Genomic DNA, 142393 nt, shown 5'->3' with positions numbered 1-142393 from the left:
GTGCTTGCTACTAAAAGTTTATAAAGCTGTCACTCTCAGGTATAAGCTGGGCTCATTCCTCCTGGAAAAGTAAATTTATACCTAACTTCCCCATGACAAAATGATTATATGTCATATGTTTATTTGCAAAGACTTACCCTTGACTTAAGGCAAATTAGGTAGACCATTGTTTCTTAGGAATTCTCCACCATTAGTTCATCTCTAATTTCACTCCTGCCCTCACGGGAATATCCACTCGCGCCAAGTCCCTTGCCAAATATTCATTGACCCACTCTGGTCTACTAATTTCTTGTACTTTACCAACTGCATTTCTTCCATAATACCATGTGCTACTGCCTTGTTTATTTAGAATTGGTATTCTCTGAACCAACGCTCACTTAATTCCCCCCGATAATTAACCCACTTTCTTTACTCCTAAGCTGGCCTCACCTAGAGCTGGTAGGCTCTAGGTTTATTGAACATTTTTGCTTAGTTCTTGAAACAAGAGGGAATATATATATATTTAGAAGTTTAATGTTTATAAACCTCATAAATCAAATGTAATATTAATGTGGTCAATATACATTACCAATGGGGTATTTGACATTTTATCTTGCCATATGTGCCTACTCTTTATTGGGCATGTGGTTTGAAATTACTAAGAAGACAGAAAATCCTTTGCAATTCAAAACAAATCCTGTTTACATCTAGTCACAATGGATCGATTTAGTAAAATATTGTTATTTTCCCCACCCTCCTGCCCAGAATTTATGTTCAACCCCATTTCTCTAGGCCACTGACTTCAGTTTCCTCTTGGTACATTTTCAACCCCCTCTGTCTCTGTGGATTGGAAGCTTCCTGAAGGCAGGAGCTTTGTCTTGGTCACCACTGTACATATCCTGTATTTATCAAATCACTTGAACAACATAGACACCAAGATGCAACAGTGAGCAAACCCAAGCAGCCCCCTTGTCACGCTCAAATTCTAGGAGAGCAGCTGGACATGGGTCTAAGAGCTGGGAGGGAAAGAGTACTGCTCCATGAAGAACTGGGACCGACGATCGTTTCTTTCGTTTCCCCCTGAGAGAGCGTGAGATCCGAAGTGATCTCGGATGGACAGGCGTGAGGTCAACAGGTAAAGAGAGCTGAGCTAGGCCGGGGAAAGGCTGGAGAAGGAGCCACTTCCAAGACCAAGGCCCCGGGGGCTGGAGGCTCTGGGTGGAGGCCGGCGGAGGAGGGGGACGGTGATGGAGGTCGCTGACACAGAGGGGCGGACCAGGCGGAGACCCCCAGGCAGGAAACGTGCTGGGGGCGCACTGGGCGATCTACACTTGAGAAAGCGGGGAGACGGCCCTGCCTGTGCGTCCACACCCGGCAAGCTGGGGCGGCTGCTCCGCGGATGAAGCCAGGTCCATGTGTCAAATAGACATAGTGAGGAGTGGAGGGGCAAAGGGGGGTGGAACATTCTGGAGAGAGCTGGTTCCTGGAGGAGAGGCAGGGTCAGCCTCCCCTGGAAGTCACCGCGCCTGTTCCGCGCTGGACCTCATCTCTCCCTCACTTGTGGTTGCCATTGCTTCTGTTTTTCGTGTCTGTGTGGGCCTCCATTTCCCTTTCTAGAACATGTGCTGTGATCAGAGCCACAGATGCAGAGGGCATGGGTGTGCACCTTGCACTATTCCGGAGGTCACAGGAAGAGGTGGGAAGTGTTGGAAGAGGGAGAGCAGCCCTCTGACCTCCCGGTTCACAATAACCAACTATAGATATTGCTGATAGAGCCCTCCTCCGCAACTATCTGCAACTCATTCCTGTAACTCTATTAAATCTAGAAAAATCAAGCCCAACATATACATGTAGGGTCATTACTTAACAAACAATACAGTGTGTTCATCCTTACTAAGTCATGCAGTGCTGTCAAGTTTATCGGAAAGAACAAAAACATTTGAAATGACTTGAGAGACAAAAAATGGAACAATAAAAGACCTTGAATAGCAAAAATAATCCTAAGCAGAAAGAACAGTACTGGAGGAATTTCAATACCAAACTTCAAGCTGTATTACAAAGCTATAGTAATAAAAACAGCTTGGTATTGGCATAAGAACAGGCCTGAGAACCAATGGAACAGAACTGAAGACCCAGAAATGAACCCATAGACCTATCACCACTTAATCTTTGATAAAGGAGCTAAAAAAAAAAATAGGATGGAAGAAAGACAGCTTCTTCCACAAATGGTGCTGGCAAAACTGGTTCAACACCTGTAACAAAACTAGATCCTTATATACCACCATGCACCAAAATCAATTCCAAATGGATCAAACACCTCAAAGTAAAATCAGATAGCCTGAAAACACTACAAGAAGGAATAGGAGAAACACCTGGGATCCTTGCCACAGGACGAAACTTCCTTAATAAAGGCCCAGAAACACAACAGATCAAAGAAAGGTTGGACAAGTGGGACTGCATCAAACTGCAGAGCTTCTGCACGGCAAAGGACATAGCTCACAGATAAACAGAAAGCCCACAGATTGGGAGAAGATCTTTACCAGCAATACAACGGACAAAGGCCTCATATGTAAAATATATCTAAGGCCTCATAACTAAAATATATGTAGAACTCCAAAAATTAAATTCCTCCAAAACAAATCCTCAAAGAACCAACAGCCCCCTCAACAAGTGGTAGCTAAAGACCTAAAAAGAGACTTCTCTGCAGAGGAAATGAGAATGGCCAAGAGACTCATGAAAAAGTGCTCTACATCACTGGCCATAAAATAAATGCAAATCAAAGCAACACTAAGATTCCACCTCACCCCAGTAAGAATGTCCATTATCAGGAAATCCAATAATAACAAATGCTGGAGGGGATGTGGCCAAAAGGGAACCCTACTACGTTGTTGGTGGGAATGCAAACTTGTTCAACCACTCTGGAAAGCAGTATGGAAGTTCCTCAGAAGATTAAACTTAGAGCTCCCCTAGGACCCAGCAGCCCCCCTTTTGGGCATCTACACAAAAGGCCACACTAAAGCTACCAGCCCAACTATGTTCATCGCAGCACAATTTGTTACCACTAAAATGTGGAACCAACCCAGATGCCCCTCAGTAGTCGAGTGGATCAGGAAAATGTGGTACATATACACAAAGGAATTCTATGCCTCTACCAGAAGGAACGACACTGCCCCATTAGTAAGGAAATGGGAGGACTTGGAAAATATTATGCTAAGTGAAGTGAGCCAGACCCAAAGAAACATGGACTCTATGATTTCCCTCATTGGTAATAACTAGGACATGTCTCGGATAATTCTAGCAGAAGATCACAATAGCTATGTCCATATGAACACGTAAGATGATGCTAAGCGAAACGAACTCCAAGTTATGGAAACAAGTGCTTTATTATTGTTACTGTTATTTTCAACATATCATGTGAAATTGTGCCCTTTTTCTTTTGCCTTTCTTTCCTGTGGTTTTACCCCTGATGTCACTGTAACTGAGTTTGGTACCCTGGTTATTATGTATACACGTATTGTAACTAGAGAAGGGAAATGGCATACCAAAATTGAGAGACAAAGGATTAAAAGACAAACCAATGCAACAGTAATATTTACAAAACTATAGGGTGTAAACCAAACTGTACAACTCATGGGTGGGGGACAGAAATTGGGAGGGGGAAGGCAGGGGGAAATGAGGGAGGAGGTAACAAGTTAGATAAGAAATGTACACACTACTTTATGTATGAAACTGTAACCCCTCTGTACAGCACTTTTGACAAGAAATGAAAAAAAAAGCAGTTATTGGATAAATTCTATCTTTATGAACAGCAATATTCACTTATTTAGTTTTAGGCTAAATTTAAGCTTATTTAGCATCAGGCTGTTCTAACATTGTGGATTGTATTTGGGGAAGATATATAGTCCATGGACAAAGTTTGGAACAGTGGAGTAAATACAAAATATCACACACTCATCAGAAATTGTAGCCAACAAAATGACCAATCCAGATAATTCAACATAAAATGTATTTTAAAATCTCAAATGCTCTTTTAAAAAAATAAATTAATATATTCTTAATTTTTCTTAAGTATGAAAGGACATATCCATATCATTTATTCATTTAGCCATACATACATGTCCATATTTGTGTCTGTAGAACATGTTCTCCCAGGCATGCAGGCTCTTTTTTTTTTTTTTTAATTAGGAATCACCTAATAGAATTCATCTAATTCTTCCTATTTAAAGGACAGGGAATCAAAAAATACAAGACGGAGAGAAGTAAATATCCATTTTTGAGAAAAGTAATAGTAAAGGATTGAAATCCCTTGTGGGTTACTTAGGGGGTCGAGAGGGAATGATAGGCCGTGGGGTGTGGGGGGGCTTGCGCGCTGCCCCCCGCAAGGCCGGCTGCCCCCGCCCCGCAGGGCCCCCCCCCCGCCCCCCTCCCCGGGCTCCAGTGGGGCGGGGAGCAGCTTTTGTTCCCCGGGAAGAGCAGCTCCGGCGGGGGACTCGCTCTCCGGTGAGCGGCCGCCCCGCCCCGTCTCAATGGCCCGTCTGCCCCCGGCCACAGCCGTTGCGCCTCCGGGTCCTTTCACCCCTTCTTGCTGTTGTTTCTTCCAAGGCCCCGGGGCGGGGGGGGGGGGGGGGGAGATGGTTTCATTAAGCATTGTGTTCAGGAAAAGCGATCAAGAGGGAGACCCGGATAGGACGTGGCGGGGCCCATTGTCTATGTTGGCCATAAATGACTACAGAAAGATTTGTTAAGCTCTCTCTCTCTCTCTCTCTCTCTCTCTCTCTCTCTCTCTCTCTCTCTCTCTCTCTCTCCTAGTCTAGAAATCAAAAGTGACACCGAGCACAGATGGTTTGTTGAAAAATAATAATAACATAACAGAAAGAAAGCTGTCTCTCCAGAGCCCGGCTGCCCCCCTGGCCCCTGGCCCAGCCCCTGGGGGACCAGCACCCCCCTTGCCTAGGGGAGGCGCCCTGTTTCCCATCACTCTGCGCCTGGTTCCCGGGGACCTGCAAGACTGCGGTGACTGTGCTGTGTGGACGAGCCAAGGCAAGACCACAGGAGGAACTGGATCCGACCGCAAGGCGACGGGACCGGGAACGCGAGCGTGCCAGGAAGCGTGCATGAAGCCCTGGGTTCGATTCCTCAGCACCACACACACAGAAAAAGCTGTGGCTCAGGGGGCAGAGTGCTAGCCTTGGGCAAAAAGAAGCCAGGGACGGTGCTCTGAGTCCAAGCCCCAGGACTGGCACAAAATAAACAAATAAACAAAAAATATCAAAACCAACCAACCAACCAACCTAGGACTAAACCTAAGAACGGAAGTGAGAAATCTCTAGTATAAAAACTAGAAACCTTCAAAGAGAGCAATTGGAGATGGTGGAACATGGAAACTGCTTCGATGCTCATGGATGGATAGGATGAATATTGTGAAAATGGCTACATATGAATAACCATGCATTACCCACAACATTTCCAGTATCACTAAAAAATTTTAAACCGTTATTGCAGAGGTGATGTGTAGCACAGGTACAGCAGTCAGGTAAGGAGCGCATTTCTTTTTGGACAATGTCACCCTTCCCTTTCTCTCTCCGGTTTTTCCTTCCCATGTCTGGCCCACAAGTTGTACAGTTCATTTTCAACATCTGTCTAGGGAGTCGCACTGCTGCCTTGTTCACCCTTTGTCCCTCCAGTTCTGTCCGGTGTCACGTTTCTTTCCTTCTTTTTGGTACTGAGGAATTGAAGCCAAGACGTTGCACCTGCTAGGCAAGTGCTTTGCCACTGAACTACATCCCCAGCCTCTGTCCAATATGATTTTTAAAGGGAAGAGAAAAAAATTAGTCTTAAAAATTCACATGGAGCACAAGCTGAAGCTTTAGTGCCTTCTAGAGTTCTACATGTGTTAGTCATTCTCAATTCATATGGAATCTAGATAGCTACTCTATTCACACCCCCATAGAGAAGTGTATAAGTGGTATATAGAAGAGCTTACTTAGCGAAGAAGTCCTGTTTTGAAGACCAGGGTTTAACCAAACAACAATGCAGTTTTGGGACCATCTGTTTTATACTGTGATAATGGGAAAGTGAGCATGCCTTTTGTTTTTCTCCAATCAAACCTTTTAGTTGATTACATTGGATGGCCTTAATTATTACCTCTCAATTGTTTTCTCAAATGATGTGTAGAAATTATATTTAAAGGGAGGACTAGGAATATAAAGGATCTTACTTGTTTTATGTTTAAAGATGCATTTACTTGAGTTTAAAATATAGGTCACCCATCATTATTAGGTTTTCTTTTCACAGAAAGTATTCAAGTAGTAAAATGACAGCAATGCTGAAGTTTCCCCCCAAAACTATAACTGTAGTCTCTGAACTCTTTGCATTGTTACATTTCCAAAAAAGTGATACTTTAATTAGTACGTTAATAAAAATCAAGTTTAATTATTTTAATGCAGTCTAATACAATCAAATTACTCAGTTGCCTTACCTCATGGGATGAGTTACTTTTATAGATTTAAAGCTAAGTAACACGTAAGTTACTTAGTTTCAACTTGAGTTTTGTTTTAATGTTAATACTGTTGAAACTTTTTAAGCATTTGGTGGAGAATGGAAAGAGTTGCCCTTTTTGCAAGTAATGAAGCCTGATTTGATTACGAAGCTGCTTAATCATCTTCATGTGTTCAGAATTACTGTGTTTTACTGTGTACATTAAAATTTTAGAAAATGCTTTACTATGTAAAGCATAATGGTCATTGTAATCATGCATCCACATATGTTGGCTGATAAACAGTGTATTCTGATATAAGAGTGCTCGGATGGGGGGCTGGGGATATGGCCTAGTGGCAAGAGTGCTTGCCTCGTATACATGAAGCCCTCGGTTCGATTCCCCCCGCACCACATATACAGAAAATGGCCAGAAGTGGCGCTGTGGCTCAAGTGGCAGAGTGCTAGCCTTGAGCAAAAAGAAGCCAGGGACAGTGCTCAGGCCCTGAGTCCAAGGCCCAGGACTGGCAAAAAAAAAAAAAAAAAAAAAAAAGAATGCTCGGATGCACGTGGGAAGATTGTGAAGGAGTGTGTGTCTCGCATCAACTGCTGTCTTATTTATGATGTGTAAGTAGAATAGAGCATATGTTTGGATCTTTGTTACTTTTCAGTACCATTTCTCTAATAAAACTAAGTATTTTAGAGGAAAAAAAATTCACATGGAAGCACAAAAACCAAACAAAAGCCCTGAAGTCAAAGCAATCATTGTATGTGTTATCTTTGAAAAATATCTTGTTGTTATTAAAGGTTCTGCACAGAGGGGTCACAGTGACAGCGCTCAGGTTATGACGATGTGACAGTCACCCTTTCCCTTGCTCCCTCCAAACTTTTCCCTCGAGTCAAAGCAATGTTGAGTGAAAACAGCACCGCTAGAGGTGTCTCTATACATGACTGTAAGTAGTACTACAGAGCCATGGTAAGAACACAAAAAAGTATGTCTGTAAAAACAAACAGCAAGTATACACAGCATACAAAAACAAAACAGAAGTATGATACTGGCACAAAAAGAGATACATGAACAATGAAATAAGATCCAGACGGAAGCCCTTATGGTGACAACCAGCCGATTTCTCATGACAAGACTCTTCAACACGTAGTGCTGGAGCAGCTGGCTAGCTACATAGAAGAGATTGGTATGAGATGCCTCTCACTCCGTACAAAAATCCATTTAAGCCAGACACTGGTGGCTCGCACCTGTAATCCTAGCTATTTAGGAGGCTGAGACCTGAGGTTGTGGTTCAAAGACAGCCCGGGCAGAAATGTCCATGAGACAATTATCTTCAATTAACCTGCCAAAAGCCAAAAGTGGAGCTGTGGCTCAAGTTGTAGAGCTAAATGTAATACCTGAAACTTTGCAACAACTTGAAGGGAAAACCCTTGAAGATATAGGCAAAGGTAATACCTTTGTGAATAGAGAAATAAGAGTAAGAACTGACAAACTAAATTATGTTTAATTAAATCTGATCAGCAATGGAAAGCATGACTAGAATAAAGAACTAATTTACAGTCTAGGAGAAATCTTTGCTGTAGAAATATCCAGAATAAATAATAAACTCCAAAAAGTAATCAGTAAAAGGACAAATAAATTAAGCAGAAGATGAGCAAATGAATAAGCAATTCTCCAAAGAATTACAAATGACTATTGTCTATGTGAGGAAATGTCCAAGATCCTTAGCCATAACACAAATGCACTCCAAACCTAGACTGAGACAGAGTCCATCTAGCTCCAGTCAGAATGGCCATTATTAAAAAAATAAAATACAAACAACAAACACTTTTGAGGATGTGGAGGAAAAAGAAAGCCTTGTACCATGGGGATGTAAATTTAAATAGCTATTTTAGAAATCAGTATGGGGGTTCTCAGAAAGCTAAATCTAGAAACACCATATGACCCTGCTATATCGGTTATAGACATATATCTCAACATACTGTGGAGATCCCTCCACACCTGTTTATGGCAATACTATTAATCAATAGCCAAACTATGAAACCAGCCTAGATGTTTACCAACTGATGAATAGATGAAGTAAATGTGGTATATCTGCGATATATCTATGTGTGTGATAGACATGACATATATATGTGAACTATACATACCTACACACATGCACACATGGAGTATTATTTAGCCATGAAGAATGAAATTATATTGTTTCCAAGGAAATGGGCGGAACTGGAAGCCATCATGTTAATCAAAATAAGCCTGATTGAGGAAGACCATTACTGCATGTTTTCTGTCATATGCAGAATGTAGACAGAAAAATAAACATGATTGGGAAATTGGGAATTGCTTGGGAGTAGAAACCAGAAGGATGGTGAAAGGAGAAGGAGAAAGGGGTGAATGTGATTCAAATACCTCATGTATGAAGCAGAATAATGAGTCCAATGAAAGAGTTCTGTGCCAGTCATGGGGCTTGAACTCAAGGCCTGGGTGTGCTTCCTGAGCTTTTGTGCTCAAGGCTAGTGCTCTACCACTTGTGCCACAGCTCCATTTCTAGATCTTTTGGTGCTAGGATTACAGGCGTGAGCCAGAGGCACCTGGCTAGAATTGTATTTTATCAAGTCGGAAAGGAAGATAAAAGAGTAATAGAGGGGGGTGAATATACTCCTGATACAATTAATTTATGCTTAGGATTTCTTTTTAAAGAAAAAGAGATCTCCAGAAATGTATTGTGATTTCCCCTTTCCATTCCAAAGCAATAGTAAATGTTGTCCTTCGTTTTGTGTCCTTTTTACTTTTTGGTGTTGCTGGGGTTTGAACTCGGGGACTTGCGCTCCCTAGGCGGGCACGCGATCACTGAGGCACACCTCAGCGGGCTGTGTTCTAGGGGTTTTGAAAAGGCACCTTGCGTTTAAAGTAGGCCCATGCCTGGAACATAATCATCTTATTTTATGCTTCTTATCATAGCTGGGATGATCGACGCGCACCACCACGTTCAGTTTCTTCAGTTAAGATGGAGCAATGTAAACTATTTTGCTTGGCGGGCTTGGAATTGCAATCGTGCTGAGTTCAGGCTTCTGAGTAGCTAAGATTGCAGGTGTGAGTCATTACCCTAATTTTATATTCTTAAAGAGGTCTTCCCAAATTTTAAAATACTTTGAGGCCCATAAAAACCTACCTTTGGGGGCTGGGAATATGGCCTAGCGGTGGAGTGCTTGCCTCGCAAGCCCTGGGTTCGATTCCTCAGCACCACATCAATAGAAAAAGCCAGAAGTGGCGCTGTGGCTCAAGTGGTAGAGTTGCTAGCCTTGAGCAAAAAGAAGCCCGGGACAGTGCTCAGGCCCTGAGTTCGAGCCCCAGGATTGGGGGGAAAAAAGCCAAAAACCAAAAAACCTACCTCTGCCCTTATATTTAAGTGATAAGTCACAGAGTTGAGTTTGCATTTTCACTTTCTGATGTCAAAACCTGTAGTATTTTCATACTGTACAGAAACACAAGTAATGAAGGAATGAGGAGGGCATGGGATGAAGCAATGCAGGGAGACTATGGGAATTATAACTGCAATAATATAACATTTCCTATCTGGTAAAAGATAGCGAGGAAAACACTTTCAAGCTAAGAACACGATGTCAGCATTTGCAGTAATTCTGTTTTCAGAAGAAGCTTCTGAAGTGTGAGTTATTTTAATAGTGTAGACAACACTGGAAATGGTAGCTTCGAGAGTTACAGTACTAATGGCATCCAAGTTTTATTAGCACCTACTGAACTTACAAGTTCAAGTAAACTTTGGCAAGTAGTTTGTTTTCTCTGGTGGTCGGATGTTTGATTTATATTATTTTGTTGGAAGAAGTAAGATAGAATTTTATTTCCAAATACCTTTGGTGACCTTTACTTTGCAACAAACCTTTGGCATGCACTGTATTTAAATATGCTTTTCTTAATAGACAGGAAATTATATTGCTTATCCTTCTTTCACATCTAGCTTCATTTGTGTGTAAAGGAGATGGTAGATAGAACTGGATGAGGGTTAGGAAGAGGACCAGGGCCCCATCCTTGCTCCGACAGCACTCTATGTTGGTTAACCCAAGCTCTTTGAGGCTCAGCCTCCTCTCCTGTAGAATGAGAAGGGACGTAACTTATTCTGTGCTAGGATGAAGCGAGCTAGCTATGTGTATACATCTGATACCTGTGAAGCTGTGTACAAAGATGAGAAGTTCTTAGTGGTCGAATAACCAATTATTGTACTATTCAATCAGGAAAATAGGTTGCTGTAAATAGAAACCCTGACTCAAATTCTAAGAGCAGGTGGTCCAATTAGGTAGGACAATTATGAGGGCAGGAAACCTTATCTGTCTTGTTTACAACTGTAGTCCAAGCACAAAGTATCCTGTCTGGAATATAGTATGTGCTCAATAGATACTTAGATATTTGTGGAAAACACACACACACACACACACACACATATATATATATATATATATATATATATATATTTAAAGAGAAGGTCCCCAAATTGTAAACATTTTGGGATCCTTAAAAACCCACATCTGCATATTTATCTATCTGTGTATCCATGTATGTGTATATTTATCAACAGTCTACCTATATATCTGTCTATGTATCTATGTATTTATCTTCCCCCTAAATGCTGCTATACAAGAATTATTTTTGCCCTGCTCTAAGGCTGAGTTCCACTCTTAGGGCCACTTTGACTGGTGGAGATGTGTACTAAGCAGACAGAACAAGAATAGCTAAAGGCTAGAGAAGTGGAAATCGGGGACTCACGGAGAGAATGACAAGTGGCTCACTTTAGTTTTAAGAACAACTCTGAGTGGGAGGGAATAATAACATTTAGGACCCACGGCAGATGTGTGGGTGGATGCGGTTTGAGTGAGTAATCTTTCTAATGAACAGCAGTGATTGAACTGGCAACAGGCGAGACGTGCCACGTGCCACTGGGAAGCGCTGACTTACTGGCCATCGGTTCCAAGCTGTGATGTAATTAGTGGTTAGCACTTGCTCTCTCGCTCAATCCACCATCAAATACTCATTGAGTACAATGACTTCCCTAGGTAATGGGATGTGCATCAACTGGAAATTCCATGACTTGACAATTGTAGGCACTAGGGTTGTTTAAATGAACATCTTTGTTCCTGAAAAGTATTTAGGTAAAAGAGCAATTTTGTTCAATAGTTTAAGAAAAAAAGTATGTGCATGTGTGTGCAAAAAGGGTGTGTATGATCCATGTAGACTGGGAGGGAGAGAGAATACTGAAGCAAATACGTCTAAAATGTTAACAACTGGTGAAACTGGTTTGAAGGGCTATTTGGAATTATTTTGTGTTATTTCTTATTTTTTTTCTTCAGTCTGAAATCACTTAGCCAATGAGTATGTGTAACCAATCAAAAATGGTAAGTGTCATTTATATCTCTGCATACAGTTGAGTGTTTACTTTCCAGAGAGAAAAAAAGATCCGATGGCACAGGGAGCCAGGAATGAATTTGGGGAGCCGGAGTCACGAGCCCCCCGCATCTGTCCACTGTGAGCTTGGCCGTCTTGGGGTCTGTTCTTCAGTTTGTCGCACTATCACCTTTGTTGGGTGCCGGTCCTGGGGCTTGAACTTGGGGTTGGGGGTGTTGTCCCTGAGTCCTTTTGTTCCTGGCTAGTGCTCTATCCTACGAACCACAGCTCCATTTCTAGCTTACTTTCTTTCCTCTTTTTTGGGGGGGTGGGCACGGGAGGGAGGGAGGGAGGGGTGATGAATTGGAGCTGAGTCTCACAGGCTTTCCTGCCCAGGCTGGCTTCCAATTGGGATCCTGAGATCTCAGTCTCCTGGAATTCTCTAGACCAAGAGAGTGAACTATATTTGATTGTCTAATTTCTAGAATTCAGTTCAATACTGCTTTTCAATCAGTCTCTGAAATTTGCACAAAGAATTAGAAATAGATGTTTTGCCAAAGATGTTTTACTATATATATTCGAGATCTACAACATGATCACGTGGAACACATAAAGATAGGGAAACGGGTGGCTTACTGGAGCCAATGAACAGATTCATCATCTCACATAATACCTTTCTGTTTGTGCTACTGGGGCTCAAATTCAAGTCTTCATGCGTTACGCAAGCACTCTACTGCTGAGCACATTTCTAAGTCCTTTTATGTGTTGGTTACTTTTGAGACAGGGTCTCCCTTCCTACCCATGTGTACACTTAGGCTGGCCATTTATTCTGAGAACGTGTTTTAACTTTGGAAGAGTTCAAATCATCATGTTTATTTAAAAAAACAACAACACAGTGAAGACAGTCCTCATTTGGTAAACCTACCAGACCTATAATGTCCCCAATATTTTTTCCTGCAAGTCTTGAACTTGAACTCAGGGCCTGAGCACTGTCCCTGGCTCCTTTTGGCTCAAGGCTAGCACTCTGCCACTTGAGCCACAGCTCCACTTCTGGCCTTTTCTATATATGTGGTGCTGAGGAATCGAACCCAGGGCTTCATGTATATGAACGAGGCAGGCACTCTACCACCAGGCCGTATTCCCAGCCCTCCCCAATATTTTTAAAATCAAGAACTAGAATCCAAAATGTGAGTTACTACTCTTTGGATTCTTTGAGAAGAAAGCCCATCCCCAAAGCCGCTGAAAGATTCTAGAAAGATCTTCAACTTTTACTATCTTCCAGGTACTTCCTTTATTGGAGATGATCTATTATTATTATTATTTCTTTTGCCAGTCCTGGCACTTGATGTCAGGGCCTGGCTGCTGACCCTGGGCTTTTGTGCTTAAGGCTAATGTCCTACCATTTGAGCCATGACTCCACATCTGGCTTTTTGGCAGTTTGCTGGAGATAAGAGTATCATGAACTTTCCTGCCGGGGCTGGCTTTGAACCTCAATCTTCAGATCTCAGCTTCCTGAGTAGCTAGGATTGCAGGCATGAGCCACCAGCACCAGGACATTCATTATTATAAATAGTTGTACAAAGGGGTTTCAATTCACCATGTCAGATTATGGGCCCAGAGCAGCCTGACCAGTGCCACCCCTTCCGTCAATCTCCCCCATCTTTCCCAGTGTAGGTGTTCTTTAATGACATGAAACTTGGTGAACATTGAGAGTTAGCTATTGTTGTCTGTTAAGTTTTCTTGGCCTATTCTATCTGAATCGCCACTCATATTGGTTAGGCAAGCAGTTGATGTAGAACAGAAAGCATACAGGAATATGGAGGTGATAGATTTCAGTTACACTGAGGCATTGCCACCCTGATTGTGCTTCAGTGGAGAATGTGGTGAAAGCCAAGTTCATCGGCCATGTTACACCTGGGATCGTCCTATTCCACGTAGAGCCGTGGTGAAGACCAGAGGGGCCCACGTGGAAACAGGCTCGATGCTTTCTCAGCAGCTGCAAGGATTTTCCTCTCTTACAACTAGAGAAAAGGGCTGTAAATGACCAGGCAGGGTGACGACTTCCAAAGAGCCCGAAAGCGCACTGAGCTAGCCGAGGTGAGAGGGATGAAGGGAACGCTAGAGGCACAATGTCTCCCGCTGTATAATTACAGCATCGGATGTCAGCTATCGGCTTTCTCCTTGGTGTAAGGGGAGAGCTATCATCATAGTTATGATGGTTCCCCTTCCCTTCTTGTGGAAACAGAAGATGGAATACATCTGCAAAGAGCGACCAGAGTCCTACCCTGCTCAAGAATATGATGATTGTTTCATAATTCCCACTTGTTGTCCTCACTTGAGATGAAGTTATTTCCTGGATCAGGAAATTGTATTGCAAAATTGAAATGCTGAAAGAAAAGAGAGAGAAGGGAGGAGAGAGTTAGCAAGTGTGTTTGCAGAGGAGGTTGTTTGTATTAAATAGTTCGTACAACGTAAAGCTTGAGATATCTGTGATTTTCATTATAGAAGCACCACAAATCCAATTTCAGTGGCATTGGTTGCGCAATCACAGACTTACTAAATGTCACTGAACACTTAAGGGAATTTTATGATATATATGTTATTTCTTTTTTTTTTTTTTTTTGGCCAGTCCTGGGGCTTGGACTCACGGCCTGAGCACTGTCCCTGGCTTCTTCCCGCTCAAGGCTAGCACTCCGCCACTTGAGCCACAGCGCCGCTTCTGGCCGTTTTCTGTATATGTGGTGCTGGGGAATTGAACCTAGGGCCTCATGTATCCGAGGCAGGCACTCTTGCCACTAGGCTATATCCCCAGCCCATATGTTATTTCTTAATAGGCTGTGAAAAATTATTATGGGGCCGAGTGTTACTCAGTAGACCACTTGCCTGACAGGCAGGTCCTTACCTCTGTGCCCAGCATCACAAACAACAACAAAACAACAACAGTTTTGTTTGATATAGATAACTAGCAAAACTGTAACAAAAGAAAATGGAAGCGAAACATTTTTTAAAGTTTTTATTATAAAACTGATGTACAGAGAGGTTACAGTTTCATACGTTAGGCATTGGATACATTTCTTGTACTGTTTGTTATCTTGTCCCTCATACCCCCCTCCCCCCTCCCCCTCCCCCTTTCCCCCCCTGAGGTGTTCAGTTCACTTTCACCAAACAGTTTTGCAAGTATTGCTTTTGTAGTTGTTTGCCTTTTTTTTTTTTTTACCCTGTGTCTCTCGTTTGGTATTCCTTTTCAATTTCCTAGTTCTAATACCAGTAAACACGGTTTCCAATATACTCAGATAAGATTACAGAGATAGTGTAGATACAATCACAAGAAGGTGATACAAGAACATCATCAATAGTAGAAGCTACAGATACACATGGGATGTTGAAAGTAGTTACAACTGTGATATAACAATCGTTTCCATAACATGGAGTTCATTTCACTTAGCATCATCTTATGTGTTCATAAGGGTATAGCTATTGGGCCTTGTGATGCTCTGCTATGACTTGCCTAAACCTCTGCTGTGACTTGCCTAAACCTGTGCTAATTATTCCCAGTAAGGGAGACCATAGAGTCCATGTTTCTTTGGGTCTGGCTCACTTCACTTAGTATAATTTTTTTCAAGTCCGTCCATTTCCTTACAAATGGGGCAATGTCATTCTTTCTGATAGAGGCATAAAATTCCATTGTGTATATGTACCACATTTTCCTGATCCATTCGTCTACGGAGGGACAGCTGGGCTGGTTCCAGATTCGAAGCGAAACATTTTAAAAAGATGTCACCTGGGCTAGAGGTGCGGCTGAAGAGGCGGCCACAGCGAGCAAGATGGTCAGACTCGAGGCCGTGACTTCAGGAGTAATAATAATACAATACAGTACAGTAGATGGGACTCCGTGTCCCCTGCAGTAGTGCAAGGATGTGACAGGAATGGTGACAGGGAGTGAGCAGTGTACGTGGACCTGGCGAGCTGTCGGGATAGAGAGAGACAGCCATGGCGGTGGGCACAATATGGAGAAGTCTTGAAGTTTCAGTGTGCTGGCTGTTCTGCAAACTTGGGCCAAGGTGAGCACCCCGCCCTGGCCCGGCACCCCGTGTCCACTGACGACCCTTGCGAGGGTCTGTAGAGAGTGGAGTGTCGGGGAGGGCGGTTCAGAGGGCAGAGGTAACAGCTGGAAGTCCCTGCATTGTCTTGGTGATGGGGCAGACAGTGACACTGACACTGACACTGACCCTGGCACTGACACTGGCACCGACACTGGCACCGACACCGGCACTGACACTGACAGTGACACTGACAGCGACACCAGCACCGACACTGACACTGGCACCGGTACCGACACTGGCACCGACACCGGCAGGTGAGTCTCGGCTGCTTCTGAAAGCGCGATGTGGAGGGGGAGGCCCTGCGTGGCCGTGGTCGGGCTGCGCCGTCCTCGCTGCGCCCCTGCTCTGATGGAGACGCGCCGCCCACGCCGTTCCCCCCCCCACCCCGTCACGCTTCCCGGGCAGCACCCCTCGACGACGCTCTTCCTCGCCCTAGTGGGGTGCACGGGGGCCCGCCCGACGCTCTCCATCCCCCCCCCGCGGGTCCCCCCCAGGCCTCTCCATCCTCCCCCCGTACCCCCCGGCCTCTCCATCCCCCCCACAGGTCCCCCCCAGGCCTCTCCATCCTCCCCCCCACAGGTCCCCCCCAGGCCTCTCCATCCTCCCCCCCACGGGTCCCCCCCAGGCCTCTCCATCCTCCCCCCGTACCCCCCGGCCTCTCCATCCCCCCCACAGGTCCCCCCCAGGCCTCTCCATCCTCCCCCCCACAGGTCCCCCCCCCCAGGCCTCTCCATCCTCCCCCCCACAGGTCCCCCCCAGGCCTCTCCATCCTCCCCCCCACAGGTCCCCCCCAGGCCTCTCCATCCTCCCCCCCACGGGTCCCCCCCAGGCCTCTCCATCCCCCCCACGGGTCCCCCCCAGGCCTCTCCATCCCCCCCACGGGTCCCCCCCAGGCCTCTCCATCCCCCCCACGGGTCCCCCCCAGGCCTCTGCGCGCCCCATACCCGCCCCTTCCCCCGTCGGGGACGCTGTGACCCCCAGGGCGCACCGAGCTGCGCTTGTAGCTCCCCCCGCCCCCCCCCCCCGCCAGGTGGAAATCCCCCCCATCAGACCGCACCCCCCCCCAGCCCGGGACCCCCCCAGCGCACCGCAGGAGCTTCCCGCCTCAGTGTCCCCCGCCCCGGCCGCCCGACAACGCCGCCCTCCTTCCCCCACCCTGCCCGGCCGCCCCTTCCATCCACGGCCACTTCCACACGCCGGGGCTGGGGGCTCCCCCCCCCCCCCCCGCCTGCCCGCCTGTCCCCTCCCCAGCCCCCCCCTGCCCCCGTCCCCGCCCCCCGCCTGCCCGCCTGTCCCCCCCCAGCCCCCCCCTGCCCCCCCCGCCCCCCCCCGCCTGCCCGCCCCCCTGCAAGAGCGGCCTTGACACTGAAGCCAGCGGTGCACACGGGGCGATGCACACTCACCTCACACACCACCAACAACATGGCCTTGTCACTGAAGCATGGTGGTGCACACGGCCCAGACACCAGCAAGAGCGGCCTTGACACTGAAGCCAGCAATGCACACGGGGCGGTGCACACGGGGCGGTGCACACGGGGCGGTGCACACGGGGCGGTGACACGGGCGGTGCACACGGGGCGGTGCACACGGGGCGGTGCACACGGAGCGGTGCACACGGGGCGGTGCACACGGAGCGGTGCACACGGGGCGATGCACACTCACCTCACACACCACCAACAACATGGCCTTGTCACTGAAGCATGGTGGTGCACACGGCCCAGACACCAGCAAGAGCGGCCTTGACACTGAAGCCAGCAATGCACACGGGGCGGTGCACACGGGCGGTGCACACGGGGCGGTGACACGGGCGGTGCACACGGGGCGGGCCACACGGGGCGGTGACACGGGCGGTGCACACGGGCGGTGCACACGGGGCGGGCCACACGGGGCGGTGACACGGGCGGTGCACACGGGGCGGTGCACACGGGGCGGTGACACGGGCGGTGCACACGGGGCGGTGCACACGGGGCCGTGCACACGGGGCGGTGCACACGGGGCGGTGACACGGGCGGTGCACACGGGGCGGTGCACACGGGGCGGGCCACACGGGGCGGTGACACGGGCGGTGCACACGGGGCCGTGCACACGGGGCGGTGCACACGGGGCGGTGCACACGGGGCGGTGACACGGGCGGTGACACGGGCGGTGCACACGGGGCGGTGACACGGGCGGTGCACACGGGCGGTGCACACGGGGCGGTGACACGGGCGGTGCACACGGGCGGTGCACACGGGGCGGTGCACACGGGGCGGTGACACGGGGCGGTGCACACGGGCGGTGCACACGGGGCGGTGCACACGGGGCGGTGACACGGGCGGTGCACACGGGGCGGGCCACACGGGGCGGTGACACGGGCGGTGCACACGGGGCGGGCCACACGGGGCGGTGACACGGGCGGTGCACACGGGGCGGGCCACACGGGGCGGTGACACGGGCGGTGCACACGGGCGGTGCACACGGGCGGTGCACACGGGGCGGTGCACACGGGCGGTGCACACGGGGCGGTGCACACGGGCGGTGCACACGGGGCGGGCCACACGGGGCGGGCGACACGGGCGGTGCACACGGGGCGGTGCACACGGGCGGTGCACACGGGGCGGTGCACACGGGGCGGTGCACACGGGGCGGTGCACAGGGGGCGGTGCACACGGGGCGGTGACACGGGCGGTGCACACGGGGCGGTGCACACGGGCGGTGCACACGGGGCGGTGACACGGGCGGTGCACACGGGCGGTGCACACGGGGCGGTGCACACGGGCGGTGCACACGGGGCGCTGCACAGGGGGCGGTGCACACGGGGCGCTGCACAGGGGGCGGTGCACACGGGCGGTGCACACGGGGCGCTGCACAGGGGGCGGTGCACACGGGCGGTGCACACGGGCGGTGCACACGGGCGGTGCACAGGGGGCGGTGCACACGGGGCGCTGCACAGGGGGCCGTGCACACGGGGCGGTGCACACGGGCGGTGCACACGGGCGGTGCACACGGGGCGCTGCACAGGGGGCGGTGCACACGGGGCGGTGACACGGGCGGTGCACACGGGCGGTGCACACGGGGCGCTGCACAGGGGGCGGTGCACACGGGGCGCTGCACAGGGGGCCGTGCACACGGGGCGGTGCACACGGGTTGGTGCACACGGGGCGGTGCACACGGGGCTGTGCACACGGGGCGGTGCACACGGGCTGTGCACACGGGGCGGTGCACACGGGGCCGTGCACACTGACCTCAGACACCAGCACCAGCAGCCTCGTCCCTGAAGCCCACGATGCGCATGGCCCAGAGACAGGAGAGCCGGCAGAGGCCTGCGGCCATGAAGCAGAGGACAGGCAGACAAAGATGGGGGTCGCCACCACAGGGGAATGACAAAGACACGAGGTCCCAGAGGGCACCCCCAAAGTGACTTCTCACTTGTTTGCCCGTCGCCAACCAGCCTGGATCTCCCCGCCCCTCCTCCCGGCCCGGGTTCTAAGCAGGTCCTGGGGACACACGCAGGCCCTGGGGACACGCGCAGGTCCTGGGGACACACGCAGGCCCTGGGGACACGCGCAGGTCCTGGGGACACACGCAGGTCCTGGGGACACACGCAGGTCCTGGGAACACGCAGGCCCTGGGGACACACGCAGGCCCTGGGGACACACGCAGGCCCTGGGGACACGCGCAGGCCCTGGGGACACACGCAGGCCCTGGGAACACGCGCAGGCCCTGGGGACACACGCAGGTCCTGGGGACACACGCAGGCCCTGGGAACACGCAGGCCGGTGTCCCTCATCGTTTGGGTGGCACAGCTCTGCTCTTCGGAAAGCGTGGAATGTGTGCGGGAAGAGACGGCGAGCGGGAGCGATGCCCTTAGCGTTCCAGGGCCTGCGTCCTGGCACCCGGGACTGGACGCCACACCCTCCCATGGGACCTTGGACCCGCCCTTCGTCTCCCACCCTCGGCGCTCTTCCTTTCTGCAGTTCCCCCTGCGCTCACTAGCCATCAGGAGACAAGAAGACTCTATCCTCAGGCCCCGCTCTTGAAAAGGCACGCCGTATCCCTTAGGGAGACATGACATGGTGGCAGTGGTGACAATGGCGGTCTTTCCAGCTTCTGCGGTGGCTTCTTTTCAGAGGACGACCCACTCTCTTCCCCCCCCCCCCCCCCCCGCTGTCACGCCAGGCCACCGGGTCTCCTTAGGCTTTCTTTTCACTTGTCTTTTCCTCGGAGAGGAAACTCGGAGAGACTGGATAGAGTGACTAATAACTGCCCGTGACAACTCATCCCTTGAGCTATGGCTAGTTTTCCGTGGTGTGTCCTCTAGATCAGAACACAAGTCAGATTTCCAAGATGCCATGCAAAAAAATATGAATGCCAGGCATCACTGGTTCTCTTCTGTAAGTCTAGCTACTCAGGAGGCTGAGAATCTGAAGACTGTACGGAGAAGCCAGTCCGGGCAGGAAAGTCTGGGAGACTGATCTCTAATCAGTCACCAGAAAGGGGGAGGCAGAAAAGTGGCTCACATGGTGGAGCACTAGTCTTGAGTGCCAGAGTTCAGGGATGGTGCCAAGGCCCTGAGTTCAAGCCCCAGGACTGACACTAAATAAATAAATACATAAATACATAAAGCTAAGAGACAGAGGTTTAGTCCTAAGTTGTACCCACAGAAAGAATGTTGAGCATCTCCTATTTTGATTGCCTGCTGGAATGCTAATTAAAAGTGTTAAAATTAACTCCTGTTGTTTTGTTAATGTGACTTCTAAAGGAGAACTTTGCTTTGTGGAGTGCATTACTACAATTGGATGGTGCTATGTATTAGGAGGAAAGATGGCCTTTGTCCTGTCTGGGGCTCATGCTCCCTCGGAAGGCTGGCTGGCCACACAACGGAATAACCAGATTTGTGGTTGCCTTCCCTTTGACTCCAGTGTTTGTGTGTTTGTTGTCAGTTGTGGGGCCTGGGTGCTGTCCCTGACCCTCTTTGTTCTCAAAGCTATGTTCTACCACTTGAGCCACAGCACCACTTGCAGTTTTTGAGTGGTAAGTTGGGGACTAGAGCCTCCTGGGGACTTTCCTGCCCTGGCTGGCTCCGGTCCTCTGTCCTCAGGAGCTAGGCATGAGCTACCCGTGCCCGGCTTCGTGTTGCTCCGACACGAGGCTGCCTCATTACTTTAGAAGGAAGGCTCTGGATTCAGAGAGATGGGGACTATTCTGGAAACAAGCTCTGGGTCCTCAAGCCTATCTTCTCGCACAAATGACGAAGAGAGAGAGATGTATCTGCCAATTACCTCTTGTTTTATCTTTTTCAATTTTTATATTTTTGAGATAGTGTCTTGCTATGTGACCCAAAGCTGATCTCAGTCCCTTTGTCTGGGCTTCCAGATGCTGATGCCTGCTACTGACAGCCACATTTAACCCTTTAATGTGCTCTGATGCCTTAGTTAATGGCATCTCTTTTCTCCTTTAGGTTTAAATGAAGGTCTTAGGGGATATCTTGACGTGGGAAAATCTGTGGCCACCCCGTGGAGATGGAGGCGTCCTAATTTCTCCTTCGGAGCAGAGCTAAGCCTGATTCCCTCATCAGGAAGGACCTTACCTCCCCCACAGCGATTCTCCACGGGATTACAAGAAACAGGGTGGAACTCCTTCTCCCCTCCACTGCGAAGCACGAACACGAAGCACGAGCGAGGGTGTCGCACGTCCTTCCTGTTGAGGAAGTGATTTCACACCACTCTCTCGTACTTTGGTCTAGGCCAAGTGGAATAAGTTGCGTTTCTTTAACTTCAAATCCTCTTCTGAAGGCTTCTAAAGGTTTCCGAGCGCATGGCATTTCTGGGTGAACACTGGCCCTCCAAATACCAGGTGGGCGTGAAGATGGGGTGTGCTGTCCAGGCTGGACACTGCTGCGGCCGGGGTCTCTGAAGGTCCCCTCCACGACCACGGGCCCGCTGGCCTTTCCTGGGGACAGAAGAACCGTGCGGACACAGGTGTCTGAGGTTATTTCCCCACCTTCCATATTTTGGTATAGTTTTACAATGGCTGTACAAATTTTCCTCTTAGAACAACAGCTCATAGCAAGAAACAGTACCGCTTGCTTAAAGATAATTAAAAAAATTAAGGAAGTATACAAAACGTAAAAAAAAAAAAAGTACAGGTGAGATGAGCTTACTGTCCAATGATATTCCTGGTCTAATCATCCTCTTTGGGGTCAGGGGTGTGATCGGTGGTAATTATAGAAACCCCAACTGGATAAACCAGTGGCTTTAGTGCGTATGGTCACAGCACTCCCTGTGCTCTGGGAACGGGGGTTGGGCTACTTTCTGCCCTTAGACGAGGCCCAAATGGAGACTGGACTCGGGCATACCTAGCCCATAATAGGTTGAGGTGCTGAGCATCTTTTGGCTTCACGGCTGGCAGGATGGGGAGTCGTGGGCTGGAAAGACATGAGAGGAAAGGACAATGACGATGTCTTCCACTGGGAATACAAGCAGGCCACAGGTCTTACAACGCTCACCCTCTCCCGCTCCCTCCCAACCAGCGTTTAGGAACCTGTGCGCACTTAGCTCATGCCACGACCTTAGAAAGGACCCAGAGACGTCTTGAACTGATGTAGGAAATGAAGCTGTCGCCACATGTGTGTGCCAGGTCTGAGGAGGAGCCCAGCAGGACGGCTGCAAGGCCGATGACATGGAGATCTAAGAGCAAGCGATGCCTGACCGCCTCAAAGCACCGGGGCTTCATTTCCAAGAACCGAATCTTCTGAGCGCCTATCAGCCCCGTGGCCTCCCAGGGAGAAGCCATTTCTCCCCTTCTCTTTTCATCTTTCAGCCCCACACACCTGCATCCCTGTCAGATGGAATAATGGAAGAAGTGGAATACAAGATGCATTTAAAGAAAAGAAGTACTAATTTGGGAAGATTAGGTTGTGGTTTGGCTAATCCCACAATACTGAGAATTTGGCTTTGATCACTTTCTGCTAATGGTTTACTTTCTTTTTAAACCATGTTTAAAGCCAGCTTTAGGATCTCAGCTCCCAAACATGAATACACACCAGAAAAAGGCCTTCTTGAATACGCAGGCCTCCGTTCTCCAATCGGTTTGGGTGGAGGCTGTAATTCTGCGTTTCTAACAAGCGCCAGGTGGGACCTTTGCTCTGGTTCTACACACCAGACCTCCAGAAGCAAAGATTCTATAAATAATTTTCACATCGTGTACAGTAACTTTCTTAAACAAGCTCTCTCATTTTGAATTTCCATCACATCTTGTTTTTTCTCTTTTTAATTTAATTTTATTGTCAAAGTGATGTACAGAGGCATTACAGTTACATACATAAGGCCGTGAGTACATTTCTTGTTAAACTCGTTACCCCCTCCCTCATTTTTCTCCCACTTTCCCTCCTCCCAGTCCCTCCAAGTTGTATGTTAATTTCCACCGTATTGCCTGGTGAATTTCACTGTTGCCTTGCTTCACCCTTTGGCCTTTGTCTCACCCTTTTGACGTTTCCCTTTCCTTGCCTAATTCAGATAAACAAATATACAATACCCAGGGTACCAAAACCAAATACAGTGACAACAGGGGATAAACCATAGGAAAGAAAAACAAAAGAAAAAAAGAAATAATTTCACATAGTATATTAAAAAGAAGAACCACAATGGAAAACCTCCTGTTTGCATCTGTTCATTTCGCTTAGCATCATCCTATGTGATCGTATGTACGTAGCTAGGGAGCTGTGTGGCCCTCTGCTGAGACCATCCTCGGCATATACTGATTATTACTTACAAATGAGAGAAACCGTGGACTGTTTCTTTGGGTCTGACTTACTTCATTTAATATGAATTTTTCCCAAGTCTTTCCATCTCCTTACCGATGGGGCGATGCCATTCTTTCTGAAGGAAGCATAGCATTCCATTGTGGATATGGACCTTTGCTTGATCCATTCAACGATGGCAGCCTTCTCTGGGACTCTAATGTCGTAGGCAGCATGGAGCCCTGCCTCAGCTCGCTGTGTATCTATCTGCATGTCCCTTGCCCTGTCACCAGAGCTCTACCTCAGCCCCACCCGCCTTCTCCCTGTGTCTTCAGCACCCAGGGGACTCAACCCACCGTGAATGAAGTCTGCAGGAAACTCCTTTTGCTGGCTACTGAGCATTCCAGAGCCTTTCCCCTTCTCCTGCCAATACCGAAGGAATTTATATCTGTCTAGCACCCACTGTATGCCAATTTCATGCCTCCTTTGTCTTATTTATGCTTCTCAACTTCTCCATGTGGTGGGCGTTATCATTTTCCTATTTCCTATGAACATACCAAGGATCAGAAAAGTTCAGTCACTTGCCCCAGGGCTTCCTGAAATTTCTGCCTGCAGACTGGGGGCCCAGCACGGAGCCATCTGCTGCAAGCCGGCGTTCTAGAAGCCCTGGGCCTGCGGTGATGACGCACGGCTTCTCGCTGAGGCTGGCAGGCTGGCCGGATGGCTGTCAGTGGCATGAGTCATTCAGCCCTGAATCAAGACTTCCATGGCAGTCTCGGTTCTCCCGGAATTGCCCTGCTTTCCTGTCCTTGCTCTGCTGAGGCCTCCGATGGAGGCACAGGAAGTCCAGAGCTTGCCAGTTTGGTAGCTCAGACATCCAGGGTGGGGCAGCATTCCTGAACCACAAATAGCTGAATTATTTCCTTTCTCAAGGTGGGGGGGGGGGGGTCCATGCGGGTCAGACTCCTGTAACCACCAAGCCAAAGCCCTTTCGAAAGACTTTTGCTTTTGCTCCTTCTTGAAATCCAAAGACAAGTGATTTCACGCTCACTTGTCTAGTGTGTGAGACTCACTGCAGCTGGGGGAGAGGGGACTGGTGTGGGAACAGAGCGCACGCACGTGTGCACACACACGCTCACACACGTGGCCTCTGCATCGTTGAGCACGCTATTGGTCCTCTCTGAGCTTCCGACTTCTCATTTAAGAAATGAGGTTGGAGGGAGGAAGCAGAGTACAGGCGAAACAAAGACTGAGCTGAGCTCGGCCACTCACAGTGCGCAATGGGAAGCGTCACACCTTGTCTTCCTAACTTAAATCGGCCTCGTGTCTGCTTCTCAGACTTTTCTTTTTCTTTTGGTGCTAGTCCTGGGCTTGAACTCAGGGCCCTCAGCTTTTCTGCTCAAGTCTGGAACTCCACCACTTGAGCCATAGCTCTACGTATAGTGTTTTCCTGGTGAATTGGAAATGAGTCTCATGGACTTTCCTGCCTGGGCTGGCTTAGAACCTTGATCCTCAGATCTCAGCTTCCTGAGTAGCCAGGTCTAGCGGTGTGAGCCTGGCCTTAGTGCAGTCTTGCTTAAGAAATTCTAGAATCAGGTTGGCTGTAAATTGTAGGTATATATTCAACAACGGATCTAAATATGTAAGGAAGGTGTCTTGAAATTTGATTTCTCCGACTGGAAAGCATGGAGCCTGGGGGAATGAGGCGAAGGTCAAAGTGGCTAAAGCTAAGGATTCAGGGCCGGTCTGGTTTCTGCCATGGAAATCTCAAGTTAGTGTTTTATTTTTTAATGTGCTATCTTAACCTATCAAAACTTCTGGTTGAGAAATCCATGAGTATGTATTTATACAAACTCATCAGGAAACTTCTGTAAAGATTAAGACCCCAGAATGACTCAATGCTTTTCTTAACCTTGTAAATTTCACTAGCCAGGACTGTGACTCACCCTGCTGGACTGAAGCTGGCACTTGCCATGCCTGTTGTTTGTTTCTGCCTGAAGGTGACTAGCGGATAGACATCTTGGCAGGAAGACCGTAGCGACGTTCAAATAAGCTGTCATCACGGTGGTCACTTGGAGCACCCAGACTTTTAATCAATTCTGATTAAAAGCAAGCAAGAAGTCAGATTCTGATATTCTGGTATGGACACCTACCAGTGGTTTTGAGCATTCTGAAATTCTGTGTCACTGGGAAGGTGGTTGACTCTGATCTACTGTGGTGGAGGGCGTTTATTCCAAGGGAAGAGTCTGTGAATGACAGTGACATGGTGGGGGTCACAGCACCCAAAGTTATGAGGCCCCCTCCGCCATGTACCCGGCTTGGCTCCAACTAGCTTTCCCCTCTGCCTACACTGCGTGGTTTCTGTTCCTAGGAGTAGGAAGTTGTGGCATTACACCGAGTCTGGGAGTCACAGGGCCTTTCATAGTCACTGTTTCACATAAACACCTTTGATCCATATGTTAAAAAGAAGCCTGTAAGAAGCAAAAAAATAAAAAGGGGGGCGGGGGGAGGCCTGGCTCAGGTGATAGGATGCCTGCCAATGCAGGAGAGCATCAAGTACAAGTTCAAGTCCAAGTTTTAGACAAAAAGAAGCCCCAAAAGGCTGGGTGCCAGTGGATTGTGCCTGTAATCCTAGCTACTCAAGAGGCTGAGATCCAAGGACCATGGTTCGAAGCCAGCCAGGCAGAAAAGTCTATGAGACTCCTATCTTCAAAAAAAAGAACACCAGAAATCTGCAAGTGGAACTGTGGCTCAAGTGGTACAATGATGGCCTTGAGCCAAAAAACGAAGGGACCAGTGTCCAGACCGTAAATTCAAGGCCTGGGGCCAGCGTGCGTGCGCACACATGCATGCGCACACGCATACACAAAGACGGCTTTCACACGAAGGTTATTTTTTTAGATGATTTTATTACCAAAGAAAATTAGACCTTCATCCACGCAGATCTTCATTCAATTCCTGAAACTCACTGTGACTGCTGTCCTAGAATTCCTCTTGGGCTGGGAATGGTGGGGGGGGGGGCGAGGGGGCGGTCAGCTTTGTGCAAGGTCCCCCCAGAGGACAGGACCGAGGGAAAGCCACAGGCAACGCCACACCCCCCCCCAAAGGGCTTCCTTGGGAATGCTGCCGCCTTTCTGAGAACCCACCCAAGCCCTGAGAGTGTGAACCCCAAGTCCTCCAAGCTGGATCTTGAGCTGCACTGATCGTCCGTTGTGACTTTGCAATTAATATTTGGTTTGCTAACAACACCTCTGCTCTTTCTTAGCTGAATTTGGTTTGGACACTAAAGAGAGGCAGGGGCAGCGGAGTGAAGGACACGGACATCCACAGACACGCACGCACGCGAGCAGAGAGGAGGACATGGACTCACCCACAGACACGCACGCACGCGAGCAGAGAGGAGGACATGGACTCACCCACAGACACGCACGCACGCGAGCAGAGAGGAGGACATGGACTCACCCACAGACACGCACGCACGCACGCGGGCAGAGAGGAGGACATGGACTCACCCACAGACACGCACGCACGCGAGCAGAGAGGAGGACATGGACTCACCCACAGACACGCACGCACGCGAGCAGAGAGGAGGACATGGACATCCACAGACACGCACGCACGCGAGCAGAGAGGAGGACATGGACTCACCCACAGACACGCACGCACGCGAGCAGAGAGGAGGACATGGACTCACCCACAGACACGCACGCATGCACGCGAGCAGAGAGGAGGACATGGACTCACCCACAGACACGCACGCACGCGAGCAGAGAGGAGGACATGGACTCACCCACAGACACGCACACACGCGAGCAGAGAGGAGGACATGGACTCACCCACAGACACGCACGCACGCACGCGAGCAGAGAGGAGGACATGGACTCACCCACAGACACGCACGCACCCACGCGAGCAGAGAGGAGGACATGGACTCACCCACAGACACGCACGCACCCACGCGAGCAGAGAGGAGGACACGGACTCACCCACAGACACGCACACACGCACGCACGCGAGCAGAGAGGAGGACATGGACTCACCCACAGACACGCACGCACCCACGCGAGCGCCTGCTTCTCCATGCAGGGCTACACGCGATGGACACATCTCATTTCAAATGAGTGGAAAGACTAAAACGGCACAGAAAGCAATGGGGGAGCGGGGACCCCGGGGCCGTGGGGGCAGCCGGGGTGGACAGCACGTGGAGCACGCAGGGTTTGGGACGCCGGGTGTGGGCAGGCAGAGCGACGCTCCTTGCGCGGCATCATCTCCCGGTCGTCTCTGCAGCCTGTCCTGATGTCCTCCGTCTGCACACAGTTTGTCTTCGTGCGCGTGTGAAGAGCAAACCCCAGGAAGCCCCAGAGCCGCTGCGCAGCCGCCTCCACCGCCACCGCGCTGCTGGCTCCCTGCAGAGCAGAAAGCAGCCCGGCCCTCCCACCATTCTCACCTTCTCCCAGCCTGCTTTGTGGAATTGAAAATGTGGGGTCAAGGGCTGGGGATATGGCCTAGTGGCAAGAGCGCCTGCCTCGGATACATGAGGCCCTGGGTTCGATTCCCCAGCACCACATATACAGAAAAACGGCCAGAAGCGGCGCTGTGGCTCAAGTGGTAGAGTGCTAGCCTTGAGCAAAAAGAAGCCAGGAACAGTGCTCAGGCCCTGAGTCCAAGCCCCAGGACTGGCAAAAAAACAAAACAAAACAAAACAAAATGTGGGGTCAAGAGATCCCTTTACATGTGAGAAAACAATGAATATGAATATGGCATCTTGCTTTGTCTCTAACATATTTTTTTTTTCAGATTAAGTGAAATCCAGAAAATGAGGATAACAGACCTAGACTGTGTAGTAGGATAGCTACTAGCCACATGGGACCACTTACCACTTAGTAATTGACGCCATAGCGTTTACTCGTTTCCTAGGCCATTGTTTAGTCTCTCTGTTCTCATTGTCACCCCATCTCTCTAGAATATCTCACTAACACTTAAATCAGGTATGCTTTTGTCAACTTATATATCTAGAGATATGTTCTTATTTGACTTCCCCCTCCCTTTTTTTAATATACTAGAAATTGAACCCAGGAGCTGGGAATATGGCTTAGTGGTCAAGTGTTCCCCTTGTATATATGAAGCCCTGGGTTCAATTCCCCAGCACCACATATATAGAAAAAAAGCCGGAAGTGGCGCTGTGGCTCAAGTGGCAGAGTGCCAGCCTTGCGCAAAAAGAAGCCAGGGACAGTGCTCAGGAGAGGAGGAGGAGGGGGAGGGGGAGGGGGAGGGGGGACGGGGAGGGGGAGGAGGAGGAGGAGGAGGAGGAGGAGGAGGAGGCTCACAAAAGTGAGAAAAGTGCTTTGCCATTGGACTATAGCTCTCAGTCTTTATGTGTCTAGAACAGCGTTTCTACACGTAGGCTTTCTATAACTATTTGTTGAATGGATGAATAAATGATTTCATTTCTTTTTTGAAGAGCCTTCTCTGTGGTTAGGAAGGGAGCAAATATTCATCCAATAAATATGTAGGGAAGAACATAGGGAAATAGGAGACTGAATTTCAGATTGCATGGCAAATCATAAGAGCTACTAGAATTCCCAGGAAGGAAAGATCACCAGGGCGACCACAGACTTGAGCTGAAGCGTGCAGGGCACCTGGCTCAGGCTGGACAAGTTGGGTAGGCCGCAAGGAAGGGACTTTGGGTAGAAGGATGGTGGGCGATGCTACAGGGACGAATTCTCCAAGCCAGCACTTGTGAAGCATTAGACACAGAGGGCCGAAGCCTCCATCTTTCGGGGGACAGCTACAGTTGTAGCCTGAGAGCAGGAAGAGAGGACAGCCAAGAACAGGAAGAAAGCCGCAGAGGTCAAGAGCGGAGCCAGGTCACAGGAGGCAGCACGTGCAGAAAGGGGTCCCCGCTTGTCGCCGTGTAAGAGGTTTCGAGTTGCTGGCCGTTCCCTGGCGCCCTCACCGCAGTTTGGACAGTTGCCAGCGGAGACGCTCGCCTCGCTGAGGCTTAATTGATTTCAGCGTGACAGATTGCGAACTACTCTGACATTCAGTCCTCTAACATTTTCTCCCCAAAATGTATTTCATGTGCGAAATAATCTATTACCAATTTCTGCTTACCGAGGAAGGGATTCTTAATTTAGAGTCACTGAATGTGCATTGCATTCCAGCATTGTTAAGCTCAGTTATTATTCATTACTGCTTTGCTAAATCTTGGCTTAAAGGAAATGCTAAGATAGCCTTCACTTATTAGAGTAAAATTAAGTCATTGCTTGTTTGGAACAGGCTCTGACTGTTTCTTATTCATTCTGGCACCCTGCCTGGATTAGCACTTGTGCCTGGAGTGTTTGTGTGTGTGTGTGTGTGTGCGTGTGTGTGTGTGTGTGCGTGCACGCGTGTGTGTGCGTGTGTGTGTGCGTGTGTGTATGTGTGTGTGTGTGCGTGTGCGTGTGTGTGCGTGTGCGCGTGCGTGTGTGTGCATGTGTGTGTGTGCGTGTGCGTGTGCGCGTGTGCGTGTGCGTGTGTGTGTGTGCGTGTGCGCGCGCGTGTGTGTGTGTGTGTGTGTGTTGGCTTGGTCTCAGGTCCTGGGCCCTGTCCTTTAGCTTTTTTGCTCAAGGCTGGCTTGACCACACCCTTGCTGTTAGCTGATGAGCTGGGGGTAAGCGTCTCAGATTCTCCTACAGAGGCTGGCTTTGAACCTCAGTACTGAGATCTCCGCCGCCTGATTAGCTAGGATCACAGGGCTTACAGGTCTGAGCCGCAGGCACTTGGCCACCCCCAGGTTTTTGCTTTTGTTTTTATTTTTCTGATCCTGGGGCTTGAACTCTAGGCCCAGGCACTGCTCCTTCGTTTCTTTGGCCAAGGCTGATGCGTTGCCACTTAAGCCACAGCTCCACTTGTAGCGTTTTGCTGGTTACTGGAGACGAGATTCTCCTGGACTTTCCTGCTTGAGCTGGCTTTGAACTGAGCTCCCGAGTAGTTAGGAGTGTGAGTGCCTGGCTCCTACTCCCCGCCCCAGGACCTGTGAAATCAGCAAGAGAGAGACGCAGTGGATGGATGGCCTCAGGCCCGGCGTGGCCCTTCGCTGCCCTGTGTACTGCTAGGAGTTCCCGACTCTCCGGAGGAATCCTGTTCTCTCGCGAGGAGGCTGAGCTCCATACATTAAGGGAGGGCTCGTTACAAAGACAGCTTTGCCAATAGCACCGCTCTGGGAAGAGCACTTGGTTGAGGGGCTTCACTGGGTTCCTAGGGGGATGGGGAAGTTCTGTACAAGTTACAAATGCTCGGCATAGTAGTTTTGGTATTGTGGCCTCAAGAGGCCAGTGTTAAAACTGACCTTTAAGCAAATAAGAATTTATCCATCGGTTTGTACTAGTGAGGAATGAAAGGGATAATTGATCCCCATCACAGGTGTAACCACTGTGGTACTTTAATATTTGGAGCCTTTGCAAGACCGTGGTACAAGCAGATATTCCCAGGGTCCTCCCTGTTGGAATCATGTGTTTCTGTGCATGAGCCATTGTCACGGTGCGTTCTGGACGACAGTGCTAGGAGTGTCCTTTAGATGAGATTGTGACTCAGTGAACTCTGGGTAAGAGCAGACATGGTGCACACTCCATTATTGGTAAAGTTCCTGTATTTGCTTTCATTATTTTTGCTACATATTTTATTTGTATTTACGTATTTTAGGCAACTTAAGAAAGCAAAGATGCAGTCAAATGAGCTGCTTGGTATTCAAGCACAGCAGTGAACAATCAGACAAGCAAAATTACCCCATGTATTTAACTTTCTTTCCTTTAGTTTGTTTTGCTTTGGTATCTCTTTTCTTCTTCGTCTTCGATACTTGCATACTATATAAGTTAAGATGCTGTAAAATAGTGAACAGGGAATTAACTTGAGAGGGTGGCTAGCTTTGTTTAGTGTCAGGAAATTTTCATGAGCAATCCAAGATTGATAAGAATATGTGAATTAAGTAGAATAAAAGTTTTTTTTGTGGTTCTGGGGTTTGAACTCTGGGCTTTGTTTGCTAGACAGGTGCTTTACTGCTTTTGCTTTATAGCAAAAGTTTTATAAATGGAAAAATCGATACCTAATTACATGTTGCTTAGTGTAGTAGATCGAATATAGTGAGTATCATTACTTTATTTGGCAAAAAGAATTTTTCAGATGTGACTAAATTGAGGATCTTGACTTGGGGAGATTATTCTAGATTTTCCATGTGGGCTTGATGTAACCAAGGGTCCTTGTAAGTAGAGACAAGAGCTCTAAGTCAGTAGAAGTTACCACACCACATCAAGAGACTGGATGAAGTAAAAAAGGGGTCATGAGCCAAAGAATACAAATGGACTCCAGAAACTGAGCAGGACGAGGGCTGGATTTCCCCAAGAGCCTTCAAAAGGAACCATGCTTGGCGAATGTTTTGACTTTAGACCAGTTAAATTGATTTTAATCTTCTGACCTTTGGAACTATAACTATAATAATATTATATTGTTTCGAGCTATTAAACTTGTGCTAATTTGTCATGGTAGCCACAGGTAATTAGTATACTTAGCAATGCTTTGAAAACATTTGCAATAAAACTCTGCCAACAATCAGCTAGCAAAATAAAAATTTCCTGGGTTTAGGTTAGATACTAGAATCATAGCCCTTAGAAGGCAGAAGCAGAAGAGTTATGAATTTGAAGATAGCCTGGGCTATTGGGTAAGATTCTGTCTCAAAAGAAAAAAAAAACACCAAAAAACAAAGGAAGGAACAAACAAACTAATGAAGGAAGGAAGGGAAGAAGTGAAGGAAGACGAGAAGGAGTTAGGAAAGGAAAGGAAAATGAAAGAGAAAAACCTCATGTTTAATGAAAAATTAAGGGCCAAGAGCGTGTAGCTTGATGCTAGATCATTTGCCTAGTATGCGTGAGGTTCTAGATTCAATCGCCAGCATTGGGGAGAAAGAAAAGAAAAATGAGATTCTACTAGTATTGTGTCTCGAGCGAGTCTGCAAATGAACATGTAATTTAAGAAAGTTTGGTGAGGGCTGGGAACATGGCCTAGTGGTAGAGTGCTTGCCTCGTATACATGAAGCCCTGGGTTCGATTCCTCAGCTCCACATATATAGAAAAGGCCAGAGTGGTGCTGTGGCTCAAGTGGCAGAGTGCTAGCCTTGAGCAGAAAGAAGCCAGGGACAGTGCTCAGGCCCTGAGTCCAAGCTCAGGACTGGCTCTCCCCAAAAAAGTTTGTTTACTACTTGTGAATGCACAGTGGGGGAGGCGGGCAGGTGGCTTCACTGAGGAAAAGCAGAAGCTGTCCCCTGGGCTCTATGCCACCAGTGTGCGGACATCCTGAGGAAAGTGAGCGGCCGAGGAGACATAGCACTCTGTTAAAGCGGGAACTTTTCATTTAGAAAAAAATATTTTTATTTCTATTTCTTTTAATTTGCTTTGCTAATTTAAAATTTCAATTCTACAGAGTTCTCATTTCACAAACTTTAAAATGCATTGCTAAGTGTATCCATTTCTTTATCTATGTCATGACTCACATTTTCTATGTTTTTTCTATATTCAAAAAAAATTCACTTTTTGGTTTTTCATCTTTTTTTATACTCTTTTTTTTTGTTGTTGTTGTTTTGCAAGTCCTGAGGCTTGAACTCAGGGCCTGGGCGCTGTCCCTGAGCCTCTTTGTGCTCAAGGCTAGTGCTCTAACCACTTGAGACACAGCTCTACTTTCTTTTAGCTTTTTGCTGGTTAATTAGTTATGATTGTCTCATGGGCTTTTTCTGCCTGGGCTGGCTTTGAACCACAGTCCTCAGATCTCAGCCTCCTGAGTATCTAGGATTGCAGGTGTGAGCCACTGGTGCCTGGCTATACTCTTATTTAATATATTAATTGCACAAAGGGGTTCCATGGTTATATACATGCACATAATGAATTTTGATCAAATCCACTTTCTCTATTACTCTTTCTTATTCCCTCTCTTCCAAACCCATAAACCCATTTATACTAATGTGCTGGGTTCACTAGAAAAATCATAAACTTTTTGTCATTAAGAAACTGTTGGCCAGAAACAGTGTCCCATGCCGCACACCCTAGGTGGGTGGGAGGTATAGGTCCAAAGAGCAAAGCAAGAAGCTAACCGGAGCAGCACCTGCAAGCCTAGCCACTCTCCAGGCTGAGACGTGAGGATCAAGGTCCGAGGTCACCTTATTCCCAGTTACCCACACTAAAGCGAGAAGTAGAAGCATGGCTCAAGTAGTAGAACACCAAATTGGAGGAAAAAAGCTAAGGGACGGCGCACAGGCCCTCAGTTCCGCCCTAGCCAGCACCGAAACGAACAAGCAAAGAATAACGGAAGCAGAGAGGGCTTGGGGCGTGTGGCTGAGGTAGTGAAATGAGGCAATGAGTTCCAACTGCAGTGTTGCGGGGGGGGGGGGGGGGGAAGGGAGGGGGCGGCATGTAGATTACAATCAGGTGACTGTCATGGTGGCTGGCTCCTGCTGCTGCTGGTGTTTGAGACCCTCTTGCTGGAAGGGCCTGCTTTAGCTGGAAGCTTTCCGGCCCCATCGTGATGGACGGTGGATGCTGACTGTGCCCGAGAGCGAGCTGCTGTTTGTGCGACCCTCCAGCGGGGGTTGTAGGAGACGGGGCAACCCTCCACCCCACTCAGCTGGAACGTTCTGAAGGCTCTCTTCCGGGCCCCCCCCGCCCCTCCCCTGCTGTGCAGAAGGCTTGCTCCCCACAGGGCGGGTGCACTCTTTCTGGAGGGTGGACCTTCTCGGTTATCAAAAGATTTAGCACTGATTCTTCTTGCGTGAGGACTTGTGTTCCGACTCAGGGACGGAGGGACAAGCACTGGGGCTCAGGGACAAGCACTGTGTGGGGCTCAGGGACAAGCACTGTGTGGGGCTCAGGTCTCCCCTCCGAGACCTCTTGCATTTTGCAGTCAGTCAAGGAATCATTTTCGCTGTCTCAGTGAATGACAACTGTGCACACACAGCTCCCCGAAGCAGGACAAAATGAAATACCCCTCTTAACTTATCTTATAATAGAACTCATTACAGGAAATTAAAAAAAAAAACCTGTGCTGTGGAAGTAATAAAAGTGAAATCATCCCGAATCCCAGCTCCAAAGGTGATCTCTATAAAGTTTTGCTTACTGCATACATAACCTCCATGAGGTAAGGTCGATCAGGGAAAATGAGGCAGGAGGAACAGCAGCAAGGATTTCAGAGACAAACACCGTATTAATGAGTAGCTCCATTAGAAACACAGACACACGATCATTTTGCTTTATGTTTTGCACTGTCATAAACATCAGTATTAATAAAAAGCAAAGTGCGAGAGAATCGTTCTCTCCCCCTCACCTTGCTTATCCAAAATAATGACTGTGATCTGAAAACTGAACGAAGCTTAGATACTCATCCTGAAAGAAATCAAAACCGAAACACTCGGGAAAGGACTCCTCTCGGCCCATAATGTGTTGAAGAGTTTGACTTTTGTCAAGGATGGACGCCGGCCTTGAAGAGCGCGTGCGGCCAAATCCGCCATGCTCGCTGAAGGAGCGAAGCTTAGCGAGCAAGGCAGCCTCAAGTCCCCTGAGCACACCTGGCAAAGGTGCAACAGGGTGATTAGCTAAAGCGGGTGTGAGAGCGTGGGGTCAGTTTGAGCTGACCCCGGTCTCCTTTATCAGCACGCTGCGCTCGAGGTCGAAGCTCTCCGCCCCCGGCAGCAGGCCAGCTGCGCTCCCGCCCGAGCTGCGCTGGCTTTCCCGCACCGTGCCAAGGCGCTGTCTTGCTCTTCGCTTCATTTGTGTCCTGTGACAACCTCAGGAAATTGGTACCCAAGGGCGAGGCAGAGAGAGGTCCCTTCCCTGTTGAGACCTTATGTCTAGATAGAAAATATATGTCTAAATATGAAATTATGATCCATATTCTCTTCACTTGTCAGTCCCATATCCAGCACAAGCTCCCAGGGAGGCTGGTTAGGCTCTTGCTGTCGCTGTGTACCTGCATGTCAGGTCCCTAAGGAACTACGACGAGGCTGGTGAGCTGCCACAGATGCTCGTGTTCCAACATGGCCTGTAGTGGCCGCGGTGCTGCGCTCTGCCGGTTCCTGAGCACCAGACCGTGAGCATCGAGTATGGGAGAGGGATATGGCCTACAAAGAGGCCATCCAGGAGGACCGCCTTACCACTGGGCCATCCCAGCCCCAAGGGCTCATCCAGGAGGACCGCCTTACCACCGGGCCATAGTCCCAGCCCCAAGGGCTCATCCATGAGGACCGCCTAACCACCGGGCCATAGTCCCAGCCCCAAGGGGTCATCCAGGAGGACCGCCTTACCACTGGGCCATCCCAGCCCCAAGGTCATCCATGAGGACCGCCTTACCACTGGGCCATAGTCCCAGCCCCAAGGGCTCATCCAGGAGGACCGCCTTACCACTGGGCCATAGTCCCAGCCCCAAGGGGTCATCCAGGAGGACCGCCTTACCACTGGGCCATCCCAGCCCCAAGGGCTCATCTATGAAGAGGGTACTTGTAAAAATATTTGTCTATACTTTTTCTTTATTTTGCTAAACCAAGAATGCACATTTGTCATAAGGTACACATCATTTTGGTTAAACATACAGTGTATCATCTCTTTCTCACTAGCTCTCTTTTATGCCAGTCTTGAGGCTTAAGCTCATATATTAATTATATCATATTAAATATTAATTATATCACTATACAATATATGTTAATATACTAACTATATTAATATATCAATATATACTATAGTAACATACCAATTAACACAAGATATTAGATAATACATTCATGTTAAAATATGTTATATTAACCTATAATATATAAAATATTAATTATATATCAATATATAAAATATACTGGAATATTATATAATAAAATATATTCTTAAATATATTAAATAGATAATTAAAATATATAATGTTTTTACAGTTAAATTTTATTGTAATAGTGATGTACAGAGAGAGAGGTTACAGTTACATAAGTCAGGTCATGAGTATATTTCTTTTTAATAATTTTTTTTTTTTTTTTGCCAGTCCTGGGCCTTAAACTCAGGGCCTGAGTACTGTCCCTGGCTTCTTTTTGCTCAAGACCAGTACTCTACCACTTGAGCCACAGCACCACTTCTGGCCATTTTGTATATATGTGGTGCTGGGGTATTGAACCCAGGGCTTCATGTATAGGAGGCAAGCACTGTTGCCACTAGGCCATATTCCCAGCCCAGTACATTTCTTTTTAACAGCGTCACCCCTCCCTCATTTTCTCCAGTTTTTCCCTTCCCAACACCCCTCCTCCCAATATTATGTGTATATAATATTTATATTATATATTAATATGTGTATAAAATATGGATCAAGAAACTGTGATAGCTATCTATATCTCTATATGGTGTGACATATGATATATAGATATAGCTAGCTAGCTAGCTATCACATTTTCTTGGTTCATTCGTCCACTGAGGGGTATCTGGGTTGATCCTATATCTTAGCTGTGGTAAACAATACTGTGATGGACATGGTTTGGTTATGGTGGTGGCCTTAGTGTGGACTGTTTGTGGTCCTTTGGGTAGATGCCCAGGAGTGGGATTGTGGGTCATAGTGGAGCTCTATGTTCAGTATTCGAGGAACCTCCATACTGCTTTCCAGAGTGGTTGAACAAATGTACACTCCCTTTTGGCCACATTCCTGCCAACACCCGTTATTACTAGTTTTCTTGGATAATGGTCATTCTGAACTGGAGTGAGGTGGACTTGAGATGTTGTGCTGATTTGCATTTCTTTTATAGCCGAGATGTTGAACATCTCTTCATGTGTCTATTGGCCATTCTTCTTCTTTGGAGAAGTTTCTCTTTAAGTCTTTAGTTCATTTATTAATGGGATTGTTGTTTTTTTTTTTTGAGGATTTGCTTATGAGAGTTTAATTTTTTCAGCTCTAAGTATATTCTAGACATGAGACCCTTGTCTGATGCATAGCTAATGAAGATCTCCTCCCTTCTTAACTGTTGCAGGATATGCACTAGGGTCTTGACTGCATTCTCTTCCTCTTTCCTCTTCATCTCCCTCTTTTCCTCAGTCCACCCGTTCACCTCACTTTTTCTAGAACAAATTTCCTAACCTAGCTTCTTACTCTTGCCTGCACCATAATTCCTGTTTAAGCTCTGCTAAATTCTGTGATTCTTCCTTAGGGTGATTTTTGCTTTTTGTTTTCTTCTGGCGAAGGCAAAGTCTACATTGCAAAAGAGCGTTGAGCCTTGGAGGCGGGTGAGCTCTGAAACCCTTGTCATAAATCCAGGTTTCATGGTGGGGGATGGCCCTGGCCCTGATGCTGTCCATAAGTGGGAATCATGGCCTGCCATTTATTTACAGTTGCTACCTGCCAGGCTAAAGAACGGATCGTCCCCAGGCTAAAGAAACTTTCCCGTGGAGCAGCTTCCGGGTTCTCCAGAGCCCTGCCCCCTCCCACCCGCATAAGCCCGGGTTCTGTGTGCAGAGGCCAGGGCTCGGACCCGAGCGGCTGTGACTGTCTGTGCCGTTGCCCTGGACACAGGGGTAACTGGGGAGCCACGGTCTGCGCACTCACTCACCTGCTGAGTAATGGGCTGGCACAGGGCCTGGGCCCCACTCGGCCTCCGGCCTTTCTGGAGTCATTTCCTCCCTCTGAAAATGAGCCATGGTTCTGGTCAGGAACACTGGAAGAGTTAGCATCAATGAAGAGCCATCCATGACTTTGTTTGGAAGATCCACTGAGTTAAGGTATTTTAAATACCTAGCCTGGTATCTAGCACAAGTATCCACAGTTTAGTCCCTGTTTTAATGCAGAGGTATCGGTCTTCATGTAATCTACTGTAGCCAGACTACAGGGCACAGATGGATGTGTGGGTTTAGCCTGAGGGTTCAAGAAGACCCTGGCACACAGCCCCAGGTACCTAGGGGTAAGGTGGGGATTGCATCTGGGCAGTTCAGAGACAGGACTGCTTTCTGCCCTCCTTCTGGGGCCGGAGGAGCAGAGAGTACGTAGCTAGCACATGTGTGCATCCCTTCTCCTCCATACTTGCTACTTCTGCTACGCTTGAGCCACATTCGGAGGAGGAACCAGTAGCAGCTGGGCAAACATCTCGGCATCTCCAGCTACAGAGCTGCAAGCAGCTGCAGGGCCCAGCCAGCTCTGGCTTTGTTCTAGTTTGTTGTGGTGGTCGTGGCTGTTTTCTGTTCATTTGGGTTTTGCTGTTACTGGAGCCTGGGGGCTGTCCCTTAGTTTTCTTTTTTCTTCCTCAATGCGGATGCTCTACCATTTGAGTCACAGCACTACTTCTGGATTTTTGCTGTTTAATTTGAGATGAGAGTCTCAAGAACTTTCCTGCCCTTGGCTTTACACTGTGATCTTCGAATCTCAGCCTCCAGAGTAGCTAGGAGGCTCCCTGCTAGCTAGCTGCTAGTGCTCGACACTAGTTCTTTATTAGTACTTAAATTGGGCTTTTAGATCCCAGGTTCAAACGCTGGGAGTCCCAACACGTCAGATCTGACTTTAGGTGCCAAACAAATCGACCAAGTGAAGGGCAGAGAAAGGAGATTTATTGCATGGCAACCACAGAAAGACAGCATGCCAGGATAGCATCAGCTGTCTTCAGGGACACAGACATTCGTCTTAGCTTTAACTAGATAAGGAAACGGGCAAAGGGTGTGGGAAAAGTGTGCAGAGTTACAACAGTCCCAAGCCCCATTTGTGGCCTGATTGACCCTCACTTAGCTCCGTCTTCATCTCTGGAGAAATCGTTACCACTTCACCACTTGAGGGTATAGGGACAAGACTTGAGGGGAACAGGGACAAGCCAATCACTTCTGCCAGGCAGATGGTCTGTGGCTTTTGGCTGTTCTCCTCCTTTATAGCAGTTTGACCTTTTGCTGTGGACCGGTAGGAAGGTATCGCCTGTGTGAAGGCCAGCCTTCAGTCGCAAGGCGCTTCATGGGGAAATCCTGTTCTTCGTGAAAGGGACTTAAGGTGACTGCAAGAGGGAATGGCTCTGCTCTGCTCAGTGAGCACAGCCCAGGCTGGGTACCCAGCTTTTATCTTGCCTTGAGTTCATTCACAGGCCCTACAAAAGCAACTTTGAAGTTGCCTCTTTACAGTGCCCGGGGGCAGGTCTCTGGGGCGAAGAAGCCCACATACCCCACTCCTCATTCCTGGGGGCGGGGTGGCCTCTCTAGACCATGGGGGACAAAGCTCTGTCCCCCCTCCAGCCTGCCTCTCCACTGGCACCTGCTAAGGGCAGTGTCACTGGGGGGATTTTTCATGACACACAAGTCTCCTGGGTGATTTGGGGCTCTGGGGTTTGTGTGCGAGGCTGAGCGCCTGCTTTTCGAGTGAGGTCACTCTTCTTTGTGCAATGACCTTCCTTTCCTTGGCCTGGGCAAGCAGCGGGAATGTTGGGGAGGGGAGTATTTGTTTGTGAAACACTGCAACTCCGCCTAGTTACAAGCAAGCCAGCCAGCTTGCTGCCAGAGCCGGTCCCTGAGCCCAGCTTCAATCCTGGGGACACAGAACGCCGGCACCTGCTGGAGCCCAAGGGCTGGAGGCCTCTGCCGAGGTGGGCGGGGGCCAGTTCCCCTCCCCTGGGCTGGAGTGTCAGCCAGGCCGGTGGGCTCCGGGCCAACCTGCTGCCCATTTCATGGGAAGGCTAAGTTTTCTGGAAGAGAATGAAGGCAAGAAGCCAAAGCCAGCATTTGCCCACAAGCAGGCGGCTGTGGGAGGCAGAGTCGGCTGACTCCCCGAGCCATCGCCTCTCCTTTCCCGCGTGTGAGGCAGGGCCACTGGCCTCTCCTGGCCTGGCGGGCTGGGCCCCATGGCCGGGGAGCAGGTAGCGGGGGCCGGGCCGGGGTCCTGCCCGCCAGCTGCCCGGGAGCCTGGCACCCCTCCGTTTCCAGGGCGTGGCTGAGCTGTGCGGTGCTCACTCCTGAGTCACCTCTCCCCGCACCCAGCCCGCTGCCTCCTCGGAGGAAACCATCACAACGCCATATGTCACCAGAGCCTTCCACGCCCAGCTCCCTTCGGAGCTTTTCCTCCGCCTGAAAGGCCGGCGGGGCAGGTCATTCATTTAATTCCTCCTCCCCGAGGAGACAAAGAGATGCTCAAAGAGACGCCAGCTGCTCCGTGCCGAGCCTTCCCCTCGGGGCTGTGTCAGCGCTGCCTCCGGCCTCGCTCTGGCGCTTGTCCAGTCCTCTGCTGTCCAGGGCCCCTGGTCATGGCGAGTGTTGGGGTTCTGGACCCCCTTTCTCCCCCCACGGGGAGAATGGTAACCACAAACTCTATGAAAGAGCACTCAGCCTGGCCCTCCGCCAGCGGAAGGCCAAAGGCGTGCTCACCTGGGCAAACGCTAAGTAGAGGACGGGTTGCTGAAGCTTCCCCTCCCCCCAGTTCCCCCCACATGTTACCGAGGGCGGAGGCGAAAGGAAGGCATCAGGGACACGCTGCGGTGGTGGAATGCGTCTCAAAGACTTTAATATGGAAGGGCACTTATATAGAAGTAATGGCGGGAAAGAAAGGGGGCTGGCCAAAGGGTCAATCATAGGCTAGGGGTCACGTTCATCAAGTGACATCACGAAACTTCCCTTTGTGGGCGGGACAATCCCATCATGGTGGCACACACGTGTTCACCTCGCAAGGGGTAGAGGTCAAAAGGTGGGAGGGGCTTCTATTGTCCCAAGGCTGGTGGAAGGGCAGTCTTTCCCAGGCCATAATAATCCCCAACATCTCCCCCTTTTGTTTTTTTCAATAAGCAGGGGATGCTGTAAACACATGGCATGTGTGGGCATAAGGCAAATGCTGACATAAGATCTGTGGGGCCCCTTCCACAAAACTGGGGTGAGGGGTAGGTAAGGGTCCATCCATCTGGCTATGTCCAGAAGTCAGAATCCTCAGCTGGTTTCTGCCAAGTGCAGGAAGGTGCAGACAGCAGCCCTCTTTTGTTGGTGAGGTAGAAGCTGAAACTCTGGCATTCCCGGCAGTTCACAGTAGCTGATAACTCAAACATAAGTGATTAGTAAAACATTCTTTTATATAAACATTGAAGCCAAGGTGTTAAACCTTTGCATTTACCCTTTTAAACATTTCTATCATAAAACATTGGGGTTGAGTGTCAATACCCTCAGCTTCTATTTTCTTTCCAACGGGACTCCCCAAGTCTAGCAGCAGGGGGAGAGGAAAGGAGAAGCACGGTGCAAAATTCCTTTGGTTTCTTTGTGTGACGCTGTAGGCAGTATTGCCACAGCAAAACATTGAGCCATGAGATGCTCAAGAAGGAATCTAGAAAGCAAACAAGGAAAGGAAGCTTGGTTGCTTCCTACCGTAGGCAGTCCTACTTTCCATGAGCCATGAGATGCTCAAGAAGGAATCTAGAAAGCAGACAAGGAAAGGAAGCTTGGTTGCCTCCTACCGTAGGCAGTCCTACTTTCCATATTTTCATGGGAGAGCAGAAGTCCAACATGGTCCTCCTTTTCCTGGAGAGAACAAGAAAATATTTCTCCAGAGTGGGTGCTCTGGGTTTAATTTTCCAATCTGGAAAAACACATATACTGTACTCCATCCCACACTGATTCGGGATGATTTAAAATTTCTGGATAATTAACATAAGCATAACTAATCCTTAATTAATCCTAGGGAATCCTTAATTAATCCTGGGGAATACCTCCCCCTTTTGTTTTTTTTTTTTTTTAAATTATGACACCGGCGGCCACCAGGCAGGGAGTATGGATGGAGGTCTCGTCTTCTGTAGCTACTTCCTGCTGTCAAGGGGGCGACGTAAATCAAGGGCCCCTGGTCAGCCTGGCAGTCCGGTGTAGCTGGCAAAAAGTCCCCATCATTACCATGAGTATGGTCACTAGGGCCAGAGAGCGCTATGGTTTTCTCCAGCCCCCCCTGAGTCTTTGGGCATACCCAGAAGTTTCCAAGGCTGGTGCCTCCAGGGTTCAGGCCTGTGTTAGGGTGACGACTGTGAACGGCAAATTCCCCATTGGTGATCTCAGCAAGAGATGTTATTCTGTCAAAAGACACTTTTGAAAAGGTCAGGCAAAGTATCGACAAGTTCTCAGAGCTGGTTGGCATGAATGGCATAGAACACACCCTGGGCATAAGCCAGGAACAATTCCCTTTTGGAGCATAAACCCAATTGTAAAGTGAACGAGTAAGGAGAAACGACTGAAAGAAGTGGTTAATGATAGAAAACTGGTTTGGCATAGCCAGTCAGAGGCAAAATAAATAAATATATATATACACCTATATACAACTGGCAAAAAGGAAGAAAATGGACAGGAATTATCTCTCTCGATTTCCCGGCTCTGATCCATTTTGAAAGGGTGAAACAAGGCATCTCCCTTTAGGATAATATGGCACCATTCTCCTCTCACTCCACTCCACCTTTCCGTCTCCTGGATTGGCTAAGTCCCAGGAATTTCAACGTTTGTGGCTGGAATTGCAATTTTCCATCCGCGTTTGAACTCGGGGCCTGAGCACTGTCCATGAGCACTTTCGCTCAAGGCTAGTGCTCTACCACTTGAGTCATGGTGCTGCTTCAGCCTTTTGCTCGCTCTCTGTGGTTGAGCTCTCAATCTGGCTCTTTGTTGTTTAACTGGGAGGTGGGATTTTGGAGAAATTTTTCCTTTTGCCCGGGCTGGCTTTGAACTATCCAGGGAGTCATAGTCCTACAAGCCCTTTTTATTCCCAATTGAGCAACAAGGAAAAAACACAGAGATAATCCATTTGTAACCCGTTGAGAACTGACCAAAAACTGCTTGTGAAGGTTTGGCTATAACACTTAGAAAACATGAGATTTACATGCCATCAACTTGAATCACGCCATTGAATCCCACTGGCAAGTGAAAGAGAACACAGATAAATGACAACCAAGGGCAAAGGGTTAAAGCATTGTGGAATCCTCAGTCTCGGAAGTGGCTGCGTCCCTCATCCCCATTTGGCAAGTTCCATGCCATGCGATGGGGAACTCGAGGCAAAGCTGTAGTGGTATCTCTTGCTCACATCTTGCTCTGGGTTGCCTGCAAAATTTCTATATGGATTGGTTAGAGTGTTCAAAATTTTTCAGCACTTCTGGCTCTGGTATATCGATGCCCTTCTGGTTTAAGCAGGGTGAAAAGACTTTCTTGATCACAAAATTCAAAGACTTTCTTAATCCCAAAATTTTACCTGGCTAGCTGTGACCACTAACATAACTATGGTGATTTAACCTGGAGTAACTGTTAGGATGGAACTATTCACATCCTACTCAAGGCTCATAAATCATTCGAGCAGCTTCCAATGGGAGAGAGAGCAAAGAATCATTAGTAGTGAAACAAGGCAGTTTGGGAACAGACTGTGGTGGCATCTTCCTATATCCAGGAGCTGCCACCGTCCATGCGTCTAGCATATCTGCCCACCTGTATCCTAGAAAGCAATATATTAATCCTGGGTCAGGAAAGCTGAGGTTAATAGTCACATTTGTATGAAGCAATCTCAATTTCTTGATCTTGAGAGTTTATGAGAACACAGGAGAGAAAATGGGAAGGTAAAATCTTAATTTATGCCAAAGAGTTGTTAAGGCTACATGCACACTTAACTTTTAACACACTGAGTATAAAATAACATGCTGATTTTATACCATTGTGCTTTTACTACATGCTGCATATTTGAACCTTATGGAAACACACTGAATATAAAATAACATACTGGTGAACTTTTACCACATGTTGCATATTTGAACCTTATGGAAAATTTTATAGGCACCTTTATCTCCATCGAACACCGGGATGGAAACCTATTGTTATGCTTTTAAATCTTACCAACAACCACACGCGTGCGCGCGCGCACACACACACACACACACACACACAAAAATACCTGAGCGCTCTTTAAAATTGCTTTGATTGGCCATTTAAATTTTCTGGAATTCCAGCGGCAAATGATATTAATTTGCCCATAATAGAACCACGTGGTTGAATAAAAAACAAAAGGGAAACCTGTTAATTACACACTCCCAACATGACAATTTTTAAATCACAGTGGACAAGCAAACCCTTTTATCCATCTAGAAAAACTCCAGTTGATTTTATCTCTTTGAACTGGTAAACATGGAAGTTCAATCAAATTACCTATTGCTGTATCAAAACTCTTTGTTTTCCTTTCAATATTCCATTTTAGTTTATAATTTGAGGCTTTCCTGTCTCCAACCCCGTCTGCAGCTGACACAGAGAGAAAACGTGCAGGCAAGCACAGCGGGGTGCTTGCCTCTCTCAGCTGCAGCGCAATCGCTTGAGGCCTGTTAGTCTGAGTCCCCGCCCCTCACCTGGGGGGAATGGGTGGGGCCCCGCCTCCAATATGGCGTGCCCCATTGTGCTCCACGTGTGTTAAGTCAGAGAAATCAGGATTCAACCAACTCACCCGAATTTCTGAGCTTAACGACCATCGGCGGGCATAAAGCAGTTTGCCGGGCTGCAGCAGGTCCAAGCCACTCCGGGGCTGCTGCCGCCGCTGCTGCCACCCACGCACCCCAACTGGGACTCCGGCCCAAGGTCTAAACTGCACGCCACGCCTTTTTTTTTTTTTTTTTTTTTTTTTTTTTTTTTTAATCCATCCGCGGGCTGGGGCCGCACTGGCTCCAGCCCAGCCATTGTAAATACAAGTCTGGCCAAAGCGGCAGCCATCCCCAACGCTCTGCCGCCACCATGCCACAGCTTCCCACATGGCGGAACCGCGCTTCCGCCACGCTGTGCTCGGCCTGCGACACTCGGCTGCCGAAACGCTACCGCAAAAGACGCCTGGTGCCACGCGGGCCCCAGCACACGCAGCTCGCGAACCCGGGCCGCGCAGAGCCCAGTGTACTCAGCTCAGCCCGCGCAAGCCAAACCGCTCCGGCGCTCGGCCACCCACTGCTTCTCAAGCGCCACTGCGGGTGCCTGCCGTCTGGCCCGGGGCGCACAGAGCAGAACTAACCGACCCCAGCCCGGGGTCGCATTCCTCTTGCTCCGGCCCCACTGCTCCACTGACATGCTTCCGCGGGAAGCGCGCCCCGCTCCCTCCCCAGCCTGGCGCCAAATCGCCACGGCGGGGCAACTCTCTGGCCGCGTCCCGCGAGCCCATGTCTCCATGCTTCTGCCCCATCTGGATGGGCAGGACCCTCCTCTAAAACCCTACTTAGCAAAATCTGTGGGGATACTGTACCCCGAACTTCTCGGCCGTACAATTCGGTCCCCGTTCGGGCGCCATTTATGTTGGGGTTCTGGACCCCCTTTCTCCCCCCACGGGGAGAATGGTAACCACAAACTCTATGAAAGAGCACTCAGCCTGGCCCTCCGCCAGCGGAAGGCCAAAGGCGTGCTCACCTGGGCAAACGCTAAGTAGAGGACGGGTTGCTGAAGCTCCCCCTCCCCCCAGTCCCCCCACATGTTACCAAGGGCGGAGGCGAAAGGAAGGCATCAGGGACACGCTGCGGTGGTGGAATGCGTCTCAAAGACTTTAATATGGAAGGGCACTTATATAGAAGTAATGGCGGGAAAGAAAGGGGGCTGGCCAAAGGGTCAATCATAGGCTAGGGGTCACGTTCATCAAGTGACATCACGAAACTTCCCTTTGTGGGCGGGACAATCCCATCATGGTGGCACACACGTGTTCACCTCGCAAGGGGTAGAGGTCAAAAGGTGGGAGGGGCTTCTATTGTCCCAAGGCTGGTGGAAGGGCAGTCTTTCCCAGGCCATAATAATCCCCAACAGCGAGGGCCGGTCGGACAGCCTGCACAGTTGAGATCATTTGCTATTTTCTGCAGCAAAGACGCTTCTGGGCTGGGCTGGGCTTTGAACCCGAGAAATTTCAAGTGTTGGTGGGAGATAAGTCAGCCTCTCCTCGAAGTCTGCGGCTCCCTCCCATCCAAGCCCCAGCCCTTCCCAGATGCTCTGGGCATCCCGTGCTCCCTTCCTCGCCTAGGGAAACCGCGTCTCGAGCCCGCCACGTGCGACCAGAGCCCACGGGAAGTGCAGGTGCTGTGATCAGCCCGTGTGCAAGTGTGCGAGGCTCCTGGGCGGCCATGCCGGTGCCCAGCCGCCCCACCGGCACCATGGCTGCTTCATCATTGCTAGGTTATTCAGAGGAAGAGACGACATTTTCCTCTCCAGGACCTCCAAGAACACTAAATTCCTCTACAATCCCAAGCAGCTCTCGTCAGCAGGGCGTCTGGATTTCTGGGGAAGCAGAGTCCTGGTGGCTGAACAACGCTGGGGCTCAGGCCCCGCCAGAGCCAAGGAACAGAGGGGCAGCAAGCAAGGGAACCCGAGCCGAGGAACAGAGGGGCAGCAAGCAAGGGAATGGGCAGGAGACGGGAGACGGGAGCACTGTATTGATTGAGAAATGGCAGAATCCACATTCCCATCCTCCAGGCCCCTCCACGCGCCCTCTGAGGTTAACCCGCAAAGCCCTGGCCACTCCCGGATAGGATTTGCCTAATGGCAACCGTTCTCCAATGGGCCAGCCCAGAATTGTGCATGGGGGTAGGTGCTTCAGGAGACTGAGGCAGGAGGATCATGAGTTTGAGGTCAGCCTGGGTAAGTTAGAGAGTGTCTGTCTCAAATTTAAAAAGTGTGTGTGTGTGTGTGTGTGAGAGAGAGACAGACAGACAGACAGACAGACAGAGACAGACAGAGAGAGAGGGGCCAGGTTCATTGGCTCACACCTATAATCCTAGCTACTCAGGAGGCTGAGGTCTGTGGTTAGTGGTTCAAAGCCAGCCGGGGCAGGAAAGTTCTTGAGACTCTTATCTCCAATGAACCACCAGGAACCCTGAAGTGGCCCTGTGGCTCAGGTGGTAGCGCGCTGGCCGCGAGCTGCAGAGCTCAGGGACGGCGCCCAGGCCAGCGAGAGGAGGAGGAAGCCGGGCGCTGGTGGCGAAGCCTTGTCATCCTGACTACTCGCGAGGCTGAGGTCTGAGAACGGAGGTTGGCAGCCAGCCCAGGCGCAGAGGAGTAGGAGGAGACTTGAATCTGCGGTGAACCAGCAATGTTTTCTTTTACAGCCAGAAGTGGAGCTGTGGCTCAAGGGCTAGAGCTCCAGCCCTAAGTGAAGCAACCAAGGGAGAGCACGAGGCCCTGAGTTCAAGCCTGGGCAGTGGCTTCCACGCACTGTACAGGCGTGCACACCCACAAACGATGGGGAGCAGCCCGGTGTCTGAGAGCTGAGCGAGCACGCTCAGCACCCAGGGCTGCACCCCTGTCATGGAAAAGGAAAATCAAGAGAGGTGGGCAGGGGGAGGACACGCCCAGACCTGGAGACAGCTGCGGGTCTGCGGGACGGCGCGGGGTGCCAGGCTGCTGTGTGTCGGGGCAGCGTACGGTGGGGGGGGGTCTGAGTCCCTCGGCACAGGTCCCCACAGACCCCGACGCGGGGACAGAGCGGGGCTCACAGGCTCAGCGACTCCCATGATGACCCCGCGGACAGCTTCCCTCTGCCGCCCGCCCTGGCCCTCCCAGCCGGGATGCCACGCCGGCAGCTTCATGACCCCCAGTGTCCTGGCCGCTCCCCGGCGCTTTGGCAGGCGGTTAGGGCGTGAGTCACGGGGCGTCTCCACGAGGGAGGAGCCTGAGGGGCACAGCGGGCTGGATCCGGCCACTGGGCTCCCTAGGTTCATGGTGGAAACTGAGGGGTGTCATCAGAGTTGGGGGGGCGAGTTCAGTGGACAGGTCCCAGGCCCAACAGTAGGGGCCCCGGTGTTAATATCAAAACCACACATTCCCTTAGGGTAGAAAGACACACTGTGTTCTTTCCTCCCTTCCTTCCCATTGCTAGGAGCTAGAAGGTTCTTTTTTTTTTGGCCAGTCCTGGGACGCGGACTCAGGGCCTGAGCACTGTCCCTGGCTTCTTTTTGCTCAAGGCTAGCACTCTGCCACTTGAGCCACAGCGCCACTTCTGGCTTTTTCTATATATGTGGTGCTGAGGAATGGAACCCAGGGCTTCATGTATACGAGGCGAGCACTCTACCACTAGGCCATATTCCCAGTCCCAGCTAGAAGGTTCTGAGATGTAATTCTTTCCCTTTGTGAAAATTGACTTCTAGTCAATGAGAGCACCTCAGACACATTGTTCCAGTGGTTTATTAATGTCACAAAGCACACTTCACGGGTTGAGTTGGCCAAATAATATGTTTCATACAAGGCAAACACTTCACCATGAAATATTGAAATTAAGATAAATGAATTCCATCCAACCTGAATTTCCAGCTGTGAAATAAAAGTCTCGGTTATAAATTCAGTAAGTTAAAATAAATAGTGGGAGGAGATTCTGTGAGGTCAGGTATAGGTCACCTGTTTACTTCCTACCTATTCTGCACCCCAGCTTCTGCATCATAGAAGATCTGGGACGCTCCCCGTTGAAAAGGCACCTGATGCTCAAGCTTCTAAACCATCTTTGAAGCCTTCAGTCTACACCAAGGGCCCACAGAGCACAGATTAGCAAGGCGAAAGCCCAGAGGCAAGCTAGTTACCTACCACAGCCAGCCCCGCCTCGTGCCAGGGTTCCCCTGGAGATGCAGACCCAGGAAACTCAAGCAAGCTACACATCATCCAACAACCATCAGAAGTATCAGCCTGAGACCTGGAAAGAGCAAACTCCTCTTTGTACCAAGACACAGCAATTTCCAACACAGTCTTCAGCTAAATCTTACCACAGAATTTCTGCTTTTATCAGGTAGGTTGGATCAATTTCAACCTCTTCACTAGAAAAAAAAAAAAGAAGTGCCTTCTTGGGGTTAGAGTTGAGGCCACCATGAGAGATCCGCATGGCCGGTGTAAACCAACCCCCTCCGTAGGCAGGCATTCCCATCAACCCAGCTCAGAAGCCCTCGCCACGCGATCCTCCAGCGAGCCAAATTCATTCCTAGCCTCGGTCATTCTCTGTTCTGAGCTATTTTGTGTGAAAGAAATATAAATAAATATATAAGTATAACAACACAGGCATTGAACTGGACGCCTCTCTAAGTCCGGGGCCGTCACCTTTGAATGAGTATCTATTTTAGGCAGTCGGTAAGACCATCGAACTCAGCGTCATTAGAAGGACTAAGATAATTTTTGTGATTTTCCTTAGTCTCATGCCTAGCACGTAGTCGGCATTTGATAACTGCTAGTGATGATTACCATTATTATGACTATATAAAATCATTTAAGGCTACCACGGCTGACAACGATGACAGTTCCAATCGACATTCCATTGTCCAATTTCTTCTGGATCAATCGAGTGAATAATTTTGTTTGGTTCTGTTTTTGAGACAAGTTCTCATTAAATTACCCAGGCTGACCTTGAATTTTTAACTCCTCTCACCTCAACAATCCAAGTAGCTGGGATTACAGGCGTGTGCTACCACAATTTACACATCCAGTGCATGATCATGACCTCATTTGAATCACTTACTTATTTCAATTTAGTAAGAGTTTTCTCCCTGGAGCTTACTCCCACCATTCAGAAAGTTCTTTACATCAGTCACTACGGAACGATGGCGCCCGCTGGAGAGAAGTTGAGGGCCCAGTGACTAGGCCCAGCACCTGCGCTCCAAGCTCGTGATCATCAGCAGCCTCAACATTCCACTTATTGATTGGGAATAAGCATACTGTCTTCAACAGGAACTTGTGATAAGAAGAGGTACAGAATGGGCGAGCACTTTGGGAAGTTACAATCTTTCTGCAAAGCAAGCTGGATTGTGCCACTCTGTGAAACATTAGCATTTACTTTTACGCTGTTTTTCTATGGAAAAACTGCATGTACAACGATAGGGAATTCATGCAATCATGCCAAGTGATGATCAAACTAGACCTTGATGCTACTGGTCGCGTAGACAGACCTGCTCAATAAGCAGTACGTAGTGCTTAATCGTAAAAAGAATCATACCTCATCAAGGCGAAGTAAACACAAGATGGAAATCGCAAGAACCACTGTGTTTTACAAGTGAATCGGTTGTCCGTCTTTTACATCTATGCCAGTCATCCTAAAGCTAACAGAGAAGGAAGAGGAGCCGCCTTCTTCCTTCCTTGGCAGCTTTTAAAATGGGTGGGAAGAGCTGATCTGGGCTTCGTTTTGCCTGGAGCTAGGGATCTGTACTGAGGGACCCCTCAAAGCCGCTTTCAGAGCCATGGCTTTTCAGCTGGAATTTTCTTTTGCCTTCTGAGCCCTTCCCTCTCCTGTCCCCTCAGTGGAGACCTGGGCTCTGGAGGAAGGCGATGTGTTTGGAGCAGCTACCAGCAGAGCGGCCGTGGCTCGGTCCCGGTCCCCAAGGGCTCTCCCCTCGTCCTGTGAACTGACACCCCGACAGGGACGCGCTTTAGTCAGCCTCAAAGGCGCTGTTGGTGGCTCCCACGTATTCAGACTTCTTCTTGTGCCTGCTCCACATTTTCCTGAGGATGCCGGGGACGCCGCAGGAGGCGCGGCCTGTCAGGGGCAGCGAGGCCTCTGCCCCCTGGGGAAGGGCCGGGTACTCTTCTGCCATCTTCTTGCGGTGTCGAGATCTAAAGAGAAGCCGGGGCAGGGTGGGGACAGTGGTCACGTCATCGAGCCACACTTGATGCTTGCCTTTAAGAAGAGTGACCTCTCTTCCATCTCCAGCATGGGAGAAGGGGGGAAAGAGAGGACAAGGAGGGAGGGAGGGAGGGAATATGAGTGATGAGCTTAGAGAGAAAGGAGTCATTTAGAACTCTGCAGTGCAGATCTGGAAGGCTGACCTCGGCCCAGATGTGAGGTCTACATGCACAGTCAATAACTATCATTCTTTAGCACAGTTGCTAACTGGAACATAATATAAGCTAAATGATTTAAAAAAAAAAAACCCCGTTTCTCCAATTAAGTCTTAATACATTAAATAACACATAGCTTGTCTTTGTAATCCTTTCCAGGTACCTTCTGCTAACCCATCAAAATGCTCTGTGCCGTCCACCCTGCAGCTTCCTGCCCTGCCTCCCGCAGCCCTGTTTTGCACCTCTTGGGTTGGTATCAGCTAGGATGTGAAAATGGTCGGTCTTCTTCAAGCTTCCCGTTGACACGTAGTCTCCGGTACGACATGTTAAGAGGTGGGACCACGAGGGACCTTTAAGCGGTGATTGGGGCTTTGCCTTCCCAAATGAATGTATGGGATTCATCAGGTATTGGTTTCTCTCGAGAGTAAGTGTGCTTAAAGCCAGTCTGACCTGTCTCCCTGGACACTGCTGTCTCTGGGCATGGAACGTCCTACCCTGCCCTGGGGCTCTGCCAGCGAAAAGGCTGTCTCTGCGTCAGTCCCCTCCTGGGGCCACGGCTGCGAGAAGAATGAACCACTTTTTGAAAAATAATTTAGCCTAAGCTGGGGGCCAGTGGCTCATGTCTGGAAGTTTAGTTACACAGGAGATTGGGATCTGAGGATCCCAGTTTGAAACCGGCCACGAAGGAGAGTTTGTGGGACTCCTATCTCCAATTAACCACTAAAAAGCTGGAAGTGGAGCTATGGCCTAAATGGTAGAGTGCCAGCCTTGAGCAAAACAGCTCAGCAACAGTGCCCAGGCCCTGAGTTCAAGCCTCGGGACTAGCCCACACCCTTCCCCTCTCTGCGACATTGTGTTACCAAAACAGAAATGGATTCAGTTGATAATTTAGCTGAGGATACTTTACACAGGCACCAAACATTTCCCAAGTATACTGTTTTCTAACCTCTGGATTGGAAGTTTCTTGAAAAAACGTTAACAATGGTTTCAAATAAGCTCATCATACATGATTTTATTCCATTCTCACAATAACCATTCAGGATGAGTTCTCTTATCTTTCTTCTTCTTTCCTTGTTCTGTCTGTCTGTCTGTCTCTGTCTCTCTCTGTGTCAGAACTGGGGTTTGAACTCAGGAACTGGGTGCTGCTGAGCTTTTTTGCTCAAAGCGGGCACTCTACCACTTGACCTACAGCTACGCTTCCAGCTTTTTAGGAGTTAATTCAAAGTAAGAGTTTCCTGGGCTTCCTCCCTTCCAGGGCTGGCTTCCGAGAGTGACCCTCAGATCTCAGCCTCTAGAGTACCGTGGGCTACCAGAGTCTGAGATTTTATCTTGCTTTGCCCTTCCTTCCTTCCTTCCTTCCTTCCTTCCTTCCTTCCTTCCTTCCTTCCTTCCTTCCTTCCCTCCTTCCCTCCTTCCTTCCCTCCTTCCCTCCTTCCTCCCTTCCTCTCTTTGTTTTTGTGCTCATACAGGGTCTTGAACTCAGGGCCTTGAGCACTCATTCCGCTTTTTCCGTACATGAAGGCGCTCCTCCACTCGCGCCACCCCTCCAGTTCCTCTCTATTTGTTTGGAAACAGGAGGAGGTGGAGTGCTAAGTGGCAGGTCCAAGCAGGTCCGGGTCAAGAGCCCGCGTGCTTCATCGTCTCCTCAGCTCCTTGTGGGCCTCCTTCGGGGTGGGGTGCAGTCGCGGGGTCATCGACGTCCATGTTGCATTGCAGATTTTCGCTGCAGGGAAGGCGGTGGGGCTGGGGACATGCGCAGCCCTGCTCCTCAGCTGCTGGTGTAGACGAGCATGGACAGAGCGCATGCGCAGCCCTGCTCCTCCAGCTGCTGGTGTGCACGAGCATGGACAGAGCGCACGCGCAGCCCTGCTCATCAGCTGCTGGTGTAGACGAGCATGGACAGAGCGCATGCGCAGCCCTGCTCCTCAGCTGCTGGTGTAGACGAGCATGGACAGAGCGCATGCGCAGCCCTGCTCCTCCAGCTGCTGGTGTGCACGAGCATGGACAGAGCGCACGCGCAGCCCTGCTCCTCAGCTGCTGGTGTGCACGAGCATGGACAGAGCGCACGCGCAGCCCTGCTCCTCAGCTGCTGGTGTAGACGAGCATGGACAGAGCGCATGCGCAGCCCTGCTCCTCCAGCTGCTGGTGTGCACGAGCATGGACAGAGCGCACGCGCAGCCCTGCTCATCAGCTGCTGGTGTAGACGAGCATGGACAGAGCGCATGCGCAGCCCTGCTCCTCAGCTGCTGGTGTAGACGAGCATGGACAGAGCGCATGCGCAGCCCTGCTCCTCCAGCTGCTGGTGTGGCCGGGCATGGACAGAGCGCATGCGCAGCCCTGCTCCTCAGCTGCTGGTGTAGACGAGCATGGACAGAGCGCATGCGCAGCCCTGCTCCTCCAGCTGCTGGTGTGCACGAGCATGGACAGAGCGCACGCGCAGCCCTGCTCATCAGCTGCTGGTGTAGACGAGCATGGACAGAGCGCATGCGCAGCCCTGCTCCTCAGCTGCTGGTGTAGACGAGCATGGACAGAGCGCATGCGCAGCCCTGCTCCTCCAGCTGCTGGTGTGGCCGGGCATGGACAGAGCGCATGCGCAGCCCTGCTCCTCAGCTGCTGGTGTAGACGAGCATGGACAGAGCGCATGCGCAGCCCTGCTCCTCAGCTGCTGGTGTAGACGAGCATGGACAGAGCGCATGCGCAGCCCTGCTCCTCAGCTGCTGGGCGGCACGAGCATGGACAGAGCGCACGCGCAGCCCTGCTCCTCAGCTGCTGGGGTGGACGAGCATGGACAGAGCGCATGCGCAGCCCTGCCTCAGCTGCTGGGCGGCACGAGCATGGACAGAGCGCATGCGCAGCCCTGCTCCTCAGCTGCTGGTGTGCACGAGCATGGACAGAGCGCATGCGCAGCCCTGCTCCTCAGCTGCTGGTGTAGACGAGCATGGACAGAGCGCACGCGCAGCCCTGCTCCTCCAGCTGCTGGTGTGCACGAGCATGGACAGAGCGCACGCGCAGCCCTGCTCCTCAGCTGCTGGGGTGGACGAGCATGGACAGAGCGCATGCGCAGCCCTGCTCCTCAGCTGCTGGGGTGGACGAGCATGGACAGAGCGCATGCGCAGCCCTGCTCCTCAGCTGCTGGGGTGGACGAGCATGGACAGAGCGCATGCGCAGCCCTGCTCCTCCAGCTGCTGGTGTGCACGAGCATGGACAGAGCGCACGCGCAGCCCTGCTCCTCAGCTGCTGGTGTGCACGAGCATGGACAGAGCGCATGCGCAGCCCAGCTCCTCAGCTGCTGGTGTGCACGAGCATGGACAGAGCGCATGCGCAGCCCTGCTCCTCAGCTGCTGGTGTAGACGAGCATGGACAGCGCATGCGCAGCCCTGCTCCTCAGCTGCTGGGGTGGACGAGCATGGACAGAGCGCACGCGCAGCCCTGCCTCAGCTGCTGGGCGGCACGAGCATGGACAGAGCGCACGCGCAGCCCTGCTCCTCAGCTGCTGGGCGGCACGAGCCTGGACAGAGCGCACGCGCAGCCCTGCTCCTCAGCTGCTGGGGTGGACGGGCATGGACAGAGCGCATGCGCAGCCCTGCTCCTCAGCTGCTGGGCGGCACGAGCATGGACAGAGCGCATGCGCAGCCCTGCTCCTCAGCTGCTGGGCGGCACGAGCATGGACAGAGCGCATGCGCAGCCCTGCTCCTCAGCTGCTGGGCGGCACGAGCATGGACAGAGCGCATGCGCAGCCCTGCTCCTCAGCTGCTGGGGTGGACGGGCATGGACAGAGCGCATGCGCAGCCCTGCTCCTCAGCTGCTGGGGTGCACGAGCATGGACAGCGCACTTGGGTCAGGGTTCAGCTTGACACCTCTCTATCTGACGCACTCTTGACTTGTGGGCAGAGACCCCTAAACAGATTCGTGGGGCATCGCTGACCCCGTCGCGAGACTGTGCCCGGGAGAGGCTCGGGACGCCCACCTGCCGAACCCCAACTCCGAGCGCCCCCTCTCCAGGGCGGGCTCCTGAGTAGAGAGCACGCAGAGCACTGGGGCTGGGCCCGGGCAGAGCTGACGCCCCCGGGGCAGGGCTGGGCTCCCCCGCCGCCGCCGCCGCGGTACTCACCCTCTCCCCGGCGCCGCGCCGCGCTCCGAGCCCGCGGCCTCCAGCCCCGCGGGCGCCTTCACCGAGATGCGGGCCACGGGAGGGATCTGCGGGGGACGGAGGGAGGGAATGGGGGGCACTGAGACCGCAGCTGGTCTCTCATTGTGCCCAGCCCCCCAGGCGCCTGGGATTAGGATCGTGCGTGCCGCACCTGGCCTAGGCACCCCTGGACACCCACCCCGGAAAGGGGTTACGATGCCCGCAGTGACGCCCCACCAGCGCCGAGGACCCCGCTACAAGTGTGGGGGACACCAGAGGGAGGCCCCCGAGCGCACACAGGAGAAGGGTTGGCCTAGAGATGCGCCCCTCCATCCCCCCTCGAGGAAGGAGGATCTGCCCGGCTGCAGGATCATGGGCCAACGGGGAGGAGCAGAAGGCTTTCCGTTCCTTCCACTGTGCCTCAGCCGCAGGGGGTCGCCTGGCCAAGGTCATGGTCTTCCCGGGCAGCCCATACTCCAGGACTGAGCGAGGGGGGAGCAAGTAAAAGCTCAACCTTTGCGTCCCAGTTCAAGTTGGATGGGAAACACTTGCCCAAGAGCCACCCCCAAAAGATGTTAGAGCGGAATCACGGCTCAGCCACCGCCTCCCCACTGCTATCAGTCCCTACTGTGCAGCCTATACTGTGCACCCCAAAATTACAGTCTGCTCCCCGAGAACTGGACCTGAGGCAGATGTTCCCAGAGTCACCCTTGTCCTGAGAGGCTGGTTGTTATGGAGTGAGTGTTGTTCCCTCTTGGGTTCCTATGTTGAAGCCCTACTCCAATAGATGGTTTGGGGAGGAGGGTCTCTGGGAGGTCATTAGATTTAGCTGGTCAAAGTTTAGATTATTACCTAGGACAGGATTAGTGCCTTATAAGAACAAAAGGATTTCAGAGCTATCTCTGTCGACTGTCTATCTGTCTGTCTCCATAGAGGCAGAAAGAACTTTTTTGTGTGCAAGGGTCCTGAGACTTGAACTCAGGACCTAGGCACTGTCCCTGACGTTTATACTCAAGGCTACTGCTTACCCTTTGAGCTCCATTTTCTCCCTTTTTGGTGATTAATTGGAGTTAAGAGTCTCATGGTCTTTCCTGCCCAGGGTTGTTTTCAATCCTCAGTCCTCAGAGCTCAGCCTCCTGAGTCGCTAGGATTATAAGCGTGAGCCAAGAACAGTTACCAAGAAGGCAGCCAACTATCTTCCAAGCAGTGGGAGGAGGGAAGGAGAGGGGGTGGAGGGAGAAGGGAGAGGGAGAGAGAGAGAGAGGGATCTACCAATCACGGAATATCTTGGACTTCCCAGCTTCTGAAACTGTGAGAAAATCTTGTTCTAGGTCCTCGGTCCATGGTGTTTTATCAAAGCATTCCAGGGTGACTAAGACACTCTATGCTGTGGGATTTTTTTCTTCTGGAGAATCTACATCTTTTACTCTGCCACCACACCCAGGATTAGTTAGCATTCCCATCTGGCAGAACCAGGGATGGAAATAAGTTCTTAAGCATGAGCTGTCAGTTGGGTCACCGTGTCTCACAAGAAAGAGAGAAGCCGTTGTGAGTCCGCCACGAGTGTGGGCAGCTTCCCGCCACGGAGGCCACGGCTTTGCCTCTCTAAAAATCCCCAGGCCGGCGGCGAGAGGATGCTTAGCCTCTCCTTAGGTGCCGGGGACACAGACACGGTGGGCTGTTGAAGTCGCAGGCTTGTTTTACTTACCAATGATTTCCCATATGCCCGATTCCCACACAGATGTGAGGCTCTGAGCTCAGCACTCCCCCCTGAAAAGTTGAACGAAGCAGAGATTACACGGTGGTACGCAGAGTTCTGCCTCCCTCTGATTCTGCATCAATTATCTTGTCAGCCAAATCAGTCACAGAAGAGAGTTTCTCAAGGCACTGGGACCACACAACCAAGTCAACCAGTAGGAGTAGGCGCTGGTAATGGACCAGAGGTGTTACCGGAACCCCTGTGGCTGGAACTAAGGCCCACATGGGACAGTCTGTCTATAAATTCAATAAAATCAATTAAAAAAGAACAGACTCGCGGGAACAGTGGGCACCATTTCTGCATGCCTTCAGCTCCTCTTCCCTTCCTAAAGCCTCAGGTCACAACAGGTTAAAAGGTGATTAGGAGTTGCGTCTTTATTGCTGGGATCAACTATATAACGTAGTGCTCATGGTCACCCTCTAAGATGAGAAACAGAATCCGCCATGGGAAGTCCAGTCCATACATTGGAAGGCTCATGGGCTCAGAATCCTGAGCCTGGTTACGGGAGAGGCATGGATGGAATTCTCTTTTCTAAATGTCTCCCTGTTGTTGTTGTTGTTTTTTTTTTTTAATGCTAGTACTGTGTTTGAACTCAGAGATACTCATGTTCTCTCTCAGTGTTTTTGCTCATTGCTGGTGCTCTACCAATTGAGCCACACAGTGATGACCTTTTGCTACTTAACTTGAGATAAGAACCTCTTGGATTTGTCTGCCAGGCTGGCTTTGAACCATAATTCTCAGATTTCAGTCTCCTGACTAGCTGGGATTGCAGCGTGAGCCATTAGAGTCGGCGCCAATGCCTTTGTTCTTGATGCCCCTATCTACTTCTGAGTCATTTCTACCCCGAAGCCTGCAGCTTTTCAGGATCCAGATTAGAGGTGGCAGTGTTAGCTGGCATTGAACCCAGGTCTCTCCTGGGACAGATGTTCTAAGACTAGTCTAGTATTAACTGCACTTCCGCATGTGGAAACATGTCAACATTAATAAAATACACAACAACTGTTAAATAAAATTTTGTAGGAAGCCATGTATTTGGACCGGGCACCTGCTCTGAAGCCAAGAGATGAATCCAGTAGAGATTTTAGTTCTAATAACTGAACTTCACTGTTTCACAAAGACTTGGAAGCCATTTAACTGGTTGGATCATAAACAACTAACTAGTCAAGTGGATGATAGACTAGACTATCGACAATTAAGTTGTTTTCTATGCTGAACTGTTCTGGTTTGGGGCACTGTCTAACTCAAAAGTCATGGTTTTTTGTTTTTTGTTTTTTCCCAGAGCTGAGGACCGAACTCGGGGCCTTGCGCTCGCCAGGGGGGCGCGCTTCCACTGAGCTAAATCCCCAGCCCCCAAAAGTCATGGTTTGAATTTTATTTTGCTTGCTGAAATGAACTCTGCCAAATTGGATTGTCTTAAGAGAATTGTGTTTTCCTTTTATGACTACCAAGATCCGCCATCGCCAATGACATCATTGAGTAAGTCATGGTAGCCACTTACACACTTTTCCGTGCGTGTGTCAGGCATTGTGCAGAGAGCTCAGTGGTGAAACAGTTGCTGAGCCGTGGATTCCAAATCTGTGAATCCAGCTAAGTACGAACAGTGATGCCAGCTAAGAAAGCACCGGGTAGCTTGTTTGCCTGAGTTGGATCTGGGGTCCCCACGGTCCTCTGAGTGAAATCTCACTGGCACCTGCAAGGTCCACCCCGGAGGGCTCCACGCAGATGCCCCCCGCCCCCCGCACCCCCACCTGAAGTCTCCACCCAGTACCGGCCTTGCCCAGGTAACTGGCACACCTGGAGGCAGCCTCCTCCCCTCGCCTGGCCACACCTCGTACGGGATGGGGTGGGGGGCCCCTTCTCTCCAGCCTTGCCTCACCTCGGCCACGGGCCAGCAGTTTGGGAATACATTTCACGGCTACCTACTTTAATAAACCCGACCTCAGCCAGTTTCTCCGGGTATGGGAGATGGGGCAGTCCCCAAACCAGCCCCCCACCCCCAGGCTGACGGTGAGTGGATCCAGGTGCTAGGGACTGGGTGGGGGGGGGGGCTCCCCAGCTTCCCTAGAGAAACTCCTGTCTCGTGAGAAGCTATAGCATCCTTCTGCTCAAAAGGAAAAATAAAAATACCAGCCCAGGGCTGAGATCCCAGCACCACACAGCGCTGTGAGCGGAGGGAGGAGGGAGGAGGGAGGAGGGAGGACCGGCCTGGGCCGGTGCCGAGACTCCGCTTTGGAGAGCACCAGGGGCTGTTTTTGGCTCAGCCACGCGCCCTCCTCCCCACTCCGGAAGCCATCAGATGGGAGGCGCTGGGGAGCTGAATCAACGCCCAGCTCAGTCTGTTTCTTTTTAAACCTGACTCGCATATTCTTACATGAGCTGTCAAGTGTGGGGCAGATTCTCTCTACTTTATAACTCTCTGCTCTTATCTTTCAGAATAAAAGATGGACGTGGGCTGTCCACGTGGTCACAAGCTATTTCGAAAGGCCTGGGAGTCGCCAGGCGTGGTGGCAGTGTGTCTGTCTGTCATCTCGGTGGTCCCGAGGCGGAGGCAGGAGGGTCATGAGGTTTGAAGACAGCCTGACTACATAAAAGATTCCTTGGAAAGTAGTAGGAAAGTGACCTCCATAAATACATAACTAAGTAAAACAGTTGGGCTGGGAAGGTGGCATCTGTGGTAGAGCGCTAGCTTTAGCAAGCAGGAGGCCCCGAGTTCAAACCCGAGTACTGCCAATAACACCCACATGCAAAACTAACAAACCCCAAACGCTAAACAGTTGGGAAGGCCTTACCCCCTGGAAGAGGCATTCTCGGGGCTTCAGGAAGACCTGAGACTTTGTCTTGGGCTGGGCAGCTGGTAAGCAGTATGGCTTTGTACACAGGCAACCGGTTGCTACAGCACAGTTTTCTCCTCTGTAACTTGGCAGGGGTTCTTAGCTCTACCACGCACCGGACCCGTCTAAGGGAGAGCTGCCTCGAAACACGGAGATTGCTGTGCTCCGACCCTGGAGTTCCCAACCAATTTCCAGCTGCTGCTCCGGGGTGCCCTTTTGAGCACCGTTGCACTAGCGCGTGTCTAAGTGTTTGCTACTTAATCCATTATTCCTGAGAAGCGTCAGCACCAACATCTGAAAATTTCTTACAAACATACAATCTTGGGGTTCCCCTGGCCCTCCTAAATTAAAATCTGCATAAGACCAAGACTCCTAAGTCATTGCTTTGCACACTGAGAGGTGAGAAGTTTGACTCTTAAGTTTACTTGGTGATTTTTGTAGCAAAGAGAAATATTCTGCCTTTTCCCATACCAACCACCCACCCCAGCCCACTCACCTATACTTAGACACAGAAGAGTCTACCTCCTCTGAACTTGTAAGGCATAGTGTGGCTTCCCATTGCTTTCACTCTGTATGTGGCCATGTCTACGCCACTGTCTAACCGGAGAATATGGCTCGATCTGTGTGTTCTTATAAATTGGATCATAGGAGCAAGCAGGGGTAAATAGAAGCAAAAGGAAAAAGTAGCACAAAATCAAGAAGCAAAGAAGTGGGGGAAGGGGCGGGAGGAATGGGAAAAGACCAGGGAAGAAGCCTGTTCCACAGAGTCCTCAGACTACACGAAATCGTTAGTGCCTGAAAGCTGGGCGAAGGAGCCCGGACTTCCTGTCATGAGTCAGTGTAGGTTTGGGCATAACAGAAAAACCCCAACTACCGATAAAAAACCAAAATATGATTGTAGCTTTCAATGGATTGCAGGTGGTATCTTATTCCACTTCTTGGGGTGGAGTTATTTTTCAAAGCAACATCCAAGCCAGGCACCCGTGGCTCATGCCTACAATTCAAGATAATCACTAAACTACAAAAGAAGAAGGAAAAACAACAATGGAGGCAGAGCTGTGGCTTAAGTGGTAGAGTGCTAGCCTTGAGCACAACGGCGTAGGGACAGTGCCCAGGCCCTGAGTCCAAGCCCCAGGAGATGCAAGGAATAAACACATAGTATCCAAAGACGAGATTCTGATAGTTCCCGTTCTCAAGATCGAGTTCAAAAAATACATTGTCCTTATAGATTATTATTTCATTCAAAATTAAATGAGGAAATTTTTTTTCTGGGGATGGAACCTGGGGTCTGGCGCATGCTAGGCAAGCTCGCTCTGGGTCTCTCTGTCTCTTTGTCTCTGTGTCTGTCTGTCTGTCTGTCTCTCTCTCTGTCTCTCCATCTCACTGTCTGTCTCTCTCTGTCTCTGTCTCTCTCTCTGTCTCTGTCTCAGTCTCTCTCTGTCTCTCTGTCTCTCTCTCTCTCTCTCTCTCTGTAACTAGCAGGAGCTTCCTCCCCCCTGCGGGTCCTGGTTCCCTCTTGGGTGCAGTGGTTTCCACCTCTGGGTGCTGCAGCTGCTGGCTGGGGCCGGTGGCTGGCACGGAGCCGCCCCCCGTCTGGGTGGAGGTGCTGGGGGGGGGGGTTGGCGCCCAGGAGCAGGTGCTTCTGTGGTGGGGACGCACAGGTGCTGGGTCACCTGTGGGGCTGAGACCCGCGGGGCCGCAGGCGTGTGGGTGTGGGGTGCGGTCACTCACCGGGCTGCGCAGGGGCTTTGCTGGACGGGGCGCCCGGTGGCCTTGCCGTCTGGAGCCGGCCGAGTCTGTGGCTGTCCCCGGCCTCCCCCGGCCGGTCACCCCGGTCACCCCGGTCACCCCGGTCACCGCGGCAGGGCAGCAGCTCCAGGGCGCGCGGCGTGGACAGGTCGGACTCAGTCACCACCTGCGGGGCGGGGGGGGGGCAGACGGTGAGCGTAGTGAGCCCCTCACCACCCCCGACTCCTGCCAGCCCCCCCAGCCTACTCCAAACTGCCCAACGACGGTGCTGGGGCAAGAAGAGCAGGGCCCCCAGGCCCTCAAGAGCAGCCCACCACAGCCCCCCCAAAGCCAGGCGCCCAGGTGCGGGGGCACCATGGCTCCCCACCACCTGCTCCCCATCATGCGCTCCCAGCCGGGAGACAGCTGCCGGGGGAGGGGGTGGCGGGGCACCGGGGTGCGGGCACCGCAGCCGGGGGAGGGGGTGGCGGGGCACCGGGGTGCGGGCACGGCTGCCGGGGGAGGGGTGGCGGGGCACCGGGGTGCGGGCACCGCAGCCGGGGGAGGGGGTGGCGGGGCACCGGGGTGCGGGCACCGCAGCCGGGACGGCGCCTGGCAACCGCAGGGGCCGTGTGGGAAAGCAAGCCACACAGAAGGCCCCCCCCCCGCCAGGTCAGCCAGGCCGGGCAGGGAGGGCCCCCCGCACCCCGCTTCCCCACGCCTGGCACGCGGGGCGCTGCTGTGATGAGGAAATCCACGTCCGCCAGGCTGGATAGCTCAGGACTTGAGGCTGCGCGGCGTCTAGAGGGCGTCTGAAGCGTGTGCATGGGCTGGGCGTGCTCAGCGGCCAAGGGCTGCCTAGCCGGGCACGCCGCCCCGGGTTCCATTCCAGTGCCACCCAGCAATCCATCACCGAGCAATCGGCGCGGGGCGCGAGGGGCGCGAGGGGCGCGAGGGGCGCGAGGGGCGCGAGGGGCGTGAGGGGCGTGAGGGGTGTGAGGGGCGTGAGGGGTGTGAGGGGTGTGAGGGGCGTGAGGGGCGTGAGGGGTGTGAGGGGCGTGAGGGGCGTGAGGGGTGTGAGGGGCGTGAGGGGTGTGAGGGGCGTGAGGGGTGTGAGGGGCGTGAGGGGTGTGAGGGGTGTGAGGGGCGTGAGGGGCGCGAGGGGCGCGAGGGGCGTGAGGGGCGTGAGGGGCGTGAGGGGCGTGAGGGGCGTGAGGGCGGCAGCGGGCATGAGGGGCGTGAGGGGCGTGAGGGGCGCGAGGGGCGTGAGGGGCGCGAGGGGCGCGAGGGCGGGCAGCAGGCGCAAGGGGCCTGAGGGCGGCTCAGCTAGCTTGGCTGGGCCTCTACTACTTGAGCCATGCCTCCAGCCCGACATTTGGCGGCTTCGTTGGAGATAGAGTCTCACGGTCTTTTCTTCGCAGGCGGCTTCCAGCCTTGATTGGCCAGGTTCTCAGTAGGAGCATAGGTGTGAGCCACTACTGCCTAGGGGGTTTACTTTTCTTTGTGCCGGTCCTGGGGCTTGAACTCAGGGCCCGGACACTGTCCCTGAGCTTTTTTGCTCACGGCTAGCACTCTACTGCTTCAGCCACAGTTCTACGTCTGGCTTTATTGTTGTTGTGATTATTAATTAGAGCGAAGACTCACAGACCCTCCTGCCCGGGCTGGCTTTGAACTTGCAATCCTCAGATCCCAGCCTCCTGAGCAGCTAGGATTACAGGTGTGAGCTGCCAAGGCTGGGCAGATTTTATTTTAAAAATTCATTCTGCATTTGCCACATCTAGCCAGTGTCACACAGGAGGAATGCAAATAGCTGGGGAATGTGTAGATGGGTGGATAAAACTTTCCTTTTCCTCTGTAGATTCTGCTTCGAGGACTATGCACGTAGGAATTAATAAACGTAAATGAATTCTTTCTACCAGCAAGTTCATTACTGTGCTATCTACAGTAGGGAGAAGCTGGATCCTTAGCGATGCCATCAATAGGAGGCCACCTAAATCAGGGGTACCACAGACCGTTTAAAAGGGAAAACGCTGAGGGCTGGGGATATGGCCTAGCGGCAGAGTGCTCGCCTCGTATACATGAAGCCCTGGGTTCGATTCCCCAGCACCACATATATAGAAGAAGCCAGAAGTGGTGCTGTGGCTCAAGTGGCAGAGTGCTAGCCTTGAGCAAAAAGAAGCCAGGGACAGTGCTCAGGCCCTGAGTCCAAGGCCCAGGACTGGCCAAAAAAAAAAAAAAACAAACAAACAAACAAGAAAAACTGCAAACAAAGTGAGTTTTACTCTGTGGCTGGGCGAACAGCCCAGCAGGGGAATTTGCTTCAGGCTATGACATTTGTTGAGTTAAATGGAGGCCCGCGAGTACAGCCACAACCACAAGGTACACGGAATACTTCCTTGCCACTAGAATTGAGGCAGAAGGAAGAAGCTGGTCTTGGTTTTGTAATACAAAGAAGACACAGATTTACGTTTCCTTACATTCTTGGTTAGGAGGTGTTGAGAGCTTTTGACTCTTCTCCTGGCCGGACTGGACACTGTAAAGGGAGATGAAAAACAAGGTTCAGAGACTGCCCATGAGGCCCCCATAGCTACACTAAAACACCAACCAGCGTCTCACCTGGAGGGAGGCAGGGACATGGGGGGATGGGAAGAGGAGGAGGCTACTTGACTCAACTATATCAAAGCTCATAGCAGCAGTTCATTATATACAACGGCTTAAAGTTGGAAACAACCCAACATTCAACCCATGAACAAATACGGTACATCCACACAGTAGAATATTACTCTGCCTTGAAAAGGAATATGAAATCCTGATACATACTATACATGGATGTACCTTGAAAATGTAGTAAGTGAAATATAAACATCCAATATTATTCTACTTGCCTGAGGCACACAGATCAGTCTAATTCAAGAGAAAGTAGGATGGCAATCACAAGTGCCTAGGGACTAGTGGGGGGAGATTATAGTTTAGCGGGACTAGTGGGGGGAGATTATAGTTTAGCGGGTAGTGTTTTAGTTTAAGATAATAAAAAAAAATTCTGGAGATAGATGGTTGTACAGCACTGCATATGTACATAATACCACTACACTGCACACTTTAAAAAATTCTGCTATGTGTACTTTATCATCATTTAAACAATGACAACAACAACAAAACAGCTTAAAGAAATTAACCAGGGCAGGCCTAAGTGGTTCTTGCCTGAGATCTCAGCTATTTGGGAGACAGAAATAGGAAAATGATGGCCACAGGCCATTTGTGTGCTGCAAAAGTAAAACCTTATTTGAGAAATAAGCTAAAGCAAATAGAGTTGAGGGTATTGTTCAAGGGGTAAAGCACTTGTCCAGCGAGCCCAAGGTCCTGAGTTCAAAGCCCGGAACTGCCACACTGTGCAACAGCAAGAGATGAATTGACCATTAACCAAAGGCCATATAGCAATTTGCGGGGAAAGGTGTTGCTTTTATTGCGCAATGAGGTGTGGATTTTCCGCAGTCCACACTCTGTGCATTGCTGCGGGTGACTGGTGAGACGGGAACTCCGACCATGCCTGCCCTGGTAGAGCCCCAATGGCTTCTCATCCCGTCAGATGAGTGACTGCAAGTCCCCCCCCCCCCAATCACCCCGCACCCCGAGAACCGCCTGCTTCCCCTGCTGCCAGACTCCTCGCCCCCATCTACTCTGGGCACCTCAGGAAATAACTTCTGGTACAACTTCCTAGGAAAACCACAACGTTCACCTTGCGCACCTGCTGAGCACCGTGTGCGCAAACGTCTTCTCCTCCAACTTACAGACGGGGTCTACGGAACTCTGTCCTCACGGGCGCCAGGTGCGGGGGCGTCTACGCAGCTTCTGGTTTGTCTTATTTTTTTATTTTTAGTTTTTGCCAGTCCTTGGCCTTGAACCCGGGGCCTGGGCGCTGCCCTTAAGCTCCTTTTGCTCAAGGCTAGCCCTCCATCACTTGAGCCGCAGTGCCACTTGCAGCTTCTCCCGTGATTAATGGGGGGTGGGAGCCTCACAGATTCTCCTGCCCTGGCTGGCCTCAGCTCGCGGGCCTCCGGTCTCAGCCTCCGCCGAGGTCGCAGCCGGGATTCCAGGTGTGAGGCACCAGTGCCCAGCCAGGGCTCTGTTTTAAAATGTGGCTATTACATGTATGTCAAGGAAAGAAGGGCTTGGTGAGCTCTGCAGATGCAGGATTGCCCACGGGCGCCTGGGCGTGGCGGCCCGGCCCAGCTCTGGCACTTTTACTGCAGTTCCGAGACCTAGGGCTTCTCCACCCGCTCCCCTACCTCCACCTGAAGACCAAGCCAAGGCGGCCACTCAGTTCATGGCTGACCCTCCCTCCCTCCCTCCCTCCCTCCTTCCCTCCCTCCCTCCCTCCCTCCCTCCCTCCTTCCCTCCCTCCCTCCCTCCTTCCCTCCCTCCCTCCCTCCCTCCCCCCTCTCCCTCCTCTCTCTTTCTCCTTTCTTCTTCCCGCTGTGTGGCTCAGCCTGGCTTGGACGCAGCTTCCTGCCCCAGCCTCCTGAGGGCCGAGATTACAGGCACGTATCACCCCACCCGGCTGAAGACCACAGCGTCTGATCGCCAGGCGGCCCGTGCCGCTGAGGCTGTTCTCAGGAAAGTGTCACAGTGCCACCCTGGTGACCACTATGCAATAATCATAACAACTGAACAATAACATATAGTTACTCTCAATCATAATCATCATGCGTAAGAACTCGTTATTGTCATTGCAGTGCAGCGCTGATGAGCGGAGAACCAAGTGACAGCCTGGCTCGTTCCTTCTTGCCACACGGCAGCCGCCATGCTACCGTTCACCCGCCCTCTCTCCTTGGGTCTCTCACTCCCCCCCCCTTGGAGTCCGCCCTCCTCTCGTGGGGACCCCCCTCCGCCCCAGGCGTGGGGACGGGCTTGCCTCGGGCTTTGGCGTTCAGCAGCTCTAGAGGGAAGCTGAACTCCTCCACGTGCCCCCCCAGGCCTACAGCGTCATCTCCCTGCCGGGGGCCCTGCCAGGGGCTGACACGGGGGGGGCGTGGATGCGAGTCACCAGGGGCTGGGGGGGGGGGCTCCCCAGCAGGACAGGGCTGCGCCCTCTCCATGGGGAGCCCTGGGCTTCGGCAGTCGGGGTGGCTGCCCTCGCCCGGGGTGGGGGGTCTGGGGGTCGGCCTGGGGTGGGGCGGGCGCAGGAGGGCAGGTGGACGGCCCGTCGCTCTGCGGGCCTTGGCCTCAGCAACAGCTGCTTCTGGGGGTCTGGGGTCCCCCTCCGGGGTGCCTCGCTTTGCCTGGGCCGCGGTTTCTCGGTGAGGGTCTCCACCCTGCGCCCCCTCGCGGGGGTCGAGAACGGACGGCATCGCTCGTGAGCACCGGGACCCCCGGCCTGGGCCGCGGGGGTTCACGGGGGGGGTCACAGAGGGGGGGTCACAGGGGGGTCACAGAGGGGGGTTCACAGAGGGGGGTCACAGAGGGGGGGTCACAGGGGGGTCACAGAGGGGGGTTCACAGAGGGGGGTCACAGAGGGGGGGTCACAGGGGGGTCACAGAGGGGGGTTCACAGAGGGGGGTCACAGAGGGGGGGTCACAGGGGGGTCACAGAGGGGGGTTCACAGAGGGGGGGTCACAGAGGGGGGGTCACAGAGGGGGGTTCACAGAGGGGGTTCACAGAGGGGGTTCACAGAGGGGGGTCACGGGGGGGTTCACAGAGGGGGGTCACAGGGGGGGTTCACAGGGGGGTTCACAGAGGGGGGTCACAGAGGGGGGGTTCACAGAGGGGGGTTCACAGAGGGGCCGTTCACAGAGGGGCGGTTCACAGAGGGGCGTTCACGGGGGGGTTCACAGGGGGTTCACAGAGGGGGGTTAGTAGGGGGTTAATAGAGGGGATTAATAATAGACAGCGGTGCTCATTAGCACTGAGGCAGCCACGGGGCCTGAGCGGCAGGGGGTTCACCGAGGGGTTCACCGAGGGGTTAGTGAGGGGGTTAATGGCCGCGGTTGCTCATTAGCACTGGGTAGCCCCCCTCGTCTCGCCCGCCGGGTGAGCACAGCCGTGCTCCGGCCCCCCCTCCCCCGGACTCACCGCGGCGGGGCAGGACGGTGGTGAAGACCTCCACGCGCTCCTCGCTGCACCTGTAGATGGGGTGCATCCTCCCCCCCCCCCCGCACCCCAGGGCCGGGCTGCGGGGCTCGGGCTGCGGCTCCGCACACAGACCCCGGCCGGCCTGGAGCTGCGCTGCGCCGCCTTCTAATCCATCTGTGCCTCCCCGTCCCTCCTCAATGAACGCCGGCCCCGCAGCCCTTCCCGGGGCCCCCCCCCCCAGCGTCCCCCCCAGCGCCCCCCCCGGCTGCCGCAGGGAGTCTGGATGGAAGTCCTGCGAGGCGGTGTCGCCCACTCCTTCACACCCAGCCTGGCTGCAGAACGCTCCAGAAAGCAAGCCTGGACTGCGATGCCTGCAACGCTGCAAAGGCACAGGGGGGCGGGCTGCCCCCCCCACACACAGGGGAGAAGAGCAGGGGTGCAGGGCTGGGGACCCGGCCTCCCCCCAAGCTGCTGTTTGAAACCAGAGGACTGGTCCTCGAGACCTGGCACACCACGGGGCTGGGCTCGCCAGAGTCAGGGACACAGCGCCCCGTGGGGGGGCAGAACCCGGGCCGGCGCTGCGGCTCCGCTCCCCTATAGATCTGTGCTGCGCCTCTGCTCCCCTATAGATCTGTGCTGCACCTCTGCTCCCCTATAGATCTGCGCCTGTGCCTCTGCTCCCCTATAGATCTGTGCTGCACCTCTGCTCCCCTATAGATCTGTGCTGCGCCTCTGCTCCCCTATAGATCTGCGTTTGCGCCTCTGCTCCCCTATAGATCTGTGCTGCGCCTCTGCTCCCCTATAGATCTGCACTGTGCCTCTGCTCCCCTATAGATCTGCGGCTGTGCCTCTGCTCCCCTATAGATCTGCGGCTGTGCCTCTGCTCCCCTATAGATCTGTGCTGCGCCTCTGCTCCCCTATAGATCTGCACCTGTGCCTCTGCTCCCCTATAGATCTGCACCTGTGCCTCTGCTCCCCTATAGATCTGCGGCTGTGCCTCTGCTCCCCTATAGATCTGCACCTGTGTCTCTGCTCCCCTATAGATATGCGCCTATGGCTCTGCTCCCCTATAGATCTGTGGCTGTGCCTCTGCTCCCCTATAGATCTGCGGCTGTGCCTCTGCTTCCCTATAGATCTGCGTCTGGGGCTCTGTTCCCCTATAGATCTGCGCCTGTGCCTCTGCTCCTGTATAGATCTGTGCTGTGCCTCTGTTCCCCTATAGATTTGCACCTGTGTCTCTGCTCCCCTATAGATCTGCGCCTATGGCTCTGCTCCCCTACAGATGTGCGGCTGTGCCTCTGCTCCCCTATAGATCTGCACCTGTGCCTCTGCTCCCCTATAGATCTGCACCTGTGCCTCTGCTCCTGTATAGATCTGCACCTGTGCCTCTGCTCCCCCATAGATCTGCGGCTGTGCCTCTGCTCCCCTATAGATATGCGCCTATGGCTCTGCTCCCCTATAGATCTGTGGCTGTGCCTCTGCTCCCCTATAGATCTGTGCTGCACCTCTGCTCCCCTATAGATCTGCGCCTGTGCCTCTGCTCCCCTATAGATCTGTGCTGCACCTCTGCTCCCCTATAGATCTGTGCTGCGCCTCTGCTCCCCTATAGATCTGCGTTTGCGCCTCTGCTCCCCTATAGATCTGTGCTGCGCCTCTGCTCCCCTATAGATCTGCACTGTGCCTCTGCTCCCCTATAGATCTGCGGCTGTGCCTCTGCTCCCCTATAGATCTGCGGCTGTGCCTCTGCTCCCCTATAGATCTGTGCTGCGCCTCTGCTCCCCTATAGATCTGCACCTGTGCCTCTGCTCCCCTATAGATCTGCACCTGTGCCTCTGCTCCCCTATAGATCTGCGGCTGTGCCTCTGCTCCCCTATAGATCTGCACCTGTGTCTCTGCTCCCCTATAGATATGCGCCTATGGCTCTGCTCCCCTATAGATCTGTGGCTGTGCCTCTGCTCCCCTATAGATCTGCGGCTGTGCCTCTGCTTCCCTATAGATCTGCGTCTGGGGCTCTGTTCCCCTATAGATCTGCGCCTGTGCCTCTGCTCCTGTATAGATCTGTGCTGTGCCTCTGTTCCCCTATAGATTTGCACCTGTGTCTCTGCTCCCCTATAGATCTGCGCCTATGGCTCTGCTCCCCTATAGATGTGCGGCTGTGCCTCTGCTCCCCTATAGATCTGCACCTGTGCCTCTGCTCCCCTATAGATCTGCACCTGTGCCTCTGCTCCTGTATAGATCTGCACCTGTGCCTCTGCTCCCCCATAGATCTGCGGCTGTGCCTCTGCTCCCCTATAGATATGCGCCTATGGCTCTGCTCCCCTATAGATCTGTGGCTGTGCCTCTGCTCCCCTATAGATCTGCGGCTGTGCCTCTGCTTCCCTATAGATCTGCGTCTGGGGCTCTGTTCCCCTATAGATCTGCGCCTGTGCCTCTGCTCCCCTATAGATCTGCGCCTGTGCCTCTGCTCCTGTATAGATCTGTGCTGTGCCTCTGTTCCCCTATAGATTTGCACCTGTGTCTCTGCTCCCCTATAGATCTGCGCCTATGGCTCTGCTCCCCTATAGATCTGTGGCTGTGCCTCTGCTCCCCTATAGATCTGCGCTTGGGGCTCTGTTCCCCTATAGATCTGCGCCTGTGCCTCTGTTCCCCTATAGATCTGCGGCTGTGTTCTGCTCCCCTATAGATCTGTGCTTGCGGCTCTGCTCCCCTATAGATCTGCGGCTGTGTTCTGCTCCCCTATAGATCTGTGCTTGCGGCTCTGTTCTCCTATAGATCTGCGCCTGTGCCTCTGCTCCCCTATAGATCTGTGCTGTGCCTCTGCTCCCCTATAGATCTGCGCCTGTGCCTCTGCTCCTGTATAGATCTGCGCCTGTGCCTCTGCTCCCCTATAGATCTGCGGCTGTGCCACTGCTCCCCTATAGATCTGTGCTTGTGGCCCTGTTCCCTTATAGATCTGTGCTTGTGGCTGTTCCCCTATAGATCTGCACACACAGACTGGGTGTGACCACAGGCCACGTGTGCCTGGCTTCCCTGTGCATTCCTTCCCTTGCCTATGGACACACGTGAGGTTGTGGTTGAAGTACATGTGCACCGTGCCAAGCCCACTGCCTTGGATTCACTACCAACACAACGCCAGTATAAGGAATCATATGCAGTGAAAATGTATCCCTAAGAAATCTGTGTGTGTGTGTGTGTGTGTGCGTGCGTGTGCACGCCATTACTGGGGCTTGAACTCAGGGCTGGATGCTTTTGCTCGGACGTTTTGCTCGAGGCTAGCACTCTATCACTTGAGCCCCGCCTCTAGTTCCACTCTTTTATTCTTTACCTGGTTAATTAGAAATGGAGTTTCTCAGACTTTTCTGCTCTGACGGGCTGGCTTTGAACTTCAAGCCTCAAATGTCAGCCTCTGAATAGCTGGGATTAGAGATGTACACCACGGGCGCCCAGCTGAGAAATCATTTTCACGTGTTTGAATTCTCTTTCTCACTCGCTCGCTCTCTCTCGTTCTTTCTTTCTTTCTTGGTGGTTCTAGGGATTGAACGCTAGACTTCAAACAGACAAGGCAGACCCCTTTGTTTGACGCTTGGCACTGTTGTTTGAACCCAGGGCCTCGAGCTTGCTGGGTTGGTGCTCTACTGCTTGAGCAATGTTTCCAGGTCTGTTTTTGGTGGTTACTGTGGCAGTACTGGGATTTGAACTCAGGGTCCTGTGATTGCTAGGCAGGTGGCTCTACCGCTTCAGCCACGCCCCTAGTGGTTGTTTTTGAGGGAGGGCACAGGTCTAAACGGTGCTGTGCCGACTTCAGGCTTCAAGTTGTTGCCAGCATCACAGGCGCATGCCACCGCGTCAGCGTCCCTCCCTGGAGACGGAGTCTCGAGGACTCTTCTGCCTGGGCTGGCCTGGCGCCTCTAGCTTCCCCATCTTAGCTCCCACGTAGCACGGGATGACATTCTTGCACCACCTCCCCTATCTGTGGGTTCAGTGATTAATCCATCGACTAGATCCACCAGCACGCGAGCCTTTTGGGGGATAGCTTATAGCCAAACCACAATAGTCTTGCTTCCTTAAAGCAACCACGATTCAGATAGACAGGATATTTGCATATTTTCATGCTTATTCACACACACATGTTCTTTTATAACCAGAAATTGAGCCAATCAATACCACATGGACACCTGTGTACAACGTATTTAGTTCTCATTTTAAAAATAAGTAGGCAGAAGATTTCTGAATTATAGAAATGTACATGCTATTTCTTGATAGATCTAAAGCTCATTTCCATTTTTAAAAGTTAGAGAAGGTGGATAATCAGCACTGACCCCTTGTCCATCTCTCTGGGAAGCTTTATATCTTGTTTTGCAATATCCTTCTTTTCTGCCCCTCCTCCCCCCAAACCAGGAAAAGGTCTGGATGCAGTGACTCATATCTGTAGTCCCAGCTCCTTGACAGGGAGCAGTTGGGAGGATTATGACTGCAGATTGTGAAGCCACCCAAGGCAAAAAGTTAGTGGGATCAGAAACTGGTTATGGTAATTCAAATTTCTAACCCCAGCTGTGGGAGGCATAAACAGGAGGCTTGCTGTCCAGGCCAGCCTGGAAAAGAGCACGACCTTACTCAGGAAATAAGTAAAAGAAAAAAAATCTCTTGCCATGGTTCAAGTGGTAGGTTAGAGTTCCTGTTTAGAAAACCCAAGACCCTGAGTTCAGAACCCCAATTCCACTTCCCCACCCTCCCTGCAAAAGAGAATGCTGTGAACTACCACTTTTTCTTTTGTTTTTTTTTGCCAGTCCTGGGGCTTGAACTCAGGGCCTAGGCACCGTCCCTGAGCCTCTCTGTGCTCAAAGATAGTGCTCTACCACTCGAACAACAGCTGTACTTCTGTCTTTTTTTTTTTTTGAGTGTTTTATTGGAGATAAGAGTCTCACAGACTTTCCTGCCTGGGCTGGCTTTGAACCGTGATCCTCAGATCTGAGCCTCCTGAGTAGCCGGGATTACAGGCGTGCGCCGCTGGCCCCTGGTTGTGAAGTAGTTCTTTTAGTGGGTATCTTTAAACCTGTTCCCCTAATCCTTCTGTAGGCAACTCTGTGGGAATGCAAGTCATATTGAATGTGTGTTTAAAGTTCTGAGTAATTTTCCCAAGTGCCCTTTGGACAGTCTGCCTCGGTCAGCATCCTCACTCGCTGGGAGGACACGAGGGATTGGTTTCCTGAGCCTTTGGCAATGCTTGATCTGAACCCATCTTTTCCTTTCAGTCAGATGATGCGGTTTGGCCTTTGTGCTTGGAGTCTAGAATCTTTATTATAGTAGATGACTTAGGGTCTTCCTGCCCCTGGCACGTTAGAATCCTTTAAGCGTGTGCGTGCGGTGCGTGCGTGTGTGCGTGTGTGTGCGTGCGTGTGTGCGTGTGTGCGTGCGTGCATGTGTGCGTGCGTGTGTGCGTGTGTGCGTGCGTGCGTGCGTGTGTGCGTGTGTGCGTGTGTGCGTGCGTGTGTGCGTGAACTCTATGAATCCTCGTTTTGGAATGCATACTGCCTTGTCCACGTGCGATCCTAAGTGCACGTCACGCCTGCCAGGGCTCGAGGCGACCGTGTGCGGGCGGGGTTCACCCGCGGGTGGCAGGTGTTCAGTCTTCACTGGCGTCCTGGGAGCTCACTACAGCAGGGTGCACGCTGATGCACCCCGACGCCGTGGTTACGCTTGGCTTCTGGAATCCCTCCGGGACTCACGTCCGCGGGAGGCCTTCTTACCTTGCAGGCTCCACGAAAATGCTCGCTACTAACGTGGTGGATGGGAAATGCTGAGCAGCAATCTCGGGGTGCCCCTCCAGCCTGCGGCTCTGGGGGCCTGGCCCGGGGCCCGTGTTGAAACAGCCTCAAGGCTGGGCCCCACCAAGCCCTTGCTCAGGGGCTGGTGTGTATAAGACACCCCGAAAACACAGGCTTTTTGTTTTGGTTGTTGTTGTTCCAACGGTGTGTGCGAGGGGTGGGGGGTGTGGGGGGTGTGGGGGTGGGGGGGTGGGGGGGGTGGGGGGGGGGTGTCTCGGGTCCCAGGGCACACGGGAGACAGCGCTTTCCTAATCCAACTGCACTCGAATGACACGGAGCCTTGGCCACCCCCTGAAATATTCCAACCCAGTTCTACGGCACAACCAGACCAGAAACAGCTCGAGTTTGAGGCCAGCCCTGTTCCCTCTCCTTCCACTTCCCTCCTCCATGAAGGGGTGCTTGACGAGCCGCCCTTGTTCCTAAATTGCGCCCAGACAGTAAGGTCAGCCTCTCCGGAGAGCTTGCTCGCCACGCAGAGAGAGGATCGCGGTCCCTCTGCCGCCAAGGCAGAAACTCGGATTTGGGGGGAGTCGAGCAATGTGATTCAATGATTCAATGAGCTCTCCGGGGCAGCCTAACCCTTACAAAAGTCAGGACTTCCGGTGAACGAAGCAAAAAAGGGGTCATGTTTCTAACGTTACACATAGTATTTTTAGTTAGCACGCAGCAATTGTGCAAGGGAGGCTTCACTGCGGTGTCTCCATGTGTCTGTATGACACACTCCATCGCCCTCCCATATCCCCCCCTCCTTCTTAAAACACTCTCAGCAGGTTTCATTGTTCTATTTTCTCTGTCTTCTTTCTTCCCCTCTCTTCCTCCCTCCCTGCTTCCCTTTTCTTTTTCTTTGTTGGTGCCAATCCTGGGGCTTGAACCCAGGGCTTGGGCACGATCCTTGAGCTTTTTCACTCAAGGGGAGCTAGCACCGTACCCCTCGAGCTCACTTCCAGCTATTTTGGTAGTTATTTGGAGGTAAGAGTCTCATGAACCTTTTTGCCCATCGTGGCTTCAAACCACAATCTTCAGATCTTAGCCTCCTGAACCGCGAGGCTTCCCTATGTGAGCATACATATGATATTTCAATGTAATTCAAATGCAAAGGAAAGATGCTTGCTGTTTGTTGTTGTTGTGCGTTTGTTTTTTATCCGTCATGGGGCTTGAACGCAGGGCCTGAGCACTGGTCCTGAGCTCTTTTGCTCAAGGCTAGCCCTCTTCCACTTGGAGCCACAGGTCCGCCTCTGGTGTTCAGGTAGTTAATTGTGGATGGGAATTTCATGGATTTCCCTGCCCAGGCTGGCTTGAACCCCAACCCTTGGATCTCAGCCTCTTGTGTAGCTGGGATTAGGGGCGTGAGCCCCCAGAGGCGGGCTGCACCCTGTACTTTGCGTCTGTATTCACCTTCAGTCATTCTGAAGGCGAGTTCTGGATGGAGCTCTGCGATCTGGATCTGTTTCCTTGACGTGTGTTTTGAACACTCAGATGGTGCTGACTCAGGGACCAGGCAGAGGGCGGCTGGCTGTCAACCCCCGCGGTGGCCGACGCCCCGTCACTTTCTCTCTTGTGCTGGGCAGCGTCCATCTGTTTACTTCACATGTATCAAACCCGATCGCGTGCCCACCATGGACAGGTGAACGTTCCTGCTGCGTACCTACTGGATGTCGGGCACTTTACACGCCGACCCTGAACTGTGCAGGGGGAACTTAGCAGTGTTTAACAGAATCCCTGACCTCGGTCAATTCTGAACCCCCAGCACCCCAGACAGCAATCTCCGCAGAGCTCTACAGGACTGTGGGCATTTGAGAGACCTCTGAGTTTCACCTTCCGCAGCCTGTTGTGTAGAATGAGCCGTCGTTATAATTTTAGAAGGTCTAACATTCTCCTTTCAGTTCCTCTGAGAGAAAGAGAGATGGTTTCAATCTTTGACCTATGCAAAGTGGTGTGTGAAGACGCTTGTGATCACAGGCAGGTGCTTGGAGTAGAGGCCAACCAAGTGACATTTTACTTTACAGAAAATAGCAATTTAGTATTTACAAATAATGAGCATGCCTGAACTATTGCATGGGCAATACACTAAAAATGATTTGTGGTTTTCTGCAATTTAAATATAACTGCTCATCCTGGGTTCTTATTTGCCAAATGTGACAAACCAATCAGAGCAGGTGTTCTGGGCCCGGGGATGAGGTACCCCACTTTCCTTGCAGCCAGTGGTGCTTGTGTGTTTGTGTTGGGGGGGGGGTCACACTTGTAATCTCAGTTACACGGAGGCTGGAGGAGGAGGAAACTGTCTGAGGCTGAACCAGGCAAAGTGTAAGGGAGGCTCCGCCCGAAAAACAACCCGAACCAAAAAGAAAACAAAGACCAGGGACGTGGCTGTAGCCTAGCAAGGGCAAGGACCCGAGTTCAAACCCCAGGACTGCTGTACGGTGAACACCTCACGATGTAAGCCTATGTCTCAAATCAAAACACTTGACACACCAGCAAAGACCAATTGTAATATACTTACTAAAGATGAAGATCATGCCAGTTGTTTCCAGTCCAGTCACACTCTAACTAGTGTCCGTAATGCGAATCTTTACACACGTGGTCACCAGCTTTCTAAGACTTACCATGAAGAAAAACAAATCCTGTGGGTCAAAATAAGTTTTCATCAAAACTTTTTAAAAAGTCAACTACCTCATCAATGATTTTTCCTGTCAATTACACGTTGAAATGCTCACATTTTGGTGATAGTCAATTAAACAGACTCACATGAACACGTCCGGAGCCTGTGCCAAGCACTTTACCTTGGAGCTCTGGCCTCAGACTTGGAGTGCCCCATGCCTTCTTTTCTTCTGTGCTCATACTGAGACTTGGAGCTCGGGGCCTGGGTGCTGGCCCTTAGCTTTCTCACTCACGATAAGGCTGAGAAATCCGGTGTGCGGTTTGTACAGACAGCACACTGTTTGGAATGGGCGCGCCTGAAGAGATCACCGGTCCTGGGTGGCTCGTGGCCAGTACGGTGCTAAAGGTTGTGTGGCCCACACAGCTGTCCAGGTGACAGGACTTGGGACCCCCGCGGGCCCCCAGACAGGTTAGGCCCCGAACTTCATCGGAACATTTGGGGAGTGGGAAGTGGCCTCCTAGGCGATCTCTAGGGAGATTTCTTTCTTTCTCTTCCTCTCTTTGCACTTTGCATTCCCTGTGAGGACTCCAGCTGAGGCAGACACAAGATGGCCCTGGTGGACTCAGAGGGAACACAACAGACCCCAACACAAGCTGTCCCCACCTCCCTTTTGTCCTCCCTTCCCATTGTTCTTACAGTTTCTATTATTGTGACATCAACTCATAAATTAAAGTTAAGAAGAGCACCCATGCAAAGACGGCCCGGACCGCGGGAGTGGCGGTGACAAGGGTCACTCACGCTGTGCTCACGCAGAGCTTCGAGAGGCTTCCTGTGGACACTGAGCCCCCGGGCTGAGGCGCTGGGACTCTGGGGCTCTGAGTGGGTCCCCTAGAAGCCACCGCAGGCATCATCGGATTTCCCTGCGAAATAGCTGCATTTCTGTGGGTCAGTGACAAGCGGCCTCTTGCCTTGTTAAACGTTTGAACTCCTAGTGAACAACGCTCCCTTTTTGAGAGAAGATAGAATTGGACAAAAACATTTATGACGAACGACGGATGAGAACATTCTTTCCAGTTATCTTTGACTTTTAAAATATTTTATTTCCCTACCTAATCATTTTAAACATGTGCATTGAACTGTAGTCTAATAGGCCTCCAAGTACCCATCCTTCTTTTTTTTCTGCTTTAAAATTATCTTTAAGTAGCTGTACAGAAGGATTTCCCTTCAACGAGTCAGTTTATGAGTGTAAGGCATCTCGATCAAGGTCACTTCTTCCCTTTCCCCCCCATCTATCACTCATTTTTAACAATGATCAATTCATGGCCAATGTTGCTTACCCACCTGTGTATTCGTACCCTCCTTAAAAGTTGATCCCGAAGGCAATCCTAAACATTATGTTGTTTCATCTACAAATTTTCGAGTGCCTTCTGAACAACTGTAACCTTCAAGGATATTTTCTCTTTCTTTACTTTTGTTTTCTTTGGTGAGATCAGAATTGCAAGTCGAGTTTCTAGGCTCAATATTATGATAAGTTCTCCAGTATTTAACTGGGTGGTTTGTTAAGGACACGAGCAACCAGAATTGCTATTAGTTCTTGATTTATGAAGCCACATGTTCAGCTTGTATGAAGGATGTTGTTAACATAGGGCGTGGCAGACGCATTCATCTGTCTTTGCCCAGTGCTCTTCAGTCATGAATGCACTCAACAGATGGGGAATTTCATGCCCACAAATGGAACTGTTTATCCTCTCATTGTTCCCATGTCAGCAATCAAGCTACATCCATTACCCACCAATGAAAAGATCAGCCTGCTGCCAATTCAGCTGAGGAAGACACTGCAGCCATGCTAAAGGGATTTGGAGTTTTAGAAGGGATTAAAAAAACTAATAAGAAGCCAGATTAAAAAAAAATTAAGACTCCAGAGTCCAATCTGTCATTCTGAAGTTCATGGACTTAGAGGCTGTAACAGGAAGGCCTAATGATTCAATATTTTCTTTAACATAAAATAGACTCTAGACTCTCAGGATTACAAATGCCGTCTATAGCTAATATATAATAGCCAATGCTAATATAGCATTTTACTGTGTTGATGGCTTTATTATTTCATTTCAAAAAATCACAAGCACTCAAATTGGATTTTGAAGAAAGAGGAAATATCAGGATTAGAATGGGAAAGCTGCTACGATGTTGCTACTGCTAGGAAAACTTCGTTTTGTGTGGATAAATAGTTGTCTCTTCTTTATGGTTATTCCTCCTGGATCAGCTAAAGGGCTCTCTGCATATTAACCTGCAGAAGGAGATTTGGAGTTCTGTGCATCTCCCAGACTGTTCTCCTAATGTTCTCAGTGGACCATGGGACAGGACTTTAAAGAGTGAACTCCAGCCAGGCGCTGATGGCTCAAGTACTCAGAAGGCTAAGCTCCGAGGACTGTGGTTCAAAGCCAGGCGAGGCGTAAAAGTCCATGAGCCTCTTATCTCCAGTAACTACCAAAAAGCAGAATGTGGAAGGGTGGCTCAAGTGGTGTAATGCCAGCCAGCTTTGAGCAAAACAACTGAGGGCCAGCATCCAGGCTCTGAGTTCACATACACACCACACACACACACACACACACACACACACACACACACACACACACACACGAGGGGGGGGTAGAGTACCCCCTGGCTGTTTGCTAGTTGTTGTTTTTTTTTTAAACCAGGATATTCAACATCTTTTACCCTTGGTAACAGATTCGAAGAGAAGACTGATGAGAAGAACGACCGGTGTGCATGGGGTACAAGACACACAGAGGGGGTTGTGGGAGTTCCAGTGAGGGCTCCTTCCCTTCCTGAGGGAGGAGACGGTGGGGGTGGTGGGTCTGAGGAGTGAGGAGTGGACAAGGATCTCAGGCACAGGATCTACCTGGCCAAAGCGATGGCCGCCAGGGACAGCTCCGGGGCAGGCGGGACCCTCGCGAGTTGACGTGACGAGGCGCGAGGATGGACAGAGGCGACGGCGACGGCATGGCCACCTGTCTGTACGGAAAGCCGCGAGAAGACGCTGAAAGCCACGGTGGATAATTTGTATTTTCTCAAAAATCATTGTGTCTGGGCCCTGAGCTGCCCCATTTGTGCTCACAGCTGGTGCCCTGCCACTTGAGTCACGGCTCCACCGCTGGCTTTTTGAGGGGATGCATCTCACAGACTTTCCTGCCCCATGTGGCCTCGAATAGCAATCCTCAAATGTCAGCCTCCTGGGTAGTTAGGATTACACACACGAGCCACCAGATACTTCATGCAGTCAGACATTATCAGCAAGGCACGGACCACGCCCTGTTTACCTAATGCCTCCTCCGGATTCAGTGTGGGGAACGGCAGGCCTCTACCAATGGTCTCCCAGCTTCCAGAGTGGAGCTTTGGGTTTTTGCAGTGTTAAATCAAACGAAATTGGCCACATAGGGCCTCTGTACACATACATATCCATACATGTGCACACACACACCGTACCTATGTTGAACATGTACAGACTCCCCTCCCACTTTGCGATTATTCTTCAAACACTACAGCATAACAACCGTTCCTGGGAAAGAACCTGGTTTCATTTCTTGTTGCTTTGTGCCAGTATTTCTTTTGAAGAGACCTAAGGCTGAAGGAGGAGAGAGTCAACACTTACATTAATGGCGTCATACTATCTACACAATTTGCAACTATGAATCAACATGTTCACATTATGCAGTAAAAATTTATTGTGGGGGAACTTAATTCAGCTAGAATATGTAAAGGCCTCATCTACATAATTAATTTTGCTATATGATTGACTGGAGTAAATTTTACAAGCAATCTTAATTGCCTATCATAAGGATGGATTATTAAATCATACACTATAGAGTCCTGTTTACCTTTAAAATGATGATTTATAAAGAACGTATGGCAACTGCCCCAAATGCCATGACTTATAAAAAGTGCTAAAGTGTATACAATCCCAACAGAAAAAAAAAACGGAAAGGAAACATATCACAAGTCAACAGCTGTGTTTGGGTAATGGGATCCTAAGTCATTCTTTCTTTTTCTCTAATGATTATTTTAGTCAAATTTTTGAAATGTTTACAAATTGGAGCACAATTAAATGCACTCAAATTAAAAAGGCGACGTTGGAAGCCAGACAGAATGCAAGTGGGTTGCTTGGAGGGTAACTGTTAACTGCACATAGTTTCATAGGCCCTCCCATGGGACAGAATCTGTTCCTGCCATGTGCAGAAAGGGAACACATTTGTTATGAAAAGTGATTGGGGGGATCAGACACACAGCGGAATAATCACAGAAGAAAGCGGTCCCCCCGCCCCCCAGCTGCCAGTGACTCAGCCCAGGGTTGCAGGAACGGGCTTTCTGTGGCTCATTGTGGCTGGCCGCTGGGGAATGCGTCGGGGCCATTGTGATCATTGTGACGGTGACGCTTGGCTCCCCCCCGGTCCTGGGGGACCAGGCGCCCCGTGGCGGGCAGCTGTCTGGTGGGGAGCTGCCCATCATCAAGGCTGACCTGGAGGGGCAAAGTCTGCGTCTCCGACCGCATCCCCAGGGGCAACGGCTCTCATTAGGGTAGACGTCCCAATCCAAACAACCATTAATCTTTTTCAGGGTTAAAGGCGAGCAAAGTGAGTTTTGCCTATATACGTATACATTGTATTTGTCTGTGTTCTGTGAGAGCAGACTTACTCCACTGACCACTTGAAAACACCCCCCAGCTATGTCGAGTTAGATCAACAGCCCCCACTGCCATTCCCGGTGCAGGGAGAAAGGCCAGGACTGCGAAACAAGTCAGCCACCTGCCGTGGTACTTGGCCATAAATCACAGAAATACGGCTCACTTAAGGCAAGTGAGTGTTTTACGTTTGACGTGTATTATAGATGGGCTTGTATGTTGGTGGAGAATGCAGCCATATATGATCTTTCTACCATTCCTTTCATTTTCTAGGCCTTGGCAAGTAAATGAATCTTTGTGCGTGGAGCTATAGCTCTGGAAAAAATTTTTTTAAAGAAAATGCATAGAAAAGTTGGATCTGGAATTGTAAGAACTGTCTTTGCAACATGAAAATATTACAGAAATAGGCCTAATATTCTTGTCTCACACTTTTTTAAAAGCTAGCAAGTCACAAAACATGATTTTCAGAGAACTTGCCTCACTTTGTTAGCAAGTCCCTGAGTTCAGACCTCAGTACTGCAAAATAACAGGAAAAAAAAAAAAAAGGACAGCCTCCCCCTCCCCCGCAACGAAAACCAAAACAAGAGTGTATGCATGGTTCACGCGGATAATCCTAGCTACTCAGGACACCGAAGGACTGAAATTCATAGTCAGCCTGGACAGAAAAGCCTGGAAGTCTTCACCTCCAATTAGTCAGCAAAATGCCGGACTGGAGGCATGCCCCAAGTGGTAGAACGCCAGCTGCGAACATGAGCCTGAGGCCCTGAGTTCAAGCCCTGGTATTGGCACTACAAAAAGAAAACAAACAACAGCAAAAACAACAACAAAACAACTTGGCAAAACCAAAAGAAACAAAAATGCCAAAAGAAGTCACATGTTTTCAAATTGTAAGGACCACAGCGACGAGTGTGGAGATGAAAACCATCAAGTCTTCCTCAACGTGTGTCTTCAAGCCGGGCCTGCAAGGTCTTCTCTGCACAGTCCTCCTTAATGTGAACACCACAGGCCTGCGGCGAGTCACATGGACTCGCGGCTGCGCTCAGGGACATGAAGGACTCGCTTTGATCGTTCAAATTATTTTCCATTAAAATTTTCAAATTCAAAATCTCACACACGGAATGGTGATACGTAAATTCGAGTCACAGTCTCTTCAAGTTGAAAGAGGCCATGGTTGAATCAAGTAAGACTCAGATAAAACTGGGAAAACCCCCAGGGCCCTGGGCCCGATGCGGTCTTAACCAGCTCGTGTTATACACAGCGGGCCGTCTGGGCTGTGGCTTCCCTTCTGCAATTTCTATTTGTAGGAATATGTTTACACATAGTTGAAAAAGTAAAAATCAAATCATATGAATATATAAATCCCCTGCAACTTACTTTTTGCCAACATCTATTGTACAATAGATATACTTTCAATAGATTTCATTCTTATTAACAAGAGCATAGTATGCACTTATTAACATACTATGATTTATTAATGAATACTTAGGTTGTTTCCATTGTGTGTGTGTGTGTGTGTGTGTGTGTGTGTGTGTGTGTGTGTGTAGGTGCCACTCCTAAAGCTTGAACTCTAGGTGTTTGTCCTTGAGTTTTTGTGGGTTTTTTTCCCCTCAAGGTTAGTACTCTACCACCTGAGCCAAAGCTTCATGTTTGGCTTCTTGGTGGTTAATTGGAGATAATATTTCCATGGATTTAGTTTGAAGCCAGCCTTGTCAGGCTTCAAACTACAATCTTCAGATATCAGCCTCATGAGTAGCTAGGACTACAGGTGTGAGCCACCTGCACCTGGCTTATTACAAATGATTTGTTATACAAAAAAGGATGCCCAAAATATTCTTTTTTTTTTTTTTTTTGGCCAGTCCTGGGCCTTGGACTCAGGGCCTGAGCACTGTCCCTGGCTTCCTTTTGCTCAAGGCTAGCACTCTGCCACTTGAGCCACAGCGCCGCTTCTGGCCGTTTTCTGTATATGTGGTGCTGGGGAATCGAACCTAGGGCCTCGTGTATCCGAGGCAGGCACTCTTGCCACTAGGCTATATCCCCAGCCCCCCAAAATATTCTTGACATATTACTTCACATCTGTGTATTAGTATTTCCATAAGATCCATTTCTAGACATAAAATCCCAGACATAGGCTATGTGCATTCTTCCCACTTAGCACATGAAGGACAGGCATGGTATTGGGGGGAGGGGTTGGCACAGGAACATTGACCCCTGAAATGTGGCCCAAGGGTCTGACACAGTGGGTATTTGTCCAGCCTGCTGGGTGGAAGTAGCCTGACTGTAAGCATCAGTGAATCTCCTGCATGATCAATTTAGGTCACATTCAAATCAGCAACAGTTATGAAAAATTAGCCAGAGCTCTAGCCAGATCCTCTTCAGTGTTCAGAACTACAATGGTCACCAATAACCTTTGCAATTATAATGACCATTAGTACAGTTTCATTGAAGCTTCGAACAGAGCAGACAGGTCCTCTTCTGACTGCGGACGGGGTGCGAGCTTGGTGACCCTTTCCTGCAACAGTAAGCAAAAGGAGTTACCCACACTCTGCAAATGATGGCTCAGAGAAGCTATTGGCTTATGTAAATTAACTTGTTCATGAGAAAAGACACATCTTAAAAAACATCTTATTTCTGGAATGCTTTGCATGAGCTAACTTAAAACTCAGGATTTTATCAAGTATCTTTCTTCCATAAAGCCATTGTCCTTTGCCTTCTGTAACAGCCTTTTACCCAACGGTCCAGCTCCAAATTAGCCACAGAGAAAACACCTCCTACAAAGATCAAGCCAGGAGTGCCACAACCCCTGTGCGTTGTGCACCTTAGAGAGCCCTGGTCCAGCCACAGTCAGGGCTGCCAAGGAAAAAGCCAACCAATCACCCTGGTCTTGACAGCAAGACCATATATTACATATATATTGTGTTATATTATTTATTTTTGTGCCAGCCCTGGGCTTTGAACTCAGGGTCTGGGAGCTATCCCTGAGCTGCTTTTGCTCAAGGCTGGTATTCTATCACTGGAGCTACAGCTCCACTTCTGGGTTTTGTTGTTGTTGTTGTTCTTGTATCTTATTGGAGATAAGAGTCTCATTTGACTTTCCTGACTGGGCTGGCTTTGACTCATGATTCTTAGATCTCAGCCTCCTCAGTAGCTGGGATTTCAGGACTGAGCTACCAGCAGCTGAGTAAGGCCAGCAACTTGGATTTATAGTCTCTTTGAAGGGACTTTTGTAGGACACAAGATGTAAAGGCTATATGCAACAAGTGACCAGGAAGCCCTCCCTCCCTCCCTCCCTCCCTCCCTCCCTCCCTCCCTCCCTCCCTCCCTCCCTCCCTCCCTTCCTTTCTATTAACTAGGGTTTTAGCTCTACTTTTCCACAGGGAGTGAGATGAGCAAAGGAGACGTGCACATCCGCCAGGCTATCTGTACTCCCTCAGTGACTCCATACTCCTAAAAGGAGAGGACGACTCTTTGTGGCCTAAATGACGCGAAGGGCTGTGTCATTTGGGGGGTTTCCGTTTCTCTTTTTGGGGGCGAGCACCACGTGGTGGTTCCAGCAGCTCCTATCACGTCCGTGCTCGGTGCCCTGCCGGTCACATTTCATGCGTGACACACGCAAGCACTCTTACGCCCAGCAATGACTGGTTCCGTCGACGACGGTGGGGGGCGGGGCGGGGAGGGGGGCAGGTGGCATCTCCAGGGTCCCAGGCGCCAGAGCGCTGAACCACCGCCCCGTGGTTCCCTCATCTCCCGCACAACATCTTGTAGCTCGGGGGGGAAAAAGAGCAACCGAGGCGGTGCTCATCCTGAGCGCTCAAGCTCTTGCTCTGGAAGTTCAGCTCACGGGAAAGTCTGTCCGACGGACTTGGAGACGAATCCGAGCGGCTGGGTGGCCTGCTCCCCCCGCGGCTGCTTCCTCTGTGCGTCTCTGTCGCCCCCCAGAGCCCAGTCTCGCCGCAGCAGCCAGACAGGTGGATTTTTCCCCCCAGCGTCGAGCTGGTCCTGCTGGTCTTGGGCCTCCGGCCGTCAGACAACTTGTCTCTTAAGACTAGAACAAAACCATGGCCTGCGGCGCTGCCTCTCTGACCACGTCGTGCTGGCTTTTGGTTGCCCAGGGCCCTGTGTTCCAGAAGCTGCTTCATCTCAGTCCCATTGTCCCTTGTGAATGCGATGTCTTCCCCTGCGGCCTGGTCTCTTCGTGTGGTGGCATGTCCCGGCAGAGGACTGAACAGAAGGCGTAGCCACACGATCCCGGGGTTCCTCCGATTGCTCCTGCCCCCCACGCTTACTGTCTCATTATTCAAGTTTTCCTTCATACCGTCGGTCTCTGAACACATTTGATTTATATTTCTTATAGATCATCATTGCATCACTGTTAAGTTCCAATGGGGGGAAAAGGACCCTTACCTAACACGGTGCGCAGGACTGATCTCAAGAGCATTTGGGGGGTAAAAAGAAAGATGGAAAATGAAAAGAAAGATAGACATTAAAAATGGACTCAAAATGGACCAAAAACTTAAATTAAGAGTAAGTCCCTTGAAGCTTCTAGAACTCAAGTCCAATCCTCATGCCACTGGAAATGACAACTCTTGGATACGACCCCAAAAGCCCAGAGGCAACAACAAACCAGACAGTCTGGCTGGATTAAAAGTTTAGACCTCTATGCATCAGAAAGCACTAGTAAGACAATAAGAAGAACGCTCACAAAATGGAAGGAAATACTTGTAAATTGTGTATCTGATATGGGATAAATGTCCAGAATTTAAAAAGGATCTCTAACATTCAACATCAGCAACGCAATTCAAAGTGGGCAAAAGGCGAGTGAAGGCATGTTTCAAGTGGTAGAGTGCCGTCCTCGAATGAAAGAGCGAAGAGCACAAGGCCTTGAGTTCAAGCCCTAGTACCAACACACACCCACACACGCAAAAGACTTGAACAGAATCTTTTCCAAATAAGATAGACAAATAACCAGGAAACCCGTGATAAGAGGCCCAGCACCATTTGTCCCTAGGGAAGGCAGATCAAAACCTCAAGTGAATCCCACTTGTCATAGCAGGATGGCTACTATTAAAGAAATGGAACAAATGTTAGTGAAGATGTGGAGAAAGCCGAACCTTGTGCATTGTTCATGGAACATAAAATGGTACAGCCACTGGGGAAACCATTCAGCAACTACTAAAAAAACTTCAACAGTTCTACTAGTAGGTCTATACCCCAAGGAACTGAGGACAGGGACTTAAAGATGTAAGTGTACAACAATGTTTGTAGCAGCATTATTCATAATAGCTAAAGGTGGGCAAGGACCCAGGTCTCCATCAACGTATGGATGGGAAAACGAAGTACGACGCGCCCATACAATGAAATACTATTCAGACACGAACGAGAATATGTACCCGACACGTGCTACAACCTGATGAACAGGGAAGATGCTGTGGTGAGTGAAATAAGTCAGTCACACAACAGGAGAGGTGGTGTACAATTCCACTGACATGAGGTAAGCTACAAGAGTCAAATACAGAGGTAGAATAGAAGTTACCAGAGGCTTGGGGAAGGCGAGGACTGGGGGTGGGGGCGGGGGGGCAGGGCTCCTGTTTATTGCATGTAGAGCTGTCTGGGATGGTAAAAAGGTCTTGGAATTGGGGAGCTGTGAATGTCACATATGGTGAATGTACTAAAAGGCACTACGCATGGCTAAAGGGGTAAATTTCCTGTTACATATATTTTACCACACTGAAAATGGTAAAAAAAACGGAACTGTACAACTCCTCAATGGCAGCAATAAAAAATCAAAGCCGGAGGCTGGAAGACGTTTGGGGGGTGTGGGCCCTGCCGATGAAGATGGGGGGCGGGTGATGGCAAAGGTTCACACCCCTGCGCCGCGTGTAGGGGATTTGGGAACCCCTTGCAAGGCGGGCTTGTGAGCGGTTCTCCCGTGACCCTGCTCTAGCTCTGTCTCCACAGGTGCTTATGGCAGCGTCAAGAACTGTAGATCCAGCTGGCGGCTCCCACCTGCCATGCTAGCTACTCAGAGGCCCTGTGATCAGAGGATCACCGTTCAAAGCCAGCCAGGCAACGCGAGTCCGCAAGATTCTCATCTCCAATTAACCACCCAAGTGTCCTAAGTGGAGCAGTGGCTCAAGTGGTAGAGCACTAGCCATGAGCAAAAGAAGCTCAGGGACAAGGACAGTACCCAGGTTCTGAGGTCAAGCCACAAAAATAAAGAAAGAAGCTGTAGACCAGAGCCGAGGGTGGGGCTCAGGCCACAGATGGTCGCTTAGGCGGTAGATTGCTTCCCTAGCCCATGCAAGGCCCTGAATTCAACACCGCCGCCGCCCCCCCACCATGCCACCCCTAAAGCTACAGCTCAGCATGCGCTATGACCACGTAGTGATGATAATCTATAGCTGCTGTCTGTTTCACTGAGAAACAGGCTGATAAGCTCAAGGGCTCTTCACAAGATCCTGTTTATCTTTGATGAAGCAGTTGGAGATCCTCAGAAGCCCCTGAGGCCAGGCCTAGGTTGTTGAATTTCTCTTTCAGACCTCCAACCTCCAGGCACTGGAAAAGTAGGTAAAGACACAAAGTGTGTGACCTGCTACGAGACATATCCGTTGTACAGAAGCTCTCAGCACAAAGCTGTGGAAAGCAGTGCTATTATTTATAGACACGTAGACCCGAGAACCGCTGATTAGCCATGGGCACTGAAATACATTCAGACTTCTACTTTTAGTACATTCGCAAAATACCATTTCAGCTGGCTTGTCTAGCAGGGGGTGGAAGTGTTCATTCTGGTTAGACAGCTCTCCTCGGTAATGAAATGTTTTGATTTGGAATGTAAATGTCTCTCCAGAAACATTTCAGAAGTCCGGCTTGGAGCGCTCGTTTATCCTTGCCTGCTCCCCTTTAGCCCGGTGGAGGCGGTTGGAAGTCTCTGTACACAGAGCGGCTGTGTGTTGCCACCAGTATTGGGCTATGGTGTTTGGTCAAGAATACAGGCTGGGTTGTTCTTTCCAGAGAAAACTGACCCCCCTTCTCCCCGCCCCGTGCAATCCCCACCCCCCCAACCCCGCTGCTGAACATAAACGAACCTTTATCAAACATGGACTCCATGCGAGAACCCTCGGGGAATAGCACACCCCCTCACCACCTCAAATCCTGTAGAAGCTAATGAGCGGAGGCCAGCCCACTGTGTGGGTGACCTTCTGAGGCTGCCACGGGGTTCTTGTGAAATGTTCACTGCGGCCACAAAAACACCACCTCAAAAACCCCATGAAAATCTTCATCTGCAGGACGGACAGGCTCGTTTCTTGTAAGATTTCCTCCCAAATCCTCTACATCGGAGAACTTACAACATCTCAGTCTTATCAGCTCCAAATGGGAGTCAGAGCGAGTTAATTAAAATTAACTTTGTTTCTCCTAAGCATGAAGATGTGGTCAGAGGTGGGGAAAAGCAGTTTGCCTTTGGGCTGCTTTGCGGATTCAGCTTGAGGAAACCCTGGCTTTCTACTCTGCATCCGACTTCCATGCAAAAGATTCTGTCTGCCTCTCCTCTTTTGTGAAGGTCAAAAAGTTGATTTTGCTTAATTCTGGTTTTGCTTCTATGATTTCCCACTATTGACGAGCATTCGGAATAATACGCGTAACGAACTTGTGGATGGTCTCAAGTCTTAGTCTGGATCTGGAACAGCGTTTGAAAGTGAAGGGCTAAGCACAGGAGAACTAGAACCGTCAACACTTATCAGTGTGTGGCGAGGGTTCCAAGGTGCATTGCGACCAACACTTGGCCCAAGAATACCACACGTGTTCGTCTGAAAACCATGGAAGGCATTCTTGGAAGCAGGGCAACATATACTCGTGCATACTTTTCTGGACTAGCAAATAGAACTTTTCACATAGTCCCTCGATGAATAATCAGCCTTTCTGGGACTATGCTACATTAACATTGCCGTGATGGCTCAGTCTGTGGCCCCTGGACAGAATTTCACAGATGCTCTGTCTGGCTGTTCATTGATTTTACCTTGGCTCTTTTGGACATGATCTCAATCTACATGAAAATTACCTCATGTAAGTAGAGAGATCATCAACATTTTAAACACTGATGAAGTGAGAGGATTTTTATGGTGAATCACAACAAACAGGATCCTGGTACATTGGGATCTGAAGTACCAGCTCAAAACAGGCCCAAAACAGAGACCAGCTGTCTTCATGAGATTCTCTGGAGAGAGACTTTGCATCTGTTATGAGTCTCCCAGTCATCATAGGTTGATAGAATGACTGATTAAAGGATGGTCTCTATCAACATTTAACTAAATGAAATGAAATCTAGATATAAAATAGGCAATATCCTAAATTCATTCCAAAGCAATTTTGTAATACTGTTTTGGTGCTACTATTTTTGAACTAGGATCCTCATGCTTGCTAGGCTAGCACTCTACTACTACTACTTGAACCATGCCTCCAGCTCAGCTCTTTTGCTGGTTAGGTTGGAGATGGAGTCTAGTAAATGTCCTTACCCAGACTAGCTTCAAATCTTGATCCTCAGATCACAGCCTCCTGAGAAGCTAGGATTACAGGCGCGAGCCACTGGTGTCCAGGTCGTATTCTTCGTAATGGGAAACCCCAGGGCTCTGTTGGGAACAGCTTTGGGTGGTTTTATTAGAGGACACCCACTAAGGCTGCAATGGGCCTCATGCCTATAATTCCAACAACTGAGGAGGAAGAGATCAAGAGGACTGCAGAGCTGGGCACAGGTGGCTCGTGGTTATAGCCCCGGGAGGCTGAGATCCAAGGATCGTGGGTCAAGGCTAGCCTAGGCAGAAACATCTGTGGGGCTCTTAGAGTCAATTAACCGGCAGAATGCTGGACGTGGAGCTGTGGCTCAAGTGGAAGAGCTTTGAGCAAAAAAGCTAAGGGGTAGCACCCAGGTCTTGCATCAAGCCCAATACTGGCATGGGGGGGGGGTGGACAGAGACAGGGAGAGGGAGGGAGGGAAAGAGAGAGACTGTGATTGAACCCCAGTCCAGGCACAATCTAGTGAGATATCCCCTCCCCCATCTCAACAAAGAAGCTGGGCATGGTGGTGCACACTTGTGATCCCAGATACTCAAGAGGCATGGGCAGGAGGCCTGCAGTCAAAGGCTAGACCTGGACAGACATCGGATACGCTCACCAGATCATAAGCAAAGCCAGGAGGCTGGAGAGGGCGTGGCCCCAGCCGTAGGGTGCCGGCCTCATAAACGCGGGGTCCTGAGTCTGAACCCCAGTACCCCAGGGAGGGGGTGATTTATGCAAACAGGGGAAGGCTTGCTATAACCTGAGACCAGGTTGGCTGTGTCTGCCCTGCCCTTTCATAAAGGACCTTTTGCAATTTTGCCGTAACAGCTTTACTTAAGCCGTGGTGTTACAGAAGAGACCTACAAGCCCAGGAGCTGGGGCCCAGGCCGGGGGAGCCATGCTGTGTGTGGGGGGGGGACCCCTGGGTTTCACGCCCTGGGAGACGCCCCGTGGAAGGGGTGCGCCTCTTACCTGGGGCAGGGTTCCCTTCACCAAGGCCGGGATGTCGGCCCTGGAGTAGCCGATGGCCGCCAGGCCATCGTCCACCTTCAAGTCGAGAAGGAGTCCCCGGAGCGTGTCTGCCAGCACCGGCCCGGCGTCGCGGAGCTTGGTGGTGCGGGTGTCAGCCCCTAGAAGACACAAGGCACACTGTGGAGAGACGGGAGCCGGCGCTGGGTGCCGTCCACCCCCAACGTCAGCAGAATGCAGACCGCCTCCAGACTCCAGGCTCACCCCGGCCTTGCTCCAGCCGCCCGGGGCCAGCGCAAGCGCCTGGAAGACACGGGCCAGGCCAGAGGAGCGCGTGTCCCGCAGTGAACCCCCACTGCTCTCTCAGGGGTGCTGGGAAGAAGAGGGGCAGAGCCCAGGAAGGAGGTGCAGGGGGAAGGTGCCCGAGGAGGAGAAACGCAGCTCGTGTGGTTTTCAAGACGTGGAGTGGCTGGCATCTCGAGGGGTGCAGTCCGGCGTCTCCTTCCCACCATACCCACCATGTAGCGTTTGCCCGGTTGCCGTGCACGGGGGGGGGGGGGGGGCTAGCTACAACATGGAAACACGGGGTCCCGCACTGCCCTGCGTCCATCCAGAATGCCTTCCGGGGGCTGGGAATACGGCCTAGTGGCAGAGCACTCGCCTCGTACACATGAAGCCCTGGGTTCGATTCCCCAGCACCACATATACAGAAAATGGCCAGAAGGGGCGCTGTGGCTCAGGTGGCAGAGTGCTAGCCTTGAGCAAAAGGAAGCCAGGGACAGTGCTCAGGCCCTGAGTCCAAGGCCCAGGACTGGCCAAAAAACCAAACCAAACCAAACCAAAACAACAACAACAACAAAAAACACATGACCAAAACGTCTGGGATTTCCCATGAACTCTCTTTTTTTGGCGGGGGTGGGGTGGGGAGGGACAGAAGGAAAGAGACTACATTGGCCTAAAGTTAAGATAATCAGCGATTCCATAATCCAAATATTTAACTGCAAAGGATGGGATCATGTCAGTTTCCTGCGCAAGAAGCAGCAGCGGATTTTTGCAGGCTGCCTCTGTCTCACAGCAAACGCTGTCAGTGCGTAGTTTGCAACGGGACCTGGAAGTTCGCTACGACTCTCCTCGTGCTCGCAAGGGCGGCTAGCTGTGCGGCTTAGAGGCTGAGACCCAACGCGCCCCCGAGGCCGGAGGGACGGGGCCACGCGGGACAGCGGCCGTGCGTTCTAGCAGCTTACTCGGAAACTCAAGCCTGGGCTCCTGACACTAACACTCTAGGCCTGAGCACCAACAGCGAGGGGGAGGGAGGGAAGCGGCGCAGAGAGGATCTCGGTGGCCATCCTCACCTCCCTGGAAAGCATCCTCCACCGGCCAGAGCTGGGGACGCACAACCAAGTGGGCTTTCCCTTCCCACCCCAACCAAGTGGCCTTTCCCTTCCCACCCCGACCAAGTGGCCTTTCCCTTCCCACCCCAACGCCAGGGGCGGAAGAAGAGGCTCTGCACAATTACACAGGACGCAAGTCTCCTTCAAAGAATTCTCATTTCAGAAAAACACCTCCATGTGACTTCCCACTTCAGGTGCCCCGAACGTAGTTTAATTTCTGGTAAGACTCAAAAGGCATTTGCCTATCTGATTTATAAGCATTATACTACAGTACGCAAACTGCTTGCTCACTTGGGATCTTTCTTTTAACAAAGTTTATTGTTGTTTAATTTTGCTGCGGTTGAAAAGTTGCCATTTCTTCCTGATTTAGATGCATTTTATTAACCATTCAATCTAGCACAAGTCAAGTGTAACATTAAAGTATGCACAGAATTATATATACTTTCTTTGGGAATGCAAAGAGGAAAACAGTATTATATAAACTTAGCAAACCAATATATGGCTCTCTTTCATTTTTAACAGACTCTTTGAAACATAAAAGACAGTATTTTAGTATTGGGTAGGGATTTGGGCAAGCCACTGACATTTTGTTATTACACTGCCCCAAAGTAGTATTTTTTTTATTTTTTCATAGTTATCTTTAGAAGCAATCCAGAGAAATGATCTACTCATGTCGGTAACAGACGTGTCTGTCTGTCTGTCTGTCTGTCTGCTTACCTACCTATCTGTTTATTTCTCTAACATTGGGACTTGGACTCAGGACCTCACACTCTTGCTTGGCTTTTCTGTTCAAGGTTGGAGCTCCACCCATCAACCCATACCTCCACTCCCAGGGATAACAGACTGAGGAATAATGGTTCATACCCAATATTTCTGCCGCCTCCAGGTGCCGTTCTGGAAACATCTGGGCTGTGAAGGTGAACACCGCTGGAGAGGTGAGCACTACGGAGAGGCCGTGGGGCTGGGGAGAGACGAACAGAAACGCTGTTCCTCCTCCTGACTGCTCTCCACATGCAGACGCCATTCTGCAGCCAAGAGCCCACAGACAGGGGCTTAGGGGTCTGGGTCACAGAACCCGGGGTTCATGCACAAAGCCCTGGATTCGGTCTCCACCACAAAAACATTGACAGCTATACTTAGTGGTATTGTGAGGAATGTACGACTTAGTTAACTCAGTCATCATCTTTACCACCAATGGATGATCCACATTGTAATCCTTCGCTTTATAGGTCTTCACCAAGCCTGAAATTGGGTAAGACATTCCATGGCTGGAAAAGAAAACAAGAATTCTTACACTGAATACGGATCCCACAATTCAAGTCAACAACAGAGATACTCTTCAAGTCCGCCCTTCACGGTCTGTGCACAGTACTGCCACCGTACAAAGCGATAGTTTTTTTTTTTTTTAATCACGAATAGAAGGATGTATACTGTGCTGCACTTCAAGTGTATTTGTTAATAAAACCTTTGAACTGGTCAGATTCAAATGACCATAGAGATTTACTATTTAATGAAGTGCAAACAGGACCTGCCAGCAATTTATCCCACCAATAACCGATAATTCCTTTCAACTGTTATATATTAATGACATTGAAAATCTCTGTGTGTGTGTGTGTGTGTGTGTGTGTGTGTGTGTGTGTGTGTGTGTGTGTTGCCAGTACTAGGGCTTGTTCTCAAAACTTGGGCACTGTCCCTTAGCTTTTCTGCTCAAGGTTGGTACTTGACTACTTTTTGCTGATTAATTGGAGATAAGAGTCCATAGACTTTTTTGCTTGGCTAGCTTCATACCAAGATCCTCAGTCTCCTAGGTAGCCAGGATGACAGGCACCATGGGTGAATCCGAATGGACTCTTCCGGCGGGAGAGACGAGGCTTATCTGTAGTTTAACTGATTACTCTTGCCTTATTTTCTTTCCTTAAGGATTTATTTAGATGTAGTTGCCATTAAAAACAGTAATAATGTTCTTTATTAACTGAAAAAATATTTATATATTCTTTGAAATTTTTATTGCTATCATAAAGATGATGTACAGAGGGGTACAGTTATATAAATCAGGTGAAGAATAACTATATATTCTTCAATTTTTAGTAAACAAATAGGAAAATATTACAGTGATATAGATGACTGAAGATATACAACAGGTGAATATATTTGCAGTTTATATAGAGAAAATGAAATTCTTTACATGAACAGCACCACGCTTGGTAGTCTTTTTTTTTTTGTGTGTGTGTGTGTGTGTCCACGCGTGTGCGCGCGCGTGTGCTGGTCCTGGGGCTTCAATTCAAGGTCTGGGCACTAGGCTAGCGCTTTTGTGTTCAAAGCCACAGCTCCACTTCTGGCTTTTGGCAATTAATTGGAGATAAGAGTCTCACGGGCTTTCTTGCCTGGGCTGGTTTCAAACCGCAATCCTCAATCTCAGCCTCCTGAGTGGCTAGGGTTACAGGCGTGAGCCACCAGTGCCTGCCTTGGCAGTTCTTTCAATATTAGATGACTCTGTGTTTATTTGTTATAAGAGTTACAGTTTATGGAAAGAAATATTTTGGTGAATTATATGAGTCTTTATTAAAAGGATACCCCCTCCTCCTTCATGAAAAATTTTAGCTCTCTAGAAATATTGAAAACTTTGGGTTCATTGCTTCTAATAATTGTCTATGTTCTTTGTAGAAAATAAAAATTCCTTCTAGTCATGATATGCATATACTTAATTCACAATCATTGTGCATATAGTTTTATAAATTGCTTTTGTCACTTTGTAAACATTTTCCCATACAATCTGCCCCAAAAAGGTATTTTTAATCCTCTTTTATTTTATTCCTTAAGTACTGTACATTAGTTAGTCATTAGTTGTTGGGAATTTAGGTTATACCTCAAAAAGTTCAATTATAAACAATACTTAAACATTCGTATAAGGAAATTAATTGATCATACTATAGGAATGTCTTTAGGCTAGGTTTTTAGAAGTGAATTAGTGTGGCAAGGAGTATAAATATTTTTCAGGCTCTGAGTATGTTTTGCTCACTGGTAGTTGTTTTTTTTTTTTTTTTTACAGTATTACCATATGACCCGGAAATTATACCTCTATGACTAAAAGGAGCAAAATTAAAACCTATGTGTGCACAAAAACTTGTACAGAAATACTCTTAGCAACATTATTTATAATGCCAACAACTCAAATGTCCATTGACTCATGAATGGATAAATAAAATGTGGTTTCTTTATCAAACAGAATGTTATTTGTCAATAACGAAATGAAGTGCTTATATACAAATGAACCTTGGTATCATTAAGTAAAACAAGCCAGACACAAAAGACCACACCTTATGTGATGTCATTTATATGAAATACCCGGAATGTGGAAATCTATAGAGATTGAAAGTAGACCAGACCCAGATGTGGTACAGACATCCATGTAATCCTAGCTACATGGGAGGTACGGGCAGGGGGATCGGAGGGGAGGGAAAGGGAGGGAGGGGAGTGGAGGAGGGGAGGGAAGGGGAGGGGGAGGGGAGTGGAGGGAAGGGAGTAGTTTCTTAGTACTGTTGGAGGTGAGGTCCAGGAACTGTCAGATGGCAGATAAGGGGTATGGGACTTTTTGGGGACGTAATAAGATGTTCTAAAGTTAATGATTGTAGAACTTCATGTAGACGCTGAAAACTATTGACTCATAGTTTAAATAGGTGAATTGCAGAGTATATTTTTTAAAGAGCTGTTATAGAAAAACCTATGACACAATAATGGTCTTCCTATTATAGCATGTTTGAATTATAAATATTAAAAATTAAAAGCACTAGTTTGAATAAAGAAATAAAATCTCTTATGTTTGCTCACCACAGATGAACACCAGCATTTCCAAAGCCAATGCCCGCAAAAGCACTGGCCAAGTGCATGTGAGACCTTGCTTCAAGATCGTCAGGATTTCTGACAGCCCTGTGGATTATATAAACACCGAACAATAACACATCAACATCGGTATTTCCTACTGAATAAAGGAGGAGCTGCCTTAGGGAAAGATCTGGAAAAAGACATGCTACTCAGGAGGGAAAAACAAACAAACATAGGCACTATGTTATTCATTAAGTTATTCAAATGACACCTTGTCTTCAAAATGAAAACTGAAGGGAAACACCTTGTCATCCGTGAGATTTCACTAAAGTCAGAATAAATACATGGTCAGCTGATCACACAGTATAAACGCGCCCGCGGAGGGACGCGAGGCGGGGGTCGTGCAAGGGCAGTGGGGTGGGCCTCGTTCCTTCTCCCTGAGGATGGCCGCGATGGACTCTGGCACTCTCAGGACAAGCCTGAGCCTGTTGCCCAACTCCAGCCATCTTTCTGCTTGTGACAGGGCCCCCAAATGGGTCCACTGGGGCCCCCCGGCCCTTAGGGGAGTCGTGTGTCTGTCCTCAGGCTGTGGGAATGAGATGCTATCCCAGGATGAGGCTCATTCTGGGACTGGGGCTTGAACTCAAGACCTCTTGCTCTTGCTTTGTCTTTCTTTCTTTTTCCCCCCTGCTCAGGCCTGGTGCTCAATTACTTGGGCCACACCTCCTCTTCTGGCTTTTTGCTAGTTAACTGGAGATCAGAGACGGATGGACTTTTCTGCCTGGGCTGGCTTTGAACCATGATCCTCAGATTTCAGTCTCCTGAGTAGCTCTGGACCCGATTCCAGTGTCACTTTTGAAAAGCCATTTCTCAGAAGCCCCTTTGGATTCCAGCATTGCCTTTCCTGCATGCCTGGCTTAGAAACGCGGCCCCAGGAAGGCAGCCTGAAGGATGCCAAGAAAATCACTTCTTTTTGGGTTTTTCATGATCTTGATCTTGCCTCGAGAAGAGTTCCTGCTATAGCATAAAAGTGCTGCCCCCACGCCCCCCTTTTCCTTGGAATGGTTAATAGCTTGCGCCTTCTTCCTAAGGTTCAATGTCAGTTCCTTATTCCCTGAATCATAAGGCAGAGCAGCAGATGCCAGCTTTTCGCCTTTCCCCTGTCCTCCTCCCACAGCAGGGCCAAACCTTCTGTCCTGGTCAAACACCCTGGCTCATTTGTCAAATCAGTGGGTCTCTCAGGAGTCCGCAATGGTTCTATGGCCCTTTCCTCTTCCCGGCTCCGATCCCAAGGCCGCTCCGTACCAGAGGCGCCGTGAGGCCAAGGGTAGAGGAGGCACTGTGTCCCCATATGTACAAGAAAAAATCGCATCTGGAGTCCCGAAACAGTACAGCACAGTAATTCTCTACACATGCTTACATTATGTTAGGAATTGCAGTGGGAAGATGCATGTAGGTTATAGGCACGTGCACTCTGGTTTCTAAGACAGGCACTGTGGGTTTTCCTGTCTGAGGGATCTTGAATCAGTGCTCACGAATACCAGAAGGGGAATTTATATTTTTGTCTCTTCAGGAAACTATTGTTATTTGTCCTCTCAAAGGCATGGCTATACACGTGTGTATGGATCTAGATGACTAAATTTTTATTGTAATCTATTTTTTGTGTATCAATCCTGGGGCTTGAACTTAGGACCTAGGCGCTGTCCCCAAGCTTTTGTGCTCAAGGCTAGTGTCCTACCACTTGAGCCTCAGCTCTACTTCTGGCTTTCTGGTGTCTGGTTTCACAGCCTTTCTTGCCCGGGCTGGCTTCTAATAGTGACCGGCAGATCTGACAGCTTCGTGAGTAGCTAGACTCACAGGTGTGAACCACCAGAGACCAGCAATGAGTGATTGCTTTAAAAGCCAGGGCCTAAATATGTTGCCCAGGCTGGCATCAAATTTCTGGATTCCTTCCATCTTCCTGCCTCAGTTTCCACAATAGCTGAGGCTACAGGTGTGCACCGCCATACTTGGTTAGATCCTTCAAAGCCTTGTAGGAATTATTTGTATATTTCCTGCGTTTTACGTCTCCGGGGTCAGAAGGCTCTATACATTGACTTTTGGAGTTTACTGAAGGGCTGGCTTCTCTGTACCTTCGGGGGGGGGCCTGAAGGGCCGTAACTGTCCCGAGTGCTCTCATTTCTGCCCCGGGGGCCAAATCTCTGAGGGCATCTCCCCTCTAGCCTAGCTTTGCCTTTGAGACTCTCGTGAAGAAAGCTGCTTTGGCTCTATCTGTATCCTGCATCCATGAGGGGCTTCCACTGTCTCCTGAAAGTGGCCGCCTGCGGCCTCGGGTCCCGTTTTCACTACCATCTTTCGGGGGGCCCTCCTCACGTGGTGGGTGGCGGCTGCTTCTGCACTTCCATGGGCTGACCTCGTCCGCAGGCCCACACCCGGCATCTCAGCAGCAGCGAACACGTCGTGTTTCATGTGTGGGCAGACGCGGCTTTCCTGTCCTGTCTCCGTCCCTTAGGGGTGACATACCTCTTCAGATACTTGGCCACGATCCGCAGTGCGTGCACTGCCCAAATGTCGCTGATTGGGTTGCTGCCCTGGTACGCCGGCCGCGCGATGGGATTGGCAGGGCAGGGGCTCCTCATGTGGTAGGGAAGGGCAGTGTAGGACTCCAGCGCATGGCTACAGAGCAAGGGGTAAAACACAGCGTGAACACGTGGTGTTCCTCCTTCCGCCCACCCAACCACCAACCACACTCACTGCACTGCCCATAGATGTGCTAATCCACTCCCTTCCCCACCCGCCTCTCGTCTCCCACAGTCATTGCTGAGCACAGAATTCAAGTCAAGTGTGTATTTGCAGCACTGCAGGGTTTTTAACGAGTATGTGTATGATCCATCGATGGTTACACATTTGCAGTTGGGAGCAAGAAGTTTCTAGTGTCATCCTCTAAAGCAGGGTGACCATAGATACTGGTGCTTGCTGAATATCTCAAAAGAAGCTAAAAGAGGGCTGGGGATATGGCCTAGTGGCAAGAGTGCCTGCCTCGTATACATGAAGCCCTGGGTTCGATTCCTCAGCACCACATATATAGAAAATGGCCAGAAGGGGCGCTGTGGCTCAAGCGGCAGAGTGCTAGCCTTGAGCGGGAAGAAGCCAGGGACAGTGCTCAGGCCCTGAGTCCAAGGCCCAGGACTGGCCAAAAAAAAAAAAGAAGAAGCTAAAAGAATGCATTTTGAATGTTTTTCCCAATAAAGAAGTGATCAATGAGAAGACAGGTGTGTTTAACCTGATCACATAATGTACACATGTAACAAAACACCATATGGCACACCATTCATTCCTATTTTTTTATGATTTTATGTATCAATGAAATGTATTTAATTAAAAGGATGACTCTTGGCCCTTTTCTAATTTAAATACATCTTCAGGAGGCTGGATTAGTGAAGATTTGAGCTATAAAACAAAGCACTGAATCTAAAAAGTGACTTCGTTGTAGAAGACATTTATGTCGCATTAGTCAAATACCATACAAGAAAAAGAGAATCCTAGCTCTGCAGACCCTTACTGAAAGCATTACACTCCTCTGCGGAATATGGCATTAAATAAGCCCAGTGCCAGTGGCTCACACCTGTCATCGTGGCTGTTCAGGAGGCTGAGATCTGAGGGTCAGGGTTCAGAGTCAGCCCCGGCAGGAAAATCCATGAGACTCTTTATCTCCAATAAACTAGCAACAAAATCGGAATTGGAGTGTGGCTCAAGTGGCAGAGCACTAGTCTTGGTTTATAAGAAGCTTAACAACAGTTAAACTCCCCAATAACAACTCCTCAGAGAAACGACCACCCCATTAATAAATGGGCTAAAGAATTAAAAAGAGACTTCTCTGGAGAAGAAATAAGAAGAGCCAAGGGGTACATGAAGAAATGTTCAACATCTCTGGCCATAAAAGAAATGCAAATAAAAACTACATTGAGATTCCACCTTACCCCAGTTAGAATGGCCACTATCAAGAAAATAAATAACAGGTGTTGGCAGGGATGTGATCAAAAGGGAATGCAACTTCACTGTTGGTAGCAACGTAGACTGGTTCAACCACCCCAGAAAGAAGTATGGAGGTTCCTCAAGAGGCTAAACATAGAGCTCCGCTATGACCCAGCAATTCCACTCCTGGGCATTTACCCAAACGATCACAAACAAGGACACACTAAAGCTGCCAGCACAATTATGTTCACTGCAGCATTATTTACCATAGCTAAGATATGGAACCAACCCAGATGCCCCTCAGTAGATGAATGGACCTAGAAAATGTGGTACATATACATAATGTAAATCTATGCTTCCATCAGAAAGAATGACATCACCCCATTTGTAAAGAAATGGAAAGACTTGGAGAAAACTATATTAAGTGAAGTAAGCCAGATCCAAAGGAACATAGGCTCCATGGTTTCCCTCATTTGTAGTAATTAATATATGTCTAGGCTAGACCTAGCAGAGGATCACAATAGCTCAACCGCTATGTACATATGACCATATAAAATTGAAATTAACTCCAAGATATGGAAATAAGAGTTTTTTTTATGTACTGTGTCAAGTTATTTCTTTTTTCTTTCTTTTCCCTGTGGTTTATTCCCTGTTGTCACTGTGTTTGATTTTGGTACCCCATGTCTTGTATATATGTTTATCTGACTTGGGGAAGGGAAGGGGAATCACAAAATGGTGCGACAAAGGGTGAATCAGTGCAACAGTGATAGTCACAGGACACTATTAGAAATGAACTTTACAACTTGGGGGAAGAGGGAAGAAAACGAGGGAGGAGATAGCACTGTTAGACAAGCAATGTACTCATTACCTTACTTACGTAACTGTGGCCCTTCTGTACATCACCTGTACAAAATAAAATAAAAAAAAGACCCGTGCTCCAAGCACATGTGTTCCGAAGGCGTGAGCTCCCTTCCCTGCCTTCCTCCCTGCTCGGGGTGGCCCCGGGAGGCTGCACGTCACCTGGCACCGCTCCTTTATTTGTGAGCCCCGGGCTGTGGCAGAGGCAGCCGCCCGCTTCCCGGCTTCAACGTGCCCTTCCAAGAAGGGAGGCCAACGTGTCAGCCAACGTGGGGGGTGCTGCTGATCCCTAATCAGGGACGGATCACCAGCGCCTACGACAGGGACTCGCTCAGCGTAAGTCTGTGGTAGACGTGGGCCTGAGAACGTCCCCCCGGGAGGCGCGGGAACCTACCACAGCACGTCGAAGCCACTGTTGGCCACCACCTGGCCAGGCAGGTGGAGGGTATGCAGAGGGTCCACTAGCCCCAGGGTGGGTTTGATGGCTCGTGAAGCAATGCCTACAATAGAAAGGCTTTTAAGAGAGGTGAAAGGCACGGGCAGTGTTTTTAAAAGATGAAATAACTTCAGGGCAATAAATTACCCTAACAAAGGAAAAGCATGAGACGGTGTGCATTTGTATGTAGCCGGGTGGCAAGCAGCACCCGAGAGAGCTTTGGAGTAGAAAACTGAGTTTTCCAGTGTGTGTTGGAATCTGGCTCCCACTGGATCTCAAGAGAGAAGGGTAGATATCTCTTCCTACCTTCTAGGAGAGTGACACCATTGTCCAAGCAGAGAGAATCAGGGCTTATTTATTTATTAAGTTCCAAAGAGCAGGTTTACTAATATAGTGCTGAACCCATTGTACACTCTATTTTATATCATTGGACAAGTCACATAGCCTTCCTGATCTCCTTGATATTTGAATTAACTCCTCGCCCACATTTCACTGCTTGGGATTGAACCCAGGCCCTTGCTCATGCTAAGCAAGGGCTCTACCACTGTGCTACACCTTCAAGCCAGCTTAAACTATAATAACACAGACCTCATCTCTTACAGAGATGTCATAGAGATTGAGTGATGTGAAAAAATAAGAATCTTTTTAAGAGCAGTAAGGCACAATTCAAATGTTGGCGACTGTCAATTATTACTGTCAATATTAACACTATCCAGGGATTATGTAGTTTAATTTAAATAAATTACTGTATGTGTGTAGTTAAATGTCTACAAGAAGGCCTGAAGACAGGCTGTTGAGTCAGACTTAAGGAGAGGGACATTTCCATAAAGTCACCCAAGATCCAATGAGAGATTGAGAAGAAAGGCAGAAAGGAGAAGAGAGATGGGGTCAGAGACTAGCTAAGATGGATCATGATATGACTTTCTAGAATGATGAGAATGTTCAATATCTTTCTTGTGGTATTGGTTATGTAGGTATGTATGTACACTTGCCAAGACTTATTAAACTAGGGCTTAGTGATAGAATGCTTGCCTAGCATGTCTGAAGCTCTGGGTTCAATTCCTCAGTACCACATAAAGAAAAAAAGCCAGAAGTGCTGTGGCCCAAGTGGTAGAGTGCTAGCCTTGAGCAAAAGAGTCTCAGGGACAGTGCTCAGGCCCTGAGCTCAGTCCCCAGGAGTGGTAACAAAGGCAAACTTGTTAAAGCAGACTCTTCAAACAGCTGTGTTTTTTTATTATATTTTTAAAAATCACATTTTCATGCAAGGTGTAATGAATGTAGGCATGTTGGTCCACATCTGTAATCCTAATACTCAGACAGGAGCTGCCTGGGCTACATAGTAAGACAATGTCTCAAAACATCAGGAACAGAAAGAGAAAATAACAACCCCCAAACGCTGATGGAGGGAAGGAATATTTATCCCCTATACTGTCACTAATGTGAGCAGAAGGGCCACTCAAGAGTCATGGTATTTCAGGATGGTTTTGTAGGTAATTTTCAAAACAAGTTCACTAAGCTACTTCATATATGTATTTGGAAAAGAGAAAAGGTTTGTATACACATACTTCTTTCCTTAACCTCACAGCTCCTTGATGTCTAAGAGAAAGCATTAGAGAAACGGGAGGAGGGGCGGCGTGGGGCGGTAGCGCATCTGCCGTCGGGTCCCAGCCATTGTAGAGACGCAGATTGAAGGATCGCGCTTGGAGATGGGCCTCGGGCAAACACTTGTAGTTCCATCTACAACATCCTGAAGTGGGGCGTGGGTCAAGAGGCAGGGTGGCTGCCTAGCAAGTGGAGGGACCTCAGTTCAACCCTGATAAAAAGTTACCCTCCACCCCACACGTGCACAGAGAAAAGAGAGTTAGGCTGAAAGGAAAGCGGGCTAGAAATAAATCACAAGCAACGTTCTTACCAGTTTTTACTTTCAAGGATTCATAGTCAAAAATGGCAACTCCAGTCGTCTCGCTACCAGTTCCTGAGGTCGTTGGGACTTGGAAAAAATAATACTAATTTTAGGAGAGCAGGTGAACAAACGTGGTGGAGGTACTGACTTCAGCCTTAGACGTGAGGAACAAAGTCAGGGCAGGAAGCTTTGCTAAGCTTTCTGCTTGCCAGATCCTCTGTATAACATGCATGAAAGGTCTACCGTATGCGTCCGTGTTCATGTGCATTTGCACGAGACCCGTGTCTGCACGGGCATTTATGATGTCTGTGTTTGTATTAACATACACGAGGTCGAGGGCTATCTTAATAAGCATGTAGAAAGCGTGTGTGCATTATCCTGCACATATTTAACACGCATGCTGATGTTCGCGTCAACGCACACGCATGTTTAACACGTGTCACGTCAGTGTGTGTGTGTGGTGTCCACGTCTGTGTTAACATGCGTGCACAGTGTGCATGCCGGTGTCAGCACGCGTGGGTGGTTACCGTGTGTGTGTGCTCACTAGGCATGCTAGCTGTTCCACGCAGGTCTGTGTGCCCCATGCGTGTGACGTGTGTCTGTGTGTTGAGTGTGTGTCCTCTGCGTCGGTGCTCACCCGCACCCACGCACCGTGGGGACCCCCTGCGCTCTGTGCCCCACGTCTGTGTTAGCGGCCCGGGGTGCCGGCCGCGCTGCCCCAGGGCTGGGAAGGCTGCCCCGCTGTCCTCAAAGACATCTTTATTCCCCCCCCCCCCCCCCCCCCGGCGGCCGCCCCGCTGCCCGCGGGCCTGCGGTTTAGCAGTCCTGTCGAGTTCCTAACGTTTACAAGCCACCCCTCTGTGTGAGCCACAGCTGCCCTAGAAGCTTCCATGCGCCAGCCCCGCGGTTATGCCAAAGCAGCTCGTCCCCACCAGCTCCTGGGGACTGCTCACCAAGGGGAGGGAGGACCGAGCTGCACAGAGGGGAGGACCGAGCTGCACAGAGGGGAGGACCGAGCTGCACAGAGGGGAGGACCGAGCTGCACAGAGGGGAGGGAGGGACCGAGCTGCACAGAGGGGAGGGAGGACCGAGCTGCACAGAGGGGAGGGACTGAGCTGCACAGAGGGGAGGGACAGAGCTTCACAGAAGGGAGGGAGGACCGAGCTTCACTGAGGGGAGGGAGGACTGAGCTCCACTGAGGGGAGGGACCGAGCTGCACAGAGGGGAGGCACTGAGCTGCACAGAGGGGAGGGACAGAGCTGCACCGAGGGGAGGGACAGAGCTGCACAGAGGGGAGGGACCGAGCTGCACAGAGGGGAGGGAGGGACCGAGCTTCCCTGGAGCGATTCTCCTCCACCACAAGATTTGGAGGAGCAATATGGCAGCAGTCATTCAAGTGATCCCAGAAGAAGGACTGTGGGACGCCCCCCCATTGTGATAGGGATGTGTGTGTAGGCCTTGGACAGCCCAGGGACACCCCCCATTGTGATAGGGATGTGTGTGTAGGCCTTGGACAGCCCAGGGACACCCCCCCCATTGTGATAGGGATGTGTGTGTAGGCCTTGGACAGCCCAGGGACACCCCCCCATTGTGATAGGGATGTGTGTAGGCCTTGGACAGCCCAGGAGCAGATGTCGCCCACTGCTGTGACAAAGCCCGAGTCAGCCGCAGAGCCACGGCGGGGGAGAAAGGGGGAGTCACTGAAAAGTAACCAGGGGCGGCGGGCAACCCGGGACAACGCAGATGGGCTCGGAGGACAGGCCTGCCACAGGGGATGGGCGAACGCCACAGCGGTGTCCCCTCCGCCCCACTGGGGACAAGGGAGCCTCTGCCCCGCTGCCTCCCACGGCCCAAACCGCCTCCCTCTGGGCAAGAATGAGATGAGGCTGTTAAAATCAAGCTGCCGTCGGTCTCCCAGCGAAGGCACCAAGTCAAAGCGCGCACGTCAGACGTGAAAATGGAGGGCCGGCACCTTTCCCACTGTCTGCATGAAAGCCGAGCGGAGGTCACCTGCTACGAGAGGCCTCAGGGGCACCGTCACCGGCCGGCCCTTCCCGATCGGGGCGTTCACGTAGTCCAGGAGCTCGGCGCGGGGGCTGCACGCGTACAGGTTCGCGGCTTTGCAGGTGTCCATGGCGGAGCCGCCGCCCACGGCCACGTACGCATCGAAAGCTCCCTTTCTGGCAAACTCAATGGCATCCATGAAGCTTGGAGAATGGAAAACAAAGAGCCATTATGCAATATATATATACACACACATCTATATTAATGAGTATTATATTGCATTACATGCACGGTTTGTCTGTCCGTCTGTCGATGCCCACCACTCGAGCCATGCCTCCGCCCCTGCCTTTTCGCTGGTTCCTTGGAGGTGCGTGTCTCACAGCCTTCCCTGCCCGAGCTGGCCTCCACCTGCGATCCTCAGATCCCACTGCCTCCCGAGTAGCTAGGGTGACCGGCGTGAGCCGCCCCCTCCCCGGCCTCACGTCGGGGTGCCGCGTGTCACGGGGTACTAGCTGGGCCAGGCACTCAATGAAGACGCGCTGCGCCGGCCGACACTGCCAAGTCACCTGGCGTCTGTGGGTTCCACCCGCACGGCGTCGTAAACCCGAAAGGTGATTCCATGCTTCACCAGGGAATCCACGACCGCTCGGACCGGAGGGAGCTGCGAGAGGTTCTTGTCTGTCATCAGGCACACATTTTTGGCCCCCATGTTCTGTAGATCCTGCAGTAACAAATAATATAGGTAACTTGGATTTAACTTCAATAAAACTGTGATAGACCCTTCAGATCGTCTTACCAGGGCAGATACTGAAATAGAAAAGGCTCGTGAGTCTGCGGCCAGTGGCCCACACCCGTAATCCTGAGGAAATTCGAGGATCGCGGCTGCAAGCTGGCCCAGGCAGGAAAGTTAGGAGCCTCTTACCTCCAGTTAACCGTGAGAGCACAGGAAGTACAGCTGTGGCTCAAGTGGTGGATCAACAGCCTTGAACAAAACAGTTAAAGGGCAGCACCCAGGCCCTAAAGTTCAAGCCCCAGTACAGCACTCAATAAATTAATAAGTGCATGCATTTCTAGCTACTCACGAGGCTGAAATTGGGAAGATCTTGGTTTCAGGCCAGCTTGAGGGGGAGAGGGAGTTCATGAAATTCCCCCCAGCTCAACAGAAAAATCTGGGCATGGTTGTAAGAGCCTGCCATCCTACCATGGTGGGAAGCATAAATAGGAGGATTGTAGTTCTGGCCTGCCTGAGAAAATGTTGAGATCTTATCTCAGCAATAACTAGAACAGAAAAGGCCAGAGGCATGGGCTAAGTAATACAGAGTTCCTGCCTAGCAAGCAGGAAGCTCTGAGTTTAAACACCAACTCTACAAAAGAAAGAAGAAAGAAAGGAAGGAAGGAAGGAAGGAAGGAAGGAAGGATTTTGTCTATTAATAATTTTGGGGGGGCCAAATTATTTATTGTTATTATAAAGGTAATATACAGAGGGGTTACAGTTACATAAGTCAGGTAAAGAGCACATTTCTTTTTCGACAATGTCACCCGTTCCCTCGCTCTTTCCCAGTTTTTCCCTCCTATCCCCACCCACAAGTTGTAGAGCTCATTTTCAACAGTGTCCAGTGAGGACCATTGTTGCACTCATTAGTCACTGTTTTATAAGACATGCGATATTTACAGTAGAAGATTGCAGACATTTCAAATACTTGCCATGCCCACTTCCTTGGTAACTCCAGCTCCATATCTGATATTTGAAACAGCCATCTAAAAAAGAAAAAACAAAAACAAAAACAAGAACATCTAGGGTATAAGAAGAGTTGCTACTTCATTTCTAAAAGCCCGAGACGGTTCCTCCTCATCTAGATTAAACATGGTATACTCCTCGGTCCGCTGACCCTCTGGCCTCCTGCGCAGGAACGGCTGGAACGGTGGCTGCGGTCACACTGGAAATTTCCATTTGTCTTTCCTCAAATAGAGTATAAACTCTTCCCTGGTCCTCCCACTTCAAAAGCTTGCTTTACCCTACCTCCACATCTAAATTTACTCTTACATTTTTGCCCCATCCCCCACCACGCGTGTGAGATCTGTACAAGAGATGAAGAGAAACCTGGCACGGACAGGCAAGAGAAGATGGGTCATTTTCGGATGGGAGATATGTCTTGTTCAATCTACGTTAAGTTCAATTGTTTTCAAATATGCCAATAACTCTTAAAAATATATACTAGGGGGCTGGGGATATGGCCTAGTGGCAAGAGTGCTTGCCTCGTATACATGAGGCCCTGGGTTCGATTCCCCAGCACCACATATACAGAAAACGGCCAGAAGTGGCGCTGTGGCTCAAGAGGCAGAGTGCTAGCCTTGAGCAAGAAGAAGCCAGGGACAGTGCTCAGGCCCTGAGTCCCAGGCCCAGGACTGGCCCAAAACAAAAATATACACTAGGACTGCTGAATTTTAATCTCTCCGGAGCAATCTAGCAGCACTGGGGCTACATTCCTCCGGGGCTGCATGGAGCCGTAACCTTCAGAGGCCCCAAGGACATTTCAATTTATGGCTCCTGACTTAGGAGGGGGCAGGATTTAAGCAAATAATTATAACTAATTATGTAACTACAATGTGATAAAAATATACCCGAATTAACTGTTCCTTTACTCTTTTTTTGATAAAGAAGGTTATTTTATTTCTATGCAAGTACCTACAAAATGTTGTCAAAAGGAAGCTGAGCTCATAATCAGGATGTTATATTTTCTCAGATCTATCAATTATGTGCACAGGCATCAATATTTTATTTATTTATTTTTGTCTAACATTTTTTCTTATTTATTGTCAAAGTGATGTACAGAGAGGTTACAGTTTCATACATTAGACATTGCATACATTTCTTGTACTGTTTGTTACCTTCTCCCTCATTCCCCTCTCTCTCTCCCCCTTTTCCTCTCCCCCCATGAGTTGTTCAGTTGCTTTACACCAAATGGTTTTGCATGTTGTTCCTTTACTCTTGTTTCAACAGATAAATTTGACCCCTTTTGGGATTTCTTATAACAGAAGATTCAGCGTATATCATATATAATTTGCAGAGTGTATAGAACTGGAAATTTACCCCTATATTAATGATAATATAGAAGATAGTATGTTAGATACTACTCATATAATTTATATGACATGTATATTTATATGATATATTTATATTAAATTTATATTCCAATCAAATAGAAATTATGGAACATCAGTTAATAGCAGATTTCAAGTGAAATACAAACGAATTAGCATTATATTTGTGCTTTTTTAGGCCGCTCATAAAAGAAAGAATGGATTGGTAAAATCTACCTCAAAGGCATAGTCTGTTGTTTTCCCAGAAGGTGAAAGTCCAGGAGCTAGAAATACAGAAATGAGCATTAGCGTAGGCCTTAAAGTAAACATAAATATTGTTTGTGAATAGTAAGAACCAGCAATAAGTATAAGCATACTTCCTTTTCTTTTTCTTTTTCCTCTCCCTTTCCCCCTGCCCTGCCCTTCTCTGCCTGTCTCTTCCTTCCTGTTTGCCATCACTACGGCTTGAGGTCCAGGGCCTGCGTTCGCTGGGCAAGGGCCTACCCTTGAGTGACTCCTCAGCTCTTTTGGCTTTATTTTTCAGATGGGGTCTTATTTTTTCTTTTTCCTGGTTGGCCTCAGACTCCAATCCTCCTACCTCTGCCTTCCAAGTATCTGGAATTCCAAGTGTTAACTACATCACCCTTTGTCTTATAAACCCCTTGAAGCCTTGCCCCAAAAATATTCTTCAGGCTTCATGATCACATAAAAGTGGTTTGATGCTGACTTTGTGAAAATAGGTGACTGAAAGTATTTCCTCCATTGAAGTGAAGAAATACTTTTGAGAACGTAGTGTAAAAGTCCTGTAGAGTCAAATTATTGTTTGAGAATAACTATTAGTGAGTTAACTAAAGTCCTGCTTCGGTCGTTTAAATGAAGAACTTTTCAACATAAATGACTTAGCACAATGAGATAGTTGTATTTTATGCTGGGGGCTGGTGGCCATGGCTGGGACCCTGGACCCTCAGGAAGCCGAGGGTCATGATTCAAAGCCGGCCTAGGAAGAGACGTCTGGGTGAGACGCTTTTTAACAATGAACTGCCAAAAGCCAGAGGTGAAGATTTGGCTCAAGAGGTAGAGCACCGACCTCGGAGAGGAAAAAGCCAAGCAAGACTACAGGGCCCTGAGTTCAAGTCTCAGTACCCTGCCTTCTGCACCCCCTTACCACCCCCAAGCATAAAAGATAGTTACATTTCACAAGTTTATAACCCAAATCTAGTTTTCTTGGTGAAATCTGAAGCTTTTTTTTTTTTTTTGTGATGCTAGGATTTGAATCTGGGCTTCATGTTTGCCAGGCAAGAGCTCTAATACTAAGCCATGCGTCCAACCCTTTTCTTGGTGAAACATAATAAAAATACTGTGAAATAAACTCTCTCTCTGCCAAGTATCAGGTTTTAGTAACAGCAAAAACAATTTTTCTGCCTAATTGGAACAAGGAAGTCCTATCAATGAATTTTATCTTTGTTTTTCACCTAGGTATTTATAATAAGTCAAGATAAATAAAAGCCTATGGAATAAGCTTCACGATCAAATTTTTCTTATTAATGTTAAAAAAAAATAGACCAGTCCTACACAATAATCTAACACTGGCCTCCTAAGGACAAAGGTAGTTTTATTAAAACTGAGATTTCTGATTGCTCTGGGCTTTAAAAAAATTACGATGACTACTACTACAATGAGACCAAACCATAACAGAACTATGTGAGATTTTTCACTGAGTTATTAATTGTATTCTCTCCAAATATGAAACGACTGCTTCTTTTGTCTCAGGCCTAGTGGTTAGTGACCGTGAGGCCCCGCAGCGGGAAGAGCCTCACTTGTTTGCACCCTGTCTCCCTAGCTTTCCCTGTGCTCCTCTCAGGATCCTTTGTAGTCACAGCCCCTCCTTCCTGTCCTTCTCCTCCATTTGGATCTAGCCTTTTCTTCCAAGAAGGAAAATTATGTCCTTGTTTGTTTGTTTTTCTTCCAAGACTGGCCCGCATGTATTATACACGCTGATTGCAGAAACAAAACTTGTGGTGGTGTAAAATCACGCATGAATTACCTTGGGAGTAAGTATGAGAATGTGTTGGACACTGACATCTAGGGAAAAGAAAACAGGAAATTATAACATGAAACTGGAAAACAGAAAATGAGAAGTCTTACAATACTGTGAAACAAATTCATGTCAATAAGATAGGGGGTGGTGCTGTTTTATTATCATAGCCTTGATAAACTAAAAATAATAAATTCATGTGGAACACACACACACACACACACACACACACACACACACACACACACACGGAGCCATAGAGTAACTTTTTTTTTCTTCTACCAGTCCTGGGCTTGGACTCAGGGCCTGAGCACTGTCCCTGGCTTCTTTTTGCTCAAGGCTAGCACTCTGCCACTTGAGCCACAGCCCCACTTCTGGCCATTTTCTATATATGTGGTGCTGGGGAATCGAACCCAGGGCTTCGTGTATATGAGGCAAGCACTCTACCGCTAGGCCATATTCCCAACCCCTAGAGTAACTCTTACATAGCACTCTAACCTTAAAAGACTAGGAACTTGCAGCTATGAATATGAGGAACCCAGAAATCACAGTGGATAAAAAGTGGACTGGGACACCTAGGGCCCATGGCTCATGTCTATGATCCTGGCTTCGTAGGAGGCTGAGATCTAAGGGTCACAATCCAAAGCCAGGAAAGTCCATGAGACTGTCATCTTCAATTAACCAGCAAAATGCTGGAAGTGGAGGTATAGCTCAAGTGGCAGAGCACCAGGCGTGAGTGAGAAAGTTAAGGGACACTGGCATCCAGACATCCCCGCCCCCCCCATGTGTATTTGAGTGGTACCAGGCAGATGTCTGCAGGGGAGGGGCAGCTGAGAGAAGCCCTCTGGGGAGGCATTAAAGGCTGAGGACAGGACCCCGGTGCTGATCAAATGGACCTTGGATGGACTGTCCCCTTCCCCCACGCTGGGAACTTTCCATGGCCTCTCCCTGCGTCTTGACCGGGTTTAGTTTTTCTTCACCCAGGCCTCCCTGGACGCAGTCCCAGGCTGACAGGTCTCCAGATCACAGCCCCAGGCCCATTCTGCTTCTTGAGGACTGCCACCTCCTCTCCTTCTCAGCCCTCCTTTCGGGGAAGCTCCCTTCCCTCCCGCCCGGGCTGGCTCTTTATGGAACAGTCCCTTCCCTCCTGGCTGTTTTTTCGCCGCTCCAAGTTTCTTTTGGGGACACAGAGGAACCTTGTCCATGGTGAGGTCTCAGCAGCTACTCCAGTGAGCGCAGAGCTTCCTCTTCCTCTGCCCCGCCAAAATTCAAATTTGTAATTAAATCATCCAAGGGGTATGGTGGAGGAGGAAAAAGCGGATTTCAGTAGTCCTGGACATCTTCAGACTTCCCCAGACACGCCAAGTAGAGCCACCGTGAGCCGGGGCTGCCACCTACTGGCCGGTCCCAGGGCGGCCAGGGCGGGCTCCCTCCTCCCAGGTGAGCAGGCTGTACTTTCCAGAAGGGTAGCCCAGGGAAATCAAATAGCCCAAACTCAAGGCTCCCTAGCAGGAGCCTCGGGGTAGCCGGCGTCTTCCTCCACCCTTTCCCTGGTAGCTTTCCCCTCGCGCTCTGGGGTCCTGGAGGGTCCTGTCTCCCCCCGCCTTGCCTCCAGAGGACCCTCACTGGTATTGTATGTCCTAGTTGTGCTCCCTCCTCACGCCATCCTTCTCCATGAAACTTGGGGTGTCTTGTTTGAAATTCTCAGGCTTGTTCACCCTGATTCCTCTCCCCTCCTGCCCTGCATTTTCTGGCTCTACCTCCCTATGCCAATACACTCCTGGGCCCGTGAATCCCATGACTGTGCCTCCAGTCCCCGCTGTCGGCTTGGATTCGCACTTCTTAGGTACCCCGACTCTCACCGTGGGGCCATGAACCCCGGCTCTAACCATGCGGCCATGAACCCTGAGACACCCTCTCTTTGGATTTTAACCACCTTTTTCTTGGATGGGTAAAACTCATTGGTTTCCAAGACTCTCTGCTTATCGGAGTAGCCTCTCATTCGTTATTCATTGTTCTGGTCGCTTCTCTCTCTTCCCTTCCTTCCTTTCGTCCTCCCTTCCTCTTTTCTTCCTTCCCCCCTCCCTCCTTCCCTCCCTCACCTTTTTTACTTTTTCTTTCCTTTCCTTCTTTCTCCCCCCCCTCCCACCCCGCCCCGCTTTCTGCTAGTATAGGAGGCTTGAACTCAGGATCTTGGTAAATGCAGAATCTTGGAGCTCTCCTTTAGTTCTTTTTGCTCAAGGTTAGCGCTCCACCACTTGAGCTGCATTTCCACTTCTGGCTTTTTAGTGGTTAACTGCAGATAGGAATCTCATGGATTTTTCTGCCCCAGCCTGCTCTTTGAACTTTGATCCTCAGATCTCAGCTTTCTGAGTTGCTAGGGTTACAGGCGTGAGCCTCAGGGGCCTGGCCTGCTTGTTCTGACTCCTTCTCCACTTGGCCGTTCCCTGACTACTGGACTCTGTCCTCAGCTGCCTTCAGCCACGCAGACCCTTCCTTACTCTGTATACTCTACCAGGCACCAAGGCCGCAGACGTTTCTCTGGGTCCTTGCCCCTCATCTAGATTTCTACTCACGTCCGAAGTGGTTTCTCTGTCACCTTCATTCTGGTGTAACTAGGACCTATTTCCAATGGTGTCACTTCTTTGCCTCTATTTGCTTCCATGGCAAATGAAGTCGAGACTGAGCCCACTGACTGGCACTGTTCTTTCTAGGTTGACCCTTCAGCTCGCTCCATCTCTGGGTTTTAACGTTGGGAAGACAAATTTCTTTTCCTTCAGTAATCCACATCTTTCCTTTCTTTTTCCTTCCCTCCTGGTTGCAGAGATTCCCTTGTTTGGAAGTCACTTCCCTACCCTACCCTAGCAACTCTTCTTTCCTTTCTGTGACCTACAGTATCTCACCATCTTCTCCCCCACACCCACCCCACTGCTGTCAAGTCTCTCCTATCCACTGTTCAACTCCGGCTACACTCCCTTCTTGTACAATTCGAAACACGTTTGTCCTAACTTCTTGTGGCTTCTTCCCTTCTGGTCTATCTGTGGTGATCTGCAGGGCTCTGCAGCAGCCTGATTGTCTATCTCTTCCCTCATCTGATCCGCTAGGCTGGCTCATGGCTGTATACTGAGAACCAAAACCAGGTTCCGGAATGAATATCTACCCAATAAATGTGTCAACTGGATGCATTTTCCTGGGCCCTTGTGGCCGGTTCTGTGCCGTTACCCTATGCACCAGGCCTTGTCTTCTCCAATGGTGAGTTTCCTCCATGGGAGGTTGAGCAGAGTAAAATCTGTCACATGACCAGGCACATTTAGATATAGCAATGTCCCTAATGCATACCAGCCCAGCAGCCCAGGTGGGGTGCACGCTGGGCAGCCACGTCGGGGGTCCCACACTTGCCCAGTGCCCACACTCACGCTGCGCTCTGCAGAAGCCTCAGCAAGTGTGTCACCCGAGCCCGGGCGGCGGCCATGGCTGCACTGTCAGGGAACTCCAGGCCTTCAGCAGGCCCCACCCCCGCGGCTGCCCAATCCTGGCCGCTGGCCTCCTCCCACCCCTCGAGGAGGCCGGCCTGCCCACCCACACGGCAAGGTCACCCGGCCCAACCTGGACGGCAGACCCGGGCCACAAGACCAACAGCTGGTCTCCCACCCATTTGATACTGAAGGAAACTGCTCTAGAGAGAGGCTCAAGTGCCACCTTCATTCTTACCACGTTTCTGTTCTTTCAAAGTGGGGGCTAGAGGGAAAGGCAGAAGGTCCGGGAATTCTTTTTCTGCTCAAATTGCTTTCCCTTGTGAAAGTATTCTAAGACTGGAACGTTATTGCATTAAGATGAACACACTTTCTAGAAAGACAAACAAGAACCCTGAGAAAAGTCTGAATTTTTTTTTAATGGAAAAGTGTTAAGCCACTAAAAGAGAGAACAAAAGTAAAACATTAGAAGCTAAAAGTTAAGACCTCTGTGAACAGCTGTTTTTGACAGTCGTTCAAGATGACCTTACAGTTTCACAGTAGTCAGAACTGGCAAAGTGGGGCTGGGAATGTGGCCTAGTGGTAAAGTGCTGGCCTCATATACATGAAGCCCTGGGTTCAATTCCCCAGCAACATATATATAAAGCTGTGGCGCTGTGGCTCAAGTGGCAGAGTGCTAGCCTTGAGCAAAAAGAAGCCAGGGACAGTGCTCAGGCCAAGCCTCAGGACTGGCAAAAACCAAAACAAAACAACTGGCAAAGTTCCTGCACTCTGAAAAAAGCAATGAGAGTTGTGCCTTAACTTTCAGGCCCCAGTAGGAAAGTCTTAGAAAGAGTCTTAGTAACCTATCATTATGAAATATGAATTCTCCCATCGCAATTTCTAAAAGCAATCTTATACCAAGAGACCTTGAGAAAATGGATGACAAAATGGACTCCCAATTTCCTAACACTAATCACACTGCAAGGAGCAGGTGGCTATGGCAGGGAAAAAGCACCTTCTCAGGGGTTATCTGTTTGTAGGGAGATAACTTCAAGATCAAAACAGGAGACTGACTGATGGAGGGGAAAACGCATTTCACCTCCTAACCAAAACAGTACAAGCCAACTTGACACTGAGAGGTGATGACATCCCAGCTGACAGACTTTGAGGGTCTCTATCCCCAAAGCAGGCTCTACTTGAAAACCTTGAGGTTATAAACACAGCCAGTTACTATTATTGTTAGCATAGCCCCAAGTTATTATTTAGCAGAACGGATTCAACGGTGGAAAGTAAGTTTTTCCTTACGCCAGTTGCACTACATTTTTAGTATATATAAATACATAGATATTTAAACGAACGGTTGAGTTTTCTTAGCAAAAGTGACCTTGTCGAAACCATTCTAAGTTAACTGCTTTGGCTTCAGGAAACCTACAAAAATAACCTCCACTGGGAATCTGGATCGCAGATGTCATGGGCAGTTCTTACCAACGGTCGAAAGTTATAAGCAACACTAGTACAGGCATTAAGCTTTCATGAAAAGTTTACTGTTAAAAATAAGGACCCGCTCTCACCCCGTACCCCAAAAAGGTAAAGATGGCTGTAGAATTCCCGGTCCCCACCAAGGTTTCCCCCATCCACAGGTTCTGATACGCCCGACCAAAGTCAACCCAAGTCTCGTCTCGGTGGTGGGGTGCACGTTGGGGGCCCCGGCCTCCGACTCCCCGCTACAGGGCGTGCGAATGGGGTCGTCACTTGCGCCTCTTCCCTCCGGGGCGCTGCCCGCCGCCTTTCCTCTTGCCACCCGCGCCGGGCGGCCGGGCATGCGTCTTGCCCCCGGGTCCCCCTTTCTTCTTGCCTCCCGGGCCGGGGGGGCCGCCCTGGCCCTGGCCCTTGCCCCCGGGCCGCGGCCGGCCCCCTCTCCTCTGGCCCTGGCGGCGGCCGCTGCTCCTCCTCTTGGCGGCCTCCTCCTGGTCCTCCTCCCGCATCTGCTTGTGGACGGCCCGGGTCACGTCCAGCGCGGGCTTCTTGCTGCCCAGGACGCGCAGCAGCTCCAGCTGGCCCCGCTTCTCGGCGGCGAAGTCCCCGAGCACGGGCCGGAAGCGGCGCTTGCGCCCGGGGCCGGGGCCGGGCGGGGCGGGCGGCTCGCGGGGCAGGCGCGGCTGGAAGCGGCCGGCCGAGGCGGTGGAGGCCCGGGCCACGCGCAGGGCGCGGCCCAGCTCGGCGCGGCTCTGGTGGCCGGCGGGGCGCAGGCCCGCGGCGCCGGGGGGCGGCGGCCGCCCGTGCGCGCGCGCCAGGTTGCGCAGGCGGTTCAGCTCGTTGCGGGCCACGCGCTCCCGCTTGGCGGCGCGGCGCCGGGCGAACTGGTCCTCGAGCGGGTCGGCGCCGGCGGGCACCTCGAGCAGCCACTCGCGGGAGTCGTCGCGCGCGCGCCGGTAGCCCCAGCGCCGCCGCCACTCGCCGCTCGCCTCGTCCCACGCCAGGCTGCCCCGCTTGCGCGGGCGGATGCCCTTGAGGCGCGCGAACTGCTGCCAGCGCGTGAGCGGGCGCGGGCGCGGCGCGGGCTTCGCGCGGGGCAGGCGCGTGGCGGGCTCCGGCAGCCGGGCCAGCGCCGCCTCGCCCGCGCCCGCGCCCGCCGCCGGCAGCGCCCACAGCCGGTTCACCAGCAGCTGCGCGTTGTCCCGCGCCAGCGCCCGCAGCGCCGCCTCGCCCGCCGGCCCGGGCCCGGCCGCGCGCAGCGCCGTCGGGGGGTTGCGGTCCACCGCCAGCAGGTTCCCCAGGTCGAACTCCAGCTCCAGCTCCTTGTGCACCTCCAGGCGCCGCCGCGTCTCCTCCTCGTCCCGCGCCGCCCGCGCCAGCAGCGCCTCCACGCCGGGCTCCTCCATGGCGGCGCCGGGGGCGGGGAGAGGGGCGCTGCCCTCACTCCGCGCTCGGCTCGGCGGCTCCGCGTGCGGACGCTCGGCCCGGAAGCGGAGGCCCGGGGTCGCTTCCGGGGCCACCGGAAGGGGCGGGCCGCAGGGGCCGGCCGGGGGCGGGGCTCCGGGGGGAGGGGCGGGGCCGCCGCCTCGCGCCCGCCCCGCCTCCGCCCCGCGTGTGCGCCGGCGCGGACGCCGGGGCCCCGCGGCGAGGCCGTGTGGAGCCGGCCCGGCCCGGATGGGCGCCCGCCGCGCTCGGACCCGTCCCCGCCGCCGCCGCCGCCGCCGCCGCGCGCGTCCCGTAGGCCTCCCTCCACCAGATCCTCGCCGCCCGGGGCTCCGGGGAGGGTGGCGCGCCCCGACGGCGCAGCGGGCCGCGGGACGCCAGACGCCGGCCAGACGGGGTCGGAGGCTTCGGATCGCAGACCCACGAGGAGAGGACGCGAGACCTAACCTAAGACGACCGAGGCCCGGGGGGGAGGGGGCGGGCGAGGGCCCCCCGAGCCAGGGTGAGGCCTGGACTCCAACCCGGCTACCGAAAAACAACGGTGCGGAACAACCCCGCCCCCCAAAACAGTCCGGCCCCCCCCAAACAACCCTGCCCCCCAAAACAGTCCTGCCTTCCCAAACAACCCTGCCCCCCCAAACAACCCTGACCCCCCCAAACAACCCTGACCCCAAACAACCCTGCCCCCCCAAACAACCCTGACCCCCCCAAACAACCCTGACCCCAAACAACCCTGACCCCAAACAACCCTGACCCCCAAAACAACCCTGCCCCCCCAAACAACCCTGACCCCAAACAACCCTGCCCCCCAAAACAACCCTGTCTCACAAACAGTGCTGACACCCAAACAACCATGCCCCCCCAAACAACCCTGACCCCCCAAACAACCCTGTCTCACAAACAATCCTGCCCCCAAAGAATCCTGCCCCCAAAACAATCATGCCACCCCAAACAACACTGCTCCCCAAAACAACCCTGCCCCCAAAACAACCCAGTCTCCAAAACAATCCTGCCCCCCAAAACAACCCTGCCCCCCAGACAACCCTGCCCCCCAAAACAGTCCTGCCCCCAAACAACCCTGCCCCCCCAAACAACCCTGACCCCAAACAACCCTGCCCCCAAAACAACCCTGTCCCCCAAACAATCCTGCCCCCCCAAACAATCCTGCCCCCCAAACAACCCTGCCCCCTAAAACAACCCTGTCTCCCAAACAATCCTGCTCCCCAAACAATCCTGCCCCCCAAAACAATCCTGACCTTCCAAACAATCCTGCCTCCCCCAAACAATCCTGACCCCCAAACCTGCCCCCCCAAACAATCCTGCCCCCCCTCCCAAGGTTAATACACTTTTTTTTTCTCCCTCCCCCCCCGGGGCTTGAACTCAGGGCTTGCCCCTCGAGCCTGTGGCTCTTGGATGGTCTATTGGAGGTAAGGAGTCTCTTGCCCTGGCTGTCTTCAAACTGCCATCCTCACTCAGATCTCCGCCTCCCAAGTCGCAAGTATTATAGGTGTGAGTCATCAGCACCCAGCTACTCTGATCGCGTTTAACAGTGTTAATTTCCACTGGTGAAAAAGGAAGGACTAGGAACCGAACTAACTCAGACGAGGCTCTACAGCCAGGGTCTGTGGAAGCAGGAGGAACCTTAATTCTGGAATTAATGTATACATATTCTTATACCAGGTGCAGGTGGCTTACACCTGAAATCATAGCCGTTCACGGGCCTGAGATCCAAGGATAGATACTCAAATCTGGCTCAGGCAGAAAATTCCAAGAGACACCATCGCCAATGAACCAGCAAAAAACAACACCAAAAATATTGGACTGGAGACGTAACTCAAGTGTCAAAGGCCAGCACGCAAGCCCGATACCCTTAGTTCAAACCCAAAGTGATGGGATTTATCTACTTCTTTATTCACTTGTTCCTTCAGTTATTCTTTCCCCTGAGCCTTAGTATTCAGCCTCTCAAGTATTTTGCATCAGTATCCCATGAGGCCAAGTCTAGGACAAGGTTCAAAGTTCAAGATTAATTCCCTTGAACCTAAAAAACACTTTTGGGGTATGCTAACATCCCAAAGGAGTGATTGACTCATCCACTCAGAAAACATTTAATTGAATGCCTTTTTATGAGCCAAACTCAATATAAAGGTAATTGAGACTTTGTACAACATTGGGGAAGCAAGGTAGATAAGTAAAGAGACATCGTGAACTTTATTTTTCTTCATTTCAGGGCCTTGTGTCTGCTAGGAAGTCCTCTGCACTGCTCTTCATTCTCACCGTGTGGAACTGAACTTTTAATAGGAAGAACAGTGATGTAGGATTAGCTCTTCTGTCATTCATCTGAATTAGAGGGGGAAAAAAAAAGAGTAGGAGTTTTTTCCTCTTTCTCACTGGTTGAAGTACTTTTTGGTCTGGATTATACAGGTAATTTGCAGGTGATTTTTTTTCCTCCTGGTACTGAGGACTGCTCTTAGGACTTCTTTTTTTTTGTTGTTGTTGTTGGTATGAGTCTTCAACTCAGGGATTGGGCACTGTCCCGGTACCATTTTGTGCTCAGGGCTAGGGCTCTACCACTTGAGCCACAGAGCCACTTCTGGTTTTTGAGTGGTTAATTGGAGATAAGAAGCTTATGGGAGCTGGCTTAGAACCAAAATCCTCAGATCTCAGCCTCCTGAGTAGCTAGGATTATAGGTGTGAGCCACCAGTGCCCTGCAGGACTTCTTTTGCAAAGTATTTTATCATCAGAGACACATCACTAATCCTTTTTCTTTTCTTTTTTCTTTTTTGCCAGTCCTGGGCCTTGGACTCTGGGCCTGAGCACTGTCCCTGGCTTCTTTTTGCTCAAGGCTAGCACTCTACCACTTTGAGTCACGGCGCCACCTCTGGCCATTTTCTGTATATGTGGTGCTGGGGAATCGAACCCAGGGCTTCAAGTATACGAGGTAAGCGCTCTTGCCACTAGGCCATATCCCCAACCCACTAATCCTTTTTCTTAAACTTAATTTTAGGGCTGGGAATATGGCCTAGTGGGAAAGAGTGCTTGCCTGGTTTACATGAAGCCCTGGGTTCAATTCCCAAGCACCACATATATAGAAAATGGCCAGAAGTGGCGCTGTGGCTCAAGTGGCAGAGTGGCCAAAAAGAAAAGAAAACTTAATTTTATTGTTAAAGTGATGTACAGAGGAGTTACAGTAACATATATAAGGTAGCGAGCACATTTCTTGTCAAACCTGTTACCCCCACCTTTTTTTTTTCTTTGCCAGTCCTGGGCCTTGAACTCAGGGCCTGAGCACTGTCCCTGGCTTCTTTTTGCTCAAGGCTAGCACTCTGCCACTTGAGCTACAGCTCCACTTCTGGCTTCTTCTATATATGTGGTGCTGAGGAATCGAACCCAGGGCTTCATGTATACGAGGTGAGCACTCTACCACTAGGCCATATTCCCAGCCCTCCTCCTTCATTTTCCCCCATCTTCCCTCCTCCCCAGCTCCCCCCCACCCCCGAGTTATACAGTTAATTTCTAACATATTGACTTGTGAGTATCCCTGTTGTGTTCGCCTTTTATCCTTTGTTTCACCATTTTTACTTTTAGTTTGTTCTTCAGGTAAATCCATGGTAACCTTGTAGGGGCTGGCCTGGGCCATAGTCCTATCTGCACTTCTGGAGTAGTTGATGTTACAGGGGTGCACCACCAAGCTTTGCCTGTTTTGCTAACTTTTGTCCAAGCTGGCCTCAAATCCAGACCTTTCTGTTCCCACTTCCTGAGTAGCTAGGATTATAGTGGTTTACCACATCTCACTCTACAGGTCAGTTCTTAAGCCAACTATGGTTGTTTTATGGTTATTGTTGTTTTTAATTGTTCAATTGGATTTTAATTTACTTGAAGACTGAAAATGTTCACTCCCTCATAGTGTTGGACACATACCACCGTTGAATACATGAATAAACTTTTCTAAAGTAAAATGGTATTGGTGTTGGCTCTGTCCGAGTCAGTGTGAACAAAGATTGAGATTTGGGACTTAAAAGAATCTTATTGAGGTGCGTGATGCTGTGGTCTCAAGCTTATATATGTACCATTCTTGTGTTAGACTGTTGTGCCAAGTCGCGAAACCACCACCAGGAAGGCCACCGAGACTCAGACGTTCCGAAATGCAAAAGCAAGGCAAGGCTTTATTCAAGCGAGCTGCGACTCGGGCCTCGTCCTACCCACCGACACAGTGGAGGTTAGGAGGGAGCCCCGAGCTGTGATTACACAGGGCTTATAAAGGCAAAGAACAAAGTAACAACAATCAGGTGTTTAAGCAAGCAAGATTAGGACACAGGTACAAATCTGATTGGCTCAGGGTTCAATTCTAGGGGTGGTCAGAGTTAAGCATTCCCAGCGGTTAGAGTTCTAGACCGACTGGGCCCTAATGGGCTTGTCCTGGGTTTGCTCACAGGGCCTGCTTATCTCAGGTTCATGTGGTAAAGTGGGGTTCACGTGGTAAAATGGGGTTCACGTGGTAAAATGGGGCCTGACTTCAAAGTCTGGCACTTCAAGACAAGTGTGTATCCAGTGTTAAGACTGCGTACTGCCGGCTCACATCTGTAATCTTAGCTGTTTAGGAGGCTGATATTTATAGGTGAAGGTTTGAAGCCAGTCCAGGCAGAAAAATCCTCTGGACTCTATTACCAGTTAACCAGCAAAATATTGGACTGGAGGTGTAGCTTAAGCGATAGATAGAGCATCAGCCAGGAGTGAAAAAGCCAGAGCTGATTGTATGATGTTACTTGAGAGTGTTTTCTTCTCCAGATGGTGACTGAGAAACCAGTTTAAAAAATGGTACCAGCACATACATACAAAAGAGCACAAGGCCCTGGGTCCCTGAACTCAAGCCTCAGTACTGGCATACAACACATACACCCAAAAAGTTAAAGAAATCCTACTAGGTACTTTAGTCCTGTAAATTGGGGGAGACTCTTTTTTTTTTTTTTTGCCAGTCCTGGGCCTTGAACTCAGGCCCTGAGCACTGTCCCTGGCTTCTTTTTGCTCAAGGCTAGCACTCTGCCACTTGAGTCACAGCGCCACTTCTGGCCATTTTCTGTATATGTGGTGCTGGGGAATCGAACCCAAGGCTTCAAGTATACGAGGCAAGCGCTCTTGCCACTAGGCCATATCCCCAGCCGCCAGAGAGACTCTTAAGTGTGTTCATTCGACCTCATTTCTTTTCTCACTGTACCTGCTCCCTGTGGCCTGCGATACAATGGCATGATGTTTCTTCAGCCACTATGGTACACATGGCTTTTTAGAGGCACATCTTTATTCCTTTATCGAGCTCTAGCCGAAATCTCCAACTCCTTCAAACTATAAACATGTCCAGCACTACGTAGCACAGAATCTTTCCTCAAATTTACATTTTCTTGTATCACCTATCCATTCACCATTTCTTTCCTCCAACAAATGTTAGATTCACTTTGATGCCCGAGGAATTGTGCCATTGAAAATGCAATGATTTGTGAATACAGTCTGTTGATGTTATATGTCATCTTGACTCTTTTCTCCAAATCCAATCAGTCCAGAAGTCTTAATACATTTGTCTTTGTACTGTTTGCTTTTCAGTCCACTGCTGTGACCTAAACACTGCTCTTCTACTCTTCTAGACTAGATCTCTTCCATCTGCTTCTTCAGACCCTTTCTATCACTAATTCCTGTTTTCAAACAGGGATTTCCCACTCAGGTTTTTATGCAGATCCTTGATTTTGACTTCAGAAAAAAAAATTCGAGACAAATTGTAAAGTTACCTTTGTGAAAGTTACTGAGAGAGCAAACTGGGGCTTAACTCAGGGCCTTGTGCTTGGTAGGCAGGTCCTCTACAACGTGAACCAGGCTTCCAGACCCTAGGGGTACTCTTAATATGTTGGTGACCAAGTGAGACATGCTGAAATGGTTTGGTATTGGGTAAAGGTAGGGTTTGAGAGGTGAGAAGGATAGAGTTCATCAGGTGCTCCTTTCAAGACGTCTTTCCTGAAGATACTTTTTCCCCCTTTGCAAACACTTTGGTGATCAAAGGAGTCATTTTTATGAAGCATTTTATTCCAAGGACTGATGTCTTTTTTTTGAAAGATATTCCTGCTTAGTGCCCAGGACATAGTAATCCTTTGGGCAGATAGCTATCGTCAGAGGGTTCCTTTACCCACTAAGGAAAACCAGCTTTTAAGGAAAGAGCAGTGCTCATTTCAAGGTGTATTGGATGGAGCCTTGTATTCTGCTGAGGCTAGTTTCTCATGGAACCAAGGAAACTGCTAGAAAAGTCAGAAGAGGGATAGCTGACAGGAGCTGTGGCCTTCTGATGACAGTGTACAGAAAGCCCCAGGCACGCCTGCCGGGGCCTTGCTCTCTTCATCACGTCTAACCTTTTGTCCCAGCTTTTTGGCAGTCAAACCACCCATGAGCCAGGGTCAGCATGCAGAGTTGAAATGAGGCAGAAAAATTAGGCAAAGTGAGGCTTGGGAAACAGCAGCCAGGCATTCAGAGGCAGGCACTGTTAAACATGACTCCGTTATTTTATGTGTTTTTGGTGTGCTGGTCCTGGGGCTTGAACTCAGGGCCTGAGTGCTATCCAGAAACTGATTTTGCTCAAGGCTAATGTTCTACCACTTGAACCACAGCTCCACTTCTGCGGGGCGCACCTGGAAGTCAACTAGCCGGCCCCGCCTGTTCTCAGTCTTGGGGCCACGTGTGGCTAAGATGGCGGCGCCTCGCAACCACGCGCAGCTGCTGCAAGTGTCTTTGGTGATAACCCGGAGGCGGTTCTGTGGGCTGTGCCGCCCCGGCTCTTCCGCCCTTGATGGACAGCTCACCCCGCCCCTTCCTGCCGATCTTAGACCTGATTGGCTCCTGTGCCTTAGATTAGTGGCACGCACTTCCCCAATAGACGAGATCTTGCGCCGACTTGACTCCCAGGCCGTCTGATTGTCCTCGGGTGAGGGAGGGCTGGGTGCGGGCGGCCTCCCGACCCCTTCCTTGCTTGGCTCGTCTGGTTGGGGGGTGCCTTCCCTATTTCTCCCACGGGTCAGGGGAGCGCGGGGGGCTAAAAACCCCGACACACTTGAAGCTTTTTTTTTTGGTAAGTAGCTTATTGGAGATAAGCGTCTCACAGACTTCCCTTCCCAGACTGGCCTTTTTACAGGCCACTGACACCAGGGAGCCACTGACACCCAGCTTCACAATTTTATTAAAAGTACAACAGAGGCCAGGGGTTACTGGCTCACGCCTGTAATCCTAGCTACTTAGGAGGCTGAAATCTGAGGACCAAGGTTGAAGCCAGCCTGGGCAGGAAAGTCCGTGAGACTCTCATCTCCAATAAACTACTCAGAAAAAGCCAAAGTGGCACTGTGGCTCAAGTGGTAGAGCACTAGGCTTGAGCATAAAAGCTCAGGGGCAGAACTCAGGCCCTGAGTTCAAGCCCTACGACTGCCACACAGACACACAGACACACACACACACACACACACACACACACCGGCACTGCTTTCGTTTCCTTTAAGATGTACAACCCCTCACTGAGCTATAGTTTTTTTCCCTTCTGACCCTTCTTATAAAATCCTTAACTGGACATTATTACTGCCTTTGGTGGGTGCATTTGTTCAGTAGACCTGTGTTGATTTGATTAGAAGGTGAAATGTTTATGGTTCTCCTAGATCTTTTTCCTCTCCATTCTTGGTTTAAAGGGACAGACAAGGAGAAAAAAATTATATATATATATATATATATATATATATATAAAACACAGTGACTGAAGTTTAGTAAACTAACCTGACTTTGATATCTCTGAGCCCCTGTGATAATGTGAAAACAGTCTAACGTCAAGAACAACTAAATAAAATTCATTATTAACAAAAGCAAACCTGTGTGGAGAGAGTACTCCGACCCTCAAACAGGGACGAGAATGCTAAAGACATGATCATCTTCACTCAGTCTTTTTTGTTGTTGTTGTTGTTTGTATGCTTTTTGTGTGTGTGTGTGTGTGTGTGTGTGTGTGTGTGTGTGTGTGTTTTCCCAGTCCTGGGCCCTGGACTCAGGGCCTGAGCACTGTCCCTGGCTTCTTCCCGCTCAAGGCTAGCACTCTGCCGCTTGAGCCACAGCGCCCCTTCTGGCCATTTTCTATATATGTGGTGCTGAGGAATCGAACCCAGGGCTTCATGTATACGAGGCAAGCGCTCAACCACTAGGCCATATCCCCAGCCCCCACTCAGTCTTTTTTTGAAAGCGCTTCATTTTTTGGTACCACCTTAACTTAGATGTACTTTGTTACCTCTTTGTGAGAGTGGGATGATTCAGCTATTTTTTTCAAATCCTGCAGAGAACATTATTTTATTTTATCTTTTTTTTTTTTTTTTTGTCAGTTGTGGGGCTTGAACTCTGGGTGGGCACTGACCCTAGCTTAATGCTAGGGCTCTACCCCTTTGAGGCACAGAACCATTTCCAGTTTTCTGATGGTCAACTGGAGATAAGAGTCTCACAGACTTTCCTGCCCAGGCTGGCTTTAAACTATGATCCTCAGATCTCAGCCTCCTGAGTAGCTAGGATTGCAGGTGTGAGCCACCAGTGCACGGCTACTTTATTCTTTTAAAAGTGTTTTTCCTAGGAAATTCAGTGTGCTAATAATTGGATAGAATAGTAAAAAGAGCCCTTTATAACATTATTTCCACATGGTCCATTTTTACTGATTTATAATTTTGTTTTGGAAGCACTTCAATGAAAACTTTAATTTTGAAAATTCCCTAATCAGACACAAAATTTGTATTCAGGTGCTTCAGTTTTAGTCAGGACCTGTATGAAAAAAATCCTATATTTACAAAAGAAACAGTATAGCAATATGATTTTTGTATCACTGGCGTAGAAGCCAAATATCTACAAACATTGTGTATTTTAACACGTAACACTTACATTAGCTCTTTGAACTGATTTGAGTTGTTTACTTTCTGTAAAAGACAACGATTCTTGTTTCCCAAAAGTTGGCCAGTGAAGTTTTCCGCATGTGACATCATTTTATCATTACTTGTAACTTGGTAAGCACCAATGGCCGATGCTTTTTATTCATAAAGCATTATTACCAAGACAGGCTCCGGAGGCTCACGCCTGTAATCCTAGCCTCTCAGGAGGCTGAGATCTGAGGATTAAGGCTCAAAGCCAGCCCATGCAGGCAAGAGACTTTTCTCCAATGAAGAGCAAAAATCTGGAAGTAGAGGTGTGGTTCAGATGGTAGAGAACCAGTCTTGAGCAGAAAAGCTAAGGGACAGTGCCAGTGTGCTCACTAACACCCACGTGCACGCCCCTCCTACAGAGACTCACAAACCATTATCATGTTGCAGGGAAACCACATTGCTGTGTTAGTCTTTCAGTTTCACTTCCAGAAGGAGGTGAAAGACACACGGAAAGAAAATCAGAATTATAAATTTTTAGGAGTATTTTTTACTCCAAGTGTCCAATAGCATAGAAAATTATATCTACTCATTAAACTCTTATTTGAATTTCATTTTAACTTATGAAAGTTGAATTCTCCTGAATTCTTATGAAAGTAAAGTTCTTCCGTGTTGTTCTTAAAATATGAACTTTATGTGTAAGTTGTACGGCCTTATTCAGGATAAGGCAGTTGAGCCCTGGATAACCTTACCTCAAGGAAAGTAACTTTGTGGGCACCCAGGCTTTAATTTGTCCTTGACAGTCTCAGACCACGAGTGAACATGAGCCAATCGTTTCCCTGCGAGGAGCCGCCAGCCTGGTATTTCTTCTAAATTTCCCACACAAGCAATTGTAAGATTCCATGGGGGAGTTACGGCTGTGGCTCTGATGAACACGAATTCTTGGCCCTTGCTGACCACAGATTATTTCTAGAGATTGACCCTGTTCTTTTAGAACATGCCTATGAAGAGTGAAAACAATGGAGAGGAAAACTAAAACCGTGACTACAGTTTATGGAAAAAAAAAACCTCTGTAGCCTCCACTTGGCATTTTTCTAGGTGTTTTTACTTGCAGCGAAGGAAAACCTCTTCATGGCAAGTAGGTGTCGCTGTGTCCTAGTTCTCTGACGGAGGGCATCGCCGCGGCTTGCTGAGCCTCTTGGTGACGCAGGCGGTCTCCTCAGAACCCTGGCGTTTCCCAGTATTTATTGTCTTTGTCTCATCATCTGAGATAGAAGGCATTTCCAGCTGAGGAAGTTGACTTCTTGTGGGCGCTGGGTTTCCTTTCCTCAAAGGCCAGGGGGGAATGCTGCTCCTAGTTTAGATCTCAAGTTTATTCATCTGGAAAGTGAAGGGCTATTTTTAAAAAAAAATAAGTTGGCATTTACCGGTTAGTTCTGTGATCTTTTTCTTTTTGTTGAAAACCTACAGTTATGCCAGCGCTAGTGGCTCATGCCTGTAATTGTAGCCACTCGGGGCTGAGATCTGAGGATTGCATTTTGAAGCCAGTGTGGCAGAAAAGTCCCTGTGAGACTCTATCTCCAATAAACTACTCAAAGCCAGAAGTGGCACTGTGGCTCAAGTGGTAGAGCAATCACCTGGAGCAAAAGAAGCTCAGGGACAGTGCCCAAGACCAGAGTTCAAGCCCCGGGACTGGCAAAAAACAAACAAAAAACCCTCCAAAAACAACCCCAAACAAAAACCAACCTATCTTCATCAGACACTGCAATATTATTTTCTCATAAATGCTTTCTTTCCTGGTTTTTGATTAAAGATTTTTGACATATGTACCTCATTTTATAAGCCTCCTCTTTTTGAGTTATGATAAATTCTGTTATGTGAAGTCTTCTGTAAATCTCACTTGAAACCTCTCATCTGTTTTTATAAACTAGAGAGTACACGTCTTATACGGTAAGGAAGGGCCAAAGGAACTGCCCCCCCCCCCCCCGGTATTCCAGACCTTTTTTGCGAGCTTCTTCATTGCCTATATCCTTGAATTAATTAATCAATTATTGGCCTGAGGCTTGAACTCAGGGCCTGTGCACTGTCCCTAGGCTTACTCTTCAAAAATAGGCCCTATACAAATGTTCACAACTGAAGTGTGATATTTAAAAATATCCCCCAAATGGAAGACCTTGTACAGAAAAAGGCCCCAAATACAATATGAATTATTTAAAAAGTCTTTGAGAAGGAACTTAAAAGAAGTAAAGGTGGTTGTTGATGATCTGAATAAAATAATTTGGTAAATTGTAAACCCCACTATAAATACATACATGTAGGCAAAATGCTAAACTTGTTTTGCCACACACCTTTAAAAAATAAAAAGACTTCTCTGTTTACTTTTTGTAAAGCTTCTTCTGTAGTATTCCGTAATGTCAAAGATCCTTTAGTTTGTAAAATGGCAACAAAATGCAGCAGAAAATCCAGTGGAAAAGTACTTTAGAATGAAGTGTTGGAAAGGATCTGTGAGAGTAATCAACATCCAAAATAAATGCTTCAGAATCTCCCTAATTTACTCTTAACTGTACAAAGCTGCTTCATGAGAGATCAAATTAGTCTTGAATCATAAATTGTAGGTTAGACTAGAGTATCCTTTCTGATGGTGGGACACCATTTTGTTTGTCAAACGGCATTGCACTCTTTCAGTCTAATTAGCCAATCCCAGGGCGAGTCAGAACGGGGATGCAGGTGCCGGCCTGTGGCTCACATTTGGAAGCCCAGCCGTTTAGGAGGCATAGGCAGGAGGATCGCGATTTGATGAATAGGATTGTGGTCCCAAGATGAAAAGCTTACATCCGATTCTAAAAAAGGACTGGGGACATGGCTCAAATGGTGGAGCTCGAATTCAAGTGCTGTGAAGAAGACCAAAAAGGGGGGAGGGAGAAAGAAAGAAGAAAGGAGGGAAGAAGGAAGGAAAGGAGAGAAGGAAGGAAGGGAGAGAAGGAAGGAAGGAAGAGAGAAAGGAAGGTAGGAAGGAAGGAAGAGAGAAAGGATGAAGGAAAGAAGGAAAAGCCGGGTGCTGGTGGCTCACACCTGGAATCCTAGCCTGAGATCTGAGGATTGTGGTTTGAAGCCAGCCCACCTGGAAAAGTCCCTGCGAGACTCTTATCTCCATTTAACCACTCAGAAAGCACAAGTGGAGCTGTGGCTCACAAGTGATACAGTGCTAGCTAGCACTGAGCAAAAGGAGCTTAGGGACAGAGCTAATGCCCGGAGCTCAAGCCTCACAACTGACACAAAATAAAAGCGAAAAAGAGAGCAAGGAGGGAAGGAGGGGAGAAAGAAAGGAGGAAAGAAAGCAAGGAAGCAAGAGAAGAGGGGGAGAAAGGAAGGAAGGAAGAAGAGGGAAGGAAGGAGGGAGGGACGGAGGGAGGGGAGGAAGGGTGATGTGAACAGTAGGCTTGTCATGTGGTATCACTGACACATTGTGTCCCTCGGAGCACTGTTGCAAAGGCCGTGGGATGTAGTTCCCAAGTTGGTTATATTGAAGAGCCATCTTCTTACTCTGAAGCCTTGGTACTGTCTAATGTGGAGAGATGCCAGTGGGAATGATACAGTGAAGTATCAGAAGGCTTGAAAGCAATCTTAGATTATATTAAGATACAGCCTGATTTGTGTGTGTGTGTATGTATGTGTGTGTGTGTGTGCACTTGTGCGTGCTGGTAGGCTGGGCTTGAATTCAGGGCCTGAACACTGTCCACTAGCTTGTGTGTGTGTGAGTGAGTGAATGAGTGTGTGTCTGTCTATATCTGTCTATCTATCTCCATCCATCCATTTTATTATTGTAATGGTGATATATAGAGTTGTTACAGTTACATGAGTCAGGTAATGAGTACATTTCTTTTTGAATGATGTCACCCCTTCTCTCACTATCTCCTCGTTTTTCCCTCCTGTCCCCACCCACAAGTTGTCTAGTTCATTTTCAACATAGTGTCTAGTGGGTATCACTGCTGAATTTGTTCACCCTTTAGCCCTCCATTTCTCTGCCCCACCCCCTTACCTTCCCATGACCATAGCTAAGATATGGAATCAGCTGAGATGCACCTCAGTGGACAAATGGATCATGAAAATGTGGTAAATAGGGGCTGGGGATATAGCCTAGTGGCAAGAGTGCCTGCCTCGGTATACCCGAGGCCCTAGGTTCGATTCCCCAGCACCACATATACAGAAAACGGCCAGAAGCGGCGCTGTGGCTCAAGTGGCAGAGTGCTAGCCTTGAGCGGGAAGAAGCCAGGGACAGTGCTCAGGCCCTGAGTCCAAGGCCCAGGACTGGCCAAAAAAAAAAAAAAAAAAAAAAAAAGAAAATGTGGTAAATACACACAATAGAGTTCTACTCATCCATCAGATAAAACAATATTGTACCATTCGTAAGGAAATGGAAAGATTTGGAAAAAAATCATATTAAGTCGAAGTAACCTAGACCCAAAGAAACGTAAGTTCATGGTTTCCCTCATTTGTGGTAACTAGAATGTACCTGTAAATCTACATGTAAATGCACTGGGTGGTTAAAACAAAACAAAACAAAAACACCTGATAAATTAATAGCTCTGTAGGCGCTCACAGGGTGAGACCAAAGGAGGATATTAGGCAGAAGTCCAATCGATATCTGCATATGATCATATAAAACAAGATTTATTGAAATCCACTCCAAGAATTGGAAATGGGGTTGTTTTATTTGTTGTTGTTTTTGTTTTCTTTTCCTTTATCTTGTTATCAATCAGGGCTGGTAGCTCCACTTCCAGCTTTTTAGGTGGTGAATTAGAGATCAGAGTCTTACGGGACTTTTCTGCCTGGACTTGCTTTGCACTGTGGTTCTCAGGTCTCAGGCCTGCTGAATTGTGAGGACCACGGGACTCCTGCCTGTAGTGATCTACCAACACTTGACTCCATCTGCGGTGTGTGTCGTGTGTGCTGGTCCTTGGGCTTGTACTCAGGGCCTACGCATTATTCCTGAGCTTTTGTGTTCAAGGCTAACACTCTACCATTTGGGCCACAGCTCTTTGGCTTTTTGGTGGTTAATTGGAGGTAAGAGTCTCCTGCCTGGGCTGACTTTGAACCTCAGATCTTAGCTTCCTGAATGGCTAAGATTATAGGTGTGAGCCACTAGCACCTGACTCCAATTGTGTTTTTTAAATAAATGGAGTCTTGTTTAGCATTAACTCTCAATAGGAAGGAGTGGAATCATGTTGATCAGAAAGTCTTGTTCGTGAGATTCAGGAAAAGAAGCCTTATTTCAGGAGACGTGTTGGTTCATTTGTTCATTTACTCATTAGTCAAAAGTGTGTGAATATGGACATGAGGTGAAATGGGAGGTGAATTGAAGTAAGTGGATTTTTTTTGGTCAGTCTTGGGGCTTGAACTTAGGGCCTGGGTGACATCCTTGAGCTTTTTCACTCAAGTGCTTTACCACTTTGAGCCACAGCTCCACTTCCAGTTTTCTGGTGGTTAACTTGAGATAAGAGTCTCGTGGACTTTCCTACCTACACTGGCTTTGAACTGCAATTCTCAGGTCTTTCTCCTGAGTAGATAGGATTAGAGGTGTGGGTCACCAGCACCCAGCCATGAGTGAGAAATATTTTAAACAGTAAATAGCTTCAGCCAAGATCAGAAATGTAAAAACAAAAACAAACCCCACAAAACAACTAACGATTCAGAGCTGCTGAATCATCTTCAGGGACATCAGGAAATGAGGCTAAAAGAGCAAGTGGGGCCAGGAGGGGCTCATGCGTTGCTCTGTCTCTATTCAAGACTTGCTGAGGCTGCACGGTGTGCCAGGCACGTGCTGGAGAAAGACAGCTTTCTCCTCTCCAGGAGCTTCAGGCATTGGGGCTATCGGGATGAAATAATTTAAGCTGCATATGAGAGGCAAGTTTACTCTGGTGGCTGTCAGAGGGGGAGTTCAAAGCCGGGAGTGCGATGAGACCCTGGGCCCTGGAGAGGATGGCAGCTGACAGAACGAACAGACACAAGAGACGTTCTAGACAGGGGTCTGGAAACGTAGAGGAGGCAGAACTCAGAGAGGGCAGGGAGCCGGTCACTGCTGGTCACGTCTTTCCTTCTGCAGCCACAATACACTGCGGTGCTGCTCTCTGTGTGTGTGTGTGTGTGTGTGTGTGTGAGAGAGAGAGAGAGAGAGAATAAAAATACACATTTTCCCCATGAGCATCACACCATATTTCTACTACAGTCAGGTTAACATTTGTCATGATTGACATATTAAAAATTAGGAAGAGGAATTAAATTATTTTCTAGGATTCCACCAAAACAGTTTCTTCAGTAAATTACCTCATATAGCTGTTGTGAAAATAACTACTAAGACTATATTGCATTCTTGAATTAAAAAAAATATATGTATATGTGGTTTGAAATATTTATAAATTACTAGTTTTGGTTGCCATTATTGTCTTTTAGGAGCAATAGAAGTAGAAAGGAAATAACAACTGCCTTCTAACGGAGAATGTATTACCAAATATCCCTTCCCTTCTGTCTCTCTCTACTCTTGTGTGGTGTCTCGTTTAAAGCTATTTTCTTACAATATGCAACAAAAGAGGTTATTCTCTTGATAATATGTCTAATAACAGGCAGTTTAGCAGACATTGTCAATACCTTCCAAATCTCAATTTTTTCTAAGTGAATATGTGTGAAGAACATTTTGTTACAATATATTTCTCTGTTTATAGCTCCCAGGTTAGCTATGTAAACTGACGGCAGCATCTCGTGCTATTGGCAGCCTTGAACATGGGCATATAACAGGGCATCTTTATTTCTTCCCTGTTCTAGTTTGTGTCAGGAGTGAGCTGACAAGTAGTTGATGAACGTCTGTGCCACGGAGCCCAAGGAGCCACAGAGACAACAAGATAACTATACTGCAGGAACTGTTCATCTGACGGAGGAGAGCAAGTTCTGAGATGCATGGACAGCGGTGATGGAAAGAGTGGCAGAACATCCCAGACGCATTTAATTCCCCAGACCTCAGTGTCGGTCCCAGTGCTCTTCATTGCCTAGGTATGGTCTACTTATGTGTGAAAACAGAAAACCAATCTTCAATATTCTGGGAATAAGACCCCATATTTTGGACTGGAGACACAGCTCAAGTGGTAGAGTATCATCCGTGAGCGAGAAGGGTCAGTACAAAGCCTCAAGTTCAAGACCCGTGTGCACACACACATGCACCATCATCTTCCAGGGTAAATACGATCTGATGAGGTATCTTCCAAATGTGTGTGTGTGTGTGAGAGAGAGAGAGAGAGAGAGATAGTGTGTGTGTATGTGTGAATATGAGATTCTTTCTGATATGCTTAGTAATAACCAGTAGGAAATGAAAGTTACAAAGTTTAAGTAGTCAGCTTTCCATAGCTATAACAAAGCACCTAAGGCTGTGGATATATAAAGAAAAAAGGGCTTCATGTAGCCCATGGTTTTGGAGGTTTGAGAGTTCGGTGCTGACATCCTCTCAGCTCTGATGTGTCACGTCATGCTAAGTGGAGATGCTACACATGAAAAGAAAAGATCGCACAGCACGACAGGAAAGCCGCGGAGACTCGGAACAGCCAGTCTTTCCCTTTTGACATCAAGCATCTTAAGGGAGTTAAGGGCCTAGGAGAACTGTTAACCCTTCCCAAGAGCCTCCCCCCAGCAACCCAGGCATCTTCTATTAGGTTCTACCTCTTTTGGTTTTTGTGTTTTGTTTCCACAGGTCCTGGGGCTTGAACTCAGGGCCTGGGTGCTGACGCTAAGCTGCTTTTACTCAAGGCTAGCACTCTACCATTTTGAGCTACAGCTCTACTTGCAGTTTTCTGGTGGTTAATTGAAGATAAGAGTCTCACAGACTTTCCTGCCCTGGGCTGGCTTTGAACTGTGGTCCTCAGATCTAGGAATACATGCTGAACCACCAGCTCCAGGCTTGAGTTCCACCTCCTAAAAGTCCCACCACCTCTCAACATTGCCAAACTCAGGACCAAGCTTTCAGCACACAAATCCTCTGTAAACTACAGCAATATGTAAAGTTGCTTCATGTCAAGAAAGAGGCAGAGTGCTAAGCTCAGGACTGTAGTCAGTGCTTCTTCATTCAGTAACGCTGCTCTTTCTCCTGTATGATTTGCATAGAGAAGAAGATGGACATTCTGATTATAATCTCCAGCTAGTACCTGGGCTGTGTTCCCTCATCAGCACAGAGCCAGAACCAGAGCAAGGTCTGGCACTGTCCTAGAAAGTGCTTAGAGTTATGAGGACCATTTCCCTTCCCTGCCTGGGCCTGTCCTCTTTGGGTTACAGAAGCCAACTGTGAGCGTCTTTTGGAGATGTTCTGGGCCAGTGACCTCAGGCTTCCTTAAAGCCACACAACTGCTGATCCATCCTGTGCAACCCATAAACCATGCTTATTAATGATGTGTATACGAATATAATGTGATATTACTTTAGAATGTGAGGCTAGTGAAAAGTGAACATTATAATTTAGAGTGCAAATCTTTAGTATAGTTGAAGGCAGAAATACTTAGAATTTTGGCCGGGGTTGGGGGGAGCCCTAGAAATACACATTTGAACTTTATGCTTTTAAAATGGCACAGGTAGTTTCTAAGGATCCTCCAACACCAGATTTCTTCCAGTTCAATGTGCCAAGTTAGGTGGTCCCTTCCCCTCCCTCCCTCTTCCTTCTCTCCCTCCCTCCCTCCCTCCCTCCCTCCCTCCCTCCCTCCCTCCTTCCTTCCCCTTCCTCCTTCCTTTCTCTTCCCTTTTGGTGACATAATAAGTTAAAAATGTAGTTTCAAGGTACTGGACCTGTGAAACAATGAAGCTATATTAAGAATAGTAACTCTAAGCCAGGAGCAAAAGCAGCCCAGGGACAGTGCCCAGGCCCTGAGTTCAAGTCCCAGAACAACAACACACACAAAAACCCGAAACCAAAACCCAAACAACACAAACCATACTAGTAGCTCTAGTATTAAAAGGTCCAGACAGGACACGTGAGGAAGGCCCCCCAATGAGCTGCAGCTGACGGACGTATGGAGCTATCAGCATTCCAATTCTGGCCACTGGGGATGGTGCTCTATATCTTGTGGCTCTTTGTAGAGATCTTTGGGTTCGTGGCATCTCCAGTCTGAACATTTTGGGAATATTACCTAGTAATTTAAGATTAACTTGGGCCTTAAACAATTACCAACGACCCTGTTAAAGTGTTTGCACAAACTCTGAAACTGGTGTTTCTTTGAAAGGGAACCCAAGTTACGCTTTCAAGTGTCTGGCGTGTTTATTTGATTAACCAATGTGGTGTGGTGAGCCAACTAAAAAAACAGTAAAAAAAAAATCAAGATTTGAAAGAACAGAAAAGCTGTCATGTCAATACAGGTTCCTCAATGTTGACAGAAGAGAATAAAAACATCTGGCCAGGAGACAGGAGTCTGTTTGCTGAGATGGCATGCTCTTTCAAATGGAAGTTGCTACGACTTGGAGCAAGAGCGATTCGTGTTTTTTATTATTATAAGTTTTTAACTTATCTTTAAGTAGTTGAACAAAAGGGTTCCCATTCAACATGTCAGTTTATGAGTACAGTGTATATTGATGGATGTCCCCCCTTCCCTTGTTCTCCCCTGTGTCTCTCAGCCCTGCTCATGGACATTGAATATTATGACGGTATGTGCCCAGTCTTCCTCAGTGAGGTTCATCTTGATGGCAACTGATCAGGGTTGCTATGGAGATGAGGCAGGAAGTGATTCAGAAGGTTTCCCAGAAAAATACTTCTTCAAATATTGATAAATCCCATCCACACGTGTTAGTCTAAGGCTATTGTTAGATGAACTGCATGTGGAAGGATTCCTAATGACTTTGTCTTTAGCCTGTGCCATTATAGGTATAAAGATGGAACTTCCGAATGGCATTCTGTATCCCAGAGGTAATATTACATACGCAGAGTGGATAGTTTTCATATTTAAGTATACATGAAAATCACTAGCAATGCTTATTACAAAAATTGTTATTATTACAATTCTGGGGGTCTGCAGACCATGGTTTTTGTTGTTGTTGGTTGGTGTTTTTTTTTTTTTTTTGCCAGTCCTGGGGCTTAAACTTCAGGCCTGACTGCTGTCCTTGAGCTTTATTGCTCAAGATTAGCATTCTACCACTTGAGCCAAAGCTCTACTTCCAGCTTTTTGATGGTTAATTGGAGATAAGAGTCTCATGACCTTGCCTGTTCAGGCTGGCTTTGAATGATGACTGTCAGGTCTCAGTCTCATGAGTAGCTAGGAATACAGGTATGAGCCACTGGTGCCAGACCATACCGTGTTTTAAGAGAGAATTAAAATGAAAGAATGGGAAGTGTCATGGTGGGGCGGAGGCGGGGGGGGGGCAGGGAGGTGAGGCTTTCCCGATAAATCATCTTTTTCTACTCTTTGGAAGACATCCCTTCAGCTTCAAAATGTTCAAAGATTCCTTGAAGAAGAGAAAATATGTTTTATCACTGTTTAGCTCCTATATCCGTGTGGGCAGCACTCCGAAGTTTCTATTTTAACCCAGAGCGTGTGTGTGATCTCCACGTGGGTCTGCTCCTGTGGAGGCTGGCCTTGTCTGTGGAAGGTCTACCTGCTGGCCCCGTCTGTGGAAGGTCTACCTGCTGGCCGCCTCTGTGGAAGGTCTACCTGCTGGCCGTCTGTGGAAGGTCTACCTGCTGGCCCCGTCTGTGGAAGGTCTACCTGCTGGCCCCGTCTGTGGAAGGTCTACCTGCTGGCCCCGTCTGTGGAAGGTCTACCTGCTGGCCTCGTCTGTGGAAGGTCTACCTGCTGGCCTCGTCTGTGGAAGGTCTACCTGCTGGCCTCCTCTGTGGAATGTCTACCTGCTGGCCGTCTGTGGAATGTCTACCTGCTGGCCCCGTCTGTGGAAGGTCTACCTGCTGGCCGTCTGTGGAATGTCTACCTGCTGGCCTCGTCTGTGGAATGTCTACCTGCTGGCCTCGTCTATGGAATGTCTACCTGCTGGCCTCGTCTGTGGAAGGTCTACCTGCTGGCCCCGTCTGTGGAAGGTCTACCTGCTGGCCTCCTCTGCTGTGCTGTTTGCTTGATGGTTCTCCCTTCCCAGAGCCATGTGCACCGTTTCCCTGTCAGCCTGTTCCACCTGCTTCACGCTTTGCCTAATGGTGGACTCCTGGCAATGCCTTTCTTCCAGCTGACCAGGGAAAAACACTTGGAGTCATCTTTGGTTCTTTCTTTCGTACTTCATATCTGATTGGCCAACAAATTCATTTTTCTCCACCTCTTGCCACATCCTAGTCCAAGCTTCCAACCCTCTCTTACCTGGATATTACAAGTCTCCCCATGCAGTCTCTCTGCTTCCATTCTTGTTCCTTTACCTGTTTCCAGCTAAAGTTTCTTGTAAAATTAAAATCACAACCTGTCTTCCCCCGGGTCCTATAATTATTCCTCAGTGTCATTCAATCAGAGCGGCAGAACTGAGATTGGTCTACAAAATTCAAAGTTCTCCGACGTTCCGTGTGTGTGCTCGCACACACAGTGCTAGTACCGGGGCTTGAACTCAGGTCCTCACACGCTTGCTTGGCTTTTTCACTGAAAGCTTGTTTTCTTCCACTTGAACCATGCCTCCACCTCTGGCTTTTTGTTGGTTGATTGGAGATTTTGGAAATGTCTGCCCAGGCTGGCTTTCAACCTTGATCTTTAGACCTTAGCCTGCGTGAGTAGCTAGGACTACAGGTGTGAGCCACTGGTGCCCCCATCTGACCTCTTTTCACACTTCCTCCGCGGGCTGGCTCTCCTCTAGGTCTCATGTCCTCTTCATTATTTCTCGAAGCTCGGGGCCTTTGCCCTGGGTGTTCTCTTACTGGGCTAGTTGCCTGGAATGCTCTTCCTTGGAATTTCTGAATAATTAATTGCCTTCCTCATCAAGTCTTTACTTAAACCTTACCTTCTCTGAGAGAAACTCTTATTGTTTTATTTATCTAAGGTTTGACCCTCGTCCCTTTCTACCCCTGCTGCATCTCTACTACAATTTCCCAATTTTGTTCTCCTTACTTCTCTCCTACTAACATAATGGATTGTTTATGTAGTTTTTTGAAATGAATTGGCGGATTGATTTAATATTTATTATTTTTCTTTTTCCCACCCTGTAATATAAGTGCCATAGGAGAGCCATTTTTGCCTACTTTGTGATATGTTTCTAGTACTTATTATCCTTTGTTTTTGAGGTGAGGGGTTCTCACTGGGCCGCCGACACTGGTCTTGAAATCATGACTCTTCAGCCTCAGCCTCCTCAGTGGCTGAGAGTAGAAGTGCTTGCCTGTTTATTCCCATGTTTTACAATTATTACCACCATAACTGGCAAATTTTCGAGGGGCTATTTTTGAGAATAGAGCCTATGCCTTCTCATATAAGCTATACCCTCCACCTTGTATCTTGGACTTGTAAAGGTAGTTGGTAGACACCAGATGCTCACATTGAAATTCTGTATCATTTAAACTAAATCTCCTACGCTGGGCATGGTGGTTTAAGCCTGTAATTCTAGCTACTTGGGGATCAGAAGTCAGAGATGGTGGCTCAAAGCCAGACCCAAGATTCCATCTCACTGGTGGCTGGGGACAGTGGTGCATACCGGTTAACCTAGCTACAAGGAAAGTACAATAACTGGACACAGTGGCGGTCCCCTTACCATCCCCAGCAACACGGAGAAGCACAAGTAAGAGTCGTGGCTCAGCCCAGCCCCGAGTATAAAGTGAAACCCTAACTCAAAGATAACTAGTGGAAAAAGGGGTTACAGGTAGGGTTCAAGTGGTAGAGTGCCTGCCTAGTAGGTGTAACACCCTGAATTTAACCCCTAGAATTATCACCCCCCTCCCCCATTCCTAGTTCTTCCTGCAGCTCTCGATAAAATAACCACCTTTCTTTTCCAAATAACTTGACTATTTTATGTGCCTCACTTGATTCGTCTGTGTACCTCATGTAAGTGGAAACATTCAGGATTTGTCTTTTTGTGCCTGATCACTTAATATAATGTCTTCACGTTTCATCCATGTTATACTCAGAATTTCCTTCCTTTTCAAAGATGAATACTATTCCATTTTATAGCTATAACCACCTTTGTGTGTTCCTTCATTCATCAGTGGATACATGAATCTTTCTCATCTTTTGGCATTGTGAATTATGCTATGCTATGATAAACACGGTTTGAGTTTCTTCTTTAAATTCTTGTGCCCTTCCCGTCTTTCCGTTACATACTACCATTTATTGCAGCTAACGTATGCATCCAAGATACATTTAATTTCCTGTTAGGCTTTAACCTCTTACAATCGGGGCCCATGATTTCATTCATAAGTTACGTACCGAGCACTGCCGAGTATTGAGCCTTACGCTCGGAACTCAGAACGTGGAGAAGCGTGGTGCAGGATGAACATCCTCCAGCTACAAGACCCTCGTGGGCTTAGGAGATTTGTCTTGGTTGTTGTGTCTAATACACTGTCGTGTACATCATACCTGCTTAACAAGTACTGTTGACTTACGGACTGCGTGCATCCTCAGGGGCTACGGAGAGCGTCCTGTCAAGTATTGATTGGCAGTAAACCAAACCAAACCTGTGGGTATCTTTGCACTCCTGAGCATCAAACTCAGGGTCTCACAGATGAGTACTCACTCAGAGAGCCACAAACCAAGCCTAGTGAAAAAAAAAAAATACCTGAAAGGCGCTAGCTCTGTGAGATAAGGCATCATTCTTTGCGTGTGCCGATACTGGGGCTCTAACTCGGCCCCACACTCTGATTTGGTTTTCTTCCTTACAACTGGTACTCTACTACTTGAGCCATACATCCGGTTTGGTATTTTGCTGGTTGATTGGAGATGGAGTCTTCTGGACTTTTCTGCCTGAGTTGGCTTTGAACCTTGATCTTCCAGGTCAGGCCTTAACATGTGTGAGTTGCACACGCCTTTCTTGTTTTGTTCAGTTTTGTATCTATTGCAGATAGGATGGTGCCGGGCACACAGTGTGGGCTCAACAGTTTTCAGATTCATGATGATACCAGAACTCTTTCTAATGAAATCCAGTAGAAGTTAGGTCTTAATACCCATGTGTTAGGAATGGAAAAATGGAGGCATTTAAGAAAAGTCAGAAATAAGTGACCAGGTCAGGAATAGAACCTGGGTCTCCTGATCTGCAATCTGATGTGTTCTGTCCTTGATCACACTAGTGCATAAAATTAGAACCGATGTCCCACCTTGCTGTGAAAGATGTGAACTTTAATTAAGTGTAATCACACATGGTATGGAGAAGGTTTAAGACCATTAAATTTCCTAAAAATGATAATGAATCAGATTCTAAAATAAGCGTGTTAAATGCTATTCTTAAATTAAAAAGATAGTAGCATATGATGATGAATTGCCTTTCTGTGGTGAGGGCCGAGGTGTTACTGTGTCTCCTGCTTGGGAAGACCTTGGAGGCTGTCTGGCTTCATATATCATTTCTCTGCTCATTTAGCTCAATCCCATCCTGGGGTCTCAAAATGGTGTCCAGTTCTTGCCTGTCAATGAATGATTTAGGCCTTTTCTATGTTTGTGGGCAACTTGGTTTGGAAACATGTAATCCTATGTTATACAAGTTAAAGTTCACATCACTTTATTTCATTAGGAATTCTAGCTAAATTTTTTATGAGGAAGAGTTTGGAGCTTTTAATTATTGAAACATTTTTGGATTGTTTGGATTGTAGAGCCAAACTCTTTTAAATGAAACCTGTAATATTTGAAATACATACATTCACTTTATTATAAGCCTAAGTCAAGCATATATTGAAAAATCCAGGAGGGCACAGACTAAATTCATACCCAATCTTAGGTGAACAGTGTTGGAAACTATTATTAGTTCACTACTGGCAGTAAGAGAACAGATAGTTTTAATTTATAAGGAAATTATTTATGTAGATGTAATGAGTTGGACATTTCAAGAAGAGTGAATTGAGCAGAAAGTCTTCTGGAGAATTTGAAGAAAATAGGATGAGCTCTTCAATCCTGCCAGTGCGGGGTTCCCAAATTATAAAGGATTCGGACAGCACTGGAAAGAGAATGAGGCTAAAGGTCAGGCCAGTTGCCCTCGTTGATTCTCAGCCTTTCTAGATAAGGGATGTTTTGCTTTATGACAATAGGAAATGTCAGATGTCTGCAGACTTACTGTAATTTGACATAATAATGCAGATATTCCACCAGTGGTATTTGTGTGTTTCCCATGGAAGCCTTTTCTAGAGTCCAGGTGAGATGACCACTCGTGGCCCATGAGGTTATGTCTTCCTTACCGACCTTATCTGGTTTTGGTGAAACACTGATAAGTATGTGTTGTAACAGGGATGGCCAGAGGAATAAAGAAGAGTCATGTACTGAGTCCAGAGATGTCAGTATGGGCTTTGCCCCAAAGGAGTTGTCATGGTGATTGACTCGACATGTGCTGTTTCCCTTATTTATGTTCCACAGTATGACTGGAGCTCTCCCTACAGAGGGCTAGCCTTCCTCCACACACAATCGTGCAGTCGTGGTGTTATAAAAGAGCAAGAGACCCTCTCTGTTAACCAACTCATCCCTGATCCTGCCAGACCATGATTAGGGTTCATGAGAAGAGAGCACAGCAATTTCTCATTGGCATCCTTCAAAAGAGAGTTTGATATTTGGCAGTACAGATGGAGAAGTTAGGGTAGAGAGACTGAGGTTGGCGGTGAAGGCGAATGGGAAGGCACATCTACAACCAAGCACTCCCCCCGCCAACTAGGACTAGGAAACAGAAACAAATGCCCTTGATAATCCTATCCTCTATTCATAGGAACAAGAGTTAACTCGTGTATGATGCTTTAAATGTTGCACCTCATTAAATTCTCACAGTATCTCCAGGAAGCAGGCAATATGCTCTAAGTCGCTTTATGGCTCAGAAAACCAAGATCTGGAGGGAGTATGTGACTTTCGAAAGGCGTACCAGCAAGAAAGGATGACTCTACAAATCAAACAGGTGTGATCTGACTCTAAAACCATTGTGCCAGTCTTCATCTTGTGAATATAGCATAGCCTTTGCACAACCCTAGAACTTCCCAAAGCAAGTCCTCACGTCTGTATTGCTTCTCTAAGATCAGACAGACGACTGGTGCTCTGGTTGAGGTCTGAGGTGGTTCCGAGGCTCATGTGTTGCAGCTTGCTCCTAGCTGGGGATGCTACTGGATCATGAGGCTGCGCCGTCACCGATGGGTTAATCCACCGATGGATTCAGAGCTGGACGGGCCACCCCGACTCCTTCCTGTGTCTGTCTGCGGTGAGACTGCCCTGCCGTGAGGAAGTTGCTCCCACCAGGCCCTAACCCCAGGATGCTTCTGCCTTGTCACTGGCCCGAAAGCACTGCAGCCAGCGGCTGAGGGCCGAAACCTCTGAAACACCGGGCACACTGACCCTTCTCAGTTACTCATCCCAGGGAGAGGAACGCGAACAGCTAGCCAGGTCACTTTCGCACCTCCCTTTAGAGGAGTTTGGCAGAAATGATGACACGATGTGAATTCCAAACATGTGAATTCTCTACTTGATGAGACTCTGTTTATAGAACATGTGGGCCCCTATGGCACAGTATGGGTGGGGCCACTGTTAGAAGAGAGAAATGTGCCACATCTTTATTTTTACAGCTCCAGATATTCCTGTGCCGTTGTCATCTCGTTGTTACTTTAATATCGCCGTCAATCACGTATACATTACAGCAAAACATACCTGACGTGCTCATTAAAACAAATGCCACATTTGCATAATGCCTGTCAATACAGGGATCCACGCGCCCAGGCAGCTGGCACGCTGGCCAGGTCCTCGCCGGCGGCAGCGTCCTGCTCCATGCCCGCGCGGCCCAGGAGCCTGCCTGGACCGCCAGCCTGCCCCGCTCGCTCTGCTTCCCGCAGGAGAAACATCTGGTCTTCCTAATTGAAAGGTTGCAGAGGAGGATGGAGGAGCACTCCATCGGACATTAAAGCTTGGCGTGAGAAAGCGCCCTTTCTAGGGGGAGGACGTGGTGTTACTACCTAGGAGTG

General features: G+C 49.6%; 3 protein-coding genes and 2 long non-coding RNA genes across 6 annotated transcripts in view; all 5 read right to left on the bottom strand.

Moving 5' to 3' along the window:
* Positions 1-51011: 51011 nt before the first annotated feature.
* On the bottom strand, positions 51012-68003 carry Vxn (vexin). The gene is made up of 6 exons (XM_048359058.1): positions 67937-68003; positions 64345-64400; positions 61871-62054; positions 57258-57319; positions 55532-55617; positions 51012-51195 (listed from the first exon to the last, which is right to left on the bottom strand). The coding sequence occupies exons 1-6, from the start codon at positions 68001-68003 to the stop codon at positions 51012-51014; spliced, it is 639 nt and encodes a 212-aa protein (XP_048215015.1).
* A 15063-nt stretch (positions 68004-83066) lies between these two features.
* Positions 83067-113603, bottom strand: Adhfe1 (alcohol dehydrogenase iron containing 1). 2 transcript variants are annotated; one of them, XM_048358879.1, is made up of 14 exons: positions 113476-113603; positions 110069-110106; positions 108262-108308; positions 106648-106701; positions 105510-105664; positions 104950-105146; positions 102949-103026; positions 100995-101100; positions 98291-98443; positions 95774-95872; positions 93135-93213; positions 92810-92906; positions 90558-90715; positions 83067-83547 (listed from the first exon to the last, which is right to left on the bottom strand). In XM_048358879.1, exons 1-14 carry the CDS (start codon positions 113529-113531, stop codon positions 83464-83466), a joined length of 1401 nt encoding a protein of 466 aa, XP_048214836.1. In that variant the 5' UTR covers positions 113532-113603; the 3' UTR covers positions 83067-83463. The 2 variants fall into 2 exon arrangements, with proteins under 2 accessions (XP_048214836.1, XP_048214837.1); XM_048358880.1 differs by having other exon boundaries at positions 104950-105152; positions 105516-105664.
* Positions 106876-107568, bottom strand: LOC125360778. Its single transcript, XR_007212806.1, has 3 exons — positions 107372-107568; positions 107052-107158; positions 106876-107021 (listed from the first exon to the last, which is right to left on the bottom strand). It is a non-coding gene; the product is annotated as an uncharacterized LOC125360778 (long non-coding RNA).
* A 1433-nt stretch (positions 113604-115036) lies between the features above and the next one.
* Rrs1 (ribosome biogenesis regulator 1 homolog) lies at positions 115037-116480 on the bottom strand. Its single transcript, XM_048358717.1, has one exon. The coding sequence runs from the start codon at positions 116394-116396 to the stop codon at positions 115263-115265; it is 1134 nt and encodes a 377-aa protein (XP_048214674.1). The 5' UTR covers positions 116397-116480; the 3' UTR covers positions 115037-115262.
* An 8607-nt stretch (positions 116481-125087) lies between these two features.
* LOC125360790 overlaps positions 125088-142393 on the bottom strand; it is a 24549-nt gene continuing 7243 nt past the window's right edge. The window contains exons 2-3 of the long non-coding RNA XR_007212808.1: positions 135616-135627; positions 125088-125098 (exon numbers count right to left, since the gene is read on the bottom strand). This is a non-coding gene — a long non-coding RNA (uncharacterized LOC125360790). The remainder of the gene's footprint in view (positions 125099-135615; positions 135628-142393) is intronic.

This window comes from Perognathus longimembris, chromosome 12 (assembly GCF_023159225.1).
Source record: "Perognathus longimembris pacificus isolate PPM17 chromosome 12, ASM2315922v1, whole genome shotgun sequence".
Classification (NCBI taxonomy): domain Eukaryota; kingdom Metazoa; phylum Chordata; class Mammalia; order Rodentia; family Heteromyidae; genus Perognathus; species Perognathus longimembris.
This window is presented reverse-complemented; position numbering and strand designations above follow the sequence as displayed.

Bases quoted from the DNA above. Each gene is read 5' to 3' on its own strand.
- Adhfe1 (XM_048358879.1), bottom strand. From the start codon at position 113,531: ATGGCCGCCGCCCGGGCTCGGGTGACACACTTGCTGAGGCTTCTGCAG. The intron at 101,101-102,948 runs GTAAGAACGTTG...TTTCTATTGTAG, and splicing joins ATCCTTGAAAGTAAAAACTG to GCATTGCTTCACGAGCCATC. The intron at 83,548-90,557 runs GTAAGAGGCGCA...TTACTGTTGCAG, and splicing joins TGAAGGGAACCCTGCCCCAG to GAAAGGGTCACCAAGCTCGC.
- Rrs1 (XM_048358717.1), bottom strand. From the start codon at position 116,396: ATGGAGGAGCCCGGCGTGGAGGCGCTGCTGGCGCGGGCGGCGCGGGAC.
- Vxn (XM_048359058.1), bottom strand. From the start codon at position 68,003: ATGCACCCCATCTACAGGTGCAGCGAGGAGCGCGTGGAGGTCTTCACC. The intron at 64,401-67,936 runs GTGAGTCCGGGG...CTCCCTTTACAG, and splicing joins CACCGTCCTGCCCCGCCGCG to TGTCCAGTCCGGCCAGGAGA. The intron at 51,196-55,531 runs GTGAGTACCGCG...GCTTCTCTTTAG, and splicing joins GGCGCGGCGCCGGGGAGAGG to ATCTCGACACCGCAAGAAGA.